Below are 144,179 nucleotides of genomic sequence, written 5' to 3' on the forward strand. Positions count from 1 at the left end.
GCAAGGTTTGAACTTACTGCTAATTTATGTGAATCTTCTAATAACAGGTTAAATTCACCTCTACATGTAGAGAGTTCTAATTCTTTACCATTCCACATTTGCTAAAAATTAAATTAGCAAGATTCACATAATAGTAACTTAGTAGCAAAACTGAACATGCCCGGACGCATCTGTGCTATTTTTTTAAAGATTCTTTACTTCTCCTATTGTGATTAAAACATTTGTTTACTCTGATGTGAGTGTCAATTAGGCATCATTTACCATTAATCAAAGCTGCCGAACAATATATTAAGAGGGTTTATCATAACAGTGAACTGATCTTGCTCTAATTGTCGGGGTTATCTTACAAGTGTATGTGGCTCATTCGTTAGGTAACCAGGCAGGCCACAGCGTGATGTATGGGGTCCTGAGACCTGACCCTGGGTTTCTGTTACAATACGGCTGTACAAAGAAGCCGAGTACGTGACCTGTGCAACACTGTCCAGCGATAGTTATGTCTTAACTCAAAATCTTCTGTTCTGGGAAATCTGCTCTCTTTCCTGAATATCTAACTATGCCAGATTCAATTTCTGATGCATCGAAGTCTTCGATGTTCCTGTGATAACCAATACCAGCTGTCACTGATACTTTATAAAATGGCCTACATCTCAAGAGTGATACAATGTTTTAGTAAATAGTTAACATTATTATTATATGATGAATTTGATATGCGATGTGCCTGAGCTGTCTTTCTATTAAGATTAAAAAAAATGGAGACACAGCCCCTAAAATAAGAAGCCGGAGGTACGATAATAATGACGTTGCGTCATGAATCTGAACAAAACACATATTGGAAGTTTTCAACGTAGAACTAGTTTTGTGTTGTGGCCCTTCGAACGCTGTAGATCTCCGGTCTTAAAAGATCATGACTGCTTACTGAGTGCACCACCAGTTCAGACAGGTAACAAAATCCCATTGCAGTCTTGCCTTGCCTGCACGATTACATTGATTTCTGTACAGCACTAGGTGTCAGCTCTGTCTTCCCTTCACGTCTGTCTCCACTCTTGCTTCCGTCACCAAGACACGTTCCTGGCATACAGGAAATTCCATTGGACAAGTTTGTAGTTAACGGAAAGCTGACGGTAAGCATAGCAAGGATAGACCGATAATGGGCTGCAATACCGCACAAATGCGTCATTAGGGATTTAGGGTGTACTGTCAATGAAGTAAGTAGAGCGCCAGACTTATACCCTGAGATTCACTAATGGTGGTGAGAGTTGCTTTCCAGACTGGTTCTGTACCTGTGACAGTCTATAATCCCCATGCTCTTACCCTCACAACATGTCCTACTTCTCACGTAAAGACGTTCCACACTGTCATTGGTGTGATGGAAGGTCTTAAAGAGTGTAGATCCTTCTGGGGCTTTGAGACTGGTGCCACAAGATCTCTGAACACATATATTCATGCTGTACATAATCTAAACTAACAACCATTCGAAGTGGCACAATAGAAAAAGTAAAAAGAAAAAGCTTTAGTGTTTTCCTGAAATTGAATGAGACGAGTTTTCGAGTGTTTTTAATACTTTGTAAGCATCAATTTTGCATGAAGCTTCCATTTTCGATTGGTATGTGTCACACACTAGCTGGATATTGGCTTGTTCTTGTGTGGTTATTACACGTAGCAATGCCATAAACAAAAATTAACTATACTCAGCATAGTTTACCGTACACCAATAAGTATATTGAATGGCTCTAGCTTCATTGTAAGGTATGTAGACGACGCGATCAGAAATGATTCAGACATATAATGGCACTGTGTAAATAATCGAGTCACACAATCCACTGATCCAGCATCCAAGTGAATCGCTTCTTACGAGCAAGGGGCGGCGGGGGTGCTTAATGGTTAAAGCGTCCGCTCGATGAATACCCGAGTTCGATTCCCCAAACGGGTACAATGTGTGAACCTCATTTCTGGTGTTCCCCGACGTGATATTGCTTGAATGTTGCTAAAAGCGGCGTAAAACCATACTCTTTCACTCTCGCGACAAACGTGGTTTCACGAGGATGACCGTTTCTTCTACACTTTCCAGGCAACGTAACATGCATTGAGGGTAATCTCTGCTTTTCTTTCAAGACAGGGCCAACGTTCCTAGATGGTGCCACACTAATGAGTTGCTTTACAATGTGAACGTGGTGTGTGTTCCCTCAACCACACTTCCAGATCTGTCAGTTGCCTACATAAGTCAAGACACACAAGATTGGGAAGGGTGAGTAAACTGATCTATAACCTAAATTAATTACCATCGCTTACAAAGGACACAAACTGTGAACAGTTGTTAAAATCTATGACGTTTATGGGATGTAGACGTTTTGGGAGCAAACTCTTTGACAATATTGTTGCTTGTTCGGTTATAAACGATACGTAAGGCGGTTCGTATATCCTTTGATTGCAGTCTTCAGGCGGACCCTTGTATCTATAGGTTACGGATCCGCCGAGTACAGTTGATACTGCCTCTTAGATAACAAAACCCATGTAGAGTACATTGTTCATTTCCTGATATCAGTGAAACACAAATTGAACATTGTAGGGCATTCCGAATGCAGCTTTTAGCATACAATTGACATTCAAATTGGAATGTATAAATGGAGAAAGTCGTTGTGTGGTATGCCTATATTTAATTAGAATAACAGTTCATATACAGTTGTGTGAAACTGGTAGGCCATCAACTTATCTAACATCTGTTGTCATCACATGTGTAGTCAAATGATCAGTCCAGAACGGTCGTTACTGAGACAACAGGAGATAACAGGCGTGTCTTGGCGAAAGCACCTTCAGGCTAGGTTTGGGTGACGGTGACGGTGCCAAAATGTACAGAAGCAAAAGAGTAAAACATTTAACACTTTGTTGGGGATAATTATATCAGTATACGCAACAGATCTGAAGCATCAAATAATTGTAGGATCTCTTTTTAAAATTACTTTGTCGCTTGAGTGGACCACTTTTAGGTGCACGTCTAGACTACTGATCATACCAAACACTGGGATGATGAACGAAGCAACGCGATTGTTAACAAGCATCGATGAACAGATTTTCGTATCAGTACCGTCATTCCCCTTCAGGTTTGTGTCAAATCAAACAGTATCCGGCAGAAACGTTTTTATTTTGTGTCACAATAATCTTTTGGTTTGAGCATATACAAACAATACACAAACACCTGTTACCTTCTGTAACCAGGAAGTGTCGATTTCATATGCTGATTTATGTTTGTCTATCTGTCAACTTGCCGATACTGATGACATATTTATCTTGATATTTTTCTCGGTATTGACAGGTGACTTCGTCAGTGAGTTTTTGTCGATTTCGGGTTGAATTGATAACCTTTCATGTACTGAACATTGATCAAAATAAAAGTCTTAAATGCACCTGTGGTATGTTATGTGGAGAATAATATGCACAAATATGCCACATTCTTTATAAATCACAATGTTGTTTTGACTTAATGCTTTTACGATGCTCTGTCCAAGATGACTTCATATATACGTATAGAGAGAGACATATTTCTTCAGTATAAATACTTTCGACTTAAGAATAATACCAGGGTTAAATACGTACGTTATCAGATATTGTTTTGGGGAAACAGGAAACTATTAATATATTTCTGTACTTTAAGGTTATTCTCTGGAGATTAGGACTATTTTATCATTGTCAGATGTGATATTGTTTTCTAAATGTGGATATTATACATTTATCTAAAATACCATTACGCGACGCATCAAGTGATTCAATGTAAAATCCATTTTCCATGTAGCAGTTTCTTTTTAGATTTTATTCAGATTGTTACCTTTCGTGACAATGTTTGTCATGGTATGTTTCCATTTTAACTGCCACTTTAAAACTGAAACATCTAAAGCATGATACACATCGTCTTAGATAAACAGACAGAGAAACATTTGAAAGGCATCAAAATGCAGTTCTTCATAAAATTTGCAAAGATTACTTGTTAATTGTTTGTATTTAAAATACGAATACGACCACGACTGAAACCCAAACCCAAGAATATATTTAAATATTCGATGGACACTGTTACTCTATAGTGTACCATTCTATGATATACTCTGTGGCATTATGGAATCAAGTTGCAAGGAAATAAGAAAGTCTGATTAACTTTGGCAATCCTTATAAACAGCGCTCCTGACATATGCAAATGGTTCATGTCGGACGAAGAGGGTCAGAAGCAGATGAACGCTGACAATAGAGCCACGAACCTTTCGCATGGACACAGGCCTCATTGGGGCGACTGAAAGTTGAAGTAACGGACAAATCTGAGGAAATATAAGCCGGTGGTTCACCAACGTTCTTGGGGTAATGGGATCAGTCGTTACAGTTCATCTCAGACATATTCAACTTATGACAGATCTTGAGATCTTGCAGTCCAGGATAACCCACTATACATGTCCATAGTCATCGTTTTGCAACAGTGCTAAAGTGGCCGTTGTAAAATGTCACCCCTGCATCCGGCATTTTCATTAAATACTGTGATCATTTAAGTCCTTTCTGTTGTCTTTATTCCACACCAGATTTTAACTCGACCACCTCAAAAGCGATTGACAAAAAAAACATGACATGGCATGAGAAACGTTCACCTCCACTCCTGGAGATCCTTCCTATCCTGCAATCGGATTGTCACAAATAGGTAAAGTGATTCATCAGTGACGAGGACCCTTCTTAACTGACGTCCTGTCCACCACAAGTGTTGTCTGCACCGCTGGAGACGTCGACATTGATGTCCTGCTGTCAGGAACGTCCGTCTGGCTGGGCGCCTCGCACGGATGCCGTATAGACGACGACGTCGTCCAACTGTCCTCTCAAATACGCCTATTTTGTCAGGAATGGTGCGGACTCATGTCGTGTAATCCATATATCCGAGGGTTTTCAGAAGTCGGTGGCGACGTTGGTTTGGAGGGTGGCGGTTGATCGGATTTTCATCGCCACGGTGTGATGTACCAGATTCAAACATTTTTGTTGGTCGCCATCAGTCTATCTACGTGGAGATGCCCTGTTATATAGAGCGTAAAGAACACTTTCTCCTACTTATGGCATAAAACCTCTTTGGGGAACTTACGATTCTGCAGCAATTTTCGTAAACATTGTTTTCAGGTTCAAATGATGAAATAACATATATTCGAACAGAAACCTGTGATCAGATTACAAAACGATTGTTGCAGCACAAGAGCTATCTTGCCACTTGCAAGGTAACAGTACAAGATCACCAGTATTATCGCTCACTGACTATAAATCGTTACCGATTTCATAACGATCACATGCCAGTTTCGCTCTTCAAGGTGAAGGATCGTTTTTTCAATAAAAACAGCTCAGGCACAAGTTCTTGTCATACAAAACTGCTGTATTACCATTCCACATTCGAAAACCTCGTTTTCAGTTTTGCTTGAAGGCAGAGACAAACTTTCTTCCATAATGGCATAACACTATTTTGGAAGCGTTCCGAATGCATGAAATGATACGTCACTTTAACTAACTTCATACTGTGTCCAGGCTATGTCAATCGTAATAAAGTAACATCAGATACGCTTTAAAGATTTCATGCTGAGTTTAAGGTTAAATTGATGGAATGTTATCAAGAACTGAATGCCACTTGCCAATCTCCGAAAGTAGCCCAACTGAAGAAATGCCAAAATTGATCAGCCTGCAAGAGCGGAATGATATTAGGTTCATCAGGTATCAGGCGGAACGCAGATCCAATATTTTATAGAAATTGCCTTAAGTGGGTGCTCTGCCTTTTCCAAGTAAGTTCTGCCAGTCAGTAAGTGTCCTTCCATTCCCTGCACCACCAGAGGGTAAACTCATGCCCCATTCTCAGTTCCACAATATGGAGACAGAATTTGATAGATTATGTTATTGCAGCTGTTGACGAGGAACAGTAACGCAGCTGAAATCTTCTTTCTAGTGTTTTCTACAACATATGATATGGATGGTAAGTGTATTCAGTGATATTCAGTTGTCAAATTGATGTCAAAGTTTGATTCAACCATGAACCTGCCCTTTTCGACAACAAGTGATGTAGATTTTCCCCTATGATGTTTAATCATACCATAGGCATATCATGATGGCTAAGTGCATGTTGACTGTACCCCAACACATGTATAACATGCCTCATTTTTACTAAACACCGAACCATGGTGTTCAGTCTTGTGCTGCTATTGATGACTGGAAACGTTGAGCTGGGAATCATGTACTGACGGCACCAAGTTAATTATGAGTTCATTCTTGCCTTATATTATTCAGTTCCCGTCCTGAGTTACCCAGACAACGTAAACGTAAACGTTTGATTGGCTGACCTTGTAACTGAGGTCCAGAGATCTATAGAAGCATTCATGAGACTGACGAACTGAGTGCATATCAACACTGTCAATATATCCAACGGATGCTGAGCTATACGCACTGTATGAAGCTTGGGTCATTTTGATTCGGAATGAAAACGAACATTTGCCTTCCACCTAAGTTGAATATCTGGTTAAAATCCACGTTTCCAGATGAATGATGTCATTCACTGTTTCAATATATTTTAAACATTGTTTGAGAAATCAACTGTTTATATATAGATACATATAGCGTCATCGCAAGAGCATAACCATTTGTCACTCTCATTACATCGGCCTTCGGGAGCAAAGAGGTGTGCCAGTAATAAGGATAGACCACTGAAATGAGTGATGAAAGCCGGTGTTCAAGACTCGGGTGATTATTTCTGTTACACCGATAAGTATTCATTGACTGACTTCACGTACATTCCTGCCCTGTGGCGGCGGGACGTTAGGAAACCAAACAATCAAGTGATCGGTGGACCTGGAAATGCAGTGCATTTATTGATGTTGAAAGGAATAAAAGCATATATTGATTTTCAAATACGCCTGCAGTGAACAAGTGCAAATATTAAACTTTATGTTATACAATGTTGCATTAAAATGGTCTGACATGCTATTTTGACTGCAGATATAATATATATGAAGTGACTCAATTACACTCGCTGGCTGCACGTGCATGCACCACCTCAACACAGCGGTACTGGTCTAATAATCAATCGCATAATCGATCAAATATTTGTTTGCATCAAGTTTGACTGAGTGAGTGAAGTTGTTTTAATGCCGCAGAGTGCATGTTGTATCATGGCGTCTCAGCTCAACTGGGAGAGAAGCCTGAATTCGTTCCAGCCTCAGACGAGCAGGGATGTGGTTCTGACAACAGGTCAGGCTCGACAACGTTTGTGCTCACTTGGTTTCCACACCCCTGGACTAGGTTTTCATTAACATATTTCGCAATTTGAGACTTATTCATAACGTATGTTTCTGGATGTTCTAAAGGAGGAAAAGGTGAGTGGTGATATGGAGGCATCTCCAGACACACTCGGTACGTCCACTCTCACCTTTCATCCTTGTCCATTATCAATAAACTGATTGGCAAACTCAATAACGTCCGGAAATTCCATCCAGTCTAGACGCAATTTCCATCGCAGAGAGAATACTAGGACCATTTATCATCGTTGTCAAATAATGTTGATCGTGTCTGAACGGAAGCCTGAATTTGGTAAACATTTTGCCCTGCTTGACGAGTCTGATGGCCACGCGAGATATCGATACTTCGTTCGTCAATGTCATAATATCAGGAATATATTCTCAACATCATCATGTTCATCCAGAGAATTGGCAAGCCTGGTGACCGCAACAGTGATGCATCTGATTTCTGCAGGAAATGAGCACGTTAGCTCTGTGTGATAGGGGGGGCTTTGCCCTTCAACAGTCCAATAAAAGAGGTCAGACGTTTCTATTAGGAATACATATCAACCTTGACCCACACGCAAGGGTACTTATCGTGATATCTATGTTATGCGTACGGATTGCTGTCCACCCTACATGCCCCACTGAGTCATGCATCTGTGTTTCATTGTACAGTTGTTTGGAGTCCGCACTAGAAGCCGTGTTATTTATGAACTCGGAACGGAAACACAAGTGTTTATCGATCGCAAGTTAGTACTGCAACAGTATATATTGTTTTATGATTCAGAATGTATTGATGTTGTCACGTCACACCTTGAGATGCGTGTGTTTCATTTGCCTATTGCTGCATGAACTTAAATAATGTAAGTGTCTAATTTATGGTGTGTCAGTATTTCAGTGTTTACTGTGCATGAATAACTGTGAATGTGCATCAGATAAGCGTCGCCAATTATTCTCAAGTACATATTACAAAATAAGAGCCGTTGTCTACATCTATACATTGGCATTACAGAATGTTACAGCTTCTAGCGGCAATGAGTCGATAGAAGTCGCCCTGCCCGAGGGCATCAGTTCATCAACACCAATATATCAAAGTGGTCCTATAACCGAGACAGGTCTTAAAATGTTCACAATCACCAAACAACACTGGGTGCAACAAGTGTACAGGTTCACCATAATGCATTTTGTACTTTAGGCAGTTGTCACTTTACATGGAGTATTCATCTGCCAAGTATATTCAATCATAATGAATCAAGAAATACTCCATCAGAATGTTGACTAAAAGTCGTTTATGATGTTAAATTCATAAAATTAATACACGTTATGAATTCACACAAACACTCGTTACCTTTTTGGTTTGTCAGTCACGACTTTGTCAGGACATTTTACGGCGATGCTAAAATGGTCACAGCCTGCATACTCACGAATATCTACATATGACAGGCGAGTACCTTCAAAGTGTATCCCTTGTGATGAAAGGGTCACCATCATGCATATTGTACTTTACGCAGTTGCCACTTTACATGGAGTATTCATCTGCAAAGTATATTCAATCCTAATGAATCAAGCAGTACACCATGAGAATGTTGATTAAAAGTCGTTTCTGATTTTAAATTCATAAAATTAAATATCGTATATAAAAATATGAAATGCATAGTTATTTGTGAAATTGGAAGTAAGTTTGAAGAATGTGCTCGCATTTCAATGTCGCGGCATTCCAATGTAACAAGTTACGTTAATCGTCAAATATGTGCCTCACAGTAAAATCGTCATCCATAAACCTTCAAATTACGAAAAACACGCATTTGTGTCAGTAGCAGGTTTTTGCCTGACTATGTCACTTAAACCACCTTGGTAGTATTGACATAAACATTTAGTTAGTATTAATATTATAGAGCGAAATGCCATTGTCATTCCTATTCCTAAACCTGGCCGGGATCACTCAGATCCATCTAATTACAAGCCAATATCTTTAACTAGTTGTGTTTGTAAGACAATGGAACGTATGGTTAACAATCGTTTAGTCTGGTACCTGGAAACCAACAACCTCATCATTGACTTTCAATGTGGTTTCCGCAAAAAATCGGGGCGGTGGGTTAGCCTAGTGGTTAAAGCGTTGGCTCGTCACGCCGAAGACCCGGGTTCGAATCCCCACATGGGTACAATTTGTGAAGCCCATTTCTGGTGTTCCCCGCTGTGATGTTGCTGGAATATTGCTTAAAGCGGCGTAAAACCAAATTCAGTCAGTCAGTCCGCAAAAATCGAAGTACCATTGATCATTTAGTACGTTTAGAATCTTTCATTAAAAAATCCATGATAAATAAACAACATGCTGTGTCAATTTTTTTCGATCTTGAAAAGGCATACGATACGACATGGAAGTATGGCATTTTGAAAGGTCTCCACGATTTTGGTTTGAGGGGTCGTCTACCCCAATTTATATCTCAGTTTTTAGAAGACAGACAATTTCAGGTCCGAGTGGGTTCAACCCTATCTGATAATTACAATCAGGATCAGGGTGTTCCTCAAGGGAGTATTATATCTGTGACATTGATTAGTGTCAAAATCAACAGTTTATCAAAAGTTTTAAATGATTCAATTGATGGATCTCTTTTTGTGGATGATTTTAATACTTCTTGTTGCGGTAGAAACATGCATACTACTGAAAGGAAATTGCAATTGTGTTTAAATAGGATTAATAAATGGTGTCTTGAAAATGGTTTTCAATTTTCAAAAGCCAAGACCAACTGCATTCATTTTCAGAAAAGACAAGCCACATAGGACCCAGATTTAGTATTAGATGGAGCTCCCATCAAAGTTGTACCACAGGCCAAGTTTCTTGGTATTATTTTTTATCATCACTTGACCCTTCTACCGCACATAAATAGTTTAAAGGCCAAATGCTTGAAGGCATCAGATTTATTAAAAGTAGTTTCACATTCCAAGTGGGGAGGGGATAAAAAAAAACTACTCCACTTGTACAGATCACTCATCCGATCAAAGCGTGATTATGGCTCCATCGTATATGGTGGAGCCTGTAAAAGCAACCTCAAAAAAAAACTTGATTATATTCACCACCAAGGTCTAAGACGTTGTCTTGGATCTTTCCGAACTTATTGACAGTCTTTACGTTGAAGCTGACGAGCCTTCTCTTAACCAACACCGTATCAAAATATCCTTGCAGTATATCACTAAACTATATTCTAACCGGTCGAACCCTGCATATAGCTGTGTCTTTAATCCTCTTTATGAGGATCTGTACAACAAAAAGTCTTCTCTTGTTCCGCCTCTGGGAACATAAGTAAAACCTTTCCTTTCTGCTGCTGGCATAGAACTAGACACTATAGCTCCTTCCCGTCGTCTTCCATCTCCTCCTGACAATTGGTTAGGCCACAAGTCGACCTAACATTAACCTCTTTTAAAAAATCAGAAACTAATGAATTACAATACAGACAAAAATATAATCAATTAAAAAGTAAATATAATACATACAAATCTTTATTTACATATGGATCCAAGGATGGTGGTGCAGTTGCTTGTGCCACTGTCATTGGATCCACAACAATATCTTCTAGATTACCAGGTGATAGTTCTTCTTTCACAGCAGAAGCAAATGCCATATTTACAGCGCTTAACTATATTAAAAAACATCCTAAATATAAACAATATATATAATATTTTCAGACTCTGTTTCTTGCCTTCAGGCTATAAAATAATATCTCTTGCAACCATCCACTTTTAATCGATATCATTGAATGATATAATGACCTTGCTACTGGCCAATGCGACATTGTCCTCTGTTAGTTACCTAGCCACGTTGGCATTACTGGAAACACAATGGCTGATATTGCTGCTAAGGCAGTACTCAACAATTCTATGACACCACTTCTTATTCCATACTCTGATTACAAAGCTACCATTAGATCGTACATTCGTCATCTGATGCAGAAGAAGTTGGACACTCAAGTAGGTATTAATAAGTTACATGCTATAAAACCCTATATTGGTTATACCTACTTGGGTTGTCAGTCCAGATTTGAAGAGGTCATCATGAGACGATGTCGCATTGGCCATACTAGATATACTCATGAATATTTGCTCAAAGGTGAAGATCCTCCGTTTTGTGTCCCTTGTGGTGAGAGAATCACAGTCAAGCATGTTCTGCTTGACTGCATTGATTTTTCCATCACAAGGGATACATATTTTAATGTCCAAACAATTAAGGATCTTTTTTATAATGTTAATTATCATTTAATAATTGACGTTTTAAAGGAAATAGAATTATTGCATAGATTTTGAATAATATTGTTTTGTAAATAGATAAATGGTATTTTAATCATGATAGTATGAATTAGCAACTGCGATTGTTAGTGGCTGTATCGTCGAAAGGGGTTAAAGTATTGTAAAAGTATTGTCCTCCTGAGAGGGTACGTAAGTCCCAAAAAACTTTCACAGTCAATTTCGCTCAACCATACTTTTTAATCGTAGTATTTTTGTGATTTTACTTTCGGCTAAATCTTCCTACCATCACCAGCGGCTGAAGGGATGGTGTTAATCCAACTAGGGTCCATGTAGGTAGCAAAGGTACTGTAAGTCCCCATGGTCCTTAGTATGGTACCGGTGATCAACATTCAGTTGCTGGTGATCTATAGCCCGTTCTTATATTGTACTGTTGTCTCTCGTGATATAGTTTTATGATAGCGTACTAGTTTTAAATTAAGAGCTGTGATATTCTAGTAGTTCGACTGTCCTTCGATGACAGTTTTTTACGTTATACATTTATTGATTTGAATATTGATATCAACTGTTCTCGTCACGATATGGCTGCAGTATTGCCGATGTGACGTTACATTTTAACATACTCACTCACTATTATTATAGATATTAGCATAGAGCTATTAGTATACAGTATATATAGTGTTGTTAGTTGTAGTGCTAGCTATTGGTATTAATATTAGTATTAATATCAGTAGTTAGAATTCGTATTACTACTAACAATTAGTTAAGAACAATTAGTACGTATATTACACGTCAGTATTAGTATTACTAATAGCAAGTAGTTATCATTATTTGTTTGTAGAATGGATTTTAAGCATTTACATGTTGAGGTGGTAGTGGACCTTTCATATAATTTAATTAACTTTTTGCTTCTGTCAGACCCTACCCTACCTGTCCTATTGTTTCACCAGTGTCAAATGTTCCACTCCAATTACTGACCATGTTGTTCGCTTTGCATGTTTTTTACATGTCTCAAGTACACCTTGGTCACCACACTGGCACGTCATGACTATTCACAGCAAGTGAAGCATTTTGGAGACATTTTCACATTCAAACGCATGTTTTAGCTATAGAGATAAACACGTCTTTTACACTTAGGACCACATAAATTATATTATAGTTGTAAGACAAATGAGGTCATTGCAATGAAGTGAGAGAGATACACGTACGGTGTAATGGATGTGTATGACAGGCATTTATTTGAATATGCTTTCTGGAACCATTATAATGCATATAGTAAATGCATTGTAAGTGTGTCCACATTTGTGATAGTTCTATTGTGCATGTTTGATATATTTGTTTGTGTTTTATGACTGCAGTATGTTTCGATGTGCATGTTAAGAATTCATTAACGATGTAATGCAAAATCCATGTGTAGAGACGTTAGTATTGGGAAAAGTCAGTAACACCAGAAAAGTGCATCACACATAGTAACCATGTGGGGAATCGAACCCTTGTCTTTGGCGTGACATGCAAAGCGTTCATATTCAAGTGTATCACCACAAAGGAAATTCATTTCTCAATCAAATTTTTTAACATGGCATGATAGACCTAAACATGTTGCAGTGCATCTTAGTTAGAGGACCCGTGAAGATCCGGGGTAGAATAGGTCTTCAGCAACCCATGTGCTTGCCATAAAAGGCGACTATGCTTGTTGTAAGAGGCGACTAAAGGGATCGGGTGGTCAGTTTCGCTGTCTTAGTTGACACATGTCATCGGTTCCCAATTGCGCAGATCGATGTTCATGCTGTTGATCACTGGATTGTCTGGTCCAGACTCGATTATTTACAGACCGCCGCCATATAGCTTGGATATTGCTGAGTGCGGCGTAAAACTAAACTCATTCACTCACTCTCTCTTAGTCAGAGCCGATCTCCAAGCGGAAATAACCAATTACAAACACTGTATGCCCTGTAATCATTTTGCAATCTTGATGACTAGTTTGGAGACCATTGTCGGCAAGCAAGCCCATATTTACGCCATGAACGAAAACTGACACATTATATACTTAAATATGTTTAATGTCATCCTCAGCGTGTGCTCTATATGGCAAATCCCGTTCCTACAACGTAGAGCAGTTCAGTTGACTGTTTTGACATGCTGAAATACCAACATGACTCAATAGCTGTTTATCGTAAGCAATGCTATCTAGGGAAGATGGTACTGCTACTGTACTTCAGGAGTCTTTGGAACTATTCACAAAATCGCCTTATTTCACACAACGTATCTGTATTTGATAATCTCTCCTACTTATTTTACAGTAAGAAATCCTTTGAAGCATTGCTCTTTTGTCTGAGACATCTCTCTGACAACTTCTCAGTACAATAAAGACTCACTTTATGAAGGTTCCTTTCAATACCATCAGTCTTAATATTATCAAAGAATTGTTTCGACATATTATAGTCTGTTTGCAGTGAAAACGTACCGATGAATGTCAGTTTAAACCAAAAGCTAAAGCAAATAAAGTGAAATTAAGACTGCGAATCCTCATGATTTTACCTTGCCAATTGAACATTTAAATCTCAGAATTTTATTCGACTTAGGAAAAAGGTTGTTTAACAAACGATCATAGTCTCGCATGTCTATTATTAGTTTGTATTACAAGGGGGTATGCACATCAAATGAAACACCGAAAACGGTAAAGGGTGGTTATAAGTTAACGCTCTTCACGTTCCGCACGTGCATTTGTTTCACTGTTCCAACTACTGCGCTTACCCCATTGTAATGCAAACCAGTAATAGCGATTTGAATCTATGATCGTTTGTTAAACAACTTTTATCCTGTACACTTACAGGATAAAATGTTTGAAATGTTAGTGTACTGTGATGTCACTTGCATTGTGACGTCATAACTCAGTTATGACGTCATAGTGACGACGTCATAGTCCTAACTGCCAGTTCACCTGATGAAGGGACCTGGAATGGTCTCGAAACGTTGTGAGAGAAATTAAAAAAGAAGTTTAATCCATAAAAATATCTTGGACATCAATGTACAACTTCTAAATGCCACTGAAAGACAACTTTTATCCTAATTTGAATAAAATTTTGAGATTTAAATGTTCAATTGGCTAGGTAAATTTATGAGGATTCGCAATCTTAATTTCACTTTATTTGATTTACATTTTTTGTTTAAAGTGAAATTCATTGATACGTTTTCACTGCAAACAGACTATAAGTAAGCAATATCTAGAGTCATTCCTTCAAGTGGCCGTTATCATGTATAATTATCTTAATGGCGTCAGTGCTCAACGAAATGTTCCGTTTTTGTAGCAGGAACAGGCACATGTGCTACAAATTGGGTCTTTTTATCAAAGGCAGTTTATAACAGCCGTTGAATGGGGATTCCTTCCAGCATTTAATATAATGTTCTCATATATAACGAATGGAGCCATTTGAATGATACACAAAGTGAAATATTTGAACGTACCGTAAAACTACTATTGAATCAGCGCCAGAGGTAAGAGGCGACTAGCGGGCTCGGGTGGTCAGGCTCGTAGACCTGTTCGATGCATGTTATTGGGTCTCAGTTGAATAGATGTTCATGGTTATGATTGTCATTCATTGGATTGACTGATCCAGACTTGATTATCTACGGATCACCGGAATATTTATGAATACAACGTTATACAACAAATAAACTAAACAAAATATATGTTCATGCCAATAGTGAATCATTCAGGAATGTATTGGATATTTTTCACCAGGAAATCATATTTGTAAATTATTTTTTAGTTTATATTTTAAGAATTTCCACCAAAGAAAGGGTTGGCCTACATTTTGACATTCTTGCGTATTCTTGACTTGATAGACTACTTCTACAGTCCGTGTTTTCTGACATTGCGGCTGATTTTGAATAAATGAATATAGTTAACGTTACTCGTTTCGGTAAGCTTTACAACAGTCAACCAAACATAAGTTATTACAAGTCATTTAGTAATTTTAAGGGTTGTTATAACCTTCTTGTACATTTATCGAAGACTACAAGTATATTGGTATACATTCGCTGGGGTCTGGCTGGTGAAAGTCATGGTGGAAACCTCGGTTGTCGGTATGTGTATGTATGTTTTGTATGTTGATTTGTTTGTTATTTAATGCCGCACTCACTGTTACTCAAGCTATATGGCGGCAGTCTGTAAACAAACTAATCTGGACCATGCACCCCAGTGATCAATAGCAGGAGCATCAATCTACGCAATTCCGATACCATGACATGTATCAACCACGTCATCAAGTCTGACCACCTGATCCCATTAGTCGCCTCATACCTGTTTAACAGACCTCACCCTGGACCCCAATTATACTTCGTGTTTTAATTGTTTAAGTCTCGTGTTCGTTTCAGTTTAGTTCAGTCATCACAATAAATAATAAGACAGGTCAAAGGTATTAGGAAGTATGCTTTGTCTCCTCTCTGTTCACATACAGGAGAGACTATGGACATCAGACTTCACCCTGAGTCTTGTACTGGTATATATGACAAAGGGGATAATTCAACACTACTGGCTAGCTTGCTATAGAAATGCACTGATATTCGAGATTGATGTCAAAAGGGTATAACATGTCAGATACCTTTCAACTGGCCTGAGGGGGATATTGTAAACAAAAATCGCTCCATCAAAACACAACGCTTGCCCTGTACATGAATCGCAATAATTATTCTCTGCACAGTGCTGTTCTGTTGAGACAGGAGTGATAATGAATGCAGCTAAATACTGCCAGCCCTTTTTAACATCTGTCATTATATTATTGTACATTGTATCTAACCTCCCGTGATCTGCCATCGTGGACATGCTTGATTCAGAATGTTTTATCCGGCGACGTTAAACACCATTTCAATATTGACATTTCCATTACAGCTAAGTATTTGAGACTGGCAGATATAAATCACACAGTAAGAACACAGTGTCTTCCTCTAGAGGACGCAAGATAAAGGCAAAGAAACAGTTTCACCTAATAAGTGGCACCTCCTCAGATGTCAAAAGACTATGTAATCAGGCATTCATATGCCATTTAGTTAGTTACCTCGGTCAGTTACATATCTGCTTTCTTGATTTTCCTGTGTATGGATTGGGTGAAATCGGATATTTAATTTCAAGTTGTCCACATAATATTATAAAAAAAATATGTTCATTTGGAACTACTATGTCAAGTACTGAAGCTATTGGTTTGAAAAACATTCCGTATAAAAAGTGAATTGAATGACGTCCAAGGTGTTTATCCTCTGCCACGTCTTCCCCAGAGATGTTGTGTATGTGGTAAAAAGCCACCCCTTGAGGGGATGGCAGGATACTGGCTAATCAATGTCTGTAGTCTCAGTTGGTCGGTCTACCACTTTGTCATGGAATTCTGAAGCATCAAAGACGGTTGCCATATCAAAGAAAATATCCCTATTAGGGCTGTATTACAAGATGCATTCATATACAGGTTTGATGTGCGTCTGTGTTAGCCTTGGGAGGAGAGGTCTTATGCTCCAAACCACTGAGAAAATGATTCGCTCAATTTTACCTTGAATATCGAGAAGGAACAAATGACACATCTATTCTGGTTATGGGATGCTGTCGTAAATTGGTACCTTTACCACATCCTTCCACGAGGTACATGACGCGCATGGCTTTGGTATTGTCCACATTGTGTTATGAGAGAATCACATACAGTCTATGACATACACTTCACTGTTTACAAAGCTGTGCGTTGGTGTTTGTCACACACAGCCGTCTATAATACCTCCCCTTGCTACTTAACAAACAGGAAACTGCATCTTTCTGACCGGTGTCCGGAACAGATTTGCATGCATGAATCATGTCTTAAAGGAATTACCCAAATCGGTTGTCTGAACATGCACAGAGCTATTGAATTGAGTGAGTGAGTTAATATTTAACGTCACATCGGCAATATCGCATCCATATCGTGACGAAAACAATGTGTATAATACAAAAATGAAAACTGTGAAGAGTTAAACCTGTCGACGATGGACAGTAAAAATACTAAAGTATCACAGATATGAACATAAAACTAGCATGTAAAATAACACAGTGTAATAAAGAAGACAATACAATAGAAAACACGGGCTATAGATCGCCAGCATCTGAAGGTAGATCACCATACTAGGAACCATGGGGACTTACATTACTTTTGCTACCTGCATGGAGCCTAGCTGGATTTACACCATCCCTTCAGCTGCTTGCCATTGTAGCAGAGCTATTGAAAGGGATTACACTTTGATGAACTAATAGTTTCTGAACAGCAATGATTATGACATGTTTATATGATCCAAGCAAAGCTAAATCTCATACAAGTGCATGTAGTTGTGAAGATCGGTGATCATTATTGTCAATCACTGGATTGTCTGGTCTGGGATCGAATCAAACAGCCGTCACATAGCTGGAACATTGCTGCGTGCGGCGTTAAACAAAAACATCAAGCATGCTGCTTTTGATATTTCTCCTTTCCAATAATAGTGTGTACGAATACGTAAGAACTTGTGTAACATTTGTTTGTTCTGGGTAGTTTTTCTGTGTTGTGACTTGTGTTATTTGCTGCCGTTATGCATTCATGCATTCAAGTTAAAGTGTCCATCTACCATTTGTATTAAGGAAAATTAAGACGCATAATCAATATTAAAAAAATAAATGAAATACTGTAGACAACATAACAAAGTGACAAATGAATCCATAACATGTGAATATGATGTGTAAAGCATGAAAAATCTTGAACCACCAGCAGGGAGAAATGAACCTAAGGTATACCTGTGTACGTCAACATTTCTAGTCCAGCTTTTTAGCTGTTATGCAATATATGCGTGGTCGGATGTGCGTAAAAGCTGTTGATTCCACACTGTGCTGTTGATGTCCAACCCTCATGTATGGCAGTATTCACATTGCATACATCTCAAAGTCAAACGAAATCAACAAACTGATGTCTGATTTGAAAGACCAGACAGAGTTGATAACACTCTGATGATGATACCACCATTTAGTTTAATATAAACACTTTGCAACAGACCTGGCGAAAGTCGTACAAAGGTAGTTTCAGTGTGATTATATGCCACTCAGCGCCTCAATTATCGGGGACACAGTCTGTCAACTCCGCGTGAAGGATCGTAGGTAAATTACTCTACTTACTAGTAAGTACACAAATGAAAACCCTCGGATAAGTTTAGTTGTAATATTAAGAAGTCTTTCATTTCCTTTTCAAATGTTAAACATATCTATTTCAGTACCAAAGCCATCATTCATATTAAGACTGAAGTTCTTTTCTATTCCTTCAATTCTTTGAACACTGGAAGCTAAAAGCCAGGATTATGGCTTGTAAGTCCTTCAGCATCTACCTTATTATCAGGATCTGAAGCATGGATGTATTGTGTATATGACTGCTGGGGAATATGTCGGGCAACCCAGAGAATGAAACAAGGAGAAATCATTCGAAAACATTTGTCAGATGGACATAGGGTTATGTTGAAAAATATCCATTGTCTTTAGATCAAGTTGTCTTTGTGAAAGTCAAAACCTGTTCAACGTACTTAAACCAAGCATGCCTACATGTAATACTATCTGTACGAGTTTCTTCTAACGTGGTATTTTCAAGTACAGACATTAAAGGAATTTATACTGTATTTTCTGTTCCAAGGTAATCCGTTGCTTAAATCACTTCAGTTTTTATTTTGATTACAGAGAAATGGAAGTGAGCACTAAGCTTTGTAAGGCACAAGAAAACACTATATTCAGGGACGCAGACACGAATGGGGAAGATGAGGTGTAGGAAAGATGGTAATGGTGATTAATTCGAGCACGATAATGAAAAATAATTATCTCAAGGATATTAGTTTGTTCCATATGATAAGCAAAAAAGTGAACAATCTACAAAAACTGATAGGTGTGTGGAATAAATGGTGTCAGCGACACGTGGTGACGGAATATGGAGTTGTTTTACACAATATGGGGTGTTATCAATGTGTGTATACTACTCGCCTGAATGATCAAACAAAGTACGACTGTACTAAACACGATCTGAGCTGCACAACGTTATTTCATTATCGGTTCATCACTTTCCCTCACACAATATAGCAGTGGCTCAGTGCCAATGATTCCCTGGCTTCAGGAAATACATTGCTTATTGTTGAGTCCTCATACGAGTCTTCAACTAAATCATGCGTATAGTCTTGACTGCGCCTTGTGTTTACGGTTTTAATCACGCGAAGTATTCCCGCTCTCAAAATACCTGTGAAAAGATTATTGCTAATATGTGTAGAAATGTTGAGTGGTAAATCCAAAGACACCTGACGTTTTTGTGTGGGAACGGGTCGTCTGTCTACCTTGTTTTGCCAGTCGAGACGCAGACTACTTAAAGATTAGTGTTATTACGGTGGAGAGGGCACGCAAGTCATCATCTCTGAATTAGAGAATAACGAGTTAATATTGCCCCGTTGTGGATGTTGTCAATACCCAAGCACATGTAGTTGAAGCGACTGTCAACATTCGTGAACGCCTACTTTTTAAGCCACGAAGTTTAAATTGTTGAATATTGACACGAAAGGCGGAGTTACTAAAACAGGTTTCACAGACCCTTTTATGCAGACAAGTCGAGTTTGCTTTACGTCACATCGGCATTATTCCAGCCATATAGTGACGAGATCAAGTCTGCATTCATAAACATTTTAAATACAAAGTCTAAATGAGTTTTATTATAAAAACGTATACATTCATTACATCATTATTCAAAAACAGAAAATGTCATAGCACTAAATTTAAAAGTAAGCAATTCTTTATTCACATTACATAGTTACAATGTATGATACAGGTCAACTTCCCTGAGGTAGTTAACAATGAGATGCCCACTCAAGCAGGAAAACAGTTCTTTCTGATTTGTCGCAACATATGTGAATCCCTTGCAGTCAAAAAGTGCACACAGTCAAGCAGAATATGCTGGATGAACCATTTCGTCGCAAGAGACAAATATGTGAGGTCCATCCCCATCCGTTTTCAGCTGACAATCATGAGTAAACCGACTGTTACTAAAACGACGGGTTTCACAGACCCTTTTTATTCAAACAATGCTTTAATGAGAATTGTGAAAAAATATTGTATGAAGAAGGGTACTAGTGGAACTATCATTGGCTTTTTCGACGATGTTTTGACCAGAACGTTGACAGCAGGTCGTGAATGCGAGTGCTTCCTTCATTTAACCGTTGTGATCCCTCTGACGTGTAACCATATCAACACCTTGTCAAAAGACAGGTTATCACGGTCTGGTTGTAGTTTGCTATGATCAAACCTATAGTTTATGTGTTTCTAACAACAATACAAATCAACGCAACGTAGCTGGATAGTAAATCTTCCATAAAAGCCGGCTTGTTTCAACAGACTGAAGTATTAATATACAGCTGTATGGATTCATCTTTTGGCCGAGACAATACTTTCGTAGGCGTAGAAAATATTGCTCCTGATTATAGTACGACACTGAAACCTTTGACTGGGTGCTGTGTTATATAGTCGTCACGATTTCCCAAACTATTCTGATCCTCAAGATGTTTTTTCGTGATAGATGATCAGATGAGCTGAATATAAATTCCAAGTGGGCATTCCACTCACCAAACCATGCTTTATCTGACTTTTCACATATTTAAGTAGAAGGAACAACAGAAGAATTTGCAAAGAATAGAACAGTCATAATCTTAAACATACATTCAAAACTTCGCAACAAACCTTGAATCGAGATCTTGAACAAGAAGTTTCGTCTGAGACCAGTCACTCAACATGTGTATTTGTGCCAATGCTTGATCCGTTCATTGACCTCCTTCGACTTGTTTCTGGTGTAGTGTAGCAGCCTTCTGGTCTGCTGGAGAAAACTGTACCAACGGAGTGTTTGTCTACAATAGGTGGACATAGCAGACGTTGCTCCTTCAAGGAAATAGCTTCTTGGGCGGTACGTGGTCTGATAATACTGACGAATTCGTCTAACAGCTGGGAACAGGTTCAGACATATGAGAAGGAAAATCTGATAGCGGGCAGAAAACGAGGAAATTCTTATGATAAGATTAAGTCAGCAACAATTAGATTTTTTTCTCTTTTTGGGCAAATACGCAATTATAATTGTGCTTTATGGCAAAGTGATGCCAGTTAAACATATGACTTTTATCATTCTAACATAGTGCCAATGTTGCAACAGTATTTTTCTTCCTGTAGCAGAAGCCTCGTTGTTTGTTTAGTCTGTTTTTGACGTTATGTCAATTCGTGTATATATAAATGATATATTACGTGTTAATGCTCTTGCATGCCTGTTGCCCCCATCAGATACTACAGTTACGCTCAAGAGTTCTCCTGTCACGACAGTTTTAATACCCCTAGGTCTGTTGCAAGATCTCTAATACCTGGAGACTGGTATAGTAAACATACATCTACATAAGAAACATTGGAAGTCTTCGGTTCTTATTACAGTCTATCAGTTCATTTCTTGTAAAAACAGTCACCTGCGTTTAACTATGTACAACACTGTTATCCACATGTCTATGTAAATTCTCATATAGACATATTTTTAAATTTCTTATTTAAACCACATGGGTATCAGTCACAGCTGATGGCGCATTTAGACATATACTTACTAAAGAACTGCTGAACGTCAGTGCAAAGAACACCGAGCCTCGAATATCCTCCGAGACAAATTCCGCTTGGTGTAAAGAGTAAAAATAGCTGCGAACATTATATGAATGAAACACTGAAAGTCGCAAAAAGGGTAAGCATATCCCCCCCTCTGCTGCTTGCTGCTGTTTTGTAGATTTTGCCTGACGCCACACAGCAGTACTCTTACCACGGTACGTTCTGTTTTCACTGCAGAAGAAAGTGTTATTTTCTTATTTTTGCAGTGTATGAAACATTGGCGTAGGAAATGTATCTTTTTCAGATACTTTGCCCAGCTTCTTAGCGATAACTAGTGGGAAAGCTTACCTTTCAATTCTTGTCGAGATTTTAGATCAGTAGTCGATATCAGTTGATAACTCCCTTATACTGACTGCAAGCCCCTTATTAGACAATATGATAACTAATGTTGGCAATCAAATAGGGATAAACTGATTCAACCGATCACATGTGTTAACAAGATGAGTGATTTGTTAAGACGGTGTCTCACAGGACATTCACATGTTACTGCTTCTTTCCTTTTAAAGGACGAAGATGCTCCCATGTGTGAGTTTACCATAAAACTCAAACGTTTAGATGCAAACTTGTAGATGCATCATACATATAGCAACATTATAATAATATCATAGCAAAAAACATCAGTGTATTTTAAAGGCCCTTCATCTTTAGTTCAGATATTAGCAAGAATCACTCTTAGCAACTTTACCTATAGATACAGGAAGATAATCAAACATGCACTCTTTTATTATTATTGCCAGGGAAATTGCGAATTTACATAAAATACATAATATTATGTTAATTTTGTTTGCAAATTATGTTATGATGTTAGCAATACTAAAGTTACTCCTTTTGTACATAATTTATAGAAACAGAGCTAAAATATAATACATATCGTCAGTCCAAACACATCTGTGCTATTTCCTATAAATTCTCCATATGTCCTACTGTGATTGAAACATTTGTTTACTGTGATGTGAATGTCAGGTAAGCATCATTTACAATTTAACAATACTGCACGAACAATCTATTAAGAGAGTTTCTTATAACAGCGATCAATCGTGCCCTAACTGTCGGGGTTATCTTACAAGTGTATATGGCTCATAATGCCCTAACTGTCGGGGTTATCTTACAAGTGTATATGGCTCATACGTCAGGTAATCAGGCAGGCCATGGCGAGATGTATGGGGTCTTAGGGTATCTTTCTGAGACCTGACCCGGGGATTTTGTTACAATACGGCTGTACAAAGGAGCCGAGTACATGGTCAGTGTAACACTGTCCAGTTATATTATTTTCTCAACTCAAGCTCTTCTGGAGAATCTGCTCTCGTACGTGAACATCTCACTTTGCCAGTGTCTCATTGATCTGGTGTATCGAAGTCTTCGATGTTCCTGTGACGTTACGTCTCGTAATGGCCTGTGAGTTTTCATTCCAGCGACTGAGACGATGGCCAATACCAGACCCCACTAATACTTTATAAACTCGCATACATCTCAAGAGCGAAACGATGTTTTAGTAAATAGTTACTACTATTATCATATTTTGATAATTTGATATGCGATGTGTCAAAGAAGCTCTGAGCTGTCTTTCTATCAATGAAAATAGAGCTAGAGAAATATTGAGGAAATACTACATGCCCCCCTGCTCCTCTGAAACAACCTCCCCATGGTTCCTAGCATGGTGATCTACCTTCAGTTGTTGGCGATCTATAGCCCGTGATTTATACTGTATTGTCCTCTTTAATTGAAATGTTTTAGCTTTGCTCGCTAGTTTTATTCATATCTGTGATTCTCTAGTAATTTTACTGTCCATCGTCGACAGGTTTTAATCTTCAAAACGTTTTCTCTTTATATTGTATACATTGTTTTCGCCACGATATGGCTGAGATATTGCCGATGTGACGTTAAATATTAACTCACTCACTCTGAAACAACCACGCACGCACACATATGTACACACCAAAAACTCACACCTGAATTTCAAATGGTACTTCCCCATGCTGGACGTAAAACAATGATAAAGGTTCGTGACAAATCTGAACAAAACGCATATTGGAGGTTTTCAACGTAGAACCAGTTTTGTATTATGGCTCTTCGAATGATGTAGACCTCCGGTCTTAAAGGTTCATGACTGCTTACTGAGTGCACCACCAGTTGAGACAGGTAACAAAATCCCATTGCAGTCTTGCCTTGCCTGCACGATTACATTGATTTCTGTACAGCACTAGGTGTCAGCTCTGTCTTCCCTTCACGGCTGTCTCCACTCTTGCTTCCGTCACCAAGACACGATCCTGGCATACAGGAAATTCCACTGGGGACAAGTTTGTAGTTAACGGAAAGCTGACGGTAAGCATAGCAAGGATAGACCGATAATGGGCTGCAATGCCGCACAAATGCGTCATTAGGGATTTAGGGTGTACTGTCAATGAAGTAAGTAGAGCGCCAGACTTATACCCTGAGATTCACTAATGGTGGTGAGAGTTGCTTTCCAGACTGGTTCTGTACCTGTGACAGTCTATAATCCCCATGCTCTTACCCTCACAACATGTCCTACTTCTCACGTAAAGACGTTCCACACTGTCATTGGTGTAATTGAAGGTCTTAAAGAGTGTAGAGCCTCTGGGGCTTTGAGACTGGTGTTACAAGATCTCTGAACACATACGTGTATATTCACACTGCACATATTCATTATACTAACAATCGTTCTTAACAACAACCCATCGAAGTGGCACAATATAAAAATATCAAACCAAACAGCTTTAGTATTTTCCTGAAATTGAAGTTTTCGAGTTTTTTTAATACTTTGTAAGCATCGCTTTTGCATGGAGCTTCCTTTTTTCGTAGGGTATGTAGAGGCCGCGGTTAGAAATGATCCAGCTATATAATATCGCTGTGTAAATAATTGAGTCTGGATCACACAATCCACTCATCCAGCATCCAAGTGAGTTGCCTCTTACGAGGAGCGAGCGGTGGGGTAGCCTCATGGTTAAAGCGTCAGCTCTTCAATCTGAATACCGGCATTCGATTCCCAACATGGGTACAACGTGTGAAACCCATTGTTGGTGTCCCCTGACGTGATATTGCTGGAATATTGCTAAAAGCGGCGTAAAACCCTACTCACTCAATCTTTCCAGAAGCATGGTTTCCTGACGGTCACTGTTTCTTTTACACTTTCCAGGCAACGTAACGTGCATTGAAGGTAATTCTTGTTTTTACTTTAAGACGTCCTAGGTGGTGCCACACTAATGAGTTGCTTTACAATTTGAACGTGGTGGGAGTTCCCTCAACCACACATCCAGATCTTTCAGTTGTGATTACATAAGCCAAGACACACACGATTGGGAAGGGTGAATAAACTGATGAATAACCTAAATTGGTTGCCATCGCCTTCAAGGGACATAAACTGTGAACAGTAGTTAAAATCTATGAGGTTTGTTGGATGTTGAGGTTTGGGGAGCACACCCTTTGACAATATTGTTAGTGCGGTCATAGACAATACATAGGGCGGTTCGTATATCCCTTGATTTAAGTGTTCAGGTGGACTCTTGTATTTATAGCTTACTGCCTGTTGGTTAACAAAACCCGTGTAGAGTATATTGTTTATTTCCCGATCTCCGTGAAACTAAAACTGAACATTCTACGACATCCCATGTGTTGCTTTCAGCATACAATTAACATTCATTCTACAACTGGACTGTATGAATGGAGACACGGGTTGTGAGATGCGCCTACATTTAACCAACATAACAGTTCATATATTGTCGTGTGATCCTGGTAGGCCATAAACTTATCTAACGTCTGTTGTCATGTGTGTATTAAAATGACAAGTCCAGAACAGTGGTTACTGAGACAACAGCAGATAACAGACGCATCTTGGCGAATGCAACTCATATATTCTGATCATACCACACTCTGGGATCATGATAGTGTTGTTCACATGGATCGATGAACAGATTTTCTTCGTTTGAGCTACCACTACCGTCAATCCCCTTCAGGGTGGTGTAAGACAGTATCTGGCAGTACAGAATGTGTTTTTGTGTCACAATACATTTTGAGATTGAGCATATACAAACAACACACAAACATCTGTTACCTTCTGTAACCAGGTAGTGTCGATATCATATGTTGATATATATTTGTCTGTCTGCCAACTTGAAGCTGTTGATGGCACAATTATCTTAGTAATTTTTCTCGGTATTGACAGGTGACTTTATGGTCAGTGAGTTTTTGTCGATTGTGTTTTGAATTGATATTATTAACCTTTCATGGACTGAACATTGATCAAAATAAAGATTTCCATTCCTATAACAATGGGAAGTATAGTGGTGATATATCAAACTTTAAACTTAAATGCACCTGTTGTATGATATATGGAGAATTATCTGCATAAATAGGCCACATTCGTTTTAAAGCTCACTATTGTTTTGATTTAGTGCTTTTACGATGCTCTGTCAAAGATGACTTCATACATACGTATAGAGAGGCACATTTTTTTAGTATACATGTAAATACTTTTGACTTAAAATAATGCCGGGGTTAAACACGTACGTTTTCACACACAGTCTTTTTAGAAGCGAGAAACTATTCATATCTTTCTGTACTTTAAGGTTATTCTCTGGAATTTTTGGACTATTTTATGATTCTTGGATGTGATATTGTTTTCTAAATGTGGATATTATACACTTCTCTACAATATCATTACTCGACTCTCAGGTTCTTCTTAGATTTTCTTCGGATTGTCTCCTTTCGTCACAAGGTATGTCACGGTATGTTTCCATATTAACAGCCAGTTTAAAACTGAAATCTCTAAAGCGTGATACACATCGGCTTAGATGAATAGATAGAGAAATAATTGAACGACAAATGCAGTTATTATTTTTTACAAAATCGGCAAAGATCACTTGTTAATTGTTTTTAACAGAATTTCAAATACGAATACGATTTAAACCAAACCCCATGAATATATTTGAATATTCCATGGACACAATGTTATTCCATAGTATACCATTCTATGATATACTCTGTGGCATTATGGAATCAAGTTCCAAGGAAATAAGAAAGTCTGAAGATCTTGGAACTTTGGCAGTCCTTATAAACAGCGCTCCTGACATATGCAAATGGTTCATGTCGGACGACGAGGCTCGAAAGCAGATGAACGCTGACAATAGAGCCACGAACCTTTCGCATGGACACAGGCCTCATTGGGGCGACTGGAGGTTGAAGGAACGGACAAATCTGAGGAAATATAAGCCGGCGGTTCACCAACGTTCTTGGGGTAATGGGATCAGTCGTTACAGTTCATCTCAGACATATTCAACTTATGACAGATCTTGAGATCTTGCAGTCCAGGATAACCCACTATACATGTCCATAGTCATCGTTTTGCAACAGTGCTAAAGTGACCGTTGCAACATATCATCCCCGTATCGCCGAGCATTGACATGTCCGCCATTTTCATTTAAACTGTGATCATTTAAGTCCTTTCTGTTGTCTTTATTCCACACCAGATTATAACTCGACCACCTCAATAGCGATTGACAAGAAAAGATGACATAACAAACGTTCACCTCGACTCCTGGAGATCCTTCTTACCCTGCAATCGGATCGTCACAAATAGGTAAAGTGATTCATCAGTGACAAGGACCCTTCTTCACTGACGTCCTGTCCACTACAAGTGTTGTCTGCACCGCTGGACACATCGACATTGATGTCCTGCTGTCAGGAACGTCCGTCTGGCTGGGCGCCTCGCACGGATGCCGTATAGACGACGACGTCGTCCATCTGTCCTCTCAAATACGCCTATTTTGTCAGGAATGGTGCGGACTGTTAGATTCGTTGACTTGAACCTGTGTCGTTTAATCCATATGTCCAAGGTTTGACAGGAGTCGGTGGCCAGGTAGATTTGGAGGATGGCGGTTGATCAAATGTACATGATCACGGTGTGATGTACCAGATTCAAACATTTTTTGTTGGTCGCCATCAGTCTTTCCACGTGGAGGTGTACTGTTAAACTCATTGCAAAAAAAACCCCGTTTCTGCAGGGCTTTTCGTAAATATTGTTTTTTGGTTCAAATGATGAAAAGGCAATGATTGGACAATGAAATAAACTGGTTTCCCTTTCACTATAGTCGAAAAGACGCTTGTTGTAATGGGATTACAAAATGATGTGATATATCGTTACCAATTTCATAAGCGATCACATGCCAGTTTCGCTGTTCAAAGTGAAGGATCGGTGTGTGTTTTTTTCATTAAGCTTAGGCACAAGTCCTTGTCATACAAAACTGCTGTATTACCATTCCACATTCGAAAACCTCGTTTTCAGTTTTGCTGGAAGGCAGAGACACACTTAAGCTTTCTTCAATATACATGTGAAAATGTCATAACGCTATTTTGGAAGCGTTCCGAATGGATGAAATGATACGTCACTTTAACTAACTTCATACAGTGTCCAGGCTATGTCAATCGTAATAAAGTAACATCAGATACGCTTAAAAGATTTCATACTGAGTTTAAGGTTAAATTGATGGAATGTTATCAAGAACTGGATGCCACTTGCCAATCTCCGAAAGTAGCCCAACTGAAGAAATGCCAAAATTGATCAGCCTGCAAGAGCGGAATGATATTAGGTTCATCAGGTATCAGGCGGAACGCAGATCCAATATTTTATAGAAATTACCTTAAGTGGGTGCTCTGCCTTTTCCAAGTAAGTCCTGCCAGTCAGTAAGTGTCCTCCCATTCCCTGCACCACCAGAGGGTAAACTCATGACCCTTTCTCAGTGCCACAGGATGGAGACAGAACTTGATAGATTATGTTATTGGAACTGTTGATGTTTTTTTACAACATGATATGGAGGGTAGGAGTATTCAGTTGTATGTCAAATTGATGTCAAAGTTTGATACAACCATGAACGTGATGTCTTTCAGTGGCATTTAGAAGTTGTACATGTATGTCCAAGATATGTCCAAGATATATTTATGGATTAAACTTCTTTTTAATTTCCCTCACGACGTTTCGAGACCATTCCAGGTCCTTTCATCAGGTGAACTGACAGTTAGGACTATAACGTCGTCACTATGACGTCATAACTGAGTTACATCACAGTACACTAGGGAGAGTACAGTATAAGTGAGGTTGAAGTGTTAATTACATAATGATGAAAATTCATGCTAGATAATAGAGTTGAAAGCTGAATTGTCAATACACAACGACTGCTAATTACACAAAAGTTATTTGATAGCAGGCTTTCCAAAAAGTAAATTGTAGGCTTTTTTTTTATTTATCTAAAGTTCATCAAAAGTTAATCAAGAGGTCCCACGCACTTGGCAGAGAGACACCTTGATCAGGATTCATTGCCGGTTTATGTCTCCTTTACTCCACAGCCTCCTGTAGTTTCCTCCGACGCCAGTTGTTGTTGCTCGAAAGCACCCTGATGTCATTCCACATGATTACATAACTTGGGTTATTTGCCTTGTGCTCCGATATAGCTGACTTGTCATTTTGTTTGCATACTGACGACTTGTGTTCAGCAACCCAGGTGTTGATGGGCCTGAGAGTCTCGCCAATATATTGATCGCCACAGCTGCATGGTATTTGGTATACACATCCTCTAGGGTTGGGGTTTCCATTGCTAGATCCTCCTCCATTTGCCCGGAAGAGTGTCTTAATTGTTGTACCGCTAGAGAAAGTTACATCAAAGCTTGCATTGCTCTTGATTAGTCGGGCTATCTGATGACTGACTGGTCCCACGTAGGGTATTGTGATCCTGTTTGGGGATGGTTCAGATTGGGGATGGTTCAGACTTGAGGCGCGGTTCTGATGATTCAAGCGTTTTAGTGATGGTCCTGGAGACAAGACGGGCTGGGTAGCCATTGAGGACAGTAAAGGTTCTCTTGAGGTAATCAATTTCACTGTTTAAATTATCTGGGTGACAGATCGACTTGGCTCTTCTAGTGAGAGTAGCAATAATTGCTTGTTTGATCTGTGGGTGGTGACAGGAGTTGTAATTGATATACTGATCCGTGTGAGATGGCTTCCTGTACACAGAGGTGACGAGACCTGTGTCTGTAGATTGGAGGGCAACATCTAGGGAAGGAAGTTGCCGGTTCTGCTCAGTCTCCATTGTTAACTTTATCCTTGGATGTTGGTTGTTGAGGTGCTGCAGTAGCTGTGCTGGGTCATCTTGCTTGTCTATGGTTGTGAACGTATCATCTACTTTGCGATACCAGCACAAAGGTTGAAAGGGTGCTGTGGCGAGAGCAGATTCTTCAAAGGAGGTCATATATATTTCAGTGATAAGAGGTGACAATGGTGAGCCCATAGGTAGACCATGTATCTGTTTGTATATCTTGTCATTATATCTGAAATAAGAGAAATCAAAACAGGTGGTAGTGAGGTTAATGATGCTATCTATCGTGAGACTGTTATCAAGTTCTTTGATTCGAGTCTGGAGCTTGTTCCGGAGAATTTCCAGGGCTTCTTGCAAAGGGATGTTAGTGAAGAGGTCAACTACATCATAGCTGACCATGGTACCGGAAAGTTGATCTTCTTTCAGCTTGCTTATAGAGGCCGATGAATCGCTGATGAATGCCTTCCCTTCTTTACCTAAGGGTGCCAGGATGCGTGAGAGGTGCTGCGCAGTACTGTAAAAGACGGATCCTCTGAAACAGACTAGTATCCTGGCTTTTGGTGGGTTCTTGTGTATTTTTATGGTTGCTCTACCATATGGAGCTTGACAGTTGATTGGATTGAGCTTATTAAAGACAATATGGTTGATCTCTCTGTTTTCGTGAAGGTCTTTAAGGGTATGTTTTATGCTCAGGCTCAAGTTATGCAGTGGGGTCTTTTGTGATGATGAGATAGGTTGAGGTATCAGAAAGGCTGTTGTTTATGAGATATTCGAAGTCTTGTGTATCCATGATAACAGCTGCTTTACCTTCATCGGCTTCAGTGATGGTGATTGCTTGTCTTGTCTGAGTTCAGCAATTGCTTGTCTTTCTTGCGCAGAGAGGTTGCTGCGTGGCCTGGGCGCTTTCTTGATGGTGTTTATAATCTGGTGACCTAGGTAGTCCACGTTGCCATTCGGTGCAAGATGTTGGAGACCACTCTCTATGCTTGTGATGAAGGTATCAGTGTTTATCTTGGCGCTCACAGGTACATACTTTAATCCTTTAGCAAGGAGCGAAGTCTGGGCATCTGTCAGATTCTTACTGCTCAAATTCACTACAGTCTTTATGCCAGTCTTAGCTCTCGTTTCTTTAGCGTGCTTATGTACTGGTTGTTGAAGCTTGGATAACCTTTTTATGTGAGTTAACTTTACATTCTGGTTGAGCTGGTCTCTAGAGGATTATGATAACGACATTGTCTTTTGATAGAGGTCGGGTTGGAGGGTCTCTTCTAGCTTGGATATCATGCTCTCGCTCTGTGCCTAGAGATGTGACTTGCGTTTGCGAATTTGATGGATCTGATTCTTGACTAACAGGTGGCTAGCTTTATGGAGAATTTTATCTACAGCTGGAGAACGGTGAACAGGGGATGAGATTTGTAAACCCTTACACACAAGGCTACTGTCTCGGCAAGGAGAAGTAAAGTTAGCTGGTTTCTAGTTTTAACACACTTACTGACTGTGTTGTTGTACTCGTTGATGGAACAAACCGCATCATCTCCATGTTGATATCGTATGATGTCTTTCAGTGGCATTTAGAAGTTGTACATTGATGTCATAATGACGACGACATAGTCCTAACTGTCAGTTCACCTGATGAAGGCACATGGAATGGTCTCGAAACGTCGTGAGGGAAATTAAAAAGAAGTTTTATCCATAAAAATATCTTGGACAACCATGAATGCGTACTGTCTTTTCGACAAGTTATATAGATTTTTCCATATGATGTTTAATCATACCATAGGCATATCATGATGGTTCAGTGCATTGACTGTACCCCAGCACATGTATAACATGCCTCATTTTTACTAAACACCGAACCATGGTGTTCAGTCTTGTGCTGCTATTGATGACTGGAAACGTTGAGCTGGGAATCATGCGTTACCCACGCAACCCTGACAAGTTTACGCTGGTGGCACCAAGTTAAGTATGAGTTCATTCTTGCCTTATATTATCCAGTTCCCGTCCTTAGTCACCAAGGGAACGTAAACGTAAACATTTGATTGGCTGACCTTGTAACTGAGGTCCAGAGATCTATAGAAGCATTCATGAGACTGACGAACTGAGTGCATACCAACATTGTCAATATATCCAACGGATGCTGAGCTATACGCACTGTATGAAGCTTGTGTCATTTTTATTCTGAATGAAATTGCACCTAAGTTGAATATGTGGTTAAAATCCACTTTTCCAGATGAATGACGTCATTGACTGTTTCAATATATTTTAAACATTGTTTGAGAAATCAACTGTTTATATATAGATACATATAGTGTCATCGCAAGAGCATAACCATTTGTCACTCTCATTACATCGGCCTTCGGGAGCAAAGATGTGCCAGTAATAAGGATAGACCACTGAAATTAGTGATGAAAGCAGGTGTTCAAGACTCGGGTGATTATGTCTGTTACACCTGAAGTACCCGGAATTCACATATTGCATATAAGATACAGTATTCATTGACTGACTTCACGTACATCCCTGCCCTGTGGCGGCGGGATGTTAGAAAACCAAGCAATCAAGTGATCGGTGGATCTGAAAATACAGTGCATTTGATGATAATGTTCAAACGAATAAAACTATATATTGACTTCCAATTACTCCTGCAGTGAACAAGTCCAAAGATTAAACATAATGTGATACAATGTTGCATGTAATAGTCTGACATGCTATTTTGACTGCAGCTATAAAAGTTACTCAATTACACTCACTGGCTGCACGTGCATGCACCACCATGGAATGATAAAATACATTCAAAGATACATATTTCCAGCTGAAGCAATAGAAATTGTGCATGGAAGCAAACCTATGTTATTTTCTCCAATAACCACATGTCCTTTTGAAACTGCAGTTACGTACGTACGTACTGCCTGTTACGTACGTGTTTGCAACACATCGGTACTGGTCTAAGACTCAATCGCATAATCGATCAAATATTTGCTTGCATCAGGTTTGACTGAGTGAGTGAGTGAATCTGTTTTAATGCCGCAGAGTGCAAGTCGTATCATGCCGTCTCAGCTTAATTTGAAGGGAAGACCGAATTCTTTCCAACCTCAGACGAGCAGGGATGTGATTCTGACAACAGGTCAGGTTCGACAACGTTTGTGCTCACTTGGTTTCCACACTCCTGGACTAGTTTTGCATTAACATATATCGCAATTTGAGACTTATTCATAACGTATGTTTCTGATTGTTCTAAAGGAGGAAAAGGTGAGTGGTGATATGGAGGCATCTCCAGACACACTCGGTACGTCCACTCTCACCTTTCATCCTTGCCCATTATCAATAAACTGATTGGCAAACTCAATAACGTCTGAAATTCCATCCAGTCTAGACGTAATTTCCATTGCAGAGAGAATACTAGGACCATTTATCATCGTTGTCAAATAATGTTGATCGTGTCTGAACGGAAGCCTGAATTTGGTAAACATTTTGCCCTGCTTGACGAGGCTAATGGCCACACGAGATATCGATACTTTGTTCGTCAATGTCATAATATCAGGAATTTATTCTCAACATCATCATGTTCATCCAGAGAACAGTGTATTGGACTGAGAATCAATTCATAAATCAGATATTGTCGATGAACTGGCAGATATGAACATTGTAAAATAATTGATCGTCGGTGGAATTGGCAAGCCTGGTGACCGCGTGACAACAGTAATGCATCTGATTTCTGCAGGAAATGAGCACGTTAGCTCTGTGTGATAGGTGGCTTTGCCCTGCAACAGTCCAATAAAAGAGGTCAGACGTTTCTATTAAGAATACATATCAACCTTGACCCACACGCAATGGTACTTATCGTGATATCTATGTTATGCGTACGGATTGCTGTCCACCCCACATGCCCCACTGAGTCATGCATCTGTGTCATTCATTGTGCAGTTGTTTGGAGTCCGCACTAGAAGCCGTGTTGTTTATGAACTCGGAACGGAAACACAAGTGTTTTTCGATTGCAAGTTAGTACTGCAACAGTATATATTGTTTTATGATTCAGAATTTATTGATGTTGTCACGTCACACCTATGAATGCGTGTGTTTCATTTGCTTATTGCTGCATGAACTTAAATAATGTAAGTGTCTAATTTATGGTGTGTCAGTATTAATATTTACAGTACATCGACGACAGTGTATGTGAATTCGATTAGCTTCGCCAGTTATTCTGAAGCACTTATTACAAAATAAGAGCCGTTGTCTAAACCTATGCATTGGCCATGGTATTACAGAATGTTACAGCTTCTAGCGGCAATGAGTCGATATAAGTCGCCCTGCCCGTGGGTATCAGTTCATCAACACCAATATATCAAAGTGGTCCTATAACCGAGACAGGTCTTAAAATGTTCACAATCACCAAACAACTCTGGGTGCAACAAGTTTACAGGACACAAACTCCTCTTGAAAGGATTGCAAATCGATGTTTTTCTTTCATTTGAAGACCGTTTAGGTCTTCCAGTATGATTGAGTGTTATATAAAGTGTCTTTGAGTGTTATGGTTACTTTGATGGCATGGGAACTTTCAAGCATTAACCCCGAATTTCTAACTACCAGCGTGAAAGTTGTAACAGCTTGTTATTTAGTGAAGATTTAATAAAACAAATTGCACGTAAAGCTGAGATGAGTTCATTGTAGCTGGTTTTAAATACACCCGTCTTGAGTTTGCAATTGCGTAATAAAGGAACAAGATTAGATAAGGAACACGATACTTGTTGGAACTGGAACAGTACCTCCACTCGACATTTAGACTGGCTCCACCGCCTAGCTACATTGTCTGCCAAGGGAACGAAATGCCGCATTTCTGTAAAACATACAGCACGCAATAGTTCGATGCTAGGCCCCGTCATACCCAAACATGGTATTTCCTGTTACACTGCCTGACGGTTGTTACGGCGATCCTCTCCGTGTAGGAGATTCTTTAAAAAAGGGTTCGCCCGGAACCAGTATAATGTGACCGAGTACAAACGGGACAAACAATTACACACACCTTATTACACGTCGCAATATATGAACAATTATCTTAAATGCAAGGTTACACTTCTATTCTAACCACACAAAATATGCAAAGATCTGACCCATTGCCTCTGTTCTGCCACGTTGTGGAATAGTGAAGGCGATTGTAAATCAAATTCTATTTACATGTATTAGTGGAGCTGGTAAGCAGATAAATGTGCATTTAATGACTAGAGCATATAACTTTGCACATTTATTGACCGATGCATAGTGAACATTTAAGAATATGGCGACACTAAAAAAATCCTTTTGCGCATGCGCAGAACGTTTAGTTTGTTTGATGTTAATCGCCGCACTCAGCAATATTCCTCTTATATGGCGGCGGTCTGTGAATAATCGAGTCTGGACCAGACAATCCAGCGATCAACTGCATGAGTATGACCACTTGATCCCGTTAGATGCTTCCAATGACAAGCAAGGATTGCTGAAGACAAAATCTATCTCGGATCTTCATGGGCACTTGCAGAAGGTAAATACTATTTGCCTTTTCTGGCTACTGTTTTAGCATTGGCCATCAATGCATTACAGGGCAGTTTTAACGAAAATAATAATGACCCACATATTCTGATTAAATGTCTTTGAAAACGCAGGGGAATCTGTCAGCTTTAAAAACACTGGCCCTCACACTAATATATTCCTGTGCATTTAAGTGAGGACTGTTTGCACTTGCATATGTTGTTACGCCCTTTTCTGTAGGCACACGCGACCAACTCCTGGCAAAAATTTTATGCTTGGTGAAGTGAAAGTTAGGGCACATATTTACCACTTTCCTGCTGTATCCAGTTCCGCTCGGTTGGAAATGGGAGTTAAGGCTGTGGAAGAAGTGACTCACCCCATATATGTCCTGCCTTGTAAGCTGTTTGTACATGCTGTACAAGAGCTGTATCCGTTGGTGGGATGGCGTGTATTGAGCGTTATTGCAAGCATTACAACATCTGTAGCTACTGTTCGTGCCATGAGGCAACATAAGTATGATGTGAATATCGACTACTTGATGACTGCAGGGGAAAGGTGAAGGCAGATCATGCTGTTATAGAACTCACACAACGTGTTCTCCATCTGCAACAATACCTTCCATGTACTGCTCCAGGACAGAGTGAATAAGAGCCTTTGAGAAAAAATATGAGAGTTGACTTTGTAGCTCTCTTCTCTCGGCTAGTTTTCTAGTACAATAGCAGTGCCAGTGACATGTCTACGAACACAGTTCCAGTGGGCTTGGATTGTTGCTTGTGGGCTGTATTTATCCCATATTAGACCCATACATGTGACATTTCATATCTGTGCATTGATGTGTGGCAGGAAAGACTCACTAGTATATTCCTCAAATGTTTATAATTACAGTACTTGGTTTCAACTTTTGAACAATGACAGCTCCGTCAATAATCAAACTGGTAATAGTTGGCCCTTCTGGTGTTGCTGTAACATTTGATTCTCTATATGCCAACAGGTCACGTTTTGTACCAGTGCGAAAACATCCGTTTTCTGATAGGGATGGTGTCTGCTTTTCATGCTGGAACAAATCATCTAAATTTCCCCACGTGACTGACACCTAATGTGTCCTTTATGTAAGGGTTCTATGTCACTCATCGTTGATTCCAGCTCTTATTTTTCCTCTTTTACGACCTTTTATTTTGAGTGGCAATCAAAGTAATACGTAAAAACACATACTGTTACTTTGTTCTGTCAACAGACGTTCCTTTGTAAAGGTTTCAAACCGTATATATTCTAAGAGACACAAGCCACAAACTCAAGTCACAATGGTTATGTGAAACAGTCGATATGACCACAGCCCAAAATGGCAGGGTGAAAAAGTGAAAAAGTTCAGAAGAAAACTTATTTCCTGTATATACTTCATCAATCCAACGGATCACAAGTGAAATATTTGCACCGGCTTTACCGAAAAAAGCTGTTAATTAGATTTGGAAATATATACTTTGTTACTGTGTTGACTGACGACGCTGACTGGAATGATGGCATGAAGACAAGCTGAGGCATTGCTTCAGGAAGACAGCCACCAGTTCCCAGCACAGATCTCTGAAACCTGGCGTCTCTCTGATGATGTAAAGGTGAGTCCTGCTGAGATCTCATTCCGTGGTGCTAATCTGGATGGCCAGAACCACACATGGCAGCTAACATCAGCTCTAAAACTCAACCTAGTTAGTGCTGTCAGATAATTCCTGCTTGAGCTATCAAGTAATGTGCGATTTGGGGGTGATGCCTAAACTACCGTTAAATACTGGATAACAAAGCGTGTTCGATTGTATCTCAAAATACTGTGCAATACAGACACCAGTTGAACGAATATTGCCTTGAAATAATAGGAATGTTCACTTGTTAAGTTGAAATTATCACTCATGTACAGACAAAACACCAGATTGTTTTTCTGTTATGATGCAATGTACCAGTACACATCCTTGTACAGCTGTCAAGCCATAGTCTCCAGGTGATGTCTACTAATGCACTCACAGTTAAGTGCGTGTGTTACTCTGAAACGGATTAGGATTCTGTTGTATGTGATTTATACCTGTAACATAAGAGTCTGAGAATAACTCTCTGTAATTAAGAAAACTACTCAGTCTTTTCAAGCTTTGGCCAATCTCACTGACATCCACTTGCTGGGTGGGGGCGCGCACAGTGAACCATTTCCGTCATCTCCCAGCCTTCCCCAACCTCTGAAGCATGGTCAGAAAGTCACATATAGCAGGATGTGTTGTGCGAGGACCGATGCTTTCATGGTGGTCCAGATCCCAATTCGGAACTGTCTGTGGTCATCGACCTAGCCGAAGGTCATGTAGCCATGTGTCTGTCTACTGGCAGCGACATTTTCTATTATCTTTGTACAGACAGTTTGCTCCATGTTGACTTATAGGAATCGCTTCTGCGCATCGACACAGTGTGTAGACATCGTGGTTTGTTGTCAGACGTAATTCGGGCCCAGTTCTGAACCTTCGTTTTGGAATTAACATCCACATACATGACAGCTTAGGATCACAGAGTCTGTGGATAATATCTGTTACATCAGAGGACGGACAGGTATTTATTACCCACGTGGTCAACGTACTGGTAGTTGCATACTAATCTCGTACGTCACACGAGTGTCGTATCGCGTGGACCTGTGTCGTAACGACTTGACCTGACATTCTAACGATTGGATTTTATAACCGATGATCTCTCAATTAGGTCACTTTGTGACGGAACTACTTTTTCATTCATAACAAGCACGTGAATTAATTCATTCTACAACTAAAATGCATTGTGGGAATGTAAACATTGCGAACGTTGTCGTATCGCTGTTTCATTGGGAGTCGAAATGAGACATTATATGCGTCGAAAATCATAAACCAGTGATGTTAGCAGAGTGAAGCAACTGCAAACTAAGAAACGGGGTGCTACGGAGTAGTTTAATGTAGGAGGCTGTACGAGGCGATGACAACTGTCGTGCATCGTGACGTCGGTTACAAAGGGGGCAGATGAGCAAGGCGTAGTGACGTCATTACAGTGTGGCGTCATGCAAAAAGTGTACTACAGAACAACATTATTCCGCAACCTCTTTATGAAACCGGTTTCGGTTTGAAACCATAACTCGTTTCGTATAAGTCGTATGTTATGAGACCTCGTGTAGTAATCTCTATAGGAGCATGTCTTGAAGCAGGAGGAGGGGATCATAGGTGTCGACACAAAGTGATTTGTCCTCATGCCCACCCTAAATGCAGAGAAATGTTCGGAAGTCGACCTTGTTCTGAGTGTTGAAGTGGCAGGATCAACGTCCATCTGCGCTAATGTAACGAAACAAGCTTATGTTTACTTGTCATTTCATGGTAAAACCAGGTCGACGTATCAGAAGTCTGCTACATATTCAATATTAAAAGCGGATGAGACGGTGTAGAAGGGTAAGAGGTCGGAGACGCTATCCCGACCTGTCAACATATTGACGTGGTTAACCTCTTTGGTCATATATAAAAAAAAACTCATCAGAAGGTCCGTGGTTCGAATCCAAGCATGGGACTCGGAAATTTCCACTGCAATATCATCTGCTGTTTACTAAATCTATTGTTGCACAGATTACCACAAACCTCTGCTTCCGTATCCAAAATGAATTCAGTTGTGCAAACCTTAAGTCTGCATGATCCCCAGGGAGTTGAGATTGATAATACGACGTGCCATTGAGATTGACATCCAGTGATCGAGGGAAAAAACAAAGCGCCTTTGAGCAGCTGAGCTGGATATCGGCGCTATACAAATGTTAATATGTATGCATGTATGTATGTAAAGACGATAAATAACTGTATACATCAATGTGGTTCATATCCAAATTCACATATACCAAAATAACTTAGGTACATAAATATATTTGATATACAGATCCATATAGAGAAAAGTACTACGTCCGTCTGTTTATTTAAAACAATTACTGTAGCACGGACCAGCTTGACGAAGACAGCATATATTGAGTGCAAACTTTCTGCCTCCAGTTAGTCAACGAACACCATGGAAGGCGAGGGCATGATGCTGCAGGGCCATGGTGTATGGGAATGGTCCAACCTCTCTGTCACACAAACCGCACACATTTTGGATGTTTAAAGATCTGTATTATGTAGCACATTTAGCCACACAGGGTCAAAATCTCACATTCTGAAAAATGGTGCTGCACATGGGTCACGGAAGATGAGTGTTGATGTGCATCTGCATTACAAATAGTGAGCATTTCTTTTCTCGTTCAAATACATATGTCGATGCTTTCGTTATCGGAAACGAGTGAAACTCAAAGGACTTAAAAAGGGCGTCATTTTAATAGCAAAAAAATAATTAATTTCTGCCGCCTGCGTATATCAGTAATTGTCTGTAATGAACTACGACATTAAAAAGGAACGGGCGGATAGTTCCATTAATGTGTAATGCTTCCTTGTAATGAAAGTCAAGATTCTATGGATTACGCCACGTCCAATCACGAAGGAATCCAACCAAATCCTTATAAAGTGTGTTTGTGTCATACAGACCCTTGCGAAGAATCCCACGATGTTCATTAGATTAGAGAAAGAGCTTGTCACTTATTACTACGTTGAATGAAAAATCCATCAACTTCGTTATTATCGAGTATGCAAGTACCCGAAAGTGGTGCATATTTTACTCCTGAAACTACACTTTCATTAAAATAGGGTAAGAAGCTATTAAAGGCGGGTTAATGATTACTACCTCGTGTAACCTCAAATGACCTACCAAGCAGAACAAACATCATGTTCTTTATTGATGATGTAAACATACATAAGAATGTAAGAAAAAAAAAAGAATTGTTATATTTTCAACAATATTTCTTCCGATTACATAAACCCTTGAAGATCCGGATTAGAATTTTCAGCAACCTATGTTTGCGGTAGAGGCGATTAACGGGATTATGTGGTCAGGCCCCCCGACGTGGCTGACATTTGTCATCGTATCCACCCGCGTAGACAGATACTCATGCAGTTGATCACCAGAATGTATGCTCCAGACTCGATAATTGACATACCGCAGCCATACAGCTGGAACATTGCTGCGTTCGACATTAAACAACAAACAAACATAACAAACAAACAAACTCGATGAAAATGTACTTGTCTCAATCGTGGGTATATCAGATACGGTCGTAACTATCAAAGCAAAATATGAAAAATAGATGGGGATGAAACATGATATGACACTGCTATCTTCATGTTCAAAACACTCCAGATGTTTGGTTTACCATACACATTACACTTGTGCAAGGAATGTAGGGGACAAATGGACTGAGTGATCGGTATGTTTTCTGTGTGCCTTTACTAACAACATACAAATCCCACGATTCATTAATTTGTCATGTGACTAAAAATTGAGGCACTCTACAAATAGATTGAGCTAATGGTGTACTTGAAAACGTGACAGACATTTTTCAACTTTGAGCAAATTACAGTGTTTCCAAGTTAGCCACATGACAAAATGTATTTTGTTCAATCTCAAAATCCTGATTTGCCAAGGAAAGCATTACATTGAATTGATCGTTTGTGCCGTTCTTATGGAGTACTTCATGGAGAAACTATAAATTGGCATCTTCTGGTCGAGACTGAAGAGCACACAGTCGACCATTCTGTCCCAAAACAGAGAAAGTAGACGGATATCTTCGAACTTCAAATTGAAATAATATTTCTTAACATGCGGAACAAAATATCAAACAGACAACGAAGTACCTTTCATAGATTTAATTGCAAACTGTTTTGCATTAAAAAACAATGCAGACAGCATGGAGGCCCAGTGTAGTCTCCTAATTAGCCTCTTGAGTATCACGTATTTCCGGCCAGCGTGTCATAACTGTTTGTTTCCGTTTGAAGTAAATCCCCAATCTGTCACTAATATGACAGTCAATTAGTATGTCTCAAATGACACGGCACTGCATGGACACCATATCTAACATTTGTTCGAAAACATGTTCTTTAATATGATGAACATGTGATACTTGCTCAGTCCGAGGTCCAGTTATGGACAGCCGTGGAGTAAGTCGACAAACTTTTAGAAGACATTCAATTCCCACGAGATGTGACGTTTGATTCTGCATGGATAGATATATGTAATTAACCCGTCCAGACTAATATTCCAGGCACGAGACATTACAAAATACCCTGTTTTTGGGAGGCAAACCCGCGACTTCGGACCATCGTTTTAACTGTCAAACGACCACCCCTATTTTAGGAACCAGAGATCACTTTGGAAGATTTGGGAAGTTTGACCCAACACGTATATCGCATTGGTAATAGTCTTCGTAATGTCTTTATCAACAAATTATCTAAAAACAAACAATTTATGTCATTTGCACTGAACAAATGGCGTACATTTCATTTGCAGAATAGAAACATCATGTTTAATAGAGGAATTCAAAATTGGATTTAATATTTATTAACTTTCGTATAATGGCGGAACACGACATTATTCTGCACATGCGCAAATGCATGAATGGCAAAGCAGAAAACGTGCTTCAGTCAGCAATATTTAATTAACCTTTAATTAACTATAACGCAAATGTCATTCCCTGTTGGGTTTATCAGAAACATATGCATTTACAATACTATATGCACTTGATGCCATTCGTCATTTCCCAGCAACGAAATAGCTACACCAAACGTCGGATTACAGGTGCAAAACTGAATCTGAGTCGATATTGATTCCTTGGCAATGTAATATCAGAAGCGCACTGAAGATTTCGAATGAGGCTAATATCATTCATTCAGTGGCTGACCACGGATTTCTGAGGAACTATTCGTCCTTACGGATTCCTATCAAACTTATTTTTAAGCTGGGTCAATTTCCTGCAGATCTAAGCCTTGATTGATATATATTATCCCGTCAATCATACGGTGGTTGGGTTATATTTAATGGGAAGTCCAAGACCTATTGTAGCCAGAGGCGATAACCACCGATTTTCTGTTTATGTAAGATGAAACACAAATACATTTAAATAATGCTGAACAGCCGATAGGATCAATGTAATATTAACACCCGATTTGGCGTAACGCTCAAAGCTTTACCCCAGGTCAAGGTCGAAACAGATCCGCCATAAGTTGCTCAGAAGCGATTTTTTTGTCTGGTGAAAAAATTGAAAAGCTGTTATTGCGCCTGCATCCAGAGTGTAGAGATTGTCTGCATCAAGTAACGCTAAGGCAATTTATTTTCGAGTTTGAGTACTTAAAATGAGACCTATCAATAATTTCAATCGCCTGAAAACATTCATGTGATGACGAATCAGAATTAATCGTCAGTAACTGCACAGACTCACCCCAAGTGAAAGAATAATGATCACAATTGCGAAACGAACATGATCTACAAATGTTTTAAATTATAATCATTGAATAGTAATTCACTTAACATTTTACTCATTCCATACACCTTCGACATATTTTCTATGAAGCCTGTGTGAAATACGGAGAATCTTTCATTAATAAGTCTCTCCAAATCATTGTTAGCTTTTAACCAAATGGTTGAAGTAGTGTAAAATTATTGTCCTCCTGAGAGGGTACGTAAGTCCCAAAATGTTCAAAGTCCATTTAAACTTGCCAGGAATTCTAAACGTAGCATTCTTGTCATTTTGTTTTTGGCTAGCATTTCTTACAATCGCCAACAGCTGAATGGATGGTGTAAATCCAACTAGGGTCCATGCAGGTAGCCAAGGTACTGTAAGTCCCCATGGTCCCTAGTTTGGTGATCTACCTTCTGGTGTTGGCGATCTATAGCTTGTTTTTATATTGTATTGTCCAAATAGTGCTATCAGTTTTAACTTTCCATACTAGTTTTAGTTGTAATTGTGATATTCTAGTTGTTTTACTGTCCTTCGTCGACAGGTTTTTATAAAATATATATATTCCACTTCAAAATCAAATATGTTCTCGTCGCGATATGGCTGCAATATTGCCGATGTGACGTTAAATAATAACTCACTCACTCACTTTAACCAAATGACCCCTATTCAGCAAATGATTTTCGCAATTAACACTCTAATACTCTTGACCTGATCTAACTAGGTGTTCAAGAAGGAAATTCATCAACTGTGTTTTAATACCCAGATAACACCGATATTTCCCGCATAAGCAGATATATCTTTCACATAAGCAGATACCTTTACTTGGTATGTGTGGTTGATAGTGCCTCCTAACAATGAATATAATGAACTAGGTCAACTAAAGGGTCAGGTGTCCTGGACCAACGTCCACGACGTCAATACAAGAGCGTCTCCATCTATTTAAACGCGTTGTTCAGATCAGAGATTAATCCACTTCTTGTTATGAAAACTTAAAAGGCCAAAAAACAAGCTTTCCAATGAGAATAAAAACCGTCATTAGTATTGTCAAATTAAAACGATATACATTAATTTCATAATGCTGTGACAGAATACACAGGGTATTGATTTCTTAAACATTCTAATAAATAAAAAGTACACATTTTGACGTGTGAGTTTTTGTCTCCGTCCAATGGCCATAACGGCCAAGACAAATGCAAGTATGATGTTCCCAGCGCGTCCGGCAACGTTAAAGTACAGATCATTGGAGACTGGACTCCTCAAACATCATCCAATAAACTTGCTTGTTGAACTGCACATTCTCACGATTACTGCCTCCCGCTCCTCCAGGATAGCATTACTGTCTCTCCTTCCGACAGAATTGGTTCTCTTTGTGTGTTTTTATTAATCGTAATCAATACCATAATGGTTGTATGGCCTCTAAATGCATGAATTACGTGCTATGTTTATGGAGCACGTATCTATATGAACGCATCCATCTATAAACCCGTCAGCTCCCGTTATATATGGTTTCCTGTGAACATATGTTTGCCTTATTATGATGTGATTTTAATTCAAAGTGTACAATTATTGTGCAAATGGGAGAAATGGATTAAACATGGAATTAGAGGAAGTGAGTAAATATCTATGCTTTCTAAGCAAGTGAATAAATGCAAACGCAGGTTATTCTACATTTTACAAGAAGAGTATATGTGTAGATGATGTTTGTCCACTTCCATTTCTATCAAAGAATTCCATGCTTTCACAACCTGTCAAATGAGGATTGGATGGTCACGGCGTGTCACCTCCCTGATTGTGTTCTCACCTTACGTTTCTGAAGTTGATGGTTTCTCATGCCTGAATCAGTTACTGTTTGTTTGAGGCTTGCTGGATTGATCGATTTGCAGGAAATAGTTGCAATATTTATTGAGGCAGCATAAATCAACATTCACATTCCCACTCATTTACCTCTTCCCGGATTGATCATGGTAACAGGTTAATGGAATTGCTAACACGATAGAAGTTTAAATTCAGAAGATGACGTTTGTGAAATGATATTCTGATGAAGGAGGTCGTCATTATCAAATTAGGTTCGAATTTACATCCGTTTGTGAGGTAGTTGGCTGTGTTTCATGTAACCGGTCACATGTAATCGATTTCAAAGCACTGAGTACTTTTTGGACTCTTCATGCGTCATATACAGTACAGTGAGACTACATTGACCATCAACTGGACTCGGGTGAGGCACAATGCCCACTGTACAATGACGTACACAATGGTACGCCATTACATAAATAATACGTTTCTCCATTTACCATATTCCAACGTCCATGAGTGCATACCGTTTTTATTAGCAAGGGTTAAACGACAATGTGTAAAATTGCGCACTGACTCTGATAGTAACACACGGGTCGTTAAGACAAGGTTCAACGATACTGTTATCATATTTGCTGAAGGGAATACTATCAGGCTGAAAATCACCATGGTCTGCAGTTTGGCACAGTGAACGACATTTAATTAATGTTCATAATAAAATATACACTGAGGGGACTGAAGATCCGGATTAGATTAGATATTCAGCAGCACATGCATGTCGTAAAAGGCGACTAACGGGGTCGGATGGCCTGGCTGGCTGACTTAATGGGCGCATGTCATTGCATCGACTTATGTTCATGACGTCATTCACTGATGTCATTCACTGCATCATCTGGTACAGACTCGAATATGTTCAGACAGCCGCCACATAGCTGGAATATTGCTGAGGGGGCCATTAAACAGCAAACTAGAACTGGGGATAGCGTGTAATACGAAATATTGTCACTTTCAAATTCTTCAAATAATGTTACTTGACAGACAGAAAATGATGATGATGCACAGCAACCCATTGAACCCTATTAAACATGCTCACCCAGGAACGGTTGGTTGTATGAGTATGGCCACCTGCACACACCCGATACTCAGATTCATGGTGGGGATACTGTTTCTGAGAACCACAGCGATAGTGTGTAACTACTACAGTTGCACGTTCCATAAGGATAACGTTTCGGACGACATCAATGAATCTGTATCTGTGCAAGTACCTGTGTTGTACACATATCATTTGGGATATCGCAGCGATAACTATACGCGTGAAAGATTTGATCGAGGAAGAACTTGTATAATTATTCCACACAACGAGGATCAAGGAGGCATAGAACGTGAATTTACTGCTGTCATTATGTACCCAAGTCAATGGAACTGTTCTTGAGGAAGCACTTTCCCCTCGATGGATCGAAAGTCGTAGTAGGACACAGGTGTGGCGACATAAGGTCAAAAGTAACCACTTTACGACAATAACGGCTCGATTTCGTCCAGACACATCATCAAAGTGCAACTTTAGGTCGATCCAGTTATATCGGTGAGTGTTTCACGAGGGACGTCTGAGAACAAAATGTCAACATAAAAGGGCAATACAACAACGGTCCATCTCCAAAGGTGCCGTGCCACTGATGTAAAGACTGACTGACTGACTGACTGAGTTTGGTTTTACGCCGCTTTTAGCAATATTCCAGCAATATCACGGCGGACACCAGAAATGGGCTTCACACATTGTACCCATGTGGGGATTCGAACCCGGGTCTTCGGCGTGACGAGCCAACGCTTTAACCATAAGGCTACCCCGACGCCCTCTGACGTCAAGAAAAGGTGAATACAATTATAGTGGTTTTATGGCATTCCTATCGTTTGTGTTGTCGTTTAATCTTGAAATCGTCTTGGTCTGATGCGCAATTGCTTATTGTAATGCGCAGGTAAACGTATGAACTCATGATCAAAATACATTTAGGTAGGGTGTGGAAGACATTACACTGTTTGAGGACGGGTAGGTTTCCCTAGTTTAGAAGTTGCGTACTTCGCTGGCCATGGGATCAGCTTATTGTGGATACACATCTGAGATTTGCTCCGATAACTGACCAGACACGCACCTTTCAAGATTACAGAGCTTAGCCGTCTTCATTTTCCAAACTTGACAAGGGTGCCATTTTACAGCCTGACAGTGCGAATATAAAACATGAGAGAAATTGATTTGCTCAACTTGTCGACGAAGATTATACATAACAGGTAATCTGGTTATATGCAAGTAGGACAGGCCTTGTGGGTATCAATGTGCCATCTTTTAAAAGACACTTCCTCGGCGTCATCTCGAAACTTCAAGACCAGTAGAACGTCTTTCTTTCGGTTCAGTGCCGACTGCTCTTGTACAAAACAGAAATAATACATATTTCGCACCATGTTAGAAAATATGCACTAATATGTATGTCCCATACAAATTCAGCTTAACAAATGCGGGAATGTCGCAGGCTGCGCATAGAGTTACATAGTATTGATGGACAATCCACCCCTCTCCTGTCGTCAGGTACTTAATGGTCTATCGTCTAACTCACCCCTGATCCGTACGACATTGCCTACAACCCCTGGTGACAGAAGAGATGGTGTAAATGCTGCTGCGAATCATACAAGAAGCAAAGGTATTGTACACCCCCATAATCTCTAGTAAAGTGGTCTCACTTTAGACACATAGCCACATTTTATTTGATGGGAATGAATCTGTTGTGTATCTTCGTATTTTGATCAGATGTGTTTTCTGTTAAGACTGTAAAACAATCGTCGTATTGTAATTTATTGGCAGATATCTTAAAGTGAATATCTTGTTCTCATCGTTATATAGGTGTGACATTGCCGATAAATCAGGGAAAATTTCAGAATATTAATGCAAACAAATGGGGAATACCAAAGTAGCTGTTAAGAAACTTTTTTGTGTGTCTCATTGTTTTATATTTTGGTGAGCATTGCATCCGACGGGTGCTGACCAGAATGTTGGCGTACTTCCCGCTATCATTCAGGATGCATTAAGCACCTATGATCCCCAGTAAGGTGGTCCAGCTTTGGTTGCTTGTGGTTCATAGCTGATGTAATATCTACCATATGGTATTACCATACCACCCTATGTCAACATATATACTTACTTTACTTGTTTTTATCTCGTTGGAGTTGAAATATTGGAGATACAATGTGAAATTCTAACACACTGCAAGTTCGTACTACATTAAGGGAATCGTTGGAAAGTCGCATTAATCTATTTAACTTCCTCCATATGCATGTGATTATATGGAGTGGACACTTTCTGCATGCTTCCAGCGCATTCAGTTCTTTCTCCTTTAAGTCGATGGACACCAGTGTTCGACTGAAGTGGATGCAACTTGGAAGGTGAGCGCTTGATGGTAAAGGGTCATATTTGGTTGAAATGGTTCCACATCTGTCTGCCTGGACTTCCACACGCCTCTCTGTCACATAAACCATGTTTTGTAGTTTGAACACCTGTATTATGCAACACAGTTATATCATAGAATGGTGCTGCACATGGGTCACGGAAGATGAGTGTTGATGTGCATCTGCATCACTGTCTCGTTCGAATGCATATGCCGATGCTTTCGTTATCGGAAACAAGTGAAAGGGCGTCATTTTAATAACAAAAAAATAATTAATTTCTACTGCCTGCGAATATCAGTAATTGTTTGTAATGAAGTAAGACATTAATAAGGAACAGGCGGATAGTTCCATTAAATTGTAATGCTTCCTTGTAATGAAAGTCAAGATTCTATGGTTGGTCGTAACAATTACGTCATGTCCAATCATGAAAAAATCCAACCAAATCCTTATAAAGTGCGTTTGTGTCATACAGACCCTTGCGAAGACCCTTCATTAGATTACGGAAAGAGTTTGTCACCTATTATTGAAAAAATCCATCAACTTCGTTGTTATCGAGTATGCAAGTACCCGAGAGTGATGCATATTTTCTCCTATTACTACATTTTAGTGGGAGTGAGGAAAAGAGCTATTAAATATCTTATTAAAACATTTTTACCTCAAATACATGTACCTCAAATCCTCAAATCTAAATCTCAAATTAACCACCAAGCATAATAAAGATCATGCTGTTAATCGATCTTGTTTGGAATTAATATTTGTTCCAAATACATAAACCCCTCAAGATCCCGGTTAGAACTTATTTTGAGTAACCCATATTTGTCGTAGAGGCGATTAACGGGATCGGGTGGTCAGGCTCGCTGACTTGGTTGACACATGTCATCGTATCTCAATTGCGTAGATCTATGCTCATGATATTGATCAATGGAACGTCTGGTCCAAATTCGATTGTATACACACCGCCGTGATACAACTGGGATATTGCTGCTTTCGAATTAAAACAAAACAATTCCATTGTCTTTCTATGCAATCATGGATAAACGAGGTACGTTCATAATTATCAAAGCAAACGATGATAAATTTATGTGGATTATGATCCAAAAGTACACAGATGCCTCGCAAAGTTCCAAACTTTGACCATGCACATTACACTTATGCATGGAATGTAGGGCACGAATGGGCTGAGTTATCAGTGTGTTTTCTTTGTGCCTTTACAAACAAAACACAAATCCCACTATTCATTAATTTGTCATGTGAGTAAAAACTGAGGCACTCTACAAATAGATTGAGCTAATGGTGTACTTGAAAACAGGACAGACTTTTTTTTCAACTTTGAGCAAATTACAATGTTTCCAAGTCAGCCACATGATAAAACGTATTTTGTTCAATCTCAAAATCTTGATTTGCCAAAGAAAGCATTACATTGAATTGATCGTTTGTGCCGTTCTTATAGAATACTTCGTGGAGAAACTATAAATTGGCATTTTTAAGAAATGTTATGTTCAAGGCTGAAGAGAGCAATCGACCATTTTGTCCGAAAAAAGAGAAAGTAGACGGAAAACTGCGTACTTAGAATTTAAAATCATATTTCTTAACATGCTGAACAAAATATCAAACAGACAACGAAGTACCTTTAATAGATTTAATTGCAAACTGTTTTGCATTAAAAAGCAATGCAGACAGCATGGAGGCTCAGTGTGGTCTCCTAATTAGCCTCTTGAGTATCACGTATTTCCGGCCAGCGTGTCATAACTGTTTGTTTCCGTTTGAAGTAAATCCCCAATCTGTCACTAATGTGACAGTCAATTATCACGTCTCAAGTGACATGGCACTGCATGGACACCATATCTAACATGTGTACGAAAACATGTTCTTTAATATGATGAACATGTGATACTTGCTCAGTCCGAGGTCCAGTTGTTGACAACCGACACGATAGTACAATATTCCATAGTTATCGACCAACTTTCAGAAGACATTCAGTTCCCACAAGATGTGACGCCTGATTCTGCATGGGTACATATATGTTATTAACGCGTCCAGACTGATATTGTCTCTGATCTGAGATTAGACAGAAGTCGGAGCCCAAATTCTCCTGACGTCTGACATCCAGGGACACCCTTTGGACCTGAGCAAGTCATGAGTAATGCACATTTATACCAATGCATGTCCGTGCACATTCTTCATATCACAATAGTACACCTCAAGAATAATCGAGATATTTCAGTCTATTCGCTGCTTGTATCTATATATATTCCAGGCACGAGCCATTACAAAATACCCTCGGATCAACGTTTTATCTGCCAGGCAGTACGAACGTACCACCTTTATTTTAGGAATCGGAGATCACTTCGGAAGATTTGGGAAGTTTGACCCAACACGTATATCGCATTTGTAATTGTCCCTAACGTGACATGGTGATGTTTTCATTAACATATGCAGAATAGGATCATCGTGTTTAAAAGAGGAATTCCATATTGGATTTGATACTTATTAACTTTCATATAATGGCGGAAGACATTGTTTGCACATACAAAGATGCATGAATCACAAAGCAGAAAACGTGCTTCAACCAGCGGCCTTTAATCAACCTTTAATTGACTACAATGCAAATGGCATTTTTCGCTGCTAAAGATTCCCTGTTGGGTTTATCAGAAACATATGCATTTACAATACTATATGCACTTGATGTCATTCCTCATTTCCCGGTGAAAGAAATAGCTACGCTTTGAAAGACTCCCGCGGTCCATCAACCGTCGGATTAGAGGTACAAAACTTAACCTGTGTCAATATTGATTCCTTGGCAATGTCATATTAGAAGCGGACTGAAGCTTTCGAATGAGGCTAATATCATTCATTCAGTGGCTGACCACGGATTTCTGAGGAACTATTCGTCCTTACGGATTCCTATCAAACTTATTTTTAAGCTAGGTCAATTTCCTGCAGATCTAAGCCTTGATTGATATATATTATCCCGTCAATCATACGGTGTTTGGGTTATATTCAATGGGAAGTCCAAGACCTATTGTAGCCAGAGGCGATAACCACCGATTTTCTGTTTGTGTAAGATGAAACACAAATACTTTTAAATGATGCTGAACAGTCGAGGGGATCAATGTAATACTAACGCCCGATTTGACGTAACGCTCAAAGATTATTTCTGACGTGTAATGAAGAAAGAGGACAATATTTCATAACTGATTTGCTGTGTGCAAATAGTTGTGTTCACGCATTTACATGTTCTCTGAGGGATGAACTTAAAATATTCTTATTAGAGAGTATGCCAAGGTCAAGGTCGAAACAGATCGGCCATAAGTAGCTCAGAAGCGATATTTTTGTGTGGTGAAAGTAACTGAAGTTTAAAAAGCTGTCATTGCGTCTGCATCCAGAGTGTAGAGATTGTCACAACCTACGTAAGAAGATGATGCTCTTTATTTTCGATATGCTTAAAATCTATCAACAACTTCAATCGCCTGACAACATCCATGTGATCACAAATCAGAATTAATCGTCTGTAACTGCGCAGACCCGTCCCACGTGAAAGAATAATGAGCACAATTGCAAAACGAACATGATATAACAAATGTTTTAAATTATAATCATTGAATAGTAATTCACTTAACATTTTACTCATTCCACACACCTTCGACATATTTTCTATGAGACCTGCGTGAAATATGGAGAATCTTTCATTAATTAGCCGTGCCAAATCATGGTTAGTTTTTACCAATTAACCTCTGTTCTGCAAATTAGTTTCGCAATTAACACTCTTATACTCGTGACCTGATTTAACTAGGCGTTTAAAACCCAGATAACGCCGATAGTTCCCGCAAGAACGGTGGGAACATGGTTCATGATCAGATTGTCTATTTCTTTCATATAATCAGACACCTCTAATTGCTATGTATGATTGATAGTGCCTTATAAGAATTGGTATAATGAACTAGGATAAATTTAATAAGTCTGTGTAGTCCTTGTTAACCATGCATCTCGATCAACTAAACGGTCAGATTGCCTGGTACACCTTCCAGGACGTCAGTATAGGAGCGCCTGCATATTTTCCGACATCTATTTAAACGCATTTACCAATTAAAACATAACTATGCATTTTTAAGATAAAGGATCCGTAACAGCGTTGTTCAGGTCAGGCAGACGTTAATATATCAGAGAATAATCCTCTTCATGTTATGAAAACTTAAAAGACCAATAAAACATGTTTTCCTACAAGAATAAAAACGTCATACATATTGTCAAATTAACACGATGTAGATCAATTTGGTAATGTCATCCCAGAATACACAGGGTATTGATTCCTTAAACATTCTAATAAATAAAAAGTACATATTTTGACGTTTCAGTTTTTGTCTCCGTCCAAGGCCATAACGGCCAAGACAAATGCAAGTATGATGTTCCCAGCGCGTCCGGCAACGTTAAAGTACAGATCATTGGAGACTGGACTCCTCAAACATCATCCAATAAACTTGCTTGTTGAACTGCACATTCTCACGATTACTGCCTCCCGCTCCTCCAGGATAGCATTACTGTCTCTCCTTCCGACAGAATTGGTTCTCTTTGTGTGTTTTTATTCATTGTAATCAATATCATAATGGTTGTATGGCCTCTAAATGCGTGAATTACGTGCTATTTTTATGGAGCATGTATCTGTATGAACGCATCCATCTATAAACCCGTCAGCTTCCGCTGTATATGGTTTCCACTGAACATATTTTTGCCTTTACTATGATCTGATTTTAATTCAATGTATACAATTAGTGCCCAAATGAAAGAAATGGATCAAAAATGGAATTAGAGGAAGTGATCAACTATCTACGCATTCTAAGCAAGTGAATAAGTGCAAACGCTGGTTACTCTTATCTAACAAGAAGAGTATAATTATGTGTAGATGATGTTTATCCTCTTCCATTTCTTAAAAGAGTTCAGAAGGATGTGACGAGTCGTCCATGCTTTAACAAGCTATTTAATGAGGATTGGCTGGTCACGGCGTGTCACCTCCCTGATTGTGTTCTCACCTTACGTTTCTGAAGTTGATGGTTTCTCATGCCTGAATCAATTACCGTTTGTTTGATGCCTGCGAGATTGATCAGCCTCCAGGAAATAATTGCAATAATTATGGAGGCAGCATAAATCAACATTCACATTCCCACTCATTTTCCTCTTCCCGGATTGATCGAGGTTACAGGTTAATGGAAGTGCTAACAAGATAGAAGTTTAAATTCAGAAGATGACGTTTGTGAAATAATATTCTGATGAAGGAGGTGGTCATTATCAAATTAGGTTCGAATTTACATCCGTTTGTGGGGTAGTTGGTTGTGTTTCATGTATTTGGTCACAGGTAATCAATTCAACGTTATTGAGTACCTTTTGGACTCTTCATTCATCATGTACAGTACAGTGAGTCTACGTTGCCCGTCAACAGCACATTGTACAATGGCGTACGCAATGGTACGCTATTATATAAATAATACGTGTACATATTGCTTCATTCTCTATATTCCCACGTTCATGACAGCATGCAGTAAGCAAGGGTTAAACGACAATGTGTTAATTATGCACTGACCCTGATAGTAACACATGGGTCCTTAAGAATAGGGTCAACTTTACTGTGTCAAACTCTGTGATCACATTAGAGAGACCAAAGGCAACCCACAATGCTCATCACAATACCCATTAATTTATCAAAGGGAGAAGGGAATACTATCAAGCTTGAAGTCACTATTAACGAGTATATAATCACACCGGTGTGTAGACAATGGTCTGCAGTTTGGCACATCTCAGTAATGTTCATATATAATAATAACTGAGAGGACTGAAAACCGGGATTTGATTTTCATCTACTCATGTTTGACACAAGAGGCGAAGTAGTGCGAAGATCGATGCTCATGAAGTCAATCATTGGATTGTCTCGTCCATATTCGAATGTTTAGACAGCCGCTATGCAGCTGGAATATTTCTGAGGGTGCCTGAACCCTAATAAACATAAGAGGACAGGTTGTATGAACACAGAAAGGCGCACACACTAGTAAGCGCACACACAAACATGTGCACACAGGCGATGCTACTCGTTTGTGTTGGCTTTTAATCTGTAGGTCGTCCGGGTTTGATGTGTAATTGCATTAATGTGATACACATGTAAAACGTTGTATGAACTTAATATTGATGCTCCCCATGGTCCCTAGTATGGTGATCTACCTTCAGTTGTTGGCAATCTATAGCCGGTTTTTATATTGTATTGTCATTTAAAAGTAACATACTTTAGATTTAATTACTAGTTTTACATACATATCTGTGATATTCTAGTTGTTTTACTGTCCTTCGTCGGCAGGTTTTTTTATAATATACATATATTTCATTTCAATATCATAAAAAAAATTATGTTCTCGTCACGATATGGCTGAAATATTGCCGATGTGACGTTAAATATTAACTCACTCACTCACTAATATTGATGTTGACAATATATTATGACCATGCATTTAAGTAAGCGTGGAGGACATTGATATGTTTGAGGACGGGTAGGTTTCCCTAGTTAAGAAGTTACGTAACATACTAGGATCTGCATATTGTGGGTTCACATCTGAGATTTGCTCCGATAATGAACCTGACATGCACCTTTCCAGCTGGCAGCGCTTAGACGTCTTCACTGTCCTAACTTGACATGCGTGGCACTTTAAAGCCTGACAACAATGAGAATATAAAAATTGAGATAACTTGATTTGTGCAATTTGTCGACGAAGATTATACATAGCAGGTAATCTGGTTGTATTCACGTTGGGCAGGCCTTGTGGATCTCCGTATGTCATCTTTAACAAGGCACTTCTTCAAGTTCTTCGGCGTCATTACGAAACTTCAAGACCAATAGAACGTCTTATTTCAGTTCAGTGCCGACGTCTCTTGTACAAAACAGAAATAATACACCCCGACACCATTTTTAAGTATGACATGTTAGATAAGGTGCACTAAAGGTGCACGTCTCATTGGATTTGCTAAACAATTGCGGTAAGGCCGCAGGCTCGGGGTTACATATGTACTGATGGACAATCCTTCCCTCTCCTGTCGTCAGATTCTTAATGGTCTGTCGTCTAACTCTCCCCTGATCAGTCCACCATTGCCTTCAGCCGCTGGTGATCGAAGAGATGGCGTAAACCCTACTGCGACTCATACAGGAAGCAAAGGTACTGTACATCCCCATAATCCAAAGTATAGTGGTCTCACTTTGGACACATAGCTGCATTTTAATTGACATGAAATAACCTGTCTTCGTATGCTGAATTTTGATCAGATGTGTTTTCTGTTAAGACTGTGAAACAACCGTTATGTTCTAATTTGTTGGCAGCTACTTAAAGTGAATACTTAGTTCCCATCGGTACATGGCAGCACAATTGCCGATAAGATTGTATCTTACTAATTCACTGTTGGACATTGTCTTTCCTTAGTTACTAAGTCATGTGGGCACAACGGGTAACACAAGGCTGGATGCGGAAACGAAAGTAGCTGTTGCTCAGCTGGTCTCTGAATTTCAAACACTAAACCAAGGGTAATATCAGACTATTCATGCAAACAAAAGGGGCCATCAAAACGGGTGTATAGGTGTGAAGACATTTCACGAAGAAACTATATTTTTTGTCTCGGTGTTATATTTTGGTAAGCATTGCGCCCAACGGGTGGTCACCAGAATGCTGGCGTACGTCCAGCTCCTGTAGCATTCAGGATGCATTAAACACCTATAGTCTCCAGTACGGTGGTGTAGCCTTGGCTGGTCTATAGCATAGTTTTAATTTACAATCTTTTGCAAACTAATTATTTTTATAATGATTTGATTCATTTTATACCAACAATGTGATACCTACCATTCAGATTACCACCCTTTGTCGACATATATACTTAAATATTACTGCACTTGTTTTCATCTCGACAGAGATGAAATCTTCCAGATACCATGTGAAATATGAACTCCCTGCATGTTTATACTCAGGGAATCAGCGCAAAGTCGCATTAATCAAGTGTTCCCTTAACCTCGTCCATATGCATGTGATTACGATTATTTTGTACACTTTATTCCAAAACTGACAGAGTACCCGGTGATACAGCTGATACGTGAAACTGGCACACGTAAAAGCGGCCTAGCTGAGGACTGTAGAATATGGACCTCTGTAAACCTTGGTTGCAATCATTATTCTGATGAAAATTCCTTAGATGTTTAGCAAACACCATGGCAATTTAAACTGGTTATGTATGAAGGCAATTCCCCTTTGCTGTGATAGGGTTGATTCGTGAAGTGACAATTTTCACCTGGGGCAAACCGAACACATGCATTATCATTGATCTTTAGATTGATACATTGAAGTGTGTTGTAACACAACATCCCTCCCGCTTCAGAATGGATGATATTGTAATGGAAACGCCTGAAACTACGATCATCATTACGAACGGTGAGGTCACGATTCTATGAAGCTGCAGTTGGAGAAAAGACTGATCAAAACTAATCTATGTCATCATTCACCAATGGCAAAATGATTAAACGTTCAGACAGCAACTGTGGACCTTTCATGGAGCTTCGTCACATTTTTGATAAAATTATTTGCGATTTTCTTCCACTCAAGACGACTTGTTGACCTTTAGAGCATAGGGCCACCAGTTCCTTCTGACGATACTTAGAACCGTCTTTGACTTTTTGAGGCCATTAACGCACATAGTGTCTTGACGACTGTTCAATAAAAATCAATTTCATCATGTTCATGAAAAAAGACTTTTCGTGAAGTATCAACCAGATGATAAAACGCCGAAGACACAGTTGCAGAAATATACTTGAACATTTATTTTTTCATAATGGTCAATTTGTGTAGCGGATAATATGTTGACATCCGACTAAATCGTTTGTTCTTAACATATATACTAATGAACTGAGACACAGATTGGAAGGTGTTTTGACAGGTGCATGTTAAATTTAACAATATTTTTATGAGTGCAGCGGGAAGTACGTTGACATCTAAATCAATCGTTTGCTTTTGACGCGATCACTAATGAGCTGTAACACAGAGACGAAGTCATTTTGACAGGTGCATGTTAAATTTAATAAGTTCCTGTGCTTCTAGAAAAAAGGCTTTGCCAAAATTGTTATCAATCTTGTTATGACAGCATGTTCTTGAGAGAGGAATGTATAGTAAAAACCAACCTCGCAGGCTATCAGCTATTCGGATGGAGCATGTGTCAGTTGTTGAACATGATGCTTGGACATCCGCATCAGATGTGTTCAGTATTTGCGTTTTAATTACTGGCATTAAAATGACAACACATTTTGCAACTTGAAAAGGTGCATTTTGGAAGTGCTTTGTTTGAATAAATAGTGTCTAAAGCTGCTCTAAGCAATATGCCAGCTTTATGTTTGACTCCTTTAAATAAAGTCTGATTGTCCAAATCAGAGATTATTACCTTTTATAATGATTCAGATACAGTGTGGCAACTTAACAAGGATAACCCACTCAGACACAATGAACTGACTCTCAACAGATCCGTTGAATTGAATACCTTTTTAGAAAGTGGTCAGATATAATATATATCATCTGCCAGTTGTCGGGCTTCCATTTGGTGGCAGAGTGGGTAAGGTCGCCGGCTCTGTGTGCTGGCGATTAGTGGCTTCGCACGGAGAGTATGGGTTCTAATTCTGGATTGGACTAAAAGTACGAGAATCTGTACTTTACTGTGAAAGTGAAATCTTAACTATAGCACTTTCTGAAAGGCTTTGTGAATTCAAAGTTTCTGCCATGGGACCTGAACCAGGCTACACGTCAGAAGGGTAAACTACCGATTGTCAGATCATTGTGGATGCCGCTATGGCGGAGTGCGTTAGATGGCAGACTTTGTAAAGTGACGATGTGGTGCCTGATTCTGAAAGTGTGGGTTCGAATCCCGGAAGGGACCCATCCTGCAGAAAGTACTAGTATCTGTACCCTATTACAGAATTGTATTTATGTTTCTTGTTTCGTCCCAGAATATTTTCAACAAGTACCTTCTTTTAACGTCGTTTTGTATGACACTGTCTGGGATCAAACCACCCATCTCCAAACTGATGCTCTATCTATCATGGAGACAGACAGAAGCCTAAAAATAACGCTAGTGATAACTGTGAATTGTGATTGTACTCCACGAACAGAACTGCGAGTGCATATGTGTATATAGATGACGAACCTGTTATCGTGGTTTCCTTCTTTGCACACGTGAGGTGTTGATTCTCAAAACATTATGGTGGTGTGAGTCCTCAAAATATGGATTTGTTTAAACCTAATGTTTATTCCAGGTTAGTGTGTATACACAGTCATCAACACATCATGCCATAATAACGGTACTTTTCATGCATAGATAGCGATCATTGGATCGTAACCATGGATACGATGCATAGTATACCATTTTGAAACCTAAATGCAAACAATGCCCCTATAACAAATTATAAACATAAATGGAACAATTATGATAATAATAATATTATCCCCCCAACCGAAAGTTGTTGTGGGGGAATGCTGAAACGGGCTAAGACTCAAATGCTTGCAATACGCTATTTTTCATGTACAACATGCTCAAAGCGCAAGACATGAATTATATATAAAAAATGAAAGATACTGAAATACTGGATATACACGGAACACAATTCAATGGATTATTGTTTTGCACTCATAATCTAATATTGCTAATTCTTGAAGTGATATGTGCTGTTTTGCAAGTTACAGCGTGACTGGAATATTGCTGAATGAAAAAATCAATGTAATTCCTTCATAAAAAGGATTTTCTGATTTCTCATGCACATCAAAACGGGTTGTCGTTTTAAAACGTAATAAGCATTGGTCGCTTGAGAGCTTTCCTAATCTAGTGTTCCCAAAGGGGTGTTTATTTGAGGATGCGTGATGGGCCTACACAGTTTCCCTAACAACTACTGTACAAGGTGTAGGATGTGTACTTAGTGTACTTAGCTTACCAAAATAGGTCAATAAAGGGACAGTCTTGGTCCGTTTTGGTATTCCCCTAACAACACCTTTAAGGTTGGGGGATAATAACAGAGTTACCCCAGCTTAACGGATGTCACGTCATATGTGTACTGGAAGTCCTGAAGGATCTCCTGCAGAAGATTCTGCACGCAAAGTATCGCCCTACTTCTGCCAATAATGAGTGAGACACGACGGCTGCGATGTACACTGCTATAACGAGTGTACAACGTTTGTACTCGGGAGATAGTCGATATAAAGATAGTAGCTGCATTGGCTAATTGTAACAGAGGACTCGATGATCCTCATTGAATGACTTTCTGAAACTAGTGCTGGTAACGGGTATTTGCTCCAAGCTACCATGGCAATTTAGAATTGTGATTGGACCACTATTGTTGGGAGATCTGTATCAGTGAGAAGCTCATAAAGCCGTCGTTCCGAAAGAAATTATCCATTATTAACCCGTCAAGAAGTCTATTTCAAATACTGGTTTTGCTTAATAGGCGTTAAATACCGTTTTATTCGAATTATTTAAAGTAAGTGTTACAATGTATTTTACAAGGAAACGGACAGCGAATTAAAATGTGTAATGCGAATTTCAGTGACATGGTAGAAGATTGACAATTGACGGTGCTATTGGGTCATGTTTACCGCCGAACATCCTCGGTTGTAAACCCCTATTATGTCAAAACAGTCGTGTAATTTCCAGGGGACGCACGCAGCACTGGCCACATCACCTTCTGTTTAGGACAACATTTACATATTTACGAGCCCACACTTGCACACTAACATCTATCCCTTGTGAAGATACCTTTTAGTGTATACATGCCATGGTATCAAAATTGCGAAGATCCTCATGCTGTTGACCATTGGAATGTCTGGTCCAGGTTCAAATTTATACAGACGGGATATTGCTGAGTGTAACCTATTCAACAAGCATACATACAAACATACGTTTGGGGGTTGGTCTTCAGGAAGAATTTTTTTCTAAATCTAAATCGAGCGGTCAGACTCGCTGACTCGTTTCACCCAGTTCAAAATATATTTATTCCTACCACTGTTTTAACATGTAGAATGGTTTTTCACATGGCTAAATATGACAATAATTACCACCACCTGTAGTGATGATGCAAAACGTTAGCTGGGGTCCATGAAGGCAGCAATAGTTCTGTAATTCCCAATGGTTCTTAGTCAGGAGATCAACGTCCTCTTCTTGGCGGACCTAAAGCCCGTTTCATTTTATTTTGTTAAGTGATATTTTGTAATGATTACATGATTGTTTTAAAGCTGTGTCTATGATATTCTAGTCGTTTTATTGTCCTTTGTTTCGTCACCAAATAATTGTATAGCTGTAAGACGATAAATTTTGATTCACACACTCTCATCCTACATACAGGTATCCCAGTTGCGCAGATAGAAGCTCATGAAGTCAATCAGTGAAATGTCTGATCCAGGCTAGATCATTTATTGGTCGCCTTCATATTCATATTATTACCGAGGTCATGCCGGCACGAAGAACCGTCAGCTACGTGTCCATCTACATGGAATGAAGTCACGGACTCGTGTAATCCCGCAGTGACCTTTTGAACAATGAGTTCCTGCGCTCGGGGATCTGGAACTGAATCTAATTACGGACAATGGTAGAAAGGTTGTTTGATGATATGTAAACAAACCAATGTGGTTTAAAACCGATCTCATCAGTCTACTGAAGAATAAACCGATTTTACACTCAGTATTTCCTCCTTTACCAAAGAGTTCCTCCTTAGTCTGCCATTTGTCATAGTGAGATTGAGAACCTGTTGTGTTTTAAATTCTTGAAATTTCTTCAGATTCGAATCTCATGTTAACGCCTTCAACCTTGAGTGAGGGGAAGTATGTAATCTACGTCTTGTGATTATAATATGTAATGAATTGATCTTCAGTAACCCATGCATGTCGTAAAAAGCGACTAACGGTATTGGGTGGTCAGGCTCGCTGATTTGGTTGACACATGTCATCGTATCCCAATTGTGTAGATGGATGCTCATGCTGTTGATCACTGGATTGTCGGGTCCAGACTCGATTATATACAGACCGCCGCCTTATAGCTGGACTATTGCTGAGTGCGGCGTAAAACTAAACTCACTCACTCATGCCCATCACAACTGATGCATCAAACTCCCAACAGTGTAGTGCATGTGTTAATGGGACTGATGTCCCTATTACTGCTGAAGAAAATCGATTCAGTCTATCAAAAAACAAACTTGCATGTATTATCTGTCACAGACGAAATTTGATCATGGTCAAATATTTAGTGGTGTCATAATTGTTACCACTAGAGAATATAACATTTCGGTAACAAACTCATTACGAGCGTTGAATCATCACTAGAGACGTACGTGTATATCTGTCAGGCAACACTACAACACACAGAAAAAGAACATCAAACAGTTCAATCGTTGTCATGACTGGTGGCCCTTCATTACCGGAACGTCCTAAACCTGCCCAGTGGTTAAGGTGTTCGTTCGTCACGACAAAGACCAAGCTTCGATTTTCCACAAAGCACAATGTGTGAAGCCCATTTCTGATGTTCCCCACCGTGATATTGCTGGAATATTGCTAAAAGCGGCGTAAAACTAAACCCACTCACTCTTAGTCATGCGGTCACTTCGACCCAGATGTAACAGAACTTGTATTAGAACTCCGATAAACATACTATAAGATATGAGTCAGAGGTGGTCTGACTCGGCAGGGAGGCACGTCAAATACCAGAGATACGTTTTATTATAAGAATCTATGAGGCTTCTTTGTGAAACCGCTGAATGGTATAGGGGACAGGTGTTCATCTTCGTTACATTCGTCTTTTTGTTGAGCTGAATTGGTTGAAAACCAACCTGGTCCGCGAGTGGAACATAGAGGATGAGGCAACGACACAAGACTACAGCAGTTTACCGAATCACGTATTCAAGCCAAACTCATCTCCCAGCTTGAAGTCGCGTATACAGATAGACGTACACAGCATCGATTACTTCAAAGAATCGGCATTACAAGACGCAAGCCAGGAAGCCTGGAGCAAGGGAAATTTCAGATTTATTTACTCAAAGCACCATTATCCCTAAACAATTGATTTGTGAGATAGTGCCATGTAATTTCAAGATGCACTGTCGGTACGGCGTGGTACATTGTCCTCAGCATACAATGTTCATTCATTGAGATATAAAAAGTAAACAAACCAAACTTGACACACCTGAAGTGCTCAATGTTGCCCACAGGTTTAATCATTGCAAGGACCGGGGATTTCTTCTCAGATTAAACTTGACGTAATGCAAATATGACTACTTTGGCGATTGGTTTCACTGCACATGTATATCGTCCAGCAACATGTTGACATTGTAAAATGCATTCCGTGTAGCTGTCCATTGACGCTGTTGGATAATCACAGAGTCTTTGAAATAATCGACACATATCGATGAGGGGGATTTTCCCTTTACTCTTATCAACACCTTTTTCGTTCACGTCAATATTTTCTACGGAATTTATATTTTGATAAAGGTTTTTCAACGTATTTTCCAAATAAACACATCTCAAAGCGTTGCTCTCTTTCTGTTTATCCTTGAAAGTGGCACTTGCTGTATATCGACATTTGATTAAATTAATTTACGTTGTATTTGGTTACTGTTTTAACACGTTTCCCTTTCCATGCTTTTGACTTTCAGTCAATACTCTATCGATATTGTAACCGTGGACTCCACGCTCAACAGCAACACAGGCTCAAAGAAATAAGCAGGCATGTCTGAATTACCTAACGAGGACTACAAGAGTGTTCCCAGTGATCCTCTGTATCTTTCAAGAATACGGACATGAGAGACCCAGGTGCAGAAGATTTCCTTGTGTCCACTGTGTGTAAACGTTTTTCATGTCCTTAGTATAATTGGGTTAATCTATTCGTGGGTAGTAAATCTAATGCTTAATGTGGCAGATTAGCTTACATGTAGATGTGACACTCGTGACATTCACCTGTTGCGATTGCTCATCAAAAGAATGTGTCATACAGCTTCTTCCGTGGGTCAAAATGCTATATTCATTCCAGTCGTCACCTAACTGCTTGTTCGAGTTGGCACTACTTCTTGCAGCCGGGTCTCCAAGAATAATCTAAGAAAAAAAACATTCGACATGCTTAAGTTCGATTATTTGATGTATCCTCCAATTAATTTAGGGAAGTATATTTCTCAGATTTGTGCAGTATCATATGCTTGATGGAAATAGCTTGTAATGTCCCTTCCTTTCAGACACTAGGCAGCAGGAGCAAATGCTAATCCAATATACAAACACCTGGACGCCTGTCATATTTTTACAATTGCTCGATAGTGTTGACGTTTATGTTCGTTTTCAATTTGTTTTGAATCGTTAACTTGTCCATGACACGAGATAAATTCTAAGCCGCTGACGTTTTAATGTGTTATCGTTCAAATGCCTTTTTTGAAATATAAACTATATTCATTTTATTTAATTTAAGGCAGAGAATGAAACAAGTGCGCAAAAACATTTGTAGTTATTTTGAATTACTTGTCTTTTGCTGTTGTCATAGCGTGTACTGGAGCAGTGTCCACGTGGGTTTGGCGTCAATAAGGAAATCAAGTAAGCAGGTTTAATCATTTCCTGATGAATTGATTTGATTACTATTTAAACAGTTAAGTACTCTATCGATTGATTAATCGTTCTCCTTTAGAGATCAATGAATAATGCAATCATTTACCGACACCTATAACTATTTTCCGCTTCACCTGTTCTCATTGCTTACGGCTCCATATCACTTTCAACACAAACACAGCAGATATGATTAAGTTCATTTATGGTAAATAACACAACTTTAAATTTTGCCAATAATGCTTAAAAAAGACCTTTCAGAGCTGTTGGTAAATCACCATTTGCCAGACTCGTTTTGTCGCGGACGTGATAGACTTGCAGCAGTAAACAAGGATGTAGAAATTGTGACAGTTAACATGCTACAACTGTCGCTTAGCATTGATTTAATCTGTGCATCCTTTCGTTTCCCATCCAATAGGACTCTTGTTTATTCACCAGTGCAGTAGGTAGTGCCACGTGATATCATTACAGATCGATCGCGCGTTTGTCAATTTACGAACGCTGAGGTAGCGTGGTAGCGTTACCCGCGAGTTGGCGGGGGATTGCCTCACTCTCGCGCGTAAGGCGGGAGAATCTTCAGTGGATTGCACGCCTGAGTCCCGATAGCATTCGGAGTTCTAGTTTCTCTGCTTCCCAAGTAACAGAGAGGGACGGCAATTGAGGACTTACCGTTGGCACTCGCTCTTCAAATGGTCTTACAGGTAAGGATGCTGATATAAATGTCTTACACGGAAACACCATGTAAATGTTAACAGACATTGTTAATACTAATTGGTCGGCAGTTGACTCTCGAAAATCGATGGATGTAGCAGTAATTGGTTCGGGATATAAATTTCATTCATCTATTATTCAATGTACCTAAGCGATTCGCATGAAATGTCCCTCTTGGAACAGAGTACTTGCGTTTGTATGTTGACATTTTCGTCCGTTTGAAGAACAAGCTTAGAAAAGTAAAATCATTGACAAAAGGAACACTTGATGAAATGGCAACGGTTCGCGTATGCGTGTCTATTGATACTACACAGTTCTATTCATACAAACTACATGTATCTGCCTATGAAGGTGTCCTACCTACACCGATGTGACCCCTTGCAGCCTTATATAGCTCCTGTACACGTTCTGAAATTCGGCTTCACGTAGGACAAAAGAGCTGTCCATATCTTCAGCTGTGATTATATCTGTTTCCCATGCCAAAGCATGTGAACTGTACAACTGAGATCAGATGTGAGATATATATTACCTCCAAGGCAGTGTCTATGAAACACCTGTTGATGAACAATTTTACGATCTAAAATGAAATAAACCTTTTAAAACTAAAACTAAACAAACCATCCTACCAGAAAGTTATACAACCTGATATAATCGGGTTTGGGATTCAGTGTTACTAATGACGCCACATACTATTCCACCTGTTGGGCATACAATTAACTGTTCTCCCTGATATGACCACCTTCATCAGATATGCGCTAGACTTGCTTACAATTCCCCTGGAATCCAAGACACATCACCAAACAGTGACAGTGCTTATCTCTTAATTGCTAGTGCGGCGTCTTCCGCTCATAAACTGCTCATTTAGCCTACTCATTCAACTGCTCGTTGCTCCAGAAGGTTCTGTTAGCAGCATTCCGGAGATCTTGTTTGTCTTACCTATGTCTGAAACAACCATAATCATATTCACATGTATTTTCAACGGGTTTCCACTTAGAGCAACAAGGCGTCACGCAGAGGAGCTGGATGTTGTCTTTAGTAATAACAAACTGTAAAACCAATATTTGATTGCAATATTTCTGTCTGATACTATTCGCAGGACGTATTTTGTGGTATTTGTTTCATTTCGTCTTGCCAATAACATAGGGAAATAAACGTCCTTATGAAATATCCAATAACAGTCTGCACGCTGAGGTGGCAACAGTAGTTACTGTTTCATAACGGTTATAAGATTCCTAGTATTATGTCTGACAGGCCCACATCGTTTGAGAGTGTGCAAGCACGGCTGTGTTCAGTTTTGATCAGGCTGAATTCGTGTGCTGAATATCTTAAGCCTCTATCTAAGCGCTGACTTTAATCACATGCAGTTGAGCTGGAAACAGTATGAATAACTAATATCCTTACAATATGAAATGATATGTTGCGTGCTGAATGTCCATATCAGATGGCATTCAAATATCATGCAAAGAATATGGAAATAATGAAAAAGTCCACTGACAATTTCTGATAGAGAATCCTTTAATGTGTTCCATAATGTTAATATGTCGAACTAAATACCCAATTTCTGTATTACCTGATCTTACAAAGTAACTCACTCAACCAAGATCCTATGCACCCACCAACTTCAATCATTCTCGTGCAACAATCCAGCATTTCAACCACCCAAATCATTCAATTATTTACTCACTCACCAATTCGCCTTTCCTTCTCTCCCATTGTACGAATAATGTTAGCTATCCTCTTACATTTTCCTAATTAAGTAATAAAAGGTCGTTTCACAAAGAGATTTTAGCGCTATGAGTGTCGAAATCTATTGTTAACTATATAAGTTACAGTCATTCCAGCGCTAAAACCGCTTTGTGCAACGAGGTCCAGAACGGATCCTGAATTCGACTTCACACTTCACACGCAGTATCACTGAGTCAGATGGGAAGTCAACAACAGTTGTCATAGAGATCAATCGTGTTTTACTTAACAATCACGCTAACCCTACTCTACATGTTTGATCAGCGCATCGGCCTATGCATTGGCTCGGTGTTAAAGTGTGGCAGTAGGTAATACGACTCGCGTTAACATAACCGTTCCGTGCTAATCAAAGCCAGATATCCTTTGTTGGTTCCAGGTGTAAATAAATACCCAGCACGGAGAATTATAATGTTTGGGGCAATCGTTCTGGCGTAAATACAGGTGAATACTCTCACCCACCTCACCGCGCTATATTTGTACCTCAGTGTTTGCATTGAGAAGCATTCGATACGTGAAAGATGATATCACACGTGTATACACCTTGCAGTTCACATGATCCTTTTAAGCCATCAGGATTTAGACAAACAAATGTAAACATATTTTCTAATGAACAATACTCAACACGATTTTCACCTTGAGTTCCTTTTTCATTTAGGTAATATCATTGATCATTTTGATCTTGGCCTTTTTCACCAAAAACATGTTTTGTTTAATATAATAATATTGTTACGGCGAAGATACGGCTATTGAACTGGTTCCAATGCACTGTCCATTGCAAATATCAATAGTACATCGGTTACTGTCACATAGTAGAGAGCGATATTTTGTTGACATGTGTTCGACACTGTCACAAATAACGCACGTCGTTACTGGAAACATCTTCCCTGTCCATGTTGAGGGGCGGTGGGGTAGCCTAATGGTTAAAGCGTTGGCTCGTCACGCCGAAGACCCGGGTTCGAATCCCCACATGGGTACAATGTGTGAAGCCCATTTCTGGTGTCCCCCGCCGTGATGTTGCTGGAATATTGCTAAAAGCGGCGTAAAACCAAACTCAGTCAGTCAGTCCATGTTGAGAAAATGGATATACCTTACAACAACACTGTTAACAACCGTCAGTATTTGATCCCTTGTATAAGGTGACAAGTGTAACCAAACAATATCCAGCTGATTCATGACTGCCTTGAATAGAAGTAGTCGTTCATTTCAGTAAATGAGGCCACAGGCCCATTTTACAATGCATAGACTGGCAATTGAGGATGTTGCGCCAAAACGTACAGGTAGTAATGTTAGAATGCAACAAGTTATAGCTGGTACAATATACATAAATATAGAAGTAGTAGATTATGTAATGGACAATTGCTTCATGACTACCTGTAAATACTCGAACCCGGTGCAGATAAACCAATGGTTGATATCAGGACAACACACTGAGGAAACACACGCTTGCTGCAATTTACCACTTACATTCCGTGTAACGGCTGACATGATTTGAAACGAATACATGATATTTTTTTCTAATTGTTTGTTCTACAATGTATGATCCTGACTTGGTTACAGTATCTGATAATATGTTCACTGGTATCTGATAATATATTCACTGGTCTACAAAATAGTGTTTCGCGTCCATGGGTAGTGACTGTCTGGTGTATTATCCGTGCGGACGATATGTTACAATAACAATGTTTCTTTCAAAGACTAGGTTAAAACACGCACGGAAAGATTTCTTTCAACTTCTCAGATGACTGCATTGTAGTAAACAAGATAAGATCTATGTGTTTCTTGTTTTATGTAGCTCTTGAAGTTTGTAGAGAGGTGTCTTTTTACCAAAATCAAATACAATGTTAGCTTACAAATTGCTAACATTCACACAATGTGTACTTTCTTTGCAACACCACCACACAACGAGTTGCGACGGTTCATGTTTCTGGATCAACGTGAGTCCAAGTTAACGATTAAAGACATGCCCTCGAATGGTCGACTTGACGTCACTGTGAGCAAATGAGCAGGTGATGGTCTTACTGGATGGTCACTCCTGGTGACTAACATATGTCTGCCTAATCTGGATGACACGTCTCATTACCCTCATGATGGTTCTGGCAACATGCCTGTTCGAAGCCCCCCATCTATGACAATCCAATGGCTTGTTCTCGCTCCGCTGCTGATAATCTTTGCATTTGGAGGTATTTTGTGTGCCTTTAACAGGTATTCCACTGAAATCTCAATTGACAATGCTTTATTCCTTCGCCAAATAATATGCATGTAGGATTCAACAAAATTATGTTTTTCATCATATTCATCCCACAGCATTGTAAAAGATGCATGTGATGGTTTGGCAACATGCATATTTGTCACTTATAAGTCACAATCAAGATAGTTTTCAACATAAATACTTTTGGTGTTTTTCTTCTTCGGGGCATCAGTTTAGTTTGATCTCTCATTTCAAACAATTACTAAACGGTGGGATGTCATCTTTGGGTTTTACCAGCATTGAAGTTGCTACAAACATCATTTGAGGCATTAGATGATATCCTAGTGTTTGTCTTATATCCGTGGATGTACAACATGTTCTGTCTGCATTTTTCTCTTTGAAAGGAATAGTTTTTCTCAAGAATGGATGAGAATATATCGTCCTGGGAAAACAAATGATTGCTAAAGGTCAAAGCGAGGTATACGTTCATGCGGAAATAAGGTATTGGTGTGGTCAAAGACTCATTTACAGTACGTGTGAGCCATGATGGATCCTTCGATCACTTATTACGTTCGTTGTAAATATAAATCACCGAAAGACTCACAGTATCACGAAAGGACTCGTAAAGACCTTCTGCATTACTTCACATGCCACATCCAGCTGCCCCTATAAACAACGCGACGGAATGAGTAATTACTCAATGGCAGAGAAGAATGTCCCAGACGCACCAAGGACATTACTGACAATTTTGCGTGAAAATAAATACTTATGGTGTCGGTACCCAAAAAGTACATTCAATCAGCTGAGTGGGTAAAACTACTTAGGACAATCCAGGTGAGTGTACCAAAAGCTGCACAACCCACCGTGAAAGAAGTACAAAGAGTGTCGACCTTTCAGGGAAATATTTTATTGTACTTATGTCAAGAAGAATATCGTCAAACTTAGAATGGTCTTTGATTATATTGAAGGATAAGTAACTGCTTCATATTGTAATTGAGGAAAGAATCCTCCCTTATTAGTACATCAGATTACACTATTACCATGAGTCCTGTATTTTGGTACTATGCAAGAAACATTTGCCCATTATCGTCTAGATAACACGTGTCCATTTGGTTAAATGATCCTTGTAAAGGGATACAATATATTCGTTAATTGGACGCATGTTCCACAAGATGCTCTAAAGTCACTTTGCTCTCATTTAAGGGTAACCAAGATATGAAAATATTTGATTAGCTACTTAACTCTCTCATGTGTAGTATCTCTTGTCATGTTCAATTAAGCTTTAAGCTTGTCTTCATTCCGAAATATTAATTTATGCGGCAAAAAGGTTGGTAATTATTTATATAGTTTCCTTTTGATTTTGGGTAAACTATTAAGCTGTGGGTGCAATATGCCACCTGCTGTGGTTCCGGTGCTTTACAAAGTGAGTTTCAAATAGTTCACGTGTTATGAGCTTGTGTGCTGGGCCTCCCGTGGTGCGTTCTTTATGAAATAAGATTAGTTGAAGACGCTCTTCTAGACATTCCTGCATCCTACCCTGTAGACACAAATAGCCAGACTTGCACCGTGTATATTACTTGATTTCTCAACAGACCTTTGAGCTTGTTGTCACAATCATCGTTCCTGCTCTCTGAGCACTCGAGCTTCCCGAATGTGTAATTTAACTTTTGATTCTACACAGTAAATATTCATAAAAATTCATATCGCGTGTGTGTTACATTGTATAATTATAAAGTTTATCGGTCAAACAAAAAATATACTTATTAAATTTTCATGTGCAACGTGTGACATCATTTTGTATGTAAGTATTAAAGTGTATGTTTTTCATTGCTTAAGTGATCGATTCTTTATGTTATTGATAATCGATGATATCTCGGTGTTGTCCGCATCTACAGTGTTACATTAGTATAGCAGGAACTGAAGCTCAGAGTGCCAGCCACAGAATGATCCGTCACTGAGGCGCCCTATTGATTAGTTATTGCTTGTGTCATCTCCATGAAATGCATATATACATATATTTTCCACCATCATGTCTACTAGGTTTACATCACAGACTCCCTAGAGGAGAAATAAGAAGCACCATCGTATCGTTTACGAGCAAATCGGTCACTTTTGTACACTCTCAGAGGCACCCCTCTCTCTCTCTCTCTCTCTCTCTCTCTCTCTCTCTCTCTCTCTCTCTCTCTCTCTCTCTCTCTCTCTCACTCCCTCACACACACACACACACTCACACACACACACACACACACACATTAGTTTACTGTCAAAGAGGACTGAAAATACGATGAAATATATCATTAATTTTATAGGATATATTAAACAGGACAAGATCATGTTTGTTGGCTGGGGTACATTTAAGGCTGTGGATGGGCCTATTCCAAAGAATTTTATTGTTGTCACTTTCCATGACGCCTTTTTCATATCATGGGTCGTACCATAGATGGACCTCTGAGTCACAATCATGCGTGAATAAGACGGTAAAAATATAATATTATTATCACCATTACTATAGTCGTCATTTTGTCAAACAAAGGTGTAAATACAACGATGATACATAACACTTGTTATTTATAACATAACATCGTCTTAGCATTCAGCAAACCTTCACTAAACTCATATCCCACATAACGTTAACACATGTGTTCCCTGCAGTAAGACGGCAATTACTCTGTCACGGAAACATCCCTTTCAGCTACAGAGAAACCAGCCACTTCCAAGTACTTGATGAAAATGCTATCTCAACTCACCGACATGAAGCCTACATAGTGGTATTATTTTTACAAATGAGAATAACATTGATCTATTTTGGGCAGCGTGTAAGAAGTTATATATAACCTGTTTTTCTATCATTCCAAGCAGCCGGCACTTGATGCTATAAGCACCTACCTACTAAACAATAATCAGAGCTAACAGCGGTTGTCACAGCTGGAGCAACCACAAGTAAGCGGCAAGTCATGACGCCGTGATGTACAGCACTCTGTGCACTGGAGGACCAATGTGCATGCTGTGCTTAGTTCCGCTTGGAACTAACACATACCACTGATCACACCTTCATTGTGGTGTGACTTGCCAGATATTCACTGCGATACCTATCGCAGTTGGTGACAATGCATATGGCCAATCCATTAGTGGTCAGTCTCATTCCATGGCCGATGGCCACTGTCTAACGATGCCTTGCTAAATGACCACAACTGGTTCACTGGTTCACTGCGTGGACATAGAGTCGTGCTGCAGGCTCCACGAGTAAAATGCAACTGTTTTTGACCTGATATCATGAAAACAACAACAATCAGGCCTGTGACACAGTACAGACATGGGTCCATTATGAAAATACAGGAAATGGATACTGTGATATTAACGATTTAATCAAATCACCCACCTCACCGCGCTATATTTGTACCTCAGTGTTTGCATTGAGAAGCATTCGATACGTGAAAGATGATATCACACGTGTATACACCTTGCAGTTCACATGATCCTTTTAAGCCATCAGGATTTAGACAAACAAATGTAAACATATTTTCTAATGAACAATACTCAACACGATTTTCACCTTGAGTTCCTTTTTCATTTAGGTAATATCATTGATCATTTTGATCTTGGCCTTTTTCACCAAAAACATGTTTTGTTTAATATAATAATATTGTTACGGCGAAGATACGGCTATTGAACTGGTTCCAATGCACTGTCCATTGCAAATATCAATAGTACATCGGTTACTGTCACATAGTAGAGAGCGATATTTTGTTGACATGTGTTCGACACTGTCACAAATAACGCACGTCGTTACTGGAAACATCTTCCCTGTCCATGTTGAGGGGCGGTGGGGTAGCCTAATGGTTAAAGCGTTGGCTCGTCACGCCGAAGACCCGGGTTCGAATCCCCACATGGGTACAATGTGTGAAGCCCATTTCTGGTGTCCCCCGCCGTGATGTTGCTGGAATATTGCTAAAAGCGGCGTAAAACCAAACTCAGTCAGTCAGTCCATGTTGAGAAAATGGATATACCTTACAACAACACTGTTAACAACCGTCAGTATTTGATCCCTTGTATAAGGTGACAAGTGTAACCAAACAATATCCAGCTGATTCATGACTGCCTTGAATAGAAGTAGTCGTTCATTTCAGTAAATGAGGCCACAGGCCCATTTTACAATGCATAGACTGGCAATTGACTGGCAGGTAGTAATGTTAGAATGCAACAAGTTATAGCTGGTACAATATACATAAATATAGAAGTAGTAGATTATGTAATGGACAATTGCTTCATGACTACCTGTAAATACTCGAACCCGGTGCAGATAAACCAATGGTTGATATCAGGACAACACACTGAGGAAACACACGCTTGCTGCAATTTACCACTTACATTCCGTGTAACGGCTGACATGATTTGAAACGAATACATGATATTTTTTTCTAATTGTTTGTTCTACAATGTATGATCCTGACTTGGTTACAGTATCTGATAATATGTTCACTGGTATCTGATAATATATTCACTGGTCTACAAAATAGTGTTTCGCGTCCATGGGTAGTGACTGTCTGGTGTATTATCCGTGCGGACGATATGTTACAATAACAATGTTTCTTTCAAAGACTAGGTTAAAACACACACGGAAAGATTTCTTTCAACTTCTCAGATGACTGCATTGTAGTAAACAAGATAAGATCTATGTGTTTCTTGTTTTATGTAGCTCTTGAAGTTTGTAAAGAGGTGTCTTTTTACCAAAATCAAATACAATGTTAGCTTACAAATTGCTAACATTCACACAATGTTTACTTTCTTTGCAACACCACCACACAACGAGTTGCGACGGTTCATGTTTCTGGATCAACGTGAGTCCAAGTTAACGATTAAAGACATGCCCTCGAATGGTCGACTTGACGTCACTGTGAGCAAATGAGCAGGTGATGGTCTTACTGGATGGTCACTCCTGGTGACTAACATATGTCTGCCTAATCTGGATGACACGTCTCATTACCCTCATGATGGTTCTGGCAACATGCCTGTTCGGAGCCCCCCATCTATGACAATCCAATGGCTTGTTCTCGCTCCGCTGCTGATAATCTTTGCATTTGGAGGTATTTTGTGTGCCTTTAACAGGTATTCCACTGAAATCTCAATTGACAATGCTTTATTCCTTCGCCAAATAATATGCATGTAGGATTCAACAAAATCATGTTTTTCATCATATTCATCCCACAGCATTGTAAAAGATGCATGTGATGGTTTGGCAACATGCATATTTGTCACTTATAAGTCACAATCAAGATAGTTTTCAACATAAATACTTTTGGTGTTTTTCTTCTTCGGGGCATCAGTTGAGTTTGATCTCTCATTTCAAACAATTACTAAACGGTGGGATGTCATCTTTGGGTTTTACCAGCATTGAAGTTGCTACAAACATCATTTGAGGCATTAGATGATATCCTAGTGTTTGTCTTATATCCGTGGATGTACAACATGTTCTGTCTGCATTTTTCACTTTGAAAGGAATAGTTTTTCTCAAGAATGGATGAGAATATATCGTCCTGGGAAAACAAATGATTGCTAAAGGTCAAAGCGAGGTATACGTTCATGCGGAAATAAGGTATTGGTGTGGTCAAAGACTCATTTACAGTACGTGTGAGCCATGATGGATCCTTCGATCACTTATTACGTTCGTTGTAAATATAAATCACCGAAAGACTCACAGTATCACGAAAGGACTCGTAAAGACCTTCTGCATTACTTCACATGCCACATCCAGCTGCCCCTATAAACAACGCGACGGAATGAGTAATTACTCAATGGCAGAGAAGAATGTCCCAGACGCACCAAGGACATTACTGACAATTTTGCGTGAAAATAAATACTTATGGTGTCGGTACCCAAAAAGTACATTCAATCAGCTGAGTGGGTAAAACTACTTAGGACAATCCAGGTGAGTGTACCAAAAGCTGCACAACCCACCGTGAAAGAAGTACAAAGAGTGTCGACCTTTCAGGGAAATATTTTATTGTACTTATGTCAAGAAGAATATCGTCAAACTTAGAATGGTCTTTGATTATATTGAAGGATAAGTAACTGCTTCATATTGTAATTGAGGAAAGAATCCTCCCTTATTAGTACATCAGATTACACTATTACCATGAGTCCTGTATTTTGGTACTATGCAAGAAACATTTGCCCATTATCGTCTAGATAACACGTGTCCATTTGGTTAAATGATCCTTGTAAAGGGATACAATATATTATATTCGTTAATTGGACGCATGTTCCACAAGATGCTCTAAAGTCACTTTGCTCTCATTTAAGGGTAACCAAGATATGAAAATATTTGATTAGCTACTTAACTCTCTCATGTGTAGTATCTCTTGTCATGTTCAATTAAGCTTTAAGCTTTTCTTCATTCCGAAATATTAATTTATGCGGCAAAAAGGTTGGTAATTATTTATATAGTTTCCTTTTGATTTTGGGTAAACTATTAAGCTGTGGGTGCAATATGCCACCTGCTGTGGTTCCGGTGCTTTACAAAGTGAGTTTCAAATAGTTCACGTGTTATGAGCTTGTGTGCTGGGCCTCCCGTGGTGCGTCCTTTATGAAATAAGATTAGTTGAAGACGCTCTTCTAGACATTCCTGCATCCTACCCTGTAGACACAAATAGCCAGACTTGCACCGTGTATATTACTTGATTTCTCAACAGACCTTTGAGCTTGTTGTCACAATCATCGTTCCTGCTCTCTGAGCACTCGAGCTTCCCGAATGTGTAATTTAACTTTTGATTCTACACAGTAAATATTCATAAAAATTCATATCGCGTGTGTGTTACATTGTATAATTATAAAGTTTATCGGTCAAACAAAATATATAATTATTAAATTTTCATGTGCAACGTGTGACATCAATTTGTATGTAAGTATTAAAGTGTATGTTTTTCATTGCTTAAGTGATCGATTCTTTATGTTATTGATAATCGATGATATCTCGGTGTTGTCCGCATCTGCAGTGTGACATTAGTATAGCAGGAACTGAAGCTCAGAGTGCCAGCCACAGAATGATACGTCACTGAGGCGCCCTATTGATTAGTTATTGCTTGTGTCATCTCCATGAAATGCATATATACATATATTTTCCACCATCATGTCTACTAGGTTTACATCACAGACTCCCTAGAGGAGAAATAAGAAGCACCATCGTATCGTTTACGAGCAAATCGGTCACTTTTGTCACTCTTGTACACTCTCAGAGGCTCTCCTCTCTCTCTCTCTCTCTCTCTCTCTCTCTCTCTCTCTCTCACACACACACACACACACACACACACACACACACACACACACATTAGTTTACTGTCAAAGAGGACTGAAAATACGATGAAATATATCATTAATTTTATAGGATATATTAAACAGGACAAGATCATGTTTGTTGGCTGGGGTACATTTAAGGCTGTGTATGGGCCTATTCCAAAGAATTTTATTGTTGTCACTTTCCATGACGCCTTTTTCATATCATGGGTCGTACCATAGATGGACCTCTGAGTCACAATCATGCGTGAATAAGACGGTAAAAATATATTATTATTATCACCATTACTATAGTCGTCATTTTGTCAAACAAAGGTGTAAATACAACGATGATACATAATACTTGTTATTTATAACATAACATCGTCTTAGCATTCAGCAAACCTTCACTAAACTCATATCCCACATAACGTTAACACATGTGTTCCCTGCAGTAAGACGGCAATTACTCTGTCACGGAAACATCCCTTTCAGCTACAGAGAAACCAGCCACTTCCAAGTACTTGATGAAAATGCTATCTCATCTCACCGACATGAAGCCTACATAGTGGTATTATTTTTACAAATGAGAATAACATTGATCTATTTTGGGCAGCGTGTAAGAAGTTATATATAACCTGTTTTTCTATCATTCCAAGCAACCGGCACTTGATGCTATAAGCACCTACCTACTAAACAATAATCAGAGCTAACAGCGGTTGTCACAGCTGGAGCAACCACAAGTAAGCGGCAAGTCATGACGCCGTGATGTACAGCACTCTGTGCACTGGAGGACCAATGTGCATGCTGTGCTTAGTTCCGCTTGGAACTAACACATACCACTGATCACACCTTCATTGTGGTGTGACTGGCCAGATATTCACTGCGATACCTATCGCAGTTGGTGCCAATGCATATGGCCAATCCATTAGTGGTCAGTCTCATTCCATGGCCGATGGCCACTGTCTAACGATGCCTTGCTAAATGACCACAGCTGGTTCACTGGTTCACTGCGTGGACATAGAGTCGTGCTGCAGGCTCCACGAGTAAAATGCAACTGTTTTTGACCTGATATCATGAAAACAACAACAATCAGGCCTGTGACACAGTACAATGGAATGTTCCTAGCATGTCTTGACCCTCTTATCGAGCAACTGTTCACATGATATTTCCATACACACACTAGACCACGATATAAATGGAAAATGAATCCAATATTAACGTCATTTTTTTACTCAGAAATTTGCTTTCATGCAGCATTTCCGTAGTTTAGATACAGTTATTACCCAATCAATGTTGCTAACTGCTCCACATCTCTTGCAATCTTTCTTTTCAAACCCGAATGTCAGTTTGGACTGTGCACTAAACTGAAGGGCGCTCATCTGTTTGGCAGCTTGACAACCGGCTTGTTCGTTTGATCTGTTAGAGCGGCATAACGTCTTTGCTGCTGGATCTATGTTTAGGTTCAGGATTCTCTATGAATTGGGCCTAAAGGGAAGAGTTATCAACCCATTGTCCGGAACCTTGTAGATTGTATATCAACAGATTATTCTCATACAAGCTCTATGCTTCTTTTTAATAGCACCACTAGCCAAAGGTTACCTCGTTAGAAAAATGCTCACATGTTGTAAAGACGACGTTAAAAAACATATTTGACATGATATATATCGGTATGATGATTCGCAGGAAGTCAAAATCAAATGATCATTTCTTAAACGCAGCACGTCAAGAAAACTCAGTGGTTTTAAGTTCTCGGTGTTTTGAGTCTTTTCTCACCCATCATTAGATTCACACGTGTATCAGTTTGTAGATCAACGTCGCCCCCACCACCCCACCCCCGTTTACCCATTGGCGTCCTTATCATCACTATCTTACATGTATCAGCAAGAGCACTATGTAAGACATATGTTTTACCCCTGAAATGTATGTTTATCCTCAACTGTATAAATGTTGTGATTATATATTTTTAAACCTCCCCAGAATAAAATTAATTTCAAGGTTGGTTCTTTATGGTTTATTACCACTACCAACTGCGCAAGTTTCATTTTGTGATTCAAATCTCATTTACTTTTTTAAGTGAAACGTATACTGACTCTATTGGTTCTACTGATATCGATAAGGAGATAATTACGGACACAGAGCTATGTACATGCAAGTAATCATTTATTTTATGGACTGAATAATTAAAATAATGTGGACATGACCGTGTGGTGTAATAAAGGCAGTATGCAAGTCACACATGAGAAGGACGCCAAGTGGAAGGACGGGCGGTCTACCGCTGTGTACAATCATTACAGCAGGCTACAGCCTGTCTCTGCTGCTGCTGTTAGCCCAACTACACACGTCTCACGACGTACGTTGCCGGATGTGATATTAGTTTGCAACACTACTCGGCGTTTTCGATCACAGGAAATCATCACGAAATTCAAATTCATTACAGAGAGGAAGTGTGGTAATTACTACTGGTAAACCTCTTTACCAAACTCGGGTTTTAAAACCATTGGAAAAGCTCAAGGCGAGGTATCATATATACTATACATTAACTGCATTCGTTAATCTCATGTTTCAGGCAATAAGACTCGGTTCTATATATGAAATTGCAAATCATCCTTTAATAATTTTCATTTGATATTCCCTCTATTTTGAAAGTGAGAGGGTATGGTTTTACGCCGCTTTTAGCAATATCCGAGAATTATCACGGCGGGGACATAAAAAATGAGCTTCACATATCGTACCCATTCGAACCCAGGTCTTCGGCGCGACGTGCGGACGCCTTAACTACTTGGCTAACCCACCTGCCCTCTATTTTAAAAAGGGCGGTGGGGTAGTTCAGTGGTTAAAGCGTTGGCTCGTCACGCCGAAGACCCGGGTTCGAATCCCCACATGGGTACAATGAGTGAAGCCCATTTCTGGTGTCCCCCGCCGTGATATTGCTGGAATATTGCTAACAGCGGCGTAAAACCAAACTCAGTCAGTCAGTCTATTTCATAAAAGTATGGTGATTTATTGAAGTGAGAAATCACGTCGTTGAAGCTACACAATGCGCTGACGGGTCGCTGATCTCTGAATTGTCGAGTATATCAACTCAGATGTTGCTGCTTAATCTGCCGCTATGGACATTTCTGTGACGGAGTATTCACGGTGCTTGAAGTTGACACGAAGAAAACATCACTACATCTTCATGTCATGTAATTAACAAAATCAATACACAATTGTTATTCATTTACTGGAAACATTATTTTTGATTGCAAGATCTGGAAGATATAAATCTTCCTTTTTAAAATGAAATAGGATCTTAAATCAATATCATATTACGTCGGGCAATTACAGTAGTTGAAAAAGGCTGACGCCTGGCAAGATTGAATTTGATCATGCAAGAAAGCGATAAGGCGCAAAATTCATTCTTGAACGTGATACCATCTTCCTGCATGTTTTACTTTGGTGCCAAATCAGTTCATGCTCTACACCCCATGTGAAATATTGTGTGCCTTCTCTTCAGCGCTCCAAATGCTATAACGATAACCAGGGTAGTCTCCAGGCGTGACAGCAGGTTATGGGCTTATTGACGCAGTGATGATGACGTCGTGAAGCTATTTCTACTAAACGTCGGATCAAAGGAATGTATTCTTTGCAAAATTATGTTAGGCTTTGATACCTAGGCGAGAAGAAAATGAATTCCAATCAAAATCTATTCCCCCGATGCACAAAGCATTGTCATTAATTCCATGCGTTTGACTTTGTATAAAATAGCTTTCTTATTGGTAGAAGCAGCTTGCGGTTGGATCCGCGAACATATAGATCATAAAAGGGGCGAGCTGTCTAAGGCGCCAGGCTAGTGATCCAGAGAGCATGAGGTGTCGGGATCGACTCCACCTGTGACCGGGTGTAAACACCCTGGAGTCAACTGTGTGCAGACTCTTTCAGTGTTGTCACAACCCCTAGTGTACAGTACACAACCCTTTGCACTTAAAAGAACCCACGAATCCGTTGGTATATGACCAGATGGCGGCCACATGAATACGTGCAAACACCTAGTTGCAGGTACAGCAAAGTGCAGTAAACTTGGACAAAGTCCTGTGACTATGTGTCCCAGTCCACCCAGCCGTGAATAGGTACCTCGTTAGGACGAGAAAGCCACAATAACTCGGTGCGCCTAGTAGCTGCAAGAGTTGTACACTCCCCAGGGGGTTGAGATTATAAAAACTACGAAGTGCCGTTGAGATTGACATCCAATGATCGAGGGAAAAAATACCAGCGCTTTGAGCATGCACTAGTTGCCTGGATATGTGCGCTATGAATATCCTATAATAATAATAAAAGCACAACAGATACATGTTAAGGGAGATAATATTTGGATGCAGCTCAATGACGATTGTCGGAGTACTTCTGGGATCCATCCAGAACGGACACACATGGACCACTTTATGGTTTCATATTTGTGTTTAAGTTGTACATTTCTCGTCACTATATGGCTGAAATATTGCCGAGGTGACGTTAAATATTAACTCACTCACTCACTCACTCACTCACTAAGTTGTACATTATGATGTAACCTTGTACCACTAATGCCGCAGAACGCGGCCGGAGTGTAAATAAAGTTCAGTTCAGACAGGCCAGGAATCAGTTGATGACGCGTACAATGCAGAAGACCACCATCTGCGTACGTTGCATATGCACAACCGATTTGCACTACAGACATTCCGCTCTTATTGAACTACGGGACATTGATTGCAGCGTGGTTGGTAAAGTTACTGCCGATCAACAAACATCCTGGGGTGATTAAGGATGAATATGAATCCCACATAAAGATGTCATACAAAGAGATGTCATTCAACTTTTGTCCTTCCCTTCCCCAGAAGATGATCACAGGACAATGCCAGGTTTCCGGAATGTTGGTATACCCTGGAACGTTCTTCACATCACAAACTTACCCATCTTATCCTGTTCGTCTTATCCTGTACAGTCAAATAAAATCCACCATTACAAAGGAACTAGGACTACTCGAAGAAGGTGTAAAATTGTCTGAGTATACAATGAAGTTTTGGGACGAAAGAGGTGAGGTGAGGTGAAAGTGGATTTAACGTCGTGCTTGAGAATATTTCGCTCATATGACGACGTTCATGCGTGTATGTGTGTATGTGCGGCTGCTTGTACTAGCCCAGACTTAAGCTGGTGTTATAGTGCTAGCCCACTGAGATACCATGCCGCAGTGAAGCATGGATACCCCACTCAGACACATTATACTGACTCCGAGCCATCCAGTCCTTGTTGTACCCATTACTGCTGAGCGCCAGGCAGGGAACAACTAGTACCATATTTTAACGTATTTTGGTTTGACGCGGTCGGGGATCGAACCCGCGACCTTCCGCTCTCCGGGCAGACGCTCTAACCACTACACCACGGAGGCGGTCTTTGGACGAAAGATGGGACAGAGGTAAATTTCCTCAACATACAACCATTGCTGGATGATCGTATCTCCTAACTGCGACAACCTCTGTTGAACACCCTACGTGGACGGTCGGTGCTGATGCTTGTCTATGACAAATGGTTTCTGGTTGTTTTGACGCAGAAATATATGTAATTGCTGTTGTTCAGATGACTACTACTTTTGAGCTAATTATGTCATCAGAATCGTGACAACTGACGTATTTATCATATAAATATATATTCGACTGACAGATATTCACACGTTCACGCATTTTCGCACCAACAAAAGAATTAGGTATTTGCATAAACATCCTTATTATCTCTATTGTGAAGATGGATTGACAAATAAGGCAAATCCCGTAACTAGCTGGCGTTAAGCAGTAAAGACCGCAGTTCAATAAATGCCATGACAATGAGTAATGTGATACCCCCTAATACCTCGTAACATATAACTGACCACATGCATTCCATATGACCATCAGCAATTACACGGACTTAACTAAAATCGGACTGAGTGGACGACCACAGGTCATAATGTGGTCACAGCTTCCAGGACAAGGGTCATCCACGTCCATAACATATTCTTTCTCTGGATGAAGAAACTCGATGATAAGCAGGGTCCCCTGGGCGTCTTGAAACAAGTTCTCAGGAGGTATAGGTTATTAGTTTTGTTTGGAGATTTGTTCCCAATTGAAACGTAATGTAGTTCTTAATGGACAAGTTGATGGTGTCAGACCCTGGGTTTTCCAACGATTTGCTTGACTCCATTATCAACACTACAGAGAATGACTAGCTGGCGTTACTCTCTTAATCGATATGCCACTGTGCTTTGAGTTATGAGAAATCTTTACATTCTCATCTCGTTTACACGGTTCTGTGTGTTTGTAACAGATACAGGCTGCCAATGAAAACGTACACAGTAACCACTCAAGAGATCAGTTATACATTAATGATACCACCACATCATCATCATCATCATCATAGTCATCATCATTATGCATTAGTAATTATACAATATTCAATGATTTCAAATATTATGTTATTATAACAACTGTTTTCATAATGGGTTTTGATAGTGTAATAAATGATGACCATAATTATTTGCTGATCAAGAAGAACCTGTTCAGAAATATAATGCTAACATTAACAAAGCGATGTGTATACAGGAATAGCCTGGTAAGGAGAAACATCTCTGGTACTTGTGCATCACTTACTCTATCAATATGTGTGGTAGATATAATCTTTCTTTGGTTCACATGATATCCTAACATATACCTGTTGTAATCAATTATTAAACTGCCATCATCCATACAAACCTCTTTCCTTGACACCTGTGAAGGTTCGGGTTAGAATGAACCTTCAGTAGCCCATGCTTGTCGTAAGAGGGGGACTAACGGGATCGGGTGGTCAGACTCGCTGTCTTGGTTGACACATGTCATCGGTTCTCAATTGCGCAGATCGATGCTCATGCTGTTGATAACTGGGTTGTCTGGTCCAGACTCGATTATTTACAGACCGCCGCCATATACCTGGAATATTGCTGAGTGCGGCGTAAAACTAAACTCACACACTAACTCACTCTTTCCTTGAACTCACAGTTAAGGAGCTTCGCCTTGTGAGTGGTTGGTTATTTAAAACCGACGGTACCATACGCTGTTTTACAGCCCTGTAATGACTAGCACATGTTCTGTATTAACGATATGTAAATTTAGACCGTAAAAGTATCACTAGCTTGTGTTTGATTATTTATTGCAACGATTATTCACAACGGGGTGTAGATCACCAGCAATAAAAAGGATACAATAATTCTAACCTCATCCATCTGCTGTTTGGATATACAGAACCCTGTTTGGGCAGGTAAATGTGGAAAGAAACGTAACTGTGGAAAGTTAGGTCATTATGGAAAGATAGGTAATTATGGAAAGGAAGGTAAATATGGAAATGAAATGAAGGTAAATATGGAAGAAAGTGTACATATCGAAAGGAATGTAAACATGGAAATGGAAGGAAGGTAAATGTTGAAATGAAAGGAAGGTAGGTGAAGCTGCGATGAAATGGGGTTTAGCGTCGTACTTGAGAATATTTCGCTCATATGACGACGTGAATGCATATGTATGTGAGGCTGCTTGTACTAGCCAAGACGTAAGCTGGTTTTATAGTGCTAGCTCACTGATATACCATGCCGTACTTAAGCATGGATACCTTACTCAGACACATTATACTGACTCCGAGCCGACCAGTCCTTGTTGTGCCCATTAATGCCGAGCGCAGGGACCAACACGTACCATAAATCACGTGTTGTGGTATGACGCGGCCGGGGATCGAACCCCGCGACCTTCCGGACGCTCTAACCACTACACCACGGAGGCGGTTGAAAGGAAGATAAATATGGAAAGGAAGGTAAATATGGAAAAGGCAAGGTCCATATGGAAAGGAAACGAAGATAAATATGGAAAAGAAAGGAAGGTAAATACGGAAAGGAAGGTCCATAAGGAAAGGAAGGTCCATAAGGAAAAGAAACGAAGACACATATGGAAAGGAACGTAAATATGGAAAGGAAGTTGAAAAAGGCATGCGAACACAGTATTCTCTGCTCGCCTATTTTTTTTCAGAAATGTTGCCATAAGCTATGAGATTCATGTTCATTACGTTCATTCCGTTTGATACAGTCACGCACACGTCCTGCTTTTAATGCCACTGTGATCCTTCCTATTGGCTCGGCCTGTCAGTCAACAGAAGTAACCGCGTGGCGACCTCTTGGAGAACAACAAAGGGTTATGGGGGTAGTGTCGTGGAATAATTGCTTGATTAAGGGCTTATATCAAATTGCAAATTGGTTCCTGAAGGAGTTTATTTGGCAACCAGCAAATGCCAATGGTATGAGATTATTTCTAGCAGCCAGAAAATGCTTAATCTTATAAATGCATGGGCAAGGAGACGACTAGTCCCACTGTTAACTGGAGTAGTTTAATTCGTTCGAAATTAGTATTCTGCCATTTCAAAACAGTGTTCTGGACTCTCGTTGTACACAATTATGCAATAGCAGGGCAGGTTGCATGTCTCACTGACAAGGGTATTGCATGGTTGCCAACAGTATAACACAAGACAGCTACATCATCGAGCCCAGCACGCGTCTATATACAAAGGATGCTAGACATTATTTAGATTTACATATTTTGCATTTTCTGTACATACTGTTTTGCTATAGCTCCTTATTCACATTGATAACTAATCAATCTTGAACACGTTCTCGAAAATAAAAGACGCAACAGATGTACATGTGATAAATTGCAAACTTGCATCTTTACCGTGTCTTTACCGTGTCTCCATATCATATACTGGACAAAATAAGTTAGGGGTATTGGTGTTTTTTATGATTGATATTTGATTAGTGTGTCAATGAATAAATAGATCATTATTCATAATTTCAAACTATACATATATCCCTAACTATTTTTGTCCAGTATATATTAGATACAGCAACAGCGTAGCATTGCGAAGAGGCAGCAGGAAGGAACAGAATGTCTTAAAAGCTCATTGTTTTTCATTTATTCAACACGTTAAATCCACTGCTCTTAAAATAGCCTTTGATTCGTGTTTTGAAATAACGCAGGCTACAATGTGTTCACATTGATGAAGAGCAGTTGGCCTGCTAATTTCAATGGTTTATGTCAAGACGGCGCCATTAATCATACATGACATGACACAATCATCCATTACTCCACGCATTGCCCAAGTGACTGGCTCAGGTCATGTGACGTAACCCGTGTTAATCAATATTGATTGGATTTCAGTACATCGGCCGCTATACCTTCCGATCCTCCCTGCTTCATAGACGTCTTTCATGTACTGGAGATAAGATAATATAAGATGAGATGGACTTTATTGTCCAGAGGGAAATGTTTCTTGCAAAATAATGACCCGAGCAGCCAAACATGCAAATCCTTGATGAATGCAATACATTATAGATATATATTCAAGAGTGCATATTATACAATAGCTGACACGCAGGTAATTATTATTTAAGCTGCACGCGTAACACTGATTGATTACATTAGGGGAAATGGTATGAAAGACTTGCAGAACCTGTTTGTTCTCATGTTTGACACACGTAGTCGACGCCCACAATCGGAGATTTCATACATGGCTACTATCATTTTTTAAAATTTTATTTTCCAAAAATTGTCCGTTATGACATATGAATATGCAGGATATGAGGATAACTGATATTGGTATTATTTGACCATAATTACGTCTGATGCAAGCAGTTTTGGCATGTGCTCTAAACACCAACAAGTTTCGTCTTTAATTTATCAAAATTCATTAAACGGAAACAAAACGTGTTCTTTTCTAAAACATAACAATGACCTCTTACGTGACCCTAATTTTAGTGCCTAAACATGTAACAACGATTGAACCTTGTTAGTTCAAATGAACGTGCAAATGCTCCAGGCTGGCCTGTCTAATGTGGCTGTTGCACGTGCAGTGTGATGCTCTTGGAAAAAGTCTTCGCACCTTGAGACGTTGAGGCAACGTTGCATTGATGAAGTGAATGTAAGGGGAGGCATTAGACAAGCACCAATACAGATGGCTTGTCGATGTGAAATCATAAAGTGACCCCATCGTGTTTCTGTTGATTGTGTGGGTGGGGGTGGGTGTGTGTGTGTGTGTGGTGTGTGTGTGTTTGGTTTGATGTTTTGGTTTTGTTTTTGTTTTTGTCTTTTGTATTTTGTTTTTTTGGGGGGGCTATTGCACCAAGCGCACCTTACACTCATTATTTCCACAAACCAGATGGGTATGTTTGGGACATAAAGTGACACATGTGAATATTTATTTTGCTTAGTATATTACACCTACAGGTGTTAGTAGTTAACTGGAAACAAGGAACTATAATAGAAATACAGACATCGACAAGCAGCAACACACACACACACACACAAGACACACAAAAGCACACACAGATATATATATATATATATAAACCACTTTGCTATACAACTACAAACAGTAATGTTAACGCCAATTTTACCTCATCTCGAAAACTAATATCCCTCTCCTGTTCACACAAGGTCACACTATGGAGTCTTTGTTGCCTGAGGTAGTAATGAGTATTTAACCGCCTCAGTTGATAACACCGTAGGACTGATCTGAAAATAAACACAATTATACTCATAACGTAGCGCCTTCTGGCTATGACTACCACTGCCACTGTCGAACGCATTTCACCTACTACCACATACTAACGCCACTACAAAGGTGCTGCGCAGGTAATAAAGGTGTTCTGAACCTAATTGTGGTGTGCTGTATTATGTACATTTTTATACAAAAACATATCACAAGCGTGATATGTGAGTGGCGGCTGTAGCAGGTGGAGACCTTGTTTTCCAATTTGAGAACACCTGGTGTCATTAATGATTTTCAGCGATCTATGCATATAGTTTCATCATTCTTCTTGTCAATTCCAATGAAATCTGTTTCGGCAGATAACCCGAAGAGGTCATTTTCTGGCGTTGATGGTTTTGACTTACCATTCGATTAATACACAAGTTTGACCTTGATCAGAATACTGCACGACATGACAATAGCTAGTACGATCAACGATCAACTCAACGAGATAGCCCCAAGTCAATCATCGAATATTCGATGGTATTGTATTTCCTTACCATTGCTGAATAGGAGCAACACGGCATGTTGAGCACAAAGTGAGTGAGTGAGTGAGTTATGGCTGAAATCATTAACTCTTCATACAATGAGTCTCGCATAAAACTATGACATCCGACAATGTCCATGATATATCTGCATTACATCTCTGTGCAAAATGTACGTTCGTCAAGCTATTGTCTACAATCTCGTGAAGGTTATATTAGTGCAATGTTTTATCATGTATATGTTATGTTGGAGATATTTCTACATGAGCTTAATTTGACCCAGGTGTCAAGTTATGCCTTGAGAAGGAATATATCACAACTCAAACAATTCCCCCCGGAACACCCTCCGTGTATTTAAGTGTTATATATGTATATATGGATGTCGTCAAGTCTACGTGAATACATTCTCCAGACAATGTTAGAGACACGGATTGTCTCCCACACAGTCAATCAATTCTTGTTTTCGCAGAAAAAAATCTCAAAATATCTCACACTCAATTGTATCTACACAATTCAAACACTCTCACGGAACCAACGTACGCTCACAATGTGAACAAAAAGACAAATGATAGCTGCCAGAATCCCGATTGGTAAAAGTTAAGGTTTGTAAAGCAGCGTTATGTTCTGCCAATGACGCCTAGAATCGACCATGACATTCTGTGGAAGAAGCTGATCAGCATCTTTTGATTGTCCACTTGATAGTGATTCCTGCATGTTGAATGAAAGCTGTGGGGAGGGTAAAGGGACCGGTTTAAGACTGGCATGAGACAAAAACAGCTGAAACAATCATGTTGAAATACAACGTACACGATAAAGTGCTTGCCAAACACTGCATTGTCAACCAGCGATACAGGACGTTATTTTAAGAAATATCTTATTGATGGTATTTTCCAAAAGTATATTAAATACAAACTGAATTATGAGATCAACATCAGTTTGTTGAGTTTGGCTTCTGTTTACAAAATCATAAATACCCCATGGTTACGAGGTTTGTCCCATATGTTATATATACATTTGGAATAACATAGAACCGTGTCTAGTACATAGTTGGTGGCGTAAATGATGCCATAATGAACGAAATATGAGATGAGGAGTTGCGTACTCTTAGTACAATTGATGTTGCCTACACAGTGAACATGTCCCTGGTGTAATCATTTGGATGCGTTTACTTCCTCTAAAATTAAATTAATTAATATATCCTTATAATGTGGAAGTCCAGTTATTTTTCCTGGAGATTCATGTGGGAGGGAGTTATTGTGTCGGTCCATACATCATAAACCTACACTACCACGGTGGCCAAATGTAGTTATTCTGTTTATCTGTGATAGCGTTAAACGAGTCTCTCAGATAGCATTGGCCAATGGCTGAAGGGATGGTGTAAATCCAACTAGGGTCCATGCAGGTAGCAAAAGTAATGTAAGTCCCCATGGTCCCTGGTATGGTGATCTACCTTCAGTTATTGGCGATTTATAGCCCATTTTTATACTGTATTGTTTTCCCCTATAGTTAAAACGTTTTAGATTTAATTACTTGTTTTACATACATATCTGTGATATTCTAGATGTGACGTTAAATATTAACTCACTGACTCACTCAGATAGCATTGCAAAAACCACACAATCACACGCGCTCTTCCAGTGACAACATGTACTCCTGTAAACCATACCATTAATTAACACGATTGGTCGCCACCGCTTATTCCAATATTTACAAGGGGACAATGAGACAGCATTGTGGGAGGTTTCATTGAATCCTAAATGTGATTCTGTCACCATTATCTTGTTCCAAAGTGATGAATCTATTCTCAAAGGAAATTGCTGCTACTGTTATTTGATCAGCAAGCCAGTAAAAACCTTCTGTCACTGGCTGCACACAGATATCGAGTTAATATTACGTGATATGCTGTATACAGGAGCCAGTTACAGCCTAATAACATGTAATTTCGTTCAACGTTGTTTCATGGCACAAGAGCACACAGCAACGGCCATTAGCGTGTACAAATTTGCAGTGTCGGTATTGGACACGTCCTTCAATAACATGCTACCTAAAACTTAGATGTATATTGTTTCAATTAATGGACGTTTTTTTCTCTAACAGACCATACACTACATACACCATTGGTGAACAAAATCAAAGTATTCACTTTTATGAGGTTTCATGTCAACAGTTGTGCCAGCACATTTACATGCTCTTAACACCCGTGAAGATCCTGCTTAGAGTTGGTCTTCAGCAACCCATGCTTGTCGTAAAAGGTGACTAACGAGATCGGTTGGTCAGGCTCGCTGACTTGGTTGACACATGTCATCGTATCCCAGTTGTGTAGATCGATGCTCACTGAGTTGATCACTGGATTGTCTGGTTCAGACTGGATTGTTTACAGACCACCGCCAAATAGCTGGAATATTGCTGAGTGCGGCGTTAAACAGCAACCAAACCAAACCAAAAACTAGCTCTAAATACTGTGTCCATGGATGAAAGATGTAACCACAAGTGTAGCGATGTGGACACCAGAGTGGTCTATATTAGCTGTGCAAGGATACATGCTCAGGGCGTTCTAGAGACCTATATCGTGTGATCGAATCCCGTGTTCGAACTGATTTTGTTTTTTGGTCTGTAAGCATCATTAGATGAGGATTTCATCAACCTGGCAAACGCCTGAGACCTGCACGACTGCGACGACCCTCCCTCATCACGCCCACATATTATATCCTCAGTAATTTGGCTCCATCCTTAAACCAAAACTTGCCTCGATATGCACATATTATGTGGACGGAGTTTGATAGGGCAGCTATCCAGAAAATATATCAAACCCGCACCGAATTTTGGTTTCTATAAAATGAAGAAATTGAAAATATTTCAAAGAATGTTTCCTATTCAACACGTACCTGTCCATGTCAGCCAATATCTGCATATGGTTTAATTTCGTCGTGTTTGCTGCTAATGAATCGAATTAGGTGTTTGCAGCGTTGCTTTCACAATATCCGTTGTGAAGGTTGAAAAAATGAAATGAGAATCAAACGAAAATGCTCTCAAACGCGCAAACATCCCAACGTCATTCGTATTTACATTGAGGACCTCATATGCCACTTGAATTCCGTAATGGAATGGAAGAAAATTATCTCAGAGTGGGAAAAGTAGAAAACTCAATATTAAATTCATGAATATCCGATCACTTAAGCTTTCATCTAAGATGCACATTTGAGGATCTGTCGTATAGGAAAACATTCTTTTATGAAAATGTTTCATAAAGTAATCAGTCTCTCTCTTCACGTGTGTTTTCTTGAAATTCTCACGTTTCTGTAAGAGTTGCCATAGTGATAAGTGCTTCTCTCACTGAGTGTACTGAAAAGTGATCATATAGACGGCACTGCATTCTGAAATCTCCACATTGTGCTACTGCTATTAACCAGGACCCGTCTATCGCCAGCTAGTCAATAGTTTCATAATCATGTTTTACATGCTAAGTGTGTCAGGTCATACAACACAACGAGCTCGGGCTTCCAATTTCTCAAGAATTGCGCATCGGTAGAAGAAAGGCGATACCATGACATTTCGACGGTGAATATTATGTTTAATATCATGTTGGATACCTCAGTGCAGATGTACTTGAAATGAAGCAGCTACGAGTACAGATGCATACTGGATGCGAAACATGTACAGCAACACTTCACATTTAACGGTGACGAATCAGGTTACATGAAGTATTTACGTCCATATCTAGAGATACAAAGACCGCCAACTTACACAATTACATAAAAAGATTTTTTAATTTTTCGATAATGGGTCCATTTTATCGAATGAATTTCAACTACTGTCATAGAAAAAATGAGTTATGCTAGCAGTTACATATACACAACCACGAGTTTCATATTTCTACACAATTTATACTGTCAACATTATCTTTACGACTGGATCGTAAATTCATTCGAAGCATCGTGCTTTTCAGAAATGAAATGAAACAATGGTGTCGTAAGCCATCAAACATCGATACGTTATCACACGCTGCTTTGTGTTTAAATTTGTTAATCGGCGGTAATCGATGCAAGTGTGGGAGTAATTGAGGCAGCAAATCCCTTTGCCTCTAATCAGTATGATTATATCTCCATATTTTGGTGTTATGTCGATTCAAGGTATTTCCATTGACATTTCTATTAGTGCCACCATTTTGGTCGAGTGACCCGTAATGGCTCTTGCCTCGGGTCACTCTGACCTGGTTCCATAGGCATAAATAACACTGGCGCTGCAACCATTCCGATGGCATTTACCAGGATTTGCTCCAGCAGTGATTAATGATGTTCGCTACATTATACAGATTGAACCTCGAGTCGATGATACATGAACAATTGAACTTTCAGGGGCATTTCGATAAACGATACGTTCATTTTTTGTTCATTTGCTTAAAGAGAAATTTTCAGAATAATTGAGGCACATCTTGATTGATCAAATCGGCGAGAAATGGGTTAAGGTAATATGTAACATGTAAACACAAGAGGATGTGTTGGCCCAAGCATACTTAGAACTCGAATACTCTTGTGGGCTTTAAAACGTCCTGGACCAAGATCTGGTAAAGAATGTGGACGGGGTACTGCGTATTCGCATTCCTGTAATAAGTTATTGTATAGTCATTGATTGAGTTTAGTTTTACGCCGCACTCAGTAATGATACAGCTACATGGCGGCGGTCTGTAAATAATCGAGTCTGGACCAGACAATCAAGTGATTAACATCATAAGCATCAATCTCCGCAATTTGGATACGATGACATGTGTCAACCATGTCAGCGAGCCTGACCACCCGATCCCGTTAGTCGCCTCTTACGACAAGCATGGGTTGCTCAAGATCAGTTGTAACCCGAACGTGATGGCGAAGAACACTGAATCAAAGTTTGCTTTTATAGTTGCATGAAACCCGTGAAGGTCCGGGTTAAATATTGATCTTCAGTAACCGCAGATCGATGTTCATGCTGTTGATCACTGGATTGTCTGGTCCAGACTCGACAGGTCGCCACTGTATAGCTGGAATATTGCTGAGTGCGGCGTAAAACCACACACACACACTCACTTTTATAGTTGCATGAATAATCTTCTGTGTTTGACGAATAATCGATGTGCATGATAAACAATCGATGTGTTTGACGAATAATCGAATTGTACGATTCCTGTCCTCTATGAAAAGAACGGGCTTTAACTTCCTGAGTGGTTCTGGCTGTCGTAAACTTTTATTTAGGTGAGTCTTAACACCTGTCAGTAACACAAAATGGGAATGTTCAAGGTGGCGATTTTATCGGGTTAACAGCGCATTAGAGGCGATGATCGGCTTAGCATTCATTTCATCTGGTAGCATTCTGATAAGGCATCGGGCAGAAACCTTGTGTAGACATGTGTTGATTTTAATGATTGTTTCTGCTGACCCATGAAGTCAGCCTGTGGTCTCCTCCAAATGCGTCTATTGTTCAGTGGATAGCACCAATGTTTTCTTTTGTGGTGCTGGTGAACAGATCGCCCAGATTGGGAATCTTTTTCCAAACTCTTTCTCTCCCACGCTTCCTTCGACACACGTTTAATGTCAGCACATGACTGGACAGAGTCTGCTTAAATAGTTTGGAGTGCAATTGCTGGGGATTCTAAACGAATGGGGAAAGGAAATGGGTTCCATACGCAGCGGTGATGTTATTAAAAATAACAACATAATATTTGGTCATTCGTTTGGTCATGTATTTAGCAGTTGAAAACATCAACGTAACGTAAAACGAGTGGTCGGACATTAAGCACGCGATGTCATATGTTCCATTTACTCAACGGGTAGAACTCGAACCCCTGGTTACCCGTGAATATCCGGGTTAGAATTGATCTTCAGTAGCCCATGCTTGTAAGAGGCGACTAACGGGATCGGGTGGTCAGGCTCGCTGACTTGGTTGACACATGTCATAGTATCCCAAATACGTAGATCGATGTTCATGCTGTTGATCACTGGGTTGCTGGTCCAGATTCGATTATTTTACAGACCGCCGCCATATAACTGGAATGTTGCTGAGTGTGACGTAAAACTAAACTCACTCATTCACCAATTTACACAACTGTAGAGCTCGGACCCCAGGTATGTCGTCCCGTTAGCACAAGCAAATCTGACATTAACGATGATGAATTGTGACCTCCCATGAGTTGTGAAGGCATCGAGCACCTATTTCACTTTCACACCCAAACTAAGGTAGATGCACCAACTGAATATGGTTGTCTTGTTCACTTGACGTCATGGGCTGTCCGACACGCTGCAAGTCATGAGTGTTTCCCTCGTGGAGATAACGTCTCCAAGAAGATTATGTTTGTTTCGATGAAAAGGTTTCTTGCAACATGGTTTTGTCCTATTTCTCATTGAAGACGAAGCAAGTCGATTTAATAGGAAAGCGATGCTTGCACAAAGTTTACTTTTGTGGCATCCGACAGCTAAATAGTTATTAGGTGCTGTTCATATTTTTAAAAGACGTGTGTGAGTTAGTATCTCGCGCCCAACATATACAAACATCTAAATAGAGCGTCGTGTATTTACGTGCAGGTACAGACTGAGAAACTCTAGCTTTGTGTCGAACACATGTCTTCCTGAATTGTTTTGAAAGAACATACAATATCTAATTTCAAAATGATTTATTTAGTTTATTATATTCCCATGAAGCTCATTACCTTCCCCATGTGTACAGGTGACACAAATATCGTTTCCCTCAAATCTAGAGGGTAAACACACAGACATAAATTACACTCTTCATGAATAAGCCAGTCGCTGAATTTAAACACTGTGTTTCATAACGACGCAAACAAATACCACAATAGTATCATTGGAGGTTGTTACATGAACCGTGGTTTATGACTTGAGCTGCATATTATATATACCACAATAGTATCATTGGAGGTTGTTACATGAACCGTGGTTTATGACTTGAGCTGCATATTATGTTGCATGCAAAGACCTGAAATACATGAAATGTGAACAATATAATGAAACCTAAACTCTAATGAGGCTAGAGAACTTCCATTCGTCTTGCCATTCATTAATAAGAGATCATGAAGTTAACATCAAAATGTTTACAAACAACGAAATCCTGTTGTGCGTTGGAGCTATAGCATGTGTGTTCATGCATATATGGGGCGGTGGGGTAGCCTAGTGGTTAAGGCGTTCGCTCGTCACGCCGAGGACCCGGGTTCGATTCCCCACATGGGTACAATATGTGAAGCCCATTTCTGGTGTTCCCCGCCGCGATATTGCTTGAATATTGCTAAAAGCGGCGTAAAACTAAACTCAGTCAGTCATGCATATATTCCATTCAGAGCCAGGGCATATCATTAATGATATGTCCGTCATATCTTTGAGGAGATTAGGTTTGAACTTCATCTTGTATATGAACACGTAAAACGTGATTTCATCCGAGATGACGGACTCACTGACCTTGGAGATCGAACGTCTAATGCAGAGCGTTGGGTCGGTTGGTCTATCCCTGCCTTTCTCATTCGATAGACTTTAAAAGATAAGACGTGTTCGTTAGACTGCTTGGCAGTAAGCATTTAAACAAAGCACATGCCAGCAAGACGCCAGAATAATGTATCTGGGTAGGCATGTATATTAAAAAGAAGCATCATGATCTCTTATAATGCCGGAATCACTCGGGGCGTGTAACATTTTATTCATTTACGTAAACGTCACCTAAGACCAGCTTAGTCCCGATGATTTGAAATAATAGCAAAGATCTTGTTGACTTGGAAGACATGAAGGGCACGATCGCGCACAAGTACTCTACGATCCATTGGCTCTGAGCATATTGTTATCACTGGTGCGGGGGTTAAATAAAAACACAATTTCCGTTTCTAAAGACATGTTTACGTACTGATATGTGTCTGGTATATCACGAAGCACCATTTGATCTACATGTACATGTAAGTTAAGAAATTTGACTTAATTCAGTCATTCCATGTGTTTGAAGGAGATGGAATGCTGATGCATGGAATTATATCATATATTTACATCAGAATTTCCAGATATGATATTATAACAAGCCTGGGAATGTCTGTTACATAATCGTCTCGTAGACAGCAAGAATATAATCAACACTTCAAGCCAAAGTGAAAATGAAAACTTATGAAAAGAAATTTTTGGTAAATCGGCCTTCTCTGTAGGGACTACAGATAGCGCAGTTTTCTTACGCGGTGCTCACCAACCCGCGAGCATCAATGTGATATAGAGCCCCAGACATTGCCACACGGCAGCTGTGAGTGTATTTTCTTCGCTAATATGCTCAACAGTTGGTACACATGAAAACACATTCATTCATCTCATTTAGCAGAGGAAAGGCGTTAACGGTTGAGGGTGACAGGGTCGTGATGAATGACTTCATCTGTGGACGTTTCTTGTACTCCACCATGGACTTCACAGAAACTTGGAAATTACGATCACACGTCGTAATAACTGGATTACTGTCAGGGGATTTAGAATGGGTTTTCATGTCAAAAGGAATATAGCATTCGCGTCTCCTCTTGCAATGAGCATCATCGTGTACATGTGAAGTTAAAAATGCTATGTCTTTACGCCGCTTAGGGTTAGGTATTTGTTTGATTGATAACATGAGGACATCATGTTGCGTCTTTGTACAGATAAAAGAAATATTGCTACACCTCTGTGTATCTTTGTACTCCTGTGGAGCGCAGCGGTGCAGTGGTAAGGCGTCTGTCTATCACACTGAAGGCCTGGGTTCGATCCCCGGTGGAGGCACCTAGGTTGGGTCCCGAGGTGGGCACATTTGCGTAGTATACTTGGTCAAGATACTTAGATCCACATTGCCTCAGTTCATCCAGCTGTAAAAAGGGTACCCGTGAGGATGTGCTGACAATGTGAGTGTAAAGTTCATTGCGCCTAACAGGCACCATGGCTGTATCCTCCCCAGTGAGTTGAAAAGTATCGGAAAGTACGATAGTGTCCTATGACCGGGGATAGTAATGTACGTAGCGCCGTGAGCAGGCAATGTATCTGGACATGAGCGCCATATAAGCGGACTGTTACTATTACTATTACGGTGTGCTGTGGTTTTAAAGGTATAGTGGCAAACCTGATACGAACGTAATATTAACATGCATTTTGAGATAACTTGTGTGTCGGATATATCATGCGGATGTGTTCCAGAGAGGGTTGTTGCAAGCCCATACTGTTCTAGGTTTTCCTTACGTACCATCAAACCACTTTCAGGCAGCGAAGAGGCTTTCATATTCCCTGCAAATGAAGACTGATTTCCTAGTTCTCGGGGAACTATCTATAGCAGGACGACTTCCCGGAGAGCGGAAGGTCGAGGGTTTACCCGGCATTCCCCAAAAGACGTTATAATATGGTACTTGCTGGTCCCTGCCTGGGCTCGGCATCAATGGGTACAACAGGACTGGTTGGCTCGGAGTCAGTATAAATGTGTCTGAGTTGGGTATTCATGCATAATATGCACTATTAAACCAGCAGCTTAAGTCTGGGCTAGTACAAGCAGCCACACATACACACGCATGCACGTCGTCATATGAGCGAAATATTGTTAAGTGCGCCGTTAAGCCCCATTTCACCTCACCTATAGCAAGACACTGTAACAAAAGGCCTTCAAAATGTTATAGTACAAAGACACATACTGTGTCAAACATCAATTTTTCCATGACACTGAACAAAACTAGATTCTAATTCGTTCAAATGTGACTAAGATATCTAATTACACTAGGGTATTCAAAATCAACATGCTGTGTCACACAACATTTTCTGCCTGAATACATCCATCCATTGATAGCCTTCATGCACGCCGGTAGCAAAGCTTGTATCGGTGGATTATCCATTAGAACTGTAAACGTTTGAACATTATCGGAACATTATCCGATGTTATTGCCACTGACTGGTTCACTGCTCGAGCACTTATAATGTGCTTCCAACAGCTCTCCAAACACGATGTCAGTTGTTTCAGAACACATACAATGGACTAAGCTAAACACGAATCACAAACATGATCAGTATCGTAAGTCATGCTTTAAAGGAATTTAGCTGAATCATTTCCACCAGGAACTCAACAGTAATGTCACACATAATCCCAGATCGAGCTTCTTTCTGCAGGTTCATGCAATTTGTAAATAGAACAGTATTACCGTCGTTAACAGTAAGGTATAACACCTTACTGTTAACGACGGTAATACCGTTCTATTTAGGTCAAGTTCATTCATACCTCTGTACGACAGTATATTTCTTACGGTTCATTCTCAGGACGTCGACACTCCTAAATTTCCCATTCGCAGGAAGGGCACCTCCAGTTTGTCTATGATGTTTGATGTTGTTATAACAAGGGATTAACAAGGGACTGCCGTCAGTGGGTCATCTCTACAGGCCCTGACTGGCAACGAACAGTGTTCACTCCAATCAACTCAGAGATTACATGAAGTGTATTCACTTCATTATGTTCTCTCAGTATCATACTAAAGAACTAGTATATATATATGCTGGATATGGAGGTTGTTGCATCACATTCGAAATGGCAAACGCTCAGATAGATTGTAAGTTTCTCCCAACAGCACGTGGTGGCAGGTATTTCTTACATATTAAACGGTCATCTTCTGCGTCAGCTAAATTCACTTCAGACATACCGTAGGGTTGGATTAAATGGGCAACTCATCATAACGTTGTTGATCGAAAACATAATCCGTACTTAAGAATCCCAAGACCATGTGCGAGTCGTAAGAGGATATGACTAAAATCAGACTGATTGATTGATCATGAATGCTTGTAGTTAGGGAAGCTGTACTATTAGTAAGTAAATGTAGATAGTTGTCAGACATGTTGTATCAGGAACAAGTAACTCGGGATGAACAAATGCCAAGAGTTCAACAGAAGGGATAGCGTCGTGCATAATATGGAAATACAATGGATGTTGTTACCGGATTGCGTTGAAATAAATGCCCCTGATTAGCTATCTGGAAATACACATCCATGAGTGCATTTCCAAGAGGTTCCTCCGTTTGTAGATTCTCGCTGAATGACATATGCATCTGTGAGTGAGTGAGTGAGTTAAGATTTTAAGTCACATCGGCAATATTTCAGCCATATCCTGCCTAAATGAAGTCATAAATATATTCACAATTAAAGGTAAATTATAAAATTATGTCACCGAAGGACAGTAAAACAACTTGATTATCACAGATATAAATATAAAACTAGTAACTGAAGCTAAAATATTTTAACTATACATGACAATACAATATAAAAACAGGCTATAGATTACCAACGACTGAAGTTAGATCACCATACTAGGAACCCTGAGGACTTACAGTACTATGTCCTGCTATGCATCTGTGAGATAACAGAGGTTTCAAAATTTTACAATATATTATGTGTGTAGCAAAATACTACTTTCTGAACCAAATGCATAGTCAATGTGTTCTGGTTATGGATGAAGCCCATACAATGTCTTTTACAATGTCCACATGGAGTTGGTATCTGTCTCAACGCACGGGGATGTCACACATTGGTACAAAGGTACAAGATCATATTAACGAAGGACATGTCCAATTGTCATTAAACATTTAAAACATTATACATTTGAGACAAAATATTAAAATGAAGACAGTCGCATCTACTTTAAATAATTGGATAGCCTTTAACTAATATGTGTATAATACTTGACTTTAATGGCGTTAAAGCAAACACAACGCAAACTAGCGTCCCGGCCACATACATATGCTACTTCACAAAGACAGACTGTCTTCCCTCGAACACATATATACTTCTCCCTGAGTACGTAGATTTAGTTCATACTTTGAAATAGTTCCATGTCAACATGCTTAAGAATTTCAAATAGAATATAAAGTAAAAGCAATTATACTGGAATTTGTTTCTATTCGTAGTATCCCATACTAACTGCGTGCGCTTCTGATTCAAGTCGATATGTAGTGCTAATGCTTATTTCCTATCCACAGTGATTATGATATAAAAGGAAAAATGAGATTCGTATTGAACATTAAACAGCAGAAGATGTACTCAAAGGTCGCATAATTTCCCACGAGTGTTCTAATGTCTAACTACTGGCGCCTTAGTAAACGCAACTAGGTCATCGCCACTAACAACATCGCGTGTCTGTGGAGAAACTCGAATACCCTTGAACAAGGTCTCGTCTTAACGTTTATTATCGTATTTGTTTAAATGATTGCGTCTCTTACCCAGCGGAGAGTGACAGCACTGGCATTACAAGCTGAAGAGCACAATGGAATCGCTTTTGTCAAGATGGTATCCAATAACGTAGGGTATGCAACTGATACCATTTCAAATACACATGAGTATAGTTTTTGCAATTACTACATTTAATCATGTTTGGAACGTTTGATTTTGACAATGAGAGTTCAGTTTTGTAAATCTGATTTTGAGAGATAGCGACATGTGATGTCCATCTGAGATAACATTAATTCATTTCCATTTATTACATTTCCAGTTCAGTGATCAGTTTACACAGGACAGGTTGTTAGTCAGCGGACATTTCATTTAATTATGTATAAGGTATGCTGGAATGGATTTGGTATAAAAGATGGTTCTCTGTATTCATGTGATATGCATGCTATGATTGATAGTTCACAGCGTTCAATGACGCCAGTGTTCATGTTCCGGAACATGCGACAAAGAGGAACAAAGAGAAGAGAAAATGGCATAGATTGTATCTGAGAGATCTTGACAGATATCTGTACTACCATTGGTTCATAAAGTGGAAACCTGTCATCTTATTACAAGCCATGTACCAATTGTAGGATATGTTAAAGAGTCAAATGTGTTATCGCTATCAATTTCTATCATTACTAGTTGTGGTATGATGACGTACATTACTGTATTTGCTATCTATGAGTGACTTTGGATTAACTTCGCATCGCAACAACAGCTACTCGCGAAGGTCTACTCAGGACGGCACTGCTTGTCGCGACAGTCGTTGCACAGGAAACCTGAACCAATTACCATTAATTTGTATTATAACTAAGAACAAACGATACGGATAGACAGACTCACATGCTTTGCAATGATATAAAATTATCTAAGTTTGAGGAAGTTTTTGTCGAGTATGTAGTAGCTTGAAAATTACCGTAGCTTACAGTAGCATGGAGTTTTAAAAATGGTGTTGGTTTGGGCATCATTCTAACATGCACAGATCATGTGATAAAACATAATACTGGCGTTGTGGTAGTGCCAAATATATTCCAGATATAATTTTCATATGTAAAGCCCAACCATGGATTTGACATTAATATTTAACCATATATTTCGCGCGGGAATTCATATTCAAAGAATGGGCTTCGATCCAACTTGTAAACGACACATATTTCCAGTCTTTCAGTCAAGAAAACATCGCTGTAAAGGAGTTTGGACTGAAGTATATTGCTCACTGATCGTTTCAGTTTCAACTATGAAGCTGAGTGTAATGTGTTTTTAAGGATTTCATTAATTAATAACAGCATACTCAGCGAATATGCTTGCTAAATGTCAACAAACTGTCCGGTCATGGGAATTTTGATGATGTTCAAAGAGAATCCACCGAGGCCAAATTCCTACCAACACAACTGAAATCTAATATGTAAAAACAATTTTAATTATATATAAAGCTTTTATCATGCAACATAATGTCATCGAGATCATTACCCCGTGGAACCATCAACGGCACTGCAGATGTTTTAAATATTACATTCATTGCGATGCCGCAAAAATATTGCAATCCCTTTGTTATATCAAATTTCATTTTCTCGAATTGACTGCATTTACTGAAAGGTCTTTGTAAAAACATTTTCATATTTATGGAGCTTGTAATTGTTTTCGTTTGATGAACTTCCAACGAGGCAAAATATCAAAAAATATGGCAAATGTATATACTGTAGACAGATGTATACCACTGTCAGACATCTCAGTATACTGCAACAAACCCATGAAGTCCTTCTTTGAGTGGCATTTTAGAAGATGGGAAGTACAATATAGAACAAACTCTATGGATAACTTCTCGACAACGGTACAGGAATCGGTATCATAAATAAGCATTACCTGTGAGCTAGTGTGACGAAGCTAGTCTGAAATTGTTTATTTTCTATCACAGGTACGATGATCGGGCTCATCCTCACGAATAAAAGAAGTTGTCATCCATAAAGTCTGTTCTATATTACAATGAAGTCCTGTCTGACTATTTGCACACTATGTCCTTGGTAGGAGGAATCCAGGAAACATCACAAATGTAGGATGTTTTCTATGTAATTTAACATCCAAAACTGACATCTGTTCCATCTTTTTTTTTGTCAAATGACATTTTTTGACAATGTTTTTGTTACCTCACCAACGTAAAGGATGTTCACGTGTATGAACGTATACATACGAAAGCGCTCTGAAATTACAAGCATATGTATAAGCACACTTAATGAAAGTATCCAAGTTTTATGTGTAACTGTAACTGAAAATATGTTATTGAGTATATAATTAGTACGTCAATCATACAGATGCGAATATTTTATTTCTTTCAACAAAGCTAGAATTTTATGTTGAAACACGCCCGATTCCACGCACCTGTTGTTGAGGCCGTTAACAGTGGATTTATATCGTCAGACATAGTGCAAAAAATCAAGAGTATACCTCACAGTTACATGGATCATATCTATTATGTTCAAAGTGAAATCAAAGGGTGGTCGTTATATCAACAAGAGTTCAAATAAAAGATACCGTGAAACTTTGATGTGGCGTGATGATGCATCTATAAGTACTACCGTTTCTTGGTCACGGGAGCACACAAGGTCAAAATGGTTCAGGGTCGATAATTATGTCTAACTATATTCGCCAAGGTCACGATACTATTCCATATGAGTGATGGTTACTTATTTAGTTATTTGTGTTTGGCGGACGTAAGGTTTCCAAATGTACTGTTAACATTTTACAAAGAAAGAATACAAGCAGACAACCTATGTCTGACATCACATCCTTTGACCATACGGAGAAAAATGTTGGATTTCGCGGTTTACATTTTTTGTTTCTCTCCGGTCATATTCAATGAAAGTGAAAATGAAACATTTGTTGAGTGCGAAGCTCGTCACCTTTTGTTTTATGTAAAAGCGGTACAGACAGTATGTTTGTTTAATGTGAAAGGTATGCCCTTGGTTATATATAAATATTAGTTCCTCACCACCTTGTTGGAGCAATGTACATAGGCTGATGATCGTACCCACCAGATCCAACGATCTGATTCGAATCCAATATAGATATTTCAACTGCCAAAAAAAACATATATTATAATTTGGTTTCGAACCCGGTCTAAAGGACGATAAGGAGCTGTTTTTCTAGTAAACAGGACTGCATCCACCAGGGTACTACCTTCCAGTAGTTTAGTACTGTGCAATAAACAACGACCACGTGTCGTTTACCTTAAATGAAATATCGATATAATGTACAGCCTCCTAAATCATTTCAATATGATAAACTCGAAAACGAATATTTATGAATATTTAGCTGATGAGGACTTCCTGTATGTCATCCGAGACATACATCTCGGAACAGATATGAAAATGTGAGTGACATTTGACAGCAATAAGAAGAACAAAAACATGGATAATTGATCGAGAGTACGTGTAAGGTTTCTCCCTTAACAGATTGTCCTATCTCACCCACATTTGGATGCCATCTTTCGGTCTTTTCCTGTGTCCAGATGCGTTTCTGGGAATAGCCCACTTCCTTCTTGAAAGTCCAATTGACCATGTCATCGATTTCCGAGCTTATGTTAGAATCTCCAGATATCACGTTATAATAACAAAAATAGAGAACCATCTTCATCGTGTTATAACCCCTGCCTAATTCTGTACTGTTCTTGGCGATTTATGTTTTTATCTCGTTTGTCCTATAGATCAGTCAAAGTGGTTCAAGAGCATCTGCAATGACAATAAAATACAGCTGATGGCCAATACAGATACATGCAGTTTCAGTGTGAAATAACAGAAATACTTATTCAAAGGGCTATGAAATACCGTTATATATTATGAACGGTGTATTTTCACTATATTATCAGGTGTTTATATATTCAGGCATTTTGGGAATTTACTTCGGATGTTATCGACTTTCCTTTGTGAGATGTCTTATGATATGAACATTCCTAGGCAAGGTATGTTTGTCGTCCAAAACGTTGTTTTCTCCAAGATATGATGTATATAGTTAATGCGTGCTTCTTTGTTTGAAATGTCGATGCATACAAATTGCTACCACAGCTTACTTGCATAGTTTGGTATAAGCTATCCTCTACTGGGTTTTTTGCGGGTTCCAGTGAGTCAATAGCCAGTCAATCTCCTATTATGACAGTACGATTCTGTGCTTGTGTACATCTTCGCATTAATAACAAAATAATGGCTGGTGTTCTTTGCGTTGGCGTTTACATCTGACCTCACCAGTATGATTGAAATGATGTTGTATTAAAGCCTACATACTTTATTACCTTCTGAAGGTAACCATACGCAGTGTTTAATCTATAACTAAGTTATATGCAAAATTTCCGGTTATGCAAGTGCAACTCTATCATTTTGGGCACAAGCAGTGAATTTCATTAGGAAGCAAAACAGATATCTTCTTGTTATACCTGCGTTAGCTCTCTGGTCTCCCATCCTCATCAAACATGCAACAAAAACACATAAAACGAAATTAATGACATTTCAAAAAACACAACCGAACTGAACTATTCGCACACTGCGGAAAGTAAACTCATTAACAGTTGCTATCTATTTATTATCTGTCATACAAGAGATTATATATTTCATTTTGATAGCAAGGATTACCTGCATTATTAATCAGGGTTGGCATCTGTAATGAAACATAAATGAGTTACAGAGCTACAAACATGCGCTGTAACCGACATCGGCATGTTTTTCGGCATTAATCGATTTCGCAGGAGCGGTTGATATCGAACTACAATAATTGCTGCTTCCGATGCAGATGGTATTGGTAATCCTATTATGTTTAATTGATTCATTGCATTTTGGATATCAACAGCATGGACTCGACAATGGACAAAACACGTGGTAATGGACTTCTCATTGAGTGACATTCGCTCTGAATGTTCTTTCGTGATAAGGCCGACTAATACAACCTTGGAACGCGGTTGGTTCATATCCTCGTTTAAACTAAATTACAATCAGCAAACCTTGTTATCTTTCTGTAATCAATAACATTAAGTAGAATTTGGTCTCAATACTAAACTCCATACAATGCTCAGTTTTTATCATGCATTATCGTTCGAGTTTATAACTTACTTCAATGATCATTTTTAATCATATTGTGCATTCTATCAACATCTTCCTTGCAACCTGCCTTTTCGCTTCCTTTGTCGTGTTAGTGGTAAATTAAGAATCGTCATGCCCTTACGTTCACAGTCCATCTGCATTTATGGCTGTTGGAGATGGCTCTTTCAGTGAGCAGTTATGTCCATTTTATTGCCTAGTTCATACTGCATGTATTTGGATAAAAAGCATACAGGAGGCATGGGAAGCAATGTACTTATTTCAGGTACACGATACATATGCACTGACTTTGTAATTTGGCTACGAACCTTTTCAGGTTTTGCACGTGATAATGCTCTCGCCAAACACCTTAATGGACCTATTCGTCAAATATCACTATCTCTCTGACGTAACTTTCAACCGAGTAATAATGTCCTTTTAATATAACTTGTACACATGTACCGGGAATTGCTGCCATTTTAATATAATTTGTACAAATGTACCGGAGAATACTGCCTTGGATATAACTTGTAAATATGTAACGGGAAATGCTGCCTTTTTAATATACATTTGTAACTTGTGCGGGGGTACCTGGGAATACTGTCTTAAATATAACTTGTACAGATGTACCGGGGGATACTGTCTTTTCAATATAACTTATACAGATGTACCTTGCAATACTGCCTTGAATATAACTTGTACAGATGTAACGGCGAATACTGCCTTGAATGTAACTTGTACCGATGTACCGCAGAATACTGCCTTTTTAATATAACTTAAAGAAATCTAACGTGAAACACTGACTTGAATATAACTTGTGCAGAAGTACCGGGCAATACTGCCTCAAATAGAACCTGTACAGATGTACCGGGAACGATGTGAATATATATGTGAAATACTCGGCTTGAAGCATTGGAAAAAATATTCCTACTGAGATCAAAATGTTTATTCTGCTGGCAACGAAGCCACCCACATGAGAGTTACTGCTTCTATTTAGAGATTCAACTGAGAACAAGCAAGGGCCAGAGCCAGCTTAACCGAATTACACGACTTCCTTGCAATTGTACATTATGTGAAGCCCATTTCAGGTGTCCCCCGCCGTGATATTACTGGAATCGTGCTAACAGCGGCGTAAAACCATACTCACTAACTCACATGGTGTCAAATGCGCATCATTAATAACGAGAAGGGCTAAAGTGAACATGAGCGAATAATACGGGCAGATTAGGACTAAGTATATAAGGCATATAGTTGTGTTATAATTAAGTCCCTGAATGGAGCAATAAACATTGTAGCAGGATATGTTGTCAAGAATATTGCAGTCGTAATACAACTCACTGCAGACACATGTCTTGTAAAATAACACTTGCAATGTTTGATCTTGAGTAATGCAATAAACAGTTTCAGAGCTATGGGCGTAAACGTGGTGCATTCTGGAATCTTTATCTGCCATTTCACTTGAAACTAATTCTCAAAGTAGATTATCAGCAAATGCAGTACACATTCATTGTTGTTTTTAACTACTGTACAGGTCCAAGCATGTAACTGAAAAAAAATACAGGAGCCAATCCTTTCGACAACATCAACAATTAATAACATCTTACACAAACAATTAAATTACGTAATGTTATATGATAATCGGTTTCGAGGTTATAAGACCATTCGAGAAAAACAATCCTGTATAACATAATATAACAACCAATGCATCAAATCAAAACCTGATTCATGTCAGTTTCTTGTGGGTGCCACCTTCAGTCGTGGGTGAGTGAGTGAGTTTAGTTTTACGCCGCACTCAGCAATATTCCAGCTATATGGCGGCGGTCTAAATAATCGAGTCTGGGCCAGACAATCCAGTGATCAACACCATGTGCATCGATCTGCGCAATTGGGATACGATGACATGTGTCAACCAAGTCAGCGAACCTGACCACCCAATCCCGTTAGATCCCCTTACGACAAGGATGGGTTACTGAAGATCAATTCTAACCCGGATCTTCACGGGTGCAGTCGAAGGTATATATTTAATGCATTTTACAATGAGTTAGATGTGTGGTTTTAATACGATGCCATTGTTCGCAGACGGTGCCGGCTTCAAGGATGATCCACAGTCACGGAAACAATTTCAGTTTGAAGACTAATTTCAGGTAAATGCCAAATGTCTACCTTTCTTAGGCGTTTTGCTCTTTCGTTCATACCATGTCGCACTTCATGAACTCTGTGGAAAGGCTCGGCCCAAATTATGTTCCATTGCAAGCTGTAAGTTATTACTTTCAGATATATATTAGCTGATCCAGATCCTATCTTTTACATAATTTACCCTGCATCAGTCAAATACCTCGCTCTGTGAATATGTTTCTCATCTGTTAACATGTGGGGCCATGTACAGATTAGGCCGAACGTTTCATCAATCATTTCAAAGACTAATATGCGAAAAAGGTAATTACTAATATACCATAAGAGGCCTAATCGCGCATAACACGTGGAAGAAGGACAGGTGGTGTATTTTACCATGACTGTGCGTTCGACTAAAGATATCAGTCAACATGAACCACTTGTCTCTAATCTCCTCCTCAACCGGAGATATATACTGCCGTGTGGCATCTTCTCTGACCAAGAGAGCATGGATCTTACCACAACGTAAAGATTACTGAAAAGATTTTCATGTTGGGAGTATTTTAGACACACTTAAAAAGTTTAACAGCCATGTAAATACACGATGTACTATACATGTACATTCAAATATCTGAGTCCATCATGTCTCAATACAACCGTTTCAATAGCAAAGAGTTTGCCGTTTCATTTAACAGTTTTACAGGAGAAACGTTGCAGTATTTCGAAATGTAATTATTGTTATTATTTTCAAGGGTTTATACATTTGCAATTGTTCAAAAGATTGTATTTGCGATAATTGAGGACGCGAATCGTTTGCGTTTTAAAAATTACTTAATTTGAAAAAGATATTGTCAAAGCATGAACGATTCACGTTGTCACTCACTCATATAAATCAACGTATCAGACAATGGGTTCTATCAATCTTCTTCCTAACCAAAAAGCTTATTTTTAATACTTGTAATGGGAGGTCGTGGTGTTATTAGCGATGATTCATGTCGGCATTTCATTGTGAACATTTACACTCATTTATATTTGTTATGATACTCTGTGAAGCATGCAACGCTCATTATGAAAACAAGGGACTGAGCAGTTTTCGAAAAGGAACAAAGGACGCAGGACATAATTACAGTGTCAATGTTGATTTTGTTGATGATTATATACTGCAAAACAATGCAGAAATGTCCACCAAGCACAGATCAAATTAGCACAGACTCAGTGTTTCAAGCGAAGACTTTTTTAACGGTGCATCGTATACATGAGCAGTGTGTTGAGGAGAAAAGTATCCCAGCAGAGTGTTTCGCTTGGATGACTGCTGAAAATTGAAATTGAAGGCTTCCCGATTCTTCTCAGGATCTGTCGTTTCGGGCTTTAAGCAATCAAATGTGATTTTGCATGAAAATATGAGTATGAAACGTAGATTATGCAACGGATTTAAAGCGAATGTCTTCACTTTGTCTGTGGCTGCAATCGTTGAAGGGAACACGGTATCTTAAGCGACGTGATGCCATGGCTCTGTCGTGTCACGAGTGTCTGACCATGTGTGTGGTATTGACGCCCATGTTACATCCCATAATAGATATAGAAAGTTTGGTTGAAAAATTCTTTGAAACATGCCCGCATACAGCTTCGTATTCACACTAACAAACCTCTTGGTTAATTCAGTGAAATCTCATATAATAAAATTTTCTGTCCCTTTTGACACAAATGTGATTGACATCGTATACGAAATATTTCGCATGCATCCCAAGTCCGAGGTTGTCCGACTCTCCATCGTGTACAGTGCCTTGCGTTGTGTTCCCCAACCCCCAGATCAGTTGTCGAACATTGGGAGAGTATCCGGGTTTTGCCTGGAACACACTTACAATTAGTCTCGGCAATGGTTAAGGCAACATTCATTGGGAGACATCTCATTCACCGAATATTCTGGGAAGGTTCGAATTTTCTGTCTGAGCTGCTCTTTCGGTGCTAAGGGCTGTGAACTCAGTTTGGTTTTGCTGGGACACGGGACCTCTTTGCTGCATTTGTTTGTTTAAATTTGAAAACAGCAATCGTGATTATTATTGTGTTCACTTGACAGCAAGAGGACAGCGTCTTACTTTAATTTCTGTCATGCTTAACACTGACCACTTATTGTAGGTCCTTCCTATAGAAATGGGATAAACGCTCTCGATCCACACATGCGGGACTAGTCTAAATGCCAGCTGTAGACTGGAATTTGATGGTTCATTCATTGCCAGACTTTCAGATACATACATGAAACACATTTTCCAGCCAGCAGGACTTGACAAAACACCCTCTGATTAATTGTACTCGCCGCATGTCTGGCCACTGTGTTAAAACAACAGCTGGGTCTTATCTGACGCGGTTAATGATAAACGACAGGCGCAGGACACCAACGAACATCTCTACTCCTTACCATCGCAAACATTATATGCGTGTTATTTTTGTTTTGTTTTTTTTTGTTTAATAAAGTGTGAAATCGAGAATAGACAGTTCACATGATATGCTTGGTCTAGAAGAATGCTCTGAAGTAATCTCAAATATCGCCACTGATACCGAGTTGTGTTTTTATCTTACTCTGAAGAATTCATTGTTTGTACGTGGCTACATCTGTGGTTGTCTCGTGTTACAAAGCAGAATCATATATATGAAGAAAATATGTTTTGTGGTGATGTACAGTTACCTGTGTTTTCGGATACACTGAACAGATCATTGCGCCTACTCAAAGAAGCCGAGTATACAGATAAAGATCTAATTCCTATATCTCCCTGAACCGGTTCCATGCACATGGCCTTTATGTATTCCTTAGTTGCAATTTAGTCCTTCGTAATGTGAACTAGTTTCCTATGTACGAGACTCCAGTCAAGCGCTGACATTCATATCCCTTTCAACGGATCAAAATGCATTCGATTTTCATTTTCCTTTCCGGGAACTACACAACTACCTCGTCAGGCGTTGCGAAAGTACCCAATTTTACTGCCAGGTGAAAAGAACATTTTTTTAACACAGTCACTCTCCTGAGGAGCCACCAAATGCGCCCCAGTCTTGACTGGGATACACTGAATCTCTAGAAATACTCCTGGGTTAAATTAGGCTGCTGAACACGGCCACCAGTCCAACTACCCTCTGCGACGTACATTTGTACTTGGTTTAACTTCACCTGATATGTAAACTGAACTATATGGTGGTTGTTGCTACACCCCGGGCTGTAACATATATTGAATTCCTTACAAATCAAAACATACAAAGTCACTAAGACGTTTCAAATGATTTTCAACGGCAGTGAATCTCTCTCCGGGAACAAGGCGTGATCATACATTACATGTCACCGCCAGGATTCGAAAGGATTTGGTATCCTATAAAATAGGTATCATGTATGTAAATGCAGGTTTTATTGACGCAGGGGGCAGTTTTGATGAGAGGATAAAGTAATGAAACTCTCCCATGAATTGACAGATAACGTTGAATAAGAAAATGTTAACAGTCTCCTCATTTTCCACCGAACCTCACGTCCACCTGTTCTTGACAGCTCTCACCAGTCTCAGTAGCGCCACACTACCTGAAGACCAGACTCTTACGAAGAAGGGCTCTGTTATGATATCCTGCCAGATTGTTTGGTAAACGAAAACTAGGAATGCGGTATGTATATATACCAAAGCTAAACTACGGCATACGGTTCACGCCGTTAGCGCTATTGTTTGTAAAAGCTTTAGTCTATATATTTTTCCTATCGGCTTGTGTGGAGATATTTGTGCTAAAGGTTAAGCGTATCTACACCAGCAAAGGAGACCCTTGTATGTTATCTTCCTAACAGGCGAAAGACGGAGACCGCAAGGTAATCTTGACTTTTCTCATTTCGTATGACTGTTTACTGTCACATGTAAATTCCATATCACTGACCACACATCAGTCTAGTATGGACGGTGGAGTAGCCTAGTGGTTAAAGCGTTGGCTCGTCACGCCGAAGACCCGGGTTCGATTCACCACATGGGTACAATGTGTGAAGCCCATTTCTGGTGTCCCACGCCATGATATTGCTGGAATATTGCTAAACGCGGCGTAAAACTAAACTCTCTCTCACACCAGTCTACATGTCTAATTATCAGGCGAAATTCACAACGCAATGTATTTCAGGGCTAGCGTGTATAATACTAAATGATATTAAATATGACCTGGATATTGGTAAAAATATCTATCCGTGATTTTTTTCCATTCATTGAGTCATTTCTAGTACATGTGCATAAACCTAAGACTGTACTTGATGTGATATGAACATTTGGTTCAGTTAGTAAGTAAATTTAGCAATAAATCGACGATGTGAATCGGCAGTTAGGCTTCGGTTATTACACAGATTGTGGGGGATTGATACCAGGTCCGCCAAACCACTTTTATCAAGTGATAGTCACGTACAATCAGGCAATATGAATGTGTATGATAAGTAAGCTCCCTTACACTGGGTGTTCAGCTTGAATAATACTATATATAAACTTTCGATTATTTGAACTATTGAAGCTTTGACTGATAGTTTACCAATAATATGAGTGAGTGAGTTTAGTTTTACGCCGCACTCAGCAATAGTCCAGCTATATGGCGGCGGTCTGTACATAATCGAGTCTGGACCAGACACTTCAGTGATCAACAGCATGAGCATCGATCTACGCAATTGGGATACGATGACATATGTCAACCAGGTCAGCGAGCCTGACCATCCGATCCCGTTAGTCGCCTCTCACGACAAACATGGGTTACTGAAGATCAATTCTATCCCGAATCTTCACAGGTAATACCAATAAAACGAAATTCAACTGTGAAACACTGATGCTTGATTGGCATTTTACAAGATGCTATTTGATGAACATAGAAATTTTTCTGGGTTACATCTTCTTTTTTTTCTTGAATACATCGTTTCAGGGCTTGTTCTGGCCCCATCATCAGGTAAAAAGTTCATGTGACACACTGCTTTTAATATTTTTGTTAATAAGAAACTACAGATCGTGTGTAGTAATTGCATGTTTTGTCCTCTTTGAACTTGGTACATACCCATTTCAATGTAATATGATTATGTCATTTATGGTTATTAATTAAAATATCTACAAGTCTCGCCCCACGCGTTTTGATAGAAGGGTTAGCAACACGCGTTGATGTGACCACCAACTGTATAGCAGCAGGACAATCCCACTGTGACAGCTGTGACCTCATGACATGCCATCGAGTCATCTAACCATGAAGTCAGCAAGATTAGTCATGGCCAGACTCCTTCCAACCATGACATCAACACATGTTGACTTATGTTAATCAAAATTACATTGTCGACATCAATTGCCGACGCAATCAAGTGGACCAATTGTCCTATCAGCCAAGTCTATTGATGTAATTAAGAGAACACCGGGTAATGAATGGTCTCATGTTACAATTCAAAAGATATCAGCTAGGTCAAATGACTAAACATGGCTGTGTAATATATGTATATGGACGACAAAGTCAACACATTGATGGATTTTTCTAAGATGCCTAGCGGTTAGAACAATCGAAAAAAATACATTATCAGACAATAAAGGTAATAGTTTTTTGATGACGTAACAATTGAATGACGTTATACCGTCACTGCGCCATTCTACTTTAACTCCTCGTACTTTAACTATAATAGTTCAGGGCGAAAGTGTGCTTTATTACACTATACATGGTGGTAGAGCGAACTGTATTTCCTAAATAAATCACTCCTGACAAATACAAACGGATCAAGTGTCATGTCCACCACCATCGACTGAAGGTAAGATGACATGCCATGGGCTGGTGAATGAACAGAGATATAAATTCTATTGGAAAACTGCTTGACTGCATTGGTTTTACCATCACAAGAGAGACATATTTCAGTGTCAAAAGAGTCCAGGACCTTTTTAAAAGTGCTAATTCTGATTTAATATTGTGCTTTTTGAACGAAATTGATCCATAAATTTTGATGTATATAGTTTAATATTTTATAGGACGATAGTATATGATTATTAGCTGAGATTGTCAGTGGCTGTGCCCTTCTTGAGGGTTTGAAGCACAGTAAAAATTGCTCCCCTGAGCGGGTGTGTACGCCCACACCATGCAAAGCCTAGTTATATATACCACAGGTTTTAATCGCAGTATATATTATGTAGATTTTAGATAAATTGCTAACCTTACGTACAATCGCTAACAGCTGAAGGGATGGTTTAAATCCAGCTGGAGTTCATGCAGGTAGCAAAAGCACTGTAAGTCCCCATGATCTCTAGCCAAGGTGATCTGCCTTCATTTGTTGGTGATCTATATTGCATAGCTATTTAGGGTTATATATTTTTATGGTTACGAACTAGATTTAAAAGACATTCTATGATATCTAGTGTTTTTACTGCATTTCATTTACAGGTATTTATTTTATCTAAGTTGACCTTTATTAATAGATATCTTTTGTAGCCATGATATGGTTGAAATTTTGCCAAAGTGGCTTTAAATGTTAACTCACTCACTATTGGAACACTGCAAATATGTCACCTACAAATATATAGAGAACAACGATCATAGCTATGACACGTGATAACTGAAATCCTTTTCAAACTTTATGTGTGTTTCTCGAGTGCTTGTATTTGTTGTGCAAGGTGATTTTAAGTGTACTCGGGCGTTCTGTTAAAACTGTCTGTCCAACGAGATATCAGAACCTTTGCACTTCACAAGAACTGAGACACATTAGAAACATCATGCATCAGAGTCTCTATGTGAATTACAAAATACTTACAGTATCTGTTTAAATTTCTAATAAATTTAACTAAACAAACTGTATGGGGAAAATGTGTTGTATTACGAGAGAGGAATATCAACCATGATTATCCCTCACACATTCGTCGTTTGAGCTTGGTGCCTGAGGTATTAACTAATGGCGAGTTGTGCCAGATGATTTTTATGTATAGCGTTAAAACTGTTCACCGAGAAACTTGAACCTTTGAACTTCATGAGAAATGTGACATATTACAAAAAGCATATATCATAGTTTCAATATGAACTGCAAAAAAATAACAGTTTAAGTTTATGGTACGTAACTTTAACTAAACGAACTGTATGGGGAAATGTGGTGTGTTACGAGAGAAATATCTACCACGAGTTTCCCTCACACGTCAAATGTTCATCGCATGAACTTGGTGTCGGAGGTATTGACTGATTAATCTTTGTTACACATTCCTACAGCACGTGTTATTTTTAATACTGAATATCAACAACCGGCAAAGCGTGACGTTTGCCCCACATACGAGCTTGAGGTCAACGATGTGGATACCTGCAGACATTCCACACACACCTGTGGTATATGAACAGTTAGAACTGCTGATGGATTCAGAGGATATGCTTGTCTGCTGGAAATACAAGCTGTGTGTTCCGCGACAGATGCACAAGGCATTTATTTAACTTGTGGCTTGCCGAGTCTGTGTAGACTTTTCAGGGCGCAAACAGGTTTACACAGGTTTCGGCACCTGTGCAGTTCGTGTCTCCGGGATGCAAGGAGAATCACACAGAGAAATGCACCTGATCATCCACATACGTCCTGTCTCCTGGGCGCAAAGAGGTTGATACAGGTGACTCCCAACACACGAAGGCATGCTATGCTTGAGGTTTAATTTGATATATTAAGGTGGGTACTATCTAGATCGCCTAGACATAACTCACCACACAAGACGTCACAGTGTTTTCTTAGTTCAGCAGGATGCAATAGCCTGTAGGGAAAATATATTTATGTCAAAATGAATACAATCCAAAAGGTTATCTAATTATATACTTCCCATCAAAAGTTTAGACTCACTTGCAACACTCACTGTATGTTGCTGAAAAACATATGCAAACATGGTGCATGTGAACAGCTGCGTTGTGGTGTAAAGTGTTGTTAAGAATTGACCAATTTTCATTGATTTTTATGATTTATTAAACTCATGACAATAATCTTTTCAACGTTACGAATTTGTTTTCCAATACATCAGTTTGTGTGTAAACAGTACCTTTCAACAGTTTGGAACATTTTGCAAAATTAATATTAGAACAGTGGCCTGAAGTAAGTGGCAATAGTGAGTGAGTGAGTGAGTCTAAACTTTTGAAGGGAAGTAGTTTTTGCAATTCACATAGAAACTGATATATGATGTTTTTGTAATATGTCATCTATATATTCTCCCCTCCCCTTTCCCTTTCACATGTACACACATATACACACATATATGTTCCTGCCTGTATGTCTGCTCTCTCGCTTTACCCATTACACATATACATACTTTCTCATGTCATGATAACGAGAGGTGTGTTATCTGCAAGGTAATGCAATACTCCATGCCGTGTAATATTTGTGATTGATGCATTGTCAAATTGATTTGTATTTGTAGGGATTATTACAGCAAGTCAACTGATTACAGTTTTGATACATTAATACCATCGCCAACACCCCGTCTCCTTAGGCAGAGGATGAAAGAAGCCATATATGAATCGATCCAGTAGTCGGGTTTAGTGCATTTCATTTCCATCCATAACAGACTCGTCTTTAGAGCTAAGTCCTTCATGTTTGATGTACCAAGGTTAAGTCAACAATCGTCGAACCAGTTTTATTTCTGATGTTTAGCGAAACTCTAGCTCATCAATGTGATCAATCTTCAACAACGTATCGTGGTCAGGGAGGAACGCCCTTTCTTTTATGTCTAGAATTCCTCTCTGTGACGTCTTGGGCTCCATGGCACATTGCCGGACTGGTGGAACAGGGCAGTAACCTTTGTCCACTGTGATAACAGACAGATACCCAGGCACCTACAGGTCTGCTATATCAGTTCCCCAACAGTCCTTCAACACGCCCTAAAACGCTAAATGCAGCTAAACGATAATACATATCATACATTTATCTCCTCGCATTCTTGCCCATTGGAAACCAGTCTACTCGAAACAACTGATAGATGTTCTTGTTTGGCGTAATTCCATCAAATACAGATGTTTACACGTCAGTGTACTGGAAATTAAATGTAATATAAAATCGTCATTAACGACTGTGAGTGAATTATCAAAGTTCAAGATATACAGCGTAGCAACAGCTGAAAGCGACATTTATGTGTTTGCATTTTCATGAATTCGGATTTTTTAATGGCAATTTTAAGTCAAATAAGAGATTACTTTCGACTTCTATGAAAATTTAATATGAAATTTCCGTCATACGACTCTTGCACAAAAGTTATTAAATTTTGATCAACGTTACAGCATTCACTAAAGTCACACTAAAGGTTTCAACACGTTTTATGGAAGGCACGTGGAGGACATTTCCAACTTCCACACATTAGTGGTTCTCCATTTTGACTTCAACACGTTTTGAATATATTATTCGTTACCTTTTCTCTATTTTTGCACTTGAACAATTGATACGTCTTTGCGAGTGCTTGTGGCGGATGTCACTGTAAGGACAGGATACGTTTATACGAACACCGGGTGTCATAATGATTCATAAACACAAGCTCATGATATAACTGGACTTGTCGATTCTGCTTTCAGCGCAGATTTCTCATAGAAATGTTTTGTCATTTTTATTTACATATCCCCAAGTTGTCAGAAATCAATGTTTACATTGATCCATTGCGTTGTCTTTTCTTTCGAACTGACAAACAAATCCAGCTTATGTTCCTGTTATTGAAGTAATGAAAACAGACCATGCAACTGGAATGGTATTTTGTCGAATAAACAGGTGCAAACTCTACCTGTACAAAGGTAACTGAAAGACGAAGCACGGGAAGTGGAGTCACTATTGGCAATTTCATTTGATAACGTAATCATAGCGGATGTCACCATTTGTTTCTCAATGCGTGACTACAGTGCAGGAGGTGTGATTTTTGTGGTGTGGGTTTTTTTCTCTGTCTCTTCATCTCATTTTTATTCCTTCTGTCTCCGAACTCTATCTTTCCATCTCAGTAGACAGTAAATTGAATTTCACTTTGTTTCGTTAAAGGAATATTTGCCTCGACGGTTAATGCGTATGAGTGTGTATATAATTTTAGTATAGAACACAATGGCACTACGAAGCTCTATAAAGTTTATATTCATCCATATAAAGAGATGAACATACCGATAAGGACTATCCAAGGCTAAATCAGCTACAGCTGGTTCAGTAACAGCTGCTGAAGTCAAACAGTCGATGGCGATGTGATGAACTCTGACTGACTAGCGTGGGTGTGTAGTGTTCCGTATCAACAGTGTTGTTGTACATGTCAACCCCAAACTGTAAGTACATTTAGCACAATCACATTACTGGTGAACGTTTAGATACATACCTACCTTCAGGTGTTTGTTAGATACATACCTACCTTCAGGTGTTTGTTAGATACATACCTACCTTCAGGTGTTTGTTAGATACATACCTACCTAGAGGTGTTTGTTTTATACATACCTACCTTCAGATGTTTGTTAGATACATACCTACCTTCAGGTGTTTGTTAGATACATACCTACCTTCAGATGTTTGTTAGATACATACCTACCTTCGGATGTTTGTTAGATACATACCTACTTTCAGATGTTTGTTAGATACATACCTACCTTCAGGTGTTTGTTAGATACATACCGACCTTCAGATGTTTGTTAGATACACACCTACCTTCAGATGTTTGTTAGATACATACCTACCTTCAGGTGTTTGTTTTATACATACCTACCTTCAGGTGTTTGTTAGATACATACCTACCTTCAGATGTTTGTTTTATACATACCTACCTTCAGGTGTTTGTTAGATACATACCTACCTTCAGATGTTTGTTAGATACATACCTACCTTCAGATGTTTGTTTTATACATACCTACCTTCAGGTGTTTGTTTTATACATACCTACCTTCGGATGTTTGTTAGATACATACCTACCTTCAGATGTTTGTTAGATACATACCTACCTTAAGGAGTTTGTTAGATACATACATACAATCAGGTGTTTGTTAGATACATACCTACAATCAGGTGTTTGTTAGATATATACCTACCTTCAGATGTTTGTTAGATACATACCTACCTTCCGATGTTTGTTAGATACATACCTACCTTCAGATGTTTGTTAGATACATACCTACCTTCCGATGTTTGTTAGATACATACCTACCTTCGGATGTTTGTTAGATACATACCTACCTTCAGATGTATGTTAGATACATACATACCTTCAGGTGTTTGTTAGATACATACCTACCTTCGGATGTTTGTTAGATACATACCCATTTTAACCTGGCGTCTAACCTAGGTTTTATCAGACCGTTTTGATACCAATTTCACTTTAATGTTTGATGATTATTCAACCGTAACTTTGGCATTCGTTTGTAGATGATATCAGTCTTAGTCACGCTAACATTCCAAAATAGCGGCTCTTTGAAAGGAAATTACTATTAATTAACTTTCCATATCAAGTGTAACGCATCTCAAACCAGCAATAGAAGTAAAGTTCGCCTATACGACCTAGGCAATGCAATAGTAAAGCCAAATACAAAGATGCATAATCCTATACGTGAATTTGTTCGTAACATGCCTCTCTTCACACAACAGTGAATGAATGCCCAAAGGGATGAATTTACATTGTCACTGTTACGTTTTCAGCGCGGTTCCAGTCTTGTATATTCCTCAGGATGTCAAATATGTTCTCGTCGCGATATGGCTAAAATATTGCCGATGTGACGTTAAATATTAACTCACTCACTCAGATTGAATATTGACGACACACGGGTCCACTAACCACTTCTATGCACTTAGAGCAAGCCTAAGCATAGGATACAGCGCTATACAAATTGATTATTTTTCTTCTTGTCATTATGCCTGGTCCAGTAAAAAGTAGGTAACTGAAGTTCATAAACCGTCAAGTATTTTCAATCATGATCTAGCTATATGCTTCGCTTGTTAACTTCCGATACCACCAAACAATGTCAGGTTCATCTTGAAATTGATCCTGAAATGTAATTTAGACCTGTAGCTTCATTCATACCTGAAAGATTTACAAGCAATGTTTCACTTTCATATCTCTGTGTATGATGGCAGTCATCGGATCAGTTACCTTGAACCTCATGCATATGTCCGAGTTAGTTTTCTGCTTTGTGTTGTGGCATTAGGTCCATCATAATTTCGCTTTGAGTGAAAGCTAGCAGAACAAGAACAATTGCCACCCAGAGAGTAAAACCGTTTTAATGTTGTAAACTACGTGAGGTGTTCTATTATTAATGATCATACCACGATTAATACCCCATTTCAGGTACGTTCTACAATGCATGTCATTAAGACCGAACAGGAAATGTAGAAATCGAATAGTTTTATTTCTCGCGCCAGCTCTGATATTAAAGTTCTGCATTGTTTCTCTGAGTGCATTGTTCCGTTGTCATGGTCAGAAAGCAATACTTGATCCTGATATGATCCACAATTTCCTATTTTCCGTCAATTGCCAGAGTGTTTTATTACAATGGTATGACATAAATCCGATATAATCCATCTGAAAACAGACAGACGCTTTTATCACAACTGACATGGTTTATTTTTACAGATGGTCGCAGAAGCTGTGACGATTCCAGGTTTGTGCCAACCTTCATCTTGACATGATCAATCATCGACCATACTGGAAGACTCCAAAAGACTCCATTCAGCAATATGGCCGCCAACGCGTCCCACGTCGCCATGCAACCGGACCAACCGGCCCTGTTACAGTTTTATTCCTGGTTTCTCGGTATCCATGGTTACGCCAGTGTTGTTGTGTGCATATTTGGTGTTTTCACGAACATCTTCAACATCACCATCCTGACGCGACGTGACATGCGCACACCCACAAACATCTTGCTGACCTGGTTGGCAGTGTCCGACATCCTCACCATGGCTCCGTACATTCCGTTTGCTATACATTTCTACTGTCCCCCTGCTGACCCCAGAGTCAATCCGGAGAAGTTTACATATAACTGGATCATGTACATGCTATTCCTCATCAACATAACGGCCACAACACATACAATATCAAACTGGTTGGGTGTTTCCTTAGCGGTATTTCGATTCGTTCAAATGAGATCAACAAGTCGCGGGCCGCTGGCAAAAGAACGAAGGATACGTCACGTGAAAGGCATAACGCTGGCTGTGAACGTACTGTCATCCGTTGTGTTAATACCAAACTACCTTACAAATGAGATCCAGTGGCACGCACAGGACAACAACACGATAGTGTATGGGATCAAAGATTTAAACCTTGCCACCAACCAGACGAAAAGTATTGTTCTGTTCAATGTCATAAACTACGCGGTGACCGCCAAACTCGTTCCATGTGTATTAATGATAGTGTTCAGTGGCTCCTTGGTGTATACTCTCAGTGTTAAAAACAGAGAAAGGAGACGGAGATTATCAGCAAGCGGTAAGAAGTCAAAAAAGGATTCCAGACAAGCCACCACCACCAGGATGTTATTGGTTGTTATAATTCTTTTCCTCATCACCGAGTTCCCACAAGGCATATTGATTCTGCTCAGCGCAACAATGCCTGGGTTTTATACCAATGTGTACCAACTTTTAGGAGATCTCATGGACTTCATAGCGTTGTTGAATAATGCCATTAACTTCGTATTGTATTGCATTATGAGTCAACAGTTCCGAGCCAGATTTTTAGAAATGTACCTTCGGCGGGCAGTCCTGCATAAACCGTTAGAGGAGAGTGGGACGACCTCGGAGCGGTTGTGTTTGAAGGAACCACCAACAAAGACTACCTTGGCAGACTAGAGACTTGAACACGAATGTACATTTGTCTACATGTGTTAGTAGGTTAAGATCAACATGAAAGAAATACTGAATAAGGAGTATTATATTGGATTGCAACTGTTGGATTTTGAATTCACGAAAATGCAGGTGGCTGCCATTTGTTTAGAGTACACATTACCAAACTACCGGTTACAAGAATCAGGTTGTAATGTGGTCTACACAGATAATCTTAAGGACGTGCAGGGTGTTTAAGGAGTAATACATATCAACGTCAGTCAGAGATCAGTTTACAGAAATAGAGAGCGTAAAACGTCTAGAAACCGAATTGCATAAACATGTCACGATTAAACCGATGTACCCAAGTTTAAAAAGCAGCAAAAGTTTAAAAGCACTCAAAGTTGCCCCATTACCGACCAGTAAAAACCTAAAACGCTATCATTTCACTTTAAACTTTTAACGGTTGTAATATATTCGTAAATATGACTACTATTCTATTGTATATTTGTGTTTTAATAGATGGCATGTCAGACTGCTTATAGAATGACTACTCAAAATTGCATATTTTATAGGTTTCTCATCACTAATCCATTAATCAGAACAAGACGACGTCGTTGCGAATGGTTTATGAAATACTGAAGTGTTTTTACAGTTAACTACCTTTATGATCGTAACTGCTAGGTCTATCGTCTACATAAACTGTCAAACCAACATTAGCTTCATTCCGTTTTCACGTTAACTGTTTTCATAAATAATAAAACAGTATCCATTTCTTGAAACATTGTTTCGTTACCATATGAACCTCTCTTTAATTCACACATACACGGTGGTACTGTGTGTACTAAATTACATAATCTATAACAAGTGCCAGAAAGGATGCAAATAATAATAGCTACACACACTGGACCCCACTCCTATAACTCGGATACTCTTACGACGTGAATAAATTTATAGTTCATTAAATTGTTGTGGACCTTTTTATCACTGGAAACATACACACCATGGTCCTTCTACAAGGCATACGTAACCTGATAACAGAAAAGTTCAGTTTCAGATTGCTGAAAGGTGGTGCATACACAAGAATCAGATGCACATGATTTCATGTTCAACTGCAGCTGTCCAAGGTTTACTCGAATAAAAGAACACTTCATATCGGGTGGATTTGAATATAAATGCCTAAACATTACCTTGGTCAAACCAAACTATGTTCAAGAAATACAATGGGAAATATAAGATCATGTTTATCGCAAAAAACAACAACATATATTTGCATTTATGTCTTGTCCCGATGTATGCGAATGAACAAATTTTTGCCATAACGATCATGTACAAGAAACAGCTTACAACCTTAAACCAATGTACATATTACTAAATCCCATTGCTAAACGTTACTCTCTCCACAGTCATTGACATACCATAACCCAATCTACAATTACTCACCAACCATGCTCCCCAATATGTGTCTGCGTGTTACTGAGAGCCAGGATTCAAGCCATGTAGATTATAACAAAATCGGCTGCACGTAAGCAATTGATAAAGTGTGGCACATCACGCATTGTAACAAACTTACTTATTTATGCCAGATAGAGATTGATGTACATTACAGACTGGGCCGTGGTTTGAAATATACCGCTGTTCATCTGAATCTTCCAAACGGATGAAGAGTAGGACGAGCATATCATGCAATACTCCGTATCGTCGCCACGTGTTCCAGCAGTTGACGCATGGCATTACATCATGACGTATATTATTTTGTTTTTAAGTGTTCTTCAGTGCATTAGTGGTTCAGAGATTATCTGATGTTTTGGCTGCTATGACCCCCTGCCAAGACATCAGGTGTCTCGCACAGGACTCTGTCGCATTACCAAAGAATATTGGAGACATTTCTTTTCACATCCCTTGTGTAAATAGACGGTATTTGAGATGGTGTACATATCCCCAGTGGTACTTGTGTGGTAAGTGCAATTGATATAACATTGTCTTGGAACACATTTTGTATCATAATTCATCGTATAAGCTTCAAAATCACGAATATTCTTGAAGAGTGAAGTGTCCTCTATAGATATATATTTTCGAGAGATTTATATTTTGATAAAATATGTTCATTCGAACACTTAGGGTGTAATACTTCTTACATAGATTCAGAGTTTGTTTAAACATTTAGGGAATGTAAATACCTGTATATACCATGTGTTGTAGAATCCGTCAACTCAGTCTGGTCTTTTACGTTTGTCCGACAATATGTGAGGCGTAGAGAATATCCCAAACATGTCAACGGTTAATATACATTATTCTTTGGACAGTGTTGTAAGTAAAGGGAGAAAGAACAGCCGCATGTAGTTTATTTTTACACTAAGCCATCAGTGCAACAAGGTCAACTGCAATAACTGAGCGATATGTCATGGCTTGTGATTGCAATTATCTTTGTGTCATATGGCCCTTGTTTACTACTTCATACATCTTCCGAAGTGACAGTTCCGGAATGAAAACGTGCAGTGGTAACTTGTACACATGAGTGCCCGAATCATTCACCTACATGTGGAAACGGTGTAATTTTACCATACATACATCATGAGATATGTCTGTACTTTACTCATTTATAGTCTCACAGATGTAAAGGTTCGAGATATAGTATTTGAGGGTATATTGTTAAGTTGAAGACATTGCAATAGTTTGCGTGCTTATATTCAAATATTGTACGTCTTCCATGAAAGACAATGATTAATATCACGACCATATTTATTGATTAATGTTCGGAATGCACATACGACACCATTCGTTTCTCGTAGACATCGCGCCTGTCTCATTGTGCCAGTATCACAGCGGGTTGACATATAACGCCAGTATCAATGTTTCACTTTCGATCAACAAATAATTTTTCTTTTTTATTGCGTTGCCCATCCTCCACCATTGACAGTGTAGATATTGTTGATAGCATTGTAATACATGTGCCTTGTTGATACGTGTGCAGTCAAGTAGATCAATTGTTGGACATGCTTCAGTTCGATTTTGTCAGCCTCAGTACACTTGTGATTTTGCATATATGATGAATATGGTTGAGATGTATGTATTTTGAATTGTAATAAACCCATTGCCACTTCTTAAACAAAATGTGTGTTTGTTTGTAATGACTATTGAAACAGAGATCTATTGTTTACAAAGTGTATGGTATGTACATGAAGTGATCGCCATGAGGTCACCACATGCCATACACGTTCATGCTTTCTTTAGATATCGGAATTCAACATACAATGGATAGTGAACAGACGATGGATATATAAAAACGGATAGTGGTAATACAACTGACAACATACAGTGGATATGCTCATACAGATGAAATCATACAAATGTATAGAGACAGGACAGGTATCATACAGTGGATAGATATGACACAATGTATACAAACAGATGATATAATTGGTAGATACCATACAGGCGATATCATGCAATATATAATTGCCATACAATACTTACATGTATACTGATGACATAAAATATATCACACAATTGATAGTGACCACACCGCTGACGTCATACAATGAGCGAGTGAGTTCAAATGAAGTGTTGCGTGGGAGTTATTTCAACCATATAGCAACGGGGCCAAGATAGTGACATTACATTGGATGTCATGCAATGGACGCAACGATCAAACATACGTGCTAACAGTGCAATTAATGTTAATAATGAGATACATTGGTGGCATGTCTACATATAGATCCCAAGTAAGATAGGGGATAGATGAGATAGGGGTTTCCGGTGTCAGGTCGTGGTTTACTGTGGGTGTTTCCTTATGGTATAAGTCCTATTTAAAGACTAACAGATATGGATAATCCATGTACAAGATTCGAATAATACACCTTTCGTTCCTACTATCTAGATGTCTGTGATTCTCTAGTATTTTTTACTGTCCATCGTCGACAGGTTTTAATCTTCAAGACGTTTTCTCTTTATATTGTATAAATTGTTTTCGTCACGATATGGCTGAGATATTGCCGATTTGACGTTAAATATTAACTCACTCACTCACTATATAGATGACAATGATAATACAGCAACCCACCAGGTTGATGCTATCTATGTCCTTGCATGTGTATTCTAAACGAACTGAGAACCGTCTCCGTGGTGTAGTGGTTAGAGCGTTAGCCGGGAGACTGGAAGGTCGCGGGTTCGATCCCGGGCCGCGTCATACCAAAAGACGTTAAAATATGGTCCTTGTTGGTTCCTGCCTGACGCTCGGCATTAATGGCTACAACAAGGACTGGTCGGCTCTGAGTGGGTATTCATGCTTAACTGTGCATGTTATCTCAGTGAGCTGGCACTATAAAACCAGCTTAAGTCTGGACTAGTTCAAGCAACCACACATACACATGCATGCACTTCGTCATGTTTTTAAGCACGACGGATTTTCATGTTGAACATATTTCGCCAGACACGTAATCAGCACAACAAATGATATTTAAGTTGCGTCATTGACTTGCCTCTACTTCCGGTTTTCGCGAAAAGGCAGATACCACACAATCGCCCCCATAGTGTTATGCGACAAAATGTGTCATTGTACCCACGCAGATTCATTTACAGACGTAACAACGCTGCTGTATTAGTGCATCTTCATAAGAATAACTCGCGGCGAGGCATATAGATGGACTTATCACATGTGGGCACCAGGTTTGTTTGACAAGAACGTAAATAAACAATGCGTCACATAAGCTATAAGTATATAGAGGAAACCCTTCTGTGCAATCTTCTGTCAACTTGTATGATAACTCCAAAGATAATTTGGATATTCTTGGAGCATACCGACGATATGAACAATGTGTGTTGTGAGAAAATATACTTCTGTAGTTATCAACATGATAACTGGGTCTCGGTGACATGCACACATCAGCGTCTTGACCAGTAACGGGTGGCATGAACAAAACCCAAGAGCAAACCTTACCAATCCCAGTTACCCACCAAATCTTTCCATGAAATCACCATCAAATTCAAGCTCCCGATCATTTTCATGAGTATTCATGTGAAAGTCATTGAAACATGCCACCGATACAAGGATGTCCCGTTGTTGTCCGTCACATAATAAAAAAAGCATATTTCGACTATTCCTGTAGCCATGTCTGACTTATGTGATCTCATTACACTAGGAACGTCTCAGAGTGTCACAAAGGATCATGTGAGAAATACCTTATCACTGTGTCTAGAGTACATTTTTCTAATCTTTGAACTTCTCTAGATATACATGTAAATTCATTTGACCTATTGCAACGAAGGTTGTCACCAGACTAGGACGTAAGTGTTGAATACTTATATCAGACATACAGGTGCTGTTTTTCAGTTGTGTACAATTCATCTCACGCTAAAGATGAGTGTTTTCCAATCTCGGTATTTCTTATCATGCAAATGTACACTGTCTGCAGTGGACGTGTATCTCTCTATACATTTCATTGTTCTAATGTCGCGTTTGAAAGTGGTCATCGACACAACCGTCGTGAGGTGCATATGAAATCACGTTGCCAGCAATCAGGACGTCTGGGGCACAGTTGAGCTGCTTTGCAAATCTATAATCAATAAGCGTATTGGACGTTAAGTAAAAATAACGTATTCATATAACATTTGTTTGATTTGCGAAGTGACGCTAAGATTAGATTATGCCATCAGTACCTCAGCATCTCCATAACACCCAAACGTGCCAGATGTATTACAATGGGACTATCGTCAGAGAGCAGGCCAGCAGCTTTCCCATAAAAAAAACCTTGATATTGGATAGCGTTATTGCCCGTGTCACAGAAAATGAAGCCACATTTGAGCACATGGATAACACATCAGCAGTAAAATACTTAACTAATGAAAGGTATCAGAAGAACCTTTACTTTGTACATATAACGGGTAACAACTAGGATTGCGATTTAGCTTGGGGATTCGTCATTGTTTCAAACTTAAACATTCAAATTTTGCTTTAAAAGCATTAACAAGAAAATGGATTTCCAACAGAAGTTTTATATTCTACCTTTATAGTGTTTGACAAAGGACATCAGAGTCTTCAGGAAATATCTATCATTTGAACACATAAAAACCTATATTACACTAAAACGAAACGGAGTTGAAACAGCAAATGATTCGCGAACAAGTGAAACTCATAATATGGTTATGGACGGGCATCAGAGATTAGCTTCAGAAAAATGTGATCAGTGAGTTGATGTTTGTCAGCTTCTTTTCTGACATTCAGTTTGGCGATCCTCCCGTCCTTTACCTAACACAATGTCTTTTAATGATGACCCGTCCTTTCTGTGACTGCTGACTATTACACGAACAACATAGACATCTTATTTCAGGCTCCAGGTATGCTTATGGACATTTCCTTGTAGGCGGTGTCAATTATATAACACACTTGTACCTTTCTAGCAGCCTGCTCCCACATAGGTGGAATATTGCTGAGTGTGGCGTTAAATAACTACGATACAAACGAAAAAAACCCCTAACGAACAGACTACCGTCATGGAGTGTGAAACGAGAAAATCCAATGAGTGATATACAAATCATCGATCATCGGGATACGACGACACGCTATCAGCCAGTTACAAGTCCGTCATGTTGCAAATCGATCAATCGACAAAGATAGGCTGCGGGGGCAAATTCTAACACGGAATCCCCACTGGGAAATATGAATCGGAGAATAAGCAGAATTAGACTTCGGATATATACTACCCATCAAAAGTTTAGACTCACTTGAAGAACTCACTATATGTTATGTGTATATATATATAGATATATATATATATATATATATATATATATATATGGTTACATCAAAGATGAATTTCTCCACTAATTTGGGGGAACCAACTGCAAACTTTATGCAGATGAATTGCATGAGGATCATGCATCAAATTGCTGGAAAGCATGTGCAAATATCGTGCATGTGAACAGCTGCGTTTTGATGTAAAGTTTTGTTAAGAATTCTCAAATTGTCACTGAGTTTCATCATTTATTGAACTCATGACGATAATCTTTTCAATTTGTTTTACAGTACATCAGTTCATGTGTAAACAGTACCTTTAAACAGTATGGAATATTTGGCAAATTCTAGTTTAGAACAGTTGACTGAAGTGGCTACATTTATACTAGTGAGTCTAAACTTTTGATGGGTAGTATGTGTGAAATGTTTCTTCTCATTCAAGAAAGATAGTGTTGAGTGCTACTCTCATAAAGATCTCGTTTATGTCAGCGCCTGAACAAGATGCTGTACCTCTTAGCAGATCAATGACATGATAATCTTCATCGTCTCCGAAAATATTATTCGGCTCAAAATAAACTCAGATCAAACACTTCGCTTGTTACCGTTTTGGAAATTTGGAGATATTACCGATGAAAGCATTGATTCCTACTTGTGTATTGTTAATGCAAAAATCATGTTATGTCATTCCCATTTTTTGGTCGATTCACGCGTGTGTGTGTGAAGCAAAAGTTGCATCATAGCCTTTGGAAACCGTGCCTTCTTCGAGACGAGCGAACGCTTTAACCACTAGGTTACCCACCCCCGAATATTCAGAAGTTATCGATAGCTTTGACTATGAACTGCCCCAACAGAAGACAACTGCGGTTGCTTTGAGGATTTAAAGTTTGGCATATCAAGGTTAGCGGAGTATCACAATAACTGCAATTGCAGCAGGGCATCACAGTCTCTACTGTAAGGAGAACACTGCTTACATCTGATAAGTAGTTCGCATTATGCACAGAATTCTATATATCTTTGCACAACGCATATATTAATATGTATTACTGACCAAGCCAATCCCAAGTAATACATCTGGGATATCGTTACAAATATGATTGCAGAAGATGCAAACATATTGATAGACATGTGCACATACCCATTAACAGTTATGTATTACTCGAACTTGGTTTTAATTGCAAAGTTATGCTTTCAAAAGATGATAACGAAGAAAATATCTTTGAATGCTGTGTAAACACCAGTGCAATACATTTAAGGTTTAAAATATATACTTAGCAATCAAACATAAGGTCAACTGAGAGGTAAAATGTCTTTCTACCCTAAATCCCCTACATGTTGAGCCAAAAGGTGACTATGATGATACCTTAATTCCCCATTACTACCGAAACACAAACAAAAGATGTGGCTTTCCACACGACCCTGAATGAATTACTGTTATTTTATTTCTAAATAGACCCTGTCTTTAAAATCTCTTTTTCACCTAAATGTGGAACAAATTACTTCCAATTACAAAGCCAATCACTTTCTATACCATATGAATGAGAATAATTTTGTCAAAGTAACAAGTCGCCAAACTTTATTATCAAACGGAAATGAAGCCGAATTTAGCGCTTCCAACCGGCGACAAATTGGCCACTTCCATTATTATCAGTCTATTGCAAACGAGTCATTTCTCCAAGAGGACATCGTTGCTGGGAGACTTCATCTTTGGCAGCAAGAACAGACTGTCCATATACAAAGGGCAAATTGCTGTACTTATCCTGAACATGCGAAGTGACACTTTACTGTAAACACTGCATTGACAGTGACAGGTCCATAATCGGATTTAGTCCACAAGCTCAGCAAAAATCAGCCGCCAAATATGTTGGTCGATCATCAGCAGTGATGCATGACTTAAGGAATTGTCCAACAAAATATCATTTATGGATTTTCCTCAGAGCAAATTAGTCATTATAATGTGAATCAGGTGGAGACAGTCTGCATGATACACTGTGAACTACTTTGACGATTTCCTATAGAATGATGATGAAGCATATGAACATGGCTCAAAGGTTGAGGATGATGGTCATAAGCTCCGTTTCGTTCGTTTATTAGTTTATATTCCATTACGTTCAAATCCAATCACAACTCAATTTTAAGCAACACTTAAAGGGTAAGTGTAATGTATTTTATTTTCGATTATACGCCACGATCGTGATACCCACATGTTTTACAGCCTCCCACGACATACAAACCAGTGATTGGTTGCCTGATTACCCAAATCGAAAATCGTTATTGCACTACGCTCCAATGACAAAGAGTGGAATTCACACTGTGTTACAGCACACAGTGCCGTACGCAACATACAATGAATTTCAGAGTCTTTGGATGACATGTTTAGACACCCATGCACTAAAATACGCTAGATAGGTGAGACAACATCACATGACAATAATGATAATATTTAGAGTCTAAATTTAAAGGAATGCGGTCGTATGGATTTTCTGTCATGATAGATTGAATGGTGTAAGCTTCGAGCCTTTGGCAATGGACAACAAAATTAACGTAGGACAGATCATCCGTTATTCTGAGTTCGAGAAAAATCTGTCGACGTTACTTATTGTCAAGTTTCTCAAATGTCAGCAGACGTAAGCCGTTTGTTCAGACCTAAGATGACATAAGCAATTTGTGATATCATGGGCAGTGAATGTCACAGTGATTCTACCCTTGAAGCAACGTGTTTAGTTTGCTGACATGGGCAGAAGGCGATACACGTTGTACCTAATACGAAACTCATCCAAATCGATGTGGACTCACAGGTGACATACCTGTTACGAGTAAAGTTCACGTCTTTACGAGTGAAAGGAAGTGTACGTTCAAAGTTTCAAGGATTCATTGTCAGAAGCACATGTTTGTTGTGGAGGCTGCCATCTTGTATGTTTTGACCAAAACTTCTAACACATTTGGAAGCGGAACATATTAACCTGTAGGTCTACTATCCTTCATAACAATAAAGCTTTTGTCCATTCCAATTTGAGTATTCATAATTACAGGTGATACAATTATATACTGAGTGTAGTCAGTACACGGCGGGGGACACCAGAAATGGGCTTCACACATTGTAACCATGTGGGGAATCGAACCCGGGTCTTCAGCATGTCTAGCGGACGCTTTTACCATTAAGCTACCCCACCGCCCAACTCAGTATATAGCAATCTGTTTAAAGCTTAAAACCACACAGAAAATTCAATAAATCAAAGTCCGTAACCGTAACAAGTCGGTTGTGCATGAACATACATTGACTTGAAGTTGTTGCATGCAATGAATTTAACTTGTGCCGTAAAACAAACAGCTTAACTTGTTCAATACATAGTATTAGATTTATAACAAATACCTTGTACGGGTAACGGGTAACACAAAACTAAAAGGATTTCTGAAGCCTTAAGCGTATCAGATTTAGCATTAGGCTCAATGATTATCATCATCTGATCGTACCAGTTAACCACAAAGGTTCTATCATGGGGCCAAACAAAATAATAGTAGTCGCTGTTTAAAGGCCAAGATTGAATTATAGAACTTCCTCACTCTCCTGATAATCAGAAATGCAGATGAGATTAAAGCCATACATATTTCATGCATTCGTGCATAACATGGAGGTTTTCAGCATTAGAGCCAATATTCGTAATATTCTTACATCGAACGATGAAGTTCAAATGTATCTTTATGGCCAGAGTGTTAACAAATCTCATTCTATCCTGTGTCGCGTCATAGTAAACAGTCAAAATCCCTGGGATAAATAAGTTAAAAGTTGTAATAAAAATAAGTACTTCAACATCGAAATAAGACTTTGAAACAAAGAAATGTAAGTTATTCATTTAATAGCACAGATGCTACCTCGTCCTCTTCCGACACACCAAATCACATTACCCTCAAGATAGGACATTATAATGATTTAAACAGATATATTCTATAAATAATTAGGTGGTTTAGAGGCTTACTCCTGAGTCCCAAAACGTTCAAAGTTAAATTTAAATTTACCAGATTTTTTATCAGAAGGGATGGTGTAAATCCAACTGGGGTCCATGCAGGGTGCAAAGGCACTGTAAGTCCCCGCGGTCCCTAGTATGGTGATCTACCTTCAGTTGTTGGCGACCTATAGCCCATATTCATACTGTATTGTCTTCGTAAATGAAATAGTTTTAGATTTCCATGCTAGTTTTAGACACCATCTGTGACACTCTAGTTATTTCACAGTTCTTCGATGACTGATTATTTAACAATTTATGTTTATTGTGTATTCAAAACCTTTCTCGTCTCTATATGGCTGAAATATTGCCGAGGTGACGTTAAATGTTAACTCACGCACTCACTCACTGTTGGATCTAAACACATCTGTACACAGCTACATAGTACCAAAAGGCCTATATAACAAAACAATCGCAGCGCCACGACTATGTCTACCGTGTTGGAAATACGATCACCTTGTGCACCAGGTTCCTGTTGAGGTCTTGCAATAGGTAGCGTCGCTGTGCTTGTCAGATTCCTCGAGGGAGTCCAGGCTAAAGACTAGATGTCAGCATTCTCTGAGATACATGCAGGATACGGTTTAATGTCCTGATTGCGTCAGTGACTCTAATGTTCATGAATGATTCATTGTTTTCTGTTTGTATCACTGACTTGCCCCTGAGGCTATCTTTGACATTGAAGCATATAACATTCGTTGCAATTGTCATTGATCATACAGGGTTTATTTGAGTGGTTTGCCATGACTTGCAGCTAAACGAGAGAGTGTATAATGGTCTCCACTGTTTCAGTCCTAATAGAACAGACTGTGTTGCATGCACCCCAGGCACACCAACCCTGAACAGGATCTCCAGACGGTTTCACATACCCTCCATATGCGAGAGAAAACACACTCCCTGAAACAACCTTAAATAATTAATCTCACCATATTCTTCGTGAAGTAAAGTGTAGCCGGCATACATTGGGTTGATACCCTTGTGAACTTGGAGCACTAACGGCCTTCCCGTGTCCCCTGTAGCCCTAAACATTCGCAATAATGATGCACCTATTCAGATCGAGTGAAAGTATAATTTCACACATACGCTTCTAATGCAAAAGAATATGCTTGTATCAGAGGAAGAGTCCTTTAATCGCTATTTCCGTCTCCAAATGACATGTCAGTCCAGACTTTGGTTGACCATCCTTCATAGCTTCGGATGATGTGTAGGTAAATGGGCACAGAAGACAATTTGTCTTCGTCCGTATGCTCCAGGGAATCAAGTTCTCAGTCATGAAAGCCGACACACACACTGTAGCATGGGGGAACGCTTTGATGCCGTTGTGCACTCATCAGGAAGGATAAATCTGGATGAGACTGTAACAAGAGTCAGGCAGATAAACGTCATCTTTTTTTTAAATTTCTCACCGGGATGAGTAAGTGCCATTCAGTCAGTCAGACATTGCACGGAAGCATGCGTCAGTACGTATACCTTTCACGATTGCATTTAATATATTACTGTAAATGCTTTAGGGTCATAAATGGATAAAGTGTCTTGAAATGAAAAACATCGTTTGTCAAAATTCATGTCTTGTTAGGCGTTTGCCTTCCTCGTTTGTTAGCAGAGATATGCTAGTTTCAGTGTTTTGTGTAAGTTCGTGCCTGTTTGGGAGAAGGCAATTATAAGAAGGTAAACGGTGCCTTAGCAATATAGAACCCAGTAACATATGTATATATTAACGCACATCTTCTGAATATTTTATTCTGGTCTTTCTGATATAGACATATGACATACTGTGGTTAAATTAAATGTTCTGTAACGAAGATGTGTAGTATTCAGTTATCTAACCATTCCAGTAAATATCATGTTTTGTGGCTAAAACAGGTGTAGTACAAAGTATGTTAGATTGGTTTTTTATTTTTACTAACATATAAAGCAATCATTCATGATATTATGTTCAGTTAAACAAATTTATCTTGTAATTAAGTAATGCTTTTTATCATTACATGTAATATGCAAGGCGTACACTTTACTTGCTTGTTTTTGGGGAGCTTGATACCTGACGTGGATTTTGAATGTGAATCGGCCTCAACAATTGTTTTGCTTTCGCATAAACTGTTACGCCTGGTAAGAAGAATGCATTGAAAACAGGCAAACGGCGCCTTCGCTATTTCAAGTCCAGCAAAGTATATATTAACGAACAGCGAGATTCAGATTGGTGATGGGAGATTCAGACTGAAGCTGAGGAAATGAAGATGCGCTTCATTTAGGGCTTTATAAAAACATTGTAGAAAGGACTAGGCGGAAGTGAAAATACTGCGGTTCAGGGTCTGCGAGAAAGGCTAAACCTGTGGCCCTTTGAAGAATATAGAAATGCCCGCCAACAAGACAAGTACCTGTCACCAATGAAATATTAAACTGCCTTTCATTTTGTCGTTTTCAGATTTATGACGTAATTAGCACTTTCTCAGTGATCGAGGTGGTCCAATAAAGTACTATGAAAAAACTTTAAGGATTTTGTAGCACAAAGTATATTAGATTGGTGGTTATGTACACTGACATAAACCCGGGAAGTTCCGGGATTGAATTTGTTTTCAGCAACCCATGCTTGTTGTAAGAGGCGAATAACGGGATTGGGTAGCTTGGTTTCCTGACTTGGTTGATACATGTCATATCGCAATTGCGTGGACCGATTCTCCTGCTGTTGATCACTGGTCCAACACACAATTATTTACAAACTGCTGATCCCGTTAGTCGCCACTTACATGGTGTTGATCACTGGGTTGTGTGATCCAGATTATTTACAGACTGCTGATCCCGTTAGTCGCCACTTATATGGTGTTGATCACTAGGTTGTGTGATCCAGATTATTTACAGACTGCTGATCCCGTTAGTCGCCACTTACATGGTGGTGATCAGTGGGTTATGTGATCCAGATTATTTACAGACTGCTGCCATATAGTTGGCGTTAAACAACAAACTGTACATACAAAAGGTAACCAGGTTTGTGATTTAGCTTAGGGATTTTTCATTGTTCAGACTTACACATTTTATGAAATACACAATGCCATTTTAGAAAGTGGTCAAATGTAACGTATGTTATATTTGGGATTACACTTTCTTAGTACAGATTCTTGTACTTTTTGGGTTGAGTCCCATACGGGACGATTAGGTGCCTGACTCTGAGGGTGTGGCTTCGAATCCCGGATGGGACTCAGCCCCAAAAGTACTAGAATCTGTATTTTACTAAGAAAGTGTAATCCCAAATATAACATACGTTACACATTTTATATTTGCATTGAAAGCATTAACAAGGAAAAGGATTTCAAACAGAACTTGACGATTCCACTTGCATTGTGCTTGAGTTCAACTTGCCTATCAAAGGATATCAATGTCTTGTATCAGGTGAGTACTATCATCCGAACATATCGAAACATTCCAGCGAAATATGTAAATGGAGGAAAATGCAAAGAGCCAGTTGAAGTTGAACTCATGAGGTGTAGACTGGCTCCAAAGTTGTGCTTCCCCAAAACTGTTATCTGAAAGCTGATGTTTGCCTGTGGCTCTTACAGAAATCGGTTTGGCTATCATTCCGTCCTTTGACTCAAACAATGTCTTTTAATGACGAACCACATGTCTCTTACGCAATGCTGAAATACGAACCTTTAATGTTGACCCATGTTTTCCTGCACTGCTGACAATTATACGAAAAACATATTATTCCATAGGTATCGTATTTCAGGCTACAAGCTTATAAACGTTTACTTGTAGTCTGGTATTATTAAGTAATCTTCTGGTACTTTTCCAGCAGAGTCTAGTCATAACGATTTAAGTTTTTCTTGCATTATCACTTAAAATATCACTAAACTTGTTGTGAGCTGGGGCGGTGGGGTAGCTCAGTGGTTAAAGCGTTGGCTCGTCACGCCGAAGACCCGGGTTCGAATCCCCACATGGGTACAATTTGTGAAGCCTATTTCTGGTGTCCCCCGCCGTGATGTTGCTGGAATATTGCTAAAAGCGGCGTAAAACCAAATTCAGTCAGTGTTGTGAGCTATATGACAGCAGTCCGTAAGTATACGAGTCATGACTAAACAATCCAGTGATTAAAGATAATGAACGTTGATCGTCGAACACGCTATCAGCCAATTGCAAATCCATCATGTTGCCCCTTGCAACAAAGATTGATTGCGGGGGCATCTCTAACACGGAAACCCCACTATGAGATATGAAAATAGACGTTAGCACAATTCAGATATCAGTGAACTGCTATCTTTACATTCTGTTCAGTATTACACTCCTGGAGAACAAGTCGAGAGAGCGCCTCAACCAGGTACTGTAATCCTTAGAAGATCAATGGCATTATAATCTTCATCTTTTTACAAAAGTATTTTCGCCCTGAATAAACTCAGTTTAAACATTTTGTTTGTTACCATTTGCAAAGTTGGACATAACATAAATGGACACATTGATTCGAATTTGTGTATTGGTAATGCAAAAATCATGTTCTGTCATTCATATCGGGTGATTCAAAATCATAGGTCTGGAGTGAAAATGCTTGTGATGCTTCCAGTATTGCATTATGCAACAGTCCCCCACAACTATATAGTACACTCAGAACCTATCATCAGCTGCGGATGTTTTCAGGATATATATATTCAGAACGCTGATACAAATATATGTTTCACTGATCAAGCCATACACAATAAACACATCTGAGATAAATGTTCAATAAATACAGAAGTAAGAAATGAATTTGCAAGACCAAACATCTCATTGAGTTTCAAAGAGAATATGTCTAATCTAGCCATTAACAGCTGTCTATAATTCGAAGACGATTTCAGATTTTAAGCTTATATTTTCCAAAATAAGATCATCCAGAAATATTCATTGTGTGCTGACTTAACGCCAGCATATCAGACATATGATGAGATCAACTGACAGGTAACACATCACTGCACCCTCGTTGTTCAACAGGTGGAGCCACAGTTTGACTGTAATACAGCGCCGTTCACATACACCAACAATTACCTCGATTTCCCATCATTTCCGCAACATATTTTCATATTTGAAAGTGGCTTTCCTCACGATAATGAATGAATGATTGTTATTTTATTTTTTAAAATCATTCTGTCTTTCTCTTCAAAGTAAAAAAATAAAATGTCTCTTCAAAGCACAAAGCCAATTGCTTTGAACACCACACGAATGAGAATAATTTTGTCAAAGTCACAAGTCGCCAAACTTAACATTAGTCGGAAATGAAGCCGCATTTAGCGCTTCGTTTTCATTATTAAGGAGTCTTTTGTGAAAGGGTCATTTCTCCAATAGGACATCGCTGCATGGAGACTCCATCTTCGGCTGCATGAACAGACTGTGCAGACAGGGCAAATTGCTGTACTGTGCGAAATGACACTTTTTGCTGTAAACACTGCATTGACAGTGACATGTCCGTAGTCGGCTTTCGTCTACAAGCTCAGCTTCAGTCCACAAGCACACCGAAGGTTAACTGCCAAATCTCTTGGCCGACCATCAGCAGTGATACATGACTTCCAAAGAAACTGTGATTTATGGATTTTTTTCTCAGAGCAAAAGATTAATTATAATGTGAATCAGGTGGCGACAGTCTGCATGATACACTGTGCAGCACAATGAGGATTTATGCTGTAATCGCCCTGTGCATTGGTGGTCTTCCATCTTAATGTTGGCATAGAATGACGATGAAGCATTTGAACATGGAACCTGCGATTTCATGGCGTAGAGATTTCGGGGATTGGTTATCAGCACTGTTGCATAGAACAAGCTTCGTACATGTTTTGCGACTGCATGCACTGTTACTTGCTTCTCTCACCATCTTTGGTAATAGTACGTGTGCTTAAATAGAGAATTATTTAGTTGCAACTTTAATCATTGCATGAAAACGTGCACGAACAAGTATATGTAAAAAATGTAAAGAATGCTCATAACTCCCATATTTCAAAACAGACTGTTGAAAGCCCGTTGAGGTATGACTGCATCTACACGGTGTTCTGCCTGTGCTCTATCACAATAGAACACTTTGAACAATCCTTTCGTTGTTACCTGCCCCATGTATTGAGTTCCATCTAAAGTAGTTTCATCCAATATGGAATTAGATTCAGGCTGATAGCAAATGACAGGAAGTATCTAGTTCCCGTAACTTCTTCAACGTTCTTTATATAGCCTTGACCATATTACATCACGTCCAAATCCAATCACAACTCAATTTGCCGACATAGTAATAACTCTTAAATGTTTTGAGTTGTCAGTATTCCTAAAGCTCAGTGTCTTACTAAGAACAATCTTGTCAGTGATTATTCATGTGCAGGTTATAGAATAAGTAAATGTTGCTTTACTTCATGGTCAGCAACATCCACATGTCTCACGGAGGCCTAAACCAGACAAACCAAACTTGATTGTATGATATCACTCTCAAAAGCCTACGTGAAAACACGATCGTCATTTTGATAGACGCTTGTGGCAAAGTATCGGATTCTCAGTGTGCAACTGAGTCACTGGATAAGATGTTGGATTTTTGTTCTTCTGTAAAGTGTTTTGTAGTTAATGTTGTTGTTTTGGGCTTTTTGTTTGCAGAAACATGCTGCATGAACCATACACCAGGACAGGACTGCATAAATTCATGCGCATATGTATGAGTGTCGCAGGTAACATGTATTCCATTTATTTTCTTCTACTGAGTGTTTTGTTTCCAATGTTGATTTTGTCATATTGTAACAATGTATTTCATCACACGCATGCATCAAATTAGACTGGAGAAAAGAAACGGAATCAGATGTTACACATTGTCCTGTTACTGAAATGTCAACAGATGTCAGTCTATTGACCGGATGACGTAATCAGTTTGTGACATCATGGGTGTCATGGTGTTTCTATCCGCGAAGCAACGTCAATTGTTGGCGGATAATATCAGTGACTGATATGCGTAAAGCCACAGTTATCCCCAGATACGGTTTATACGTAACATAATTGAATCTCTGTGTAAACCTTGCTTCAATTCTATTGTAGTAAATACTATTTATCATGATCCATTGTGGAAAGACTCTCTAATATCCAGAGGCACCCGTGAAGAGCCACCTCCTTGTGGTGGGTGCTGGGTAACGCTAAGAGCTCTTCAACCCACCGTTGTGGACCCAGGGGTATATTTGTTCCACCAACCCGTTTGCCGTCGGTTGCGCCCCTGTGTCGGTGGAGGAAGGGTTGTGGTGGTTGAGGGCACTGGTTCCAGGAACAGTGTTCCTTTGCCCAACACACCACTTCGGCCCTGACTTCACCTAGACGGGTGGTAGAACTGGCCCGGTTCTATCAATCGGCTGGTCACGCCAAGCCCTGTGCCTGGTGATTATTTTTGCACTTTAAATTATCATTGGGCTTTGGTTATTTTGATTATATCAGTATGCAAATAATTATTATATTTAATTGCCTAGAGTCCTATGCCAGAAGGTGGTGGCTCATGGGCCAACCTGGTGATAATGACCTCTAAGGATGCATGACTCCGGTTTCTTGCCATGGGCCGAGCCAGCCGGACATTAAATTGGTAGATAAATGCAGTTGTTTGTGTCGTTTTCTCTGGAGTATAACACCCCTGTATCCCTGGTGTCGGCATCTTGGATACCCGGTGCTATCTGACACTGTCCTTGTTGACACTCCGTGGTGGGTGGGGAGCAGGGGTGCTGAATCACTTTCTTTTCACCATGTCTCAAACACAAGCTGGTTCATCTAGAAATGAAAAAAAAGAGGCGTCTAAATGAAATAGATCACTTTATTGAATATTCTGCAAACGTCGACTCATGGGCTCGTTTCCTGGTTATTGAAGCTACGGATTTTCTTCCGATTAAGCTAAACCCATTTGCTATTTCGAAAGTGATCTCTGGTATTTGTGGCGAGGTTAGATATGTTACTCGTCTCCGTACTGGTTCACTTCTGGTGGAATGTGCACGGAGACAGCAATCTGTCAATTTGTTATCAATTAGGACATTTGCAAATGTTGAGGTTGCTGTGTCTGTGCACATAATTCTAAATACGTGTCGTGGTATCATACGTGACCGGGCCCGCTGTCTGTATGATATAAGTGAAGAGGACATTGCTGAAGACCTTGTAGACCAAGGTGTTACGGCCGTGAAACGTTTCAAGAAAGAGGGCATTATAACAAAGACAAACACGTATCTCTTGACTTTTGCTAGATCTTCACTCCCGCAGTCGGTCAAGGCAGGATATTTTAACATCGGGGTGGATGTGTATGTCCACAATCCACTCCGGTGTTATAAGTGTGAACATTTCGGTTACGGGTCACACTCATGTCGAAACTCTCCAGTGTGTCATCGTTGTGGAGACCGCCATGAGGGTACCGACTGTGACAGAGACCACAAATATGCAAACTGTGACGGCCCGCAGTCTGCTTCGTCCAAGTCCTGCCCTGTGTATCAGAGGGAAGCAAAAATCATGAAAATAAAGTGTGAAAAGAACTTATTTTATCTTGAAGCAAAATTTTTATTCATTAATCAGTCCTCAACTCCTCTGAATGTTACGTATTCCGCTGCAGTCACCCGCACTGCAACACTATCCTCTACTGCTTGTCAGACTGACTTGACTTGGGTCAAGTCAGAAAAACCTATAACATCAGCCACTCAATCTACTCGACCTACTTCACCAGTCACTCGGTCTACGTCTGGATCCCAGACAGAAGAACTCCCTGCCGTTAAACCACGACATACATCTACATCAAAACCAGCCAATGACCAATTAAAAAAGAAGAAAGGAAAAAATCTAAGTAGAGACAATCCACTTAATGCCCCATCACTTTCTGATGTGCCAAACTCATTTGGACCTCTGGACATGGAGGTTACCCTGTCCACACAGGACAGGCGGAGGAGCTTATCCTCCTCCCAATCGCGTGACTCAATTGTCCGCTATAATGCAATGAAATTGCAGAGGACTCTAAAATAATTTCAAGGAGATACAATTACTATTACAAGATTTCCATCCGTCAGCACTATGTCTGCAAGAAACATATCTCAAAGATACAGATAACTTTAATTTGAAACGATACAGTGATTATCACTCATATTCTCCCCCGGGAGACAGAGCAACAGGAGGTGCTTCCATTTTAGTACGTCAAGGTATCATACATAGTCCTATCGTTCTTAATACCAATCTTCAGACTGTAGCTGTTCGTTTGACCTTGCATATTGCAATAACCCTGTGCAGCTTGTATATCCCTCCTTCCTCAAATATTCGACAGTAGGAGCTTCAAAATTTGTATGATCAACTACCGAAGCCATGTCTCATTATGGGCGACCTGAACGGACACAAACAGCTTTGGGGAAGTGGACACACTAACACTAAAGGTAAAATCCTGGAGGAATTCATTTCCGACACTAATTTATGTATCTTAAATGATGATTCAGTCACTTATTTACATCCAGCTACGGGAACATATTCTTCCCTGGATCTGTCACTCGCCGATTCCAACTTATATAATGAATTTGAATGGATGGTCCATGATGACCTTTGTGGGAGTGACCACTTCCCTACCATTCTCAAAACAATCAACCCTGGTGATGATCCACCTTTGTCAAGGAGAAATTTCGCCAGGGCTGATTGGTCACTATATGAGACTCTGTGTGTTGAATACTTGAAACATGATCTTTTTAGGAACAGCGAAAATCCTTTACAGTCTTTTTCGGATATACCAAATCACATTGCTGACAAAAAAATTCTTAAGTCCTCTGCAATTCCACATATTTGTAAACCATGGTTTAATAATGAATGTAATCAGGCCAGAAAATGTAGGAAGAAGGCCGAAAAGTATTTTCGCAAACACCCTACTGTCTAGACAAAGTCAAAATTACTAATGCTAAAGCTAGACGTTCTTTCAAACAAAATAAGCGTCAGTCTTGGCGAAATTATGTTTCTAAAATAAATTCACGTACACCTATGTCAAAGGTGTGGAACATGACAAATAATAAAAGGCAAAGGTTCCAAATCTACTGTTCATCATTTGAAGGAGGCTGATAATTTATTGATTAATAAAACTGACATTGTAAATAAACTTGGTGAAACTCTTGCCAAGCATTCATCTTCATCTAATTATGTCCCTGAGTTTCAAAAGTATCAGAAACAACAGGAGAAGAAAAGAATCAATTTTAACTCAGACAATGGTGATTATAACGAACTATTTTCGTTACATGAGCTCCATACCTCCCTTGAGCAAGCTCATGATACAGCAACAGGAGCTGATAATATTCACTATCAGCTCTTGTAGCTTTTGCCGGAATCATGTTTACAAATCCTTTTAGAAATTTTTGATCAAATATGGACTTCAGGGATTTTCCCAACTTCGTGGCATAATGCCATTGTAGTCCCTATTCCAAAACCTGGCCGGGATCATACTGATCCGTCTAATTACAGACCAATCTCTTCAACGAGTTATGTCTGTAAAACCATGGAACGAATGGTAAACAATAGATTAACATTGTATCTTGAAACCAATAACCTCATAACCAATATCCATTGTGGTTTCAGGAAAAATCGTAGTACCATTGATCATTTGGTACGACTAGAATCCTTTGTCAAAAATGCAATAGTAAATAAACAACGTGCCGTATCGATATTCTTTCATCTCGAGAAAGCGTATGATACAACCTGGAAGCATGGCATTTTAAAGGATTAACATGATTTTGGTTTGAGGGGTCGTTTACCTCTTTTTATTTCACAGTTTTTAACAGACAGACAATTTCAAGTTCGAGTGGGTTCAACCCTGTCTGATCATTATAATCAGGATCAGGGTGTCCCACAAGGCAGTATTTTGTCTGTCACATTGTTTAGTATTAAGATCAACAGTTTATCCAAGGTTTTAAACGGTTCATTCGATGGATCACTCTTTGTGCATGATTTTAATGTTTCTTGTCGTGGTAAAAATATGCATACTATTGAACGACAATTGCAGTTATGTTTAAATAAAATAAATAAATGGTGCCTTGAAAACAGCTTTAAATTTTCTAAATCAAAAACTTATTGTCTACACTTTTGTAGAAAATATAAGCCGCATAAGGACCCAGAGCTATCTTTAAATGGCACTCCCATCAAAGTTGTAAAGGGGGCCAAATTCTTGGGTCTAATTTTTTATTCTGATTTAACCTTCTTGCCACAAGATGATATCATTGCAACAAACAAAATATTCGCAGGCCCAGAAGAGATATTAGAACTTCCACAGTCTCATGATAATGAGACAAGCACGTGGAACAAAAGCCATTCAGATTAATAGGTATTTACGCAAAGCATGGCAACTCTCAGCATCAAATGCACTATCAGGCATTTCACAGAGTCTTTATGATGTGAAGGTGAAAAGATTCAACTCTTTCCGGCAATGCTTCAAAGTACAGAGCAATAAAATCCTGATAAGATAAATAGTTGTTTAGTCACATTATTCTGGAAGCGTGATTAAACCACGTGTAATATTAGAACTGTTCTGTGTTCTGTGTAATACTGCATGAATGCAAATCTCCTTTATGTCATCTCTCATGTTGGATTAGAACAAACAATATTATATCTTCTTTTTGTATGTTGGATACGTTATTTTGTTTCAGAATGACAATAATTTTCACTTAATTACAAGTACTTCAATTTCAAGCTATATCTTTCAAATAAATAAATTTCATTCTAACAGTTGTATCACATTTCTCACTCATCAAAAACCCATCAAATTCCCTTTAAGAAAGAACATTACGATGTTATACAAACATGAACAATAAATTAAGTATTTAATAGGCTTATTGTTGCACAGACGAAATTGCTTGCTGCAGGCGTTTAAACGTTATTTCTGCATGTATTCACTAACCCAATATATCAAAACGATCGTAGCACCACGGCTATGTTTGGGTAACTGAAATGCAATTGTCGTGAAGATACGACCACTTGTAAGATCGCTGTGTTTGTCAGATTCCTAGAGATGGCCCTGACGAGAGTCTTCATATCAGCATCCACTGAGAAACATGCAGGAGACAATTTAATGCCCTGATTGAGTCAGAGATACAACTTATCATGAAGGACTCATTGTTTTCCGTTTGTATCAATGACACCTCTGAAGTTATCATTCACATTGAAGCACGAAACTTTCGTTGCAACTACCATTGACTTCACAGGGTTTCTTTGTGTGCTAAGCAATTACCTTCAGCCAAACGAGAGAATGTACAATGGGTTTTATCTTAGAGTCAGCATTGTTTTAAGACTATTAGCAGGGCTTGTGTTGTATCTACTCGACTGATCTCCGGATGGTTTCACGCGCAAACAAAACACGCTGCTTGTACAACTCTGTTTGCATTTGACAATGGATAACAATATTCGTTGCGGAGGCTGGTATTCCCGGCTCTCCTTGAGTACACAGCTTCCCTGTGTTCTCTGCAATCTGCAATCTGCATTAACTGTTGTAAACCGAAATCAGTAAAGATGAACTTGTTCAGATCGGGTGAAAGTGTAACGTACACATACGTTCCTAATACAATGGAATCAGCTTGTATCAGCATAAGGGTCTTTTAATGCCTATTACCGTCTCAAAATGACGAGGACTTTGGCTAACGACGTACAGAGCCTCTAATGATGGATTGGTAAATGTGCACAGAAGACAATTCGTCTACGTGGGTACGCTCCAGGGAATCAATTTCTCAGATGCATACTCTCCGTGGCATGAGGGAGCGTATGGATGTGACTGCAACACGAAACAGGCTGATAAACGTCATCTCTTTTAAATTTCTACGGGATGAATAACTACCATTCACTCAACCAGACATTGCACGGAAGATTGCGTCAGTTCGTATGATTTTCACTATTGAATTTAATTTACCATTCTAAATGTTTCAAGGCCAAAAACGGATATGGTGTACCAATGAAAAACATCCGTGTTTCCGGAGGGTTTTTGCTTCCCTCTTTGCTTTTATTATGTTACGATACTAGGGGTTCATGTGTTATGTGTGGTTGGAAGAATATTATTGAAAAGTCCAGCAAAATCTATACTTACGCCGACCATGCTCTTAAGATTTGTGTGTACGGCATCCGGAGTTGGAATGGCTTTTGCAGAATACAGAAGGATTCACTAGCTAGAAGAGCTGCTGTCACCAATGCTTCTTAATGCCTGGTTTTGTTTCAGGTTTATGACATACAATAACATCAGAGGCATTCTTGGTAATCCAATAAAGGACAATAGCACACATATGAAAAATACAAAGTATATTAGCGGCTTTGTACAATAACCTAACTGCAACACTTCTTCATTTTGTGATCACTGTGAATAAGACTTTTTAAGAGATTGTAATATAGTATATATGTATACACGTACGTTAAGATTATTCCACTAAACTGGGCCCCGTTTCACAAAGCTCTCGTAAGCCTAAGA

General features: G+C 39.3%; 1 protein-coding gene across 1 annotated transcript; it reads left to right on the forward strand.

Annotated features, from left to right (window-relative positions):
* The first annotated feature begins 64,511 nt into the window (after positions 1 to 64,511).
* Positions 64,512 to 120,082, forward strand: LOC124273361 (G-protein coupled receptor dmsr-1-like). The gene is made up of 3 exons (XM_046708598.1): positions 64,512 to 64,681; positions 106,303 to 106,367; positions 118,869 to 120,082. The coding sequence occupies exon 3, from the start codon at positions 118,973 to 118,975 to the stop codon at positions 120,074 to 120,076; it is 1,104 nt and encodes a 367-aa protein (XP_046564554.1). The 5' UTR covers positions 64,512 to 64,681; positions 106,303 to 106,367; positions 118,869 to 118,972; the 3' UTR covers positions 120,077 to 120,082.
* The last annotated feature ends 24,097 nt before the right edge of the window (positions 120,083 to 144,179 follow it).

Source organism: Haliotis rubra, unplaced genomic scaffold (genome assembly GCF_003918875.1).
Source record: "Haliotis rubra isolate DU_JTF1 unplaced genomic scaffold, ASM391887v1 Scf18, whole genome shotgun sequence".
NCBI lineage: Eukaryota > Metazoa > Mollusca > Gastropoda > Lepetellida > Haliotidae > Haliotis > Haliotis rubra.

Coding starts and splice junctions, on each gene's coding strand:
- LOC124273361 (XM_046708598.1), top strand. CDS start 118,973: ATGGCCGCCAACGCGTCCCACGTCGCCATGCAACCGGACCAACCGGCC.